Below are 106,116 nucleotides of genomic sequence, written 5' to 3'. Positions count from 1 at the left end.
CTGCAGTATTGCAGCTTTACCACTCTGTGCCACAGGGCTCGAGTCTTATTATAGGCAAAAGGTTCCTTTTTAAAAGTGAAAGACTTCCTCTAAGGAGATGACCAAAAATAACAGGTTCCAGTTAATCCTGTTACTATTAGATGGATCTGTAACTGGTTGACAGATCACACCCATAGAGGGCTTGTGAATGGTTTCTCATACTCTTGGAGAGTGACAAGTGGAGTCACAAATACAGTAGAAGACAGAGTCAGGTTACAGGATGATCTTGATAGGCTGGAAAACTGGGCTAAAACAGATACAATGAATTTTAATGGATATTAATGTAAACTTCTGCATTTAGGTAGGGAAAATTCAATGAATAATTATAGGATGGGGGAGACTTGTCTTGGCAGTAGGATGCACGAGAAGGATCTAGTAGTGGACCGTACACTGAACATGATTCAGCAGTGTGATGTGGTGGCTAAAAAGGCAAATTCAATTTTGGGCTATATCGACAGAAGTATAGTGTCCAGATCACGTGATGTGATTGTACTGTTTTATAATGCTTTCATTAGACCTCACGTAGAATGCAATGTTCAGTTTGGGGCACCACAATTTAAGGATATAGACAAGCTGGAACATGTCCAGAGGAGAGCAACGAAGATGGTGAGGGGTCTGGAGACCAAGCCCTATGAGGAAAGGTTGAAGGAACTGTTTAGCCTGGAGAGGAGGCGACTGAGAGGTGATATGATCACCATCTTCAAGTACTTGAAGGACTGTTATATAGATGATGGTGTGGAATTGTTTTCTGCTGCCCAGAAGGTCATGGCAGAACCAACAGACTGAAATTAAATCAAAAGTGCTTCTGGCTAAACATTAGGAAGAACTTCCTGACAAAGCAGTTCCTCAGTAGAACAGGCTTCCTTGGGAAGTGGTGGGCTCTCTTTCTTCAGAGGTTTGTAAGCAGAGGCTAGATGGCCATCTGACCGCAATGCTGATTCTGTGAATTAGCAAAATAACAGAGTGGCCGCACAGTGATAGACCAAAACAAAAACAACTGTGCCCAACAATTACAAACAGTCTCTATTTAATTAGAAAAATATATATGCACAGATACCCTATGAACAAAGGGTAGGTTCTATGACAATAAAGTCAATAAAAGGCATGTGCCTTTTGTAAGTCGTGTAAAGACATAGCTTGCCATCAGTGGAGAAATATTTCTGTAAAAAATTTCATTCAGAACAGGACTGGTTCTACGAGAAAGCATCTTGATGTGAAATGTGTACCAAGAAGTCGACAGGCACGTTAAGGATATATCAACCTTTGGAGCCTTCTTTTGAGAGGATCTGGTTCCTCAACTACTCAGGAGCAATTTTGTTGCCACATGAATTTATGGACTTTACAGTCATAGAACCTACCCCTTGTTGAATATATTGTTCATAGGGCATCTGTGTATATATATTTTTCTAATGAAATAGAGACTGTTTGTAATTGTTTGGGCACAGTTTTGATTCTCTGAAATAGGCAGATTTTGAGGAGGGCAGGAAGAGTTGCATCTGTGCTTTGTTTTTGTGGCCCTTACTTATCATGCCCAGGGAAATACTGATTGCCACTTTGGGGTCAGTGAACAATTGTTCTCCAGGCCAGTTTGGCAAGGGATCCTGAAGGTTTTTGTCATCTTCTGGGCATGGAGCAGGGCTCTCTGGGAATGTGGAGCAGGGGGAGGTATTTGTGAATTCCCTGCATTTTTCAGGGGGTTGGACTAGAGGTCCCCTCCATGATTCTATGATTCTAATCAATCAGTGTTTATTGTGATCCAAGATCAGAAGCCAGAATCATCAATAGGTATATACATTGAATAGATGTCATAAATATAAAGGTATACTAAACATAAAATGCAATTCTTAATTCAAATTTGTTGAAACAGAGCTGTGTTCTTCTGCCTAATTAAACATGCCAGGGCACAGAATCTAGCTACTCTAAAAGTGTTTCATTATAACTATTGCCAAGAAGGAGTGAAAGCTAAAAATAATTAGATCTGCCAGGATAATTGTTCATTAGTGGAGTGATGTATATGTTCTGAATGTTCTGTTAAAACTGACATGCTCAATTGTTTCTATCATGCCAGAATGACGTGGACGTGTTTCTCATATAGGATACCAGTATATCTCCCGTCAAGAAGCGCAGATGGAAAGACATTAAATTGGACAAGGGTAAAAACTCTGCAATGTTTGGGGAATACCAATATAAGAAGGTTTGAAGATGGAACAAATTTTTGGTTGTAATTCTCCACTGCCAGAATGAGATGGGACTGGTTCCAGCAAAAACACATATAAGTTGGCAATAAAGCAAGCAGAAAGAGCACACTGCTAAGAACATTTAAGAAAAACAAAAAGCTGTTTTAAATAGAAACAGGAAGTTGGCCAAGAAGGCTGTCAACCGTTGCATAGAAACTGCTTAAGGAAGAAGGGGTGATGGCAGACAAAATTATTTACGCCTGTTCACACCTTGGAAAATGAAGGCATGCCATGTACCAATGCAACAGTGTCAGATGAACTGAGTCAAATATAACTGATAAGAGATGAAGTTCTAGGATTAATGGACAAATTAAAATTATTAAGTCAGGCATGTGTAGAATGGTATAGTATAGCGCAATCTCATCAGATCTCAGCAGGGTTAGTACTTGAATGGGAGAGCATCAAGAAAGACTTTGCAGAGTAAGGCAATGGCAAACTACCTCTGCTTAACCACTTGCCTTGAAAATCTTGTGGGGTCACCACTTGGCTATGGTCACACTACAGGCTTGATGCGATCTGGCCATGCCTCTAATGACACCATTTTATTTTGTAATGAGAAATGTTGATCAGACATCCCACTGTGAACTGGCTTTACGGTGCACTTGCCCCATGATGCTACTCCCAAGTGCCCTGCAAATATTGTTAAGAACTAATGGAAAGTATTCACTTCAGTTCCAGACTGCTGGCCACTTCACAGGTGGCAGGGGGAGAGGGCAAGTAAGCATGAAGCAAAAAACACAGAAAGGGTGCCAGCTTGAGATGGAAACCATCACTCTCCTCAGTCGAAAGCCTGACAGAAGATCTCTGCTGCCTTGCAGGCCCTGCAGAATTGCATAAGGTCCTGCATGGGCAGGGCCCTGATGGAATTTGGGAGTTTCACCAGGTTGTGGCCAAGACCAAGAAGGCCCTGGCCTTCGTTGAGAACAGCTGGGCCTCATTAGGGCTGGAGACCCCTAACGAGTGGTTATTCTGAGAGCACAACAGCCTTCCAGGGACATAACGGAGGAGACAATCCCGTAGAAACATTGGTCCCAGACCACTCAAGGCCTTATAGTTCAATGCCAAAACCTTGAACTTGACTCAGTGTTCCACTGGGAGCAAGTGCAGCTGGCACAGCACAGCTTGTATATGTGTCATCTGTGACATTCCCGTCAGGACATGCGCCACCTCATTCTGGATCAGCTGGAGGTTCTGGGTCAGTCTCAAGGGCAGGAGGCATATTGAACTGCTCTGGAGTAATGTATGATTCTTAGCGGCCATCCTGTTTTATTTAACTGGTTTTTAATTGTATATTAATTGTATTTTATTCATGTTGTGAGCTGCCTTGAGCCCACTGTGGAATACGGCAGGATATAAGACCAATAAATAAATAAATATAAATTATTCAGGACAGGTATTCATTGCTTAATGTATAAACTGAGAGCAGCCAGGATCTATCTAACAGATAAACATTTTTTACAAAATGCATTCATGGAAGATAGTTCCATCAGTTGCTGTTAGCAGTAATGGCTGAATGGATTTCTATGTTCAGAGGCAGAGTACAATGGAATTCCATTTGCTGAGGGCAGCGCCAGGAGGAGGCTTTGGCTTCTGAGCCCTGGCTGTTGATCTTGCAGGGATACCTGATTGGCTACTGTGGCAAACTGGCTTCTAGACCAAGCAGACTATTGGTCAGTTCCAGCAGGGCTCTGCTGACATTCTTAGCTTGCTCTATACTGCTAGACATGTGTTGGGTTACAGGTAGCAGCTGGAGATCTCTAGACTACATGAATTGCTTATTTCTTTACTTACTAATTGATTCCATTTCCTTTACTAGATTCTATGACCAAAGGTCTTAAGCTTAACAAGAATGTATCAGTTATCAAACATACATAGATATACAACATTACTCACAAAATTCCTAGAATTCAAAGGTCCAAATCTAAAAAGTAAATAAAATATTAAAATAGCAATCTCTAATAAAACCTACCATTCAGGTAAGTAAATCTAAAATCATCATGTTAGCTGAATACATACCAGATTCTGTTACAATCAGATCAATCCATTTTTTTTGTCATTTTACAGATAAAATTATCATTAAAATTTTGTAACAAAATAGGTGGTTTCAGGATTAATATCTGCCAACAAATAAGGGACCACCCAAAGTTCAGTTGATAATTGGTGTTTGGCAAGAACAGGAGTTAACCAAATTAATCTAGGAATTGACCACTGATGACAAAATAATAGAAGATGGCCCAGTGTTTCTACAGCTCCAGACTCACAATAGCATAAGTGATCCGAGTACGGGACTTTAGAAAAATGACCTGTCAGCTCAGCAGTGGGGGGAAAAATTAAGCCTAGCAAAAGTGAAAGCACATCTATGACTAGGTATCTTTAGTGATCTAGTAATGAAGGAGGAGTACATAGGGCAAGGGTGGAACATACACATCTAGCTCAAGCTAAAGTACTAGCCCGGTCAAGATTGATCACCTTCGGTCTAGTCTGCTTCAGAACTTCCTGGTAAGTTAAATTATTCCAGCCTGTTGGAGGAAAGCCCAATAACTCAAATCTAGCATCTAGATATCTTTCCCAACTACTTTTGTAGTTGTCCCCCTTTAGGAGACGTAAGAGGCTACCTTGGGCACTTGGTGCTAAATAAAGGACTTTCAGTCTCAGTTTAAAAGCTGCTATCCAGGCTCTAGACTCCAGAGAGTGTTAGGCAAATTCTACTCTAAGCGCAGTTCCAGCCACACATCCTGCCAGAAAATGAAGAAGTATATAATCAGATTCAGAAACTGCATAAATCCAAATGGCCGCACCAAATGCAATCTGATAATTTATTTTAGCATTAAAAGCTGCAATGGCCATTGGTACATACTGACCCTCCCCCCCAAGAGAAAAAATATCTTAAGATAGCATTTGAGTTTGTTCCCGCAATCTCTGATTGACTGAATGTCACTCCCAGATATTTAAATTGGGTCACCTGTTCTGTTTTCTCACCCATGACAAACCAGGGTTTCCATCTACAGGAGGAATGGTTTGAGAAGACCATTATTTTTTATTTATTATCGTTTACTGAGAGTCCCTCTTCAGTGCAATACCATATAAATGATTTTAGAATTTTCCGAAGTTCTACTTCTGATCTCAACAAAAGGACTGTATTGTCTGCATAAAGCAAAATGGGAATTTCCAGTACTGGAGCATGATGTGCTTTTACTTAATATATGGGATCATACTATTTATATAAAGGTTAAAAAGGGTGGGTGCTAACAGACAGCCTTGTTTAACACCCTTTAACAGCGTTCCCAGACTGATGAAGGAATGCACAAGGGAGTATTTAATGTCCTCTGGATACCTCTATTAAACATACTACAGAAAAGCTGTGACTCCGATCTTCCACTCTTCAATAAGGGCAAGCCACTTTTTATATTTTACCAGAGCCTTAAACCTTTTTTTCAGGTCTATAAACTCTGTCAGATGGCTTAGCAAGTTGATACGCTTAAATAGTTGAAGTTTAGATCTTATTCTTATGATGTATCTTCTGCACTCCCCATCAAACCAAATATTTTTCTGTTCAGTTCTACAAGGTCTTGAAGGCTTTAAGCAAATTGGTTTGAAAAGATTTAAAAAGTAAACAAATGTTCTAACATATTTTGGGCATCCATCTGGTTCATGAATTCATTAAGGATTAGATTACAGGTATGAAGACATGATGTTCCATACAGTGGGAATTAGTTCTGGTGACCATCTAATTGGACTCCATCTATTTCCCCACTGAAGTAATTCAGATGGAGGGCCAGATGATGAAAAACTATCCTGAGGGAGAGCCATGGTAAATTGCAATGGGAGATGGTCACCTCCATAGTAGTCCCCAACCTTAACCTCGCAGGTCCAGGGGAGCAAATCTGGTGTCACTACCATGTCTAGCACCCCTGTGCGTTAGACATGAGTAATCACCTACCGTATCCACTCTGTTGTACCCGTTTAGGATCACTAGTCCATGATTCAGTACACATTTAATTGTTTCCCAGAAAAATTGATGCTATGGTCCCTAGATGTTTGTTCAAATAAGTATGGATACGAAAGCTCTTCAAGGGGCCTGATGTCCGACAAAGAGAAGACATCATCATTTTGACCAATGTGGGCATTAAAGTCACCAGATAATATTAATGAGGCTCTGTGAAATTGATCAGTAATCATATCCAAAAAGGTTCCCAGATCATTCCAAAGTGTTATAATATCCCTTGGTAATGTCAATGGGGGTAAGTAGGATGAAACAATTAAGATTGGGAGTGTTGGTAAATGTAAAAACAGTGTTAACGCATACTGGCAAGACATAATAAGAGAAACCTTAACAGAGTTTAGTGCTGAGGAGACTAAGCAAGCTAAACCAGATTTTGGCCAACCTTAGCAGAACTGGTATGAGCCTTTACCTCATATACATCAAAACCAGATAGATTAATAGCTCCTGTGACCCAGGTTTCCTGGATCAAAATGATATGGAAATTTGACAAAAAGGATCTGGTCAAGGGATCCTTTAACCTACGACCCCATCTTGTAATATTCCAAGATAAAATTTTAATGTGTGGGTTCAAGACCTCAGGGGGGCTGTAGGTCCTGTGAACTAAAGACCCATCTAGACATGAGATAGGAGATATGACATCTAAGGCACCCTCTGGGTCCAAACAAACACACCCATTCATCTTCCTTGCAGGAAATTCCCTAGCTTGTGCATTATCAGAATGTCTCATTTTCTGTTTCCTAAGACAGTGCTCTTGGGTAGTTCTTGGTACAGAGGAGTTCACAGTTGTTGTTGTTGTAGAAGCAGGAAAGGAAGTTCCTGAGTCATGTGACCTCTGGTTAGATGATTTAAGTAGGCTGTTTTTAACCCTTTCCAATCTATCAATTATCTTCTGCTGAGTTGTCTCTGCAAGATTATCAAAAGATCTTAGCAGGGCATCCTCTGCTGAGTTGTCCAGGTAAGCAGAATCATTGGCCATGGATTGGCTAGTCGATATCACATCCCAAGTTATAAATTCTGAGGCATCAGTCAGTGGAAGTTGAAACTCCTTGCAAGGCAACTTCACCCCACAGCCTGAAGCCTGCTTTGCCAATAATATCTGAGGCGACTTGGGAAGAAGGGGAGTGACTTCAGCATCAATAAAAAATTCTTGGGGGTACAATCCCTTTTAGATACAATTCAGATTTCCGAGCAAGGAGGGTAAAGTTGGACTGCCAAAAGAAAGCAGAACTCTTGCAGAGTGTTTAGATGAATTTAACACTTGTACTTTAACAAGATCCACAGGATGTACTGTAGTTTTAATTATAGATCTGACTTGACTAGCAGCTAGTTGTTTTGTATTCCAAAATGGCAATATTTCTTTGTAGGGATAAATTGTGAGGCACACCTTCCAAGACTGCAGAGATAGGCAAGACAAATTTCCAAATATCCTCACATGTTTAGCAGGTTGCAGCTGTGTTGATTGTGCATGAGCAGGAAGCAAGAAAGAGGAAGCCATTTTCCCAGCACTGTTGCAGGAGGAGCACTAGATTTAAGGCTATTCGACTTCATCAAATTTTGCAGCATCTGTGTCAGCTTAGCAAGTGAGTTTTTCACCTGTTCTAATGAATCAAATATCTTGTTTACTGTTAAAGCAGTCAGCTCAGGGTAATTATGTAATGAAAGTTCTGACGACTCTCTGAGTAAACAAAAGAGGAGAGGGTGACATGTTCAGTGGGGCTGTAGTATTAGCTCCTTCATTTCCTTCATCAATCTCAATCTCAAGCAATGGAGAAAAACAGTTAATGGGAATGTTGTAGGAAACAATTTTATCTGATGAAAATAACTTCTCTATCTTTAAATTAGCATCCTGCAGTTCACACAAATGTTTACAGGCTCCCATAATTGGTGTTGTAAATCACCTTGCGGATAACTCTTGACTCCAACAGTCAGTAAACAGTCGTTACCAATTAAAGACAGCAAAGAAAGTTAATAAGAGTTAGGAACTAAAATAGGCCACAACTCAAAACTTTCAGAGTCCACAGCTATTTCCTCAAACACCACTGCTTGCTGACGCCATCTTCTAGTGGTCGATATGATCATCCTACTAATTTATTATAAACATTTATTTTGCTTCTCCTGAATAAAATGGTTGCTTTGGAAGGTGGACTGCATGACACTATACCCTACCAAAGTCCCTCCTCTCTCTAAATCCCACTTTCTTAGGAAAGGAAAGGTCCCCTGTGCAAGCACCAGTCGTTTCCGACTCTGGGGTGATGTTGCTTCCACAATGTTTTCATGGCAGACTTTTTATGGGGTGGTTTGCCAGTGCCTTCCCCAGTCTTTTACACTTCCCCCCCAGCAAGCTGGGTACTCATTTTACCGACCTTGGAAGGATGGAAGGCTGAGTCAACCTTGGGCCGGCTACCTGAATCCAGCTTTTGCCGGAATCGAACTCAGGTCGTGAGCAGAGAGTTCAGACCGCAGTACTGCAGTACTGCTGCTTTACCACTCTGCACCACGGGGCCACCCTCAAATCCCAGATACTTCCAAACCAGTAACACAACTGCTAAATGTACATGTGGTGGTTTGGAACCCACTGAAGATATTCCTGAAATTCATGGAAAGGTTTGATGTATGTGTGGATGCGCTGTGTGTGGCTTCACTAGTTGTTGTTGTTTCTTTAGTTCATTTATACCTGCCTCAGGAGGGGTGGGTGGGAATAATGCTGGCCTTCCTTACAGGGATTTTGCAACAATTACAAAAAGATAATATCTATGAAGGAATCTATAATGCTGAAAGTCCTATGCTACTGATATTTTTATACCACTGTGTACCCCTAACCCCTATACCAGGAGTGTCAAACTCATTTGTTATGAGGGCCAGATCTGACATAAATGAGACCTTGAGGGGCGGGGCCATGTTGGGTTGAGCCGAGCCACGTTGGGTCGGGCCATGTGTGCATCTATTTAAGATTAGGTAGCAGAGATATAAATTTTATAAAGAACACAGTTTTTTTTTAAAAAAAAAACTTAAAACAGGCTTAAAATGTTAGAACTAATTTGTCTTAAGGATGCTTTCTCTGTATTTCTCCCATGGGATCCAGAGAACTGGGCAAAGGAAGCTCTGGCTCTTTCCTTCCTTCCCCAGGAGACTGGGGAGAGGAGCCTCAGCAAATGGAGAAAAGAGAGGTTTTGCTCTGTAGCTCCTGAACAATTGAACAAGCCTTGCAAAGCAAGCTGTTATGCAATGCAGTAGGAAGCAGATGACAGCCAGTTTCTCGAGGGCCAGATAGGAGCCCTCCGGGGGCCTGATTCAGCCCCCAAACTGCATGTTTGACACCCCTGCTCTACACAGTTAGTAAAAACAAGACCAGGAGCTGACTGCAGCTCAGATCACGAGCTATTCATTGCTAAATTCAGGCTTAAACTAAAGAAAGTTGATAAAACCACAGGTCATTCAGGTTTGACCTAGATAATATCCCTTATGAATATATAGTGGAGGTGAAGAACAGGTTTAAGGAATTAGATTTGATAAACAGAGTGCCTGAAAAACTATGGACAGAGGTTCATGACATTGTACAGGAGGCAGCAATCAATGCCATCCCAAAGAAAAAGAAGTGTAAGAAAGCAAAGCGGTTGTCTGAGGAGGCTTTACAAATAGCTGAGGAAACATAGAAAGTGAAAAACAAAGGTGAAAAGGAAAGATTTACCCAACTGAATGAAGATTTCCAGAGAACAGCAAGGAGAGATAGAGGCCTTCCTAAATAAGCAATGCAAAGAGATAGAGGAAAACAATAGAATGGGAAGGACTAGAGATCTATTCAAGAAAATTGGAGAAATCAAGGGAACATTTCATGCAAAGTTGGCCATGATAAAGGACAAAAATGGTAGGGACCTAACAGAAGCAGAAGAGATTAGGAAGAGGTGGCAAGAATGCACAGAAGAACTATACAAGAAGGATCTCAATGTCCTTGACAATCTTGATGGTGTGATTGCTGAAACTGGGCCAGACATCCTGGAGTGCAAAGTCAAATGGGCCTTAGAAAGCATTACTAACAACAAAGCTAGTGGAGATGACAGTATCCCAGCTGATCTATTCAAAGTCCTAAAAGATTATGCTGTTAAAGTGCTGCACTCATTATGTCAGCAAATTTGGAAAACGCAACAGGGGCCACAGGATTGGAAAAGGTCAGTTTATATTCCAATCCCAAAGAAGGCCAATGCAAAAGAATGTTCAAACTACCTCACAATTGCACTCATTTCACATGCTAGCAAGGTCATGCTCAAGATCCTACAAGCTAGGCTTCAACAGTATGTAGACTGAGAACTACCAGAAGTAAAAGCTGGGTATCAAAGAGGTAAAGGAACTAGAGATCAAATTATCAATATTCACTGGATTATGGAGAAAGCAAGGGAGTACCAGAAAAACATCTACTTTTGCTTCATTGACTACACTAACGCCTTTGATTGTGTGGATCACAACAAACTGTGGCAAGTCCTTAAAGAGATGGGAATACCAGACCACCTCACATGTCTCCTGAGAAACTTGTATAAGGGTCAAGAAGCGATGGTTGGAACTAACAACTGATTGGTTTAGAATAGGAAAAGGAGTACGACAATGATGCATATGGTCACCCTGCTTATTTAATTTATATGCAGAGTACATCATGTGAAAAGCTGGCCTGGATGAAGCACAAACTGGAATTAAGATTGCCAGAAAAAAAGTCAGCAACCTCAGATATGCAGACAATAGATGCTTTTGAACTGTGGTACTAGAGAAGAATCTTGAGAGTCCCTTGGACAGCAAGGAGATCAAATCAGTCAATCTTAAAGGAAATCAATCCTCGCTGTCCCTTGGAAGGTGAGATACTGAAATTGAAGCTCAAATACTTTGGCCACCAAATGAGAAGGGAACACTCACTAGGGATGTGCAAAAAAAAAAAAATTTCGGTATTACACGGATTCGGAAGTATATGGGGGGGGGCGGGAATTCAGAATCCCCGTATACTACCAAATACCGCATTCGGAATAGCCGCATATACGGTAGATGTGCGGCTATTTCCGTATATATGGCCCTATTATACCCTATGGGCCACTGAAATCAATGGCAAATAGGGTATATTTGAAGCCGCCTGGAGGGGAGGGGGTTTGAGGGAGAGCCCCCAAATTTGCAGGGGACTCTCCCCTCCAACCCCCCCCCCAAGTCGCAAAAAGATTGGGCCAGGGGATCCCATTCCAGGAGCACCCAAAGAGGGTGCCCCTGTTCTATCATTATACCCTATGGGCCATTGAAATCAATGGCAACATAGGGCATAATTAGAGGCTACTGGGGGGCAGGGGGGTTGAGGGAGAGCCCCAAAAACTGCAGGGAACTCGCAGGGGACTCTCCCCTAAAAAACTCCCAAGTCCCAAAAAGATTGGGCCAGGGGGTCCCTGTCTTTGGGCTCCCCAAAAGGCCCATTGCCAACAATGATGGGGAAAGCCCAATTAGCCACTTCCTCCACTATAATTGCTGTTGGAAAGTGGCTCTGGCCAGAGGGGGGTTTGAGGGAGAGGCCCCAAAACTACAGGGCAGCTTCAGGGGACTCCCCAGCATGCAACCCCCCTGGCCCAAAAAGACGGCACCCATCTGTGGGCACCCCAAAAGGAACACTGCTCCCAATGGTGAGAAAAAACCAATCAGAGCCACTTCCTCACTGTAATTGTTGTGGGAAAAGTGGCTCTGGGGAGCAGGAGGTTTTGAGGAGAGCCCCCCAAACTGCTGTGCAGCTTCAAGGCACTGTCCCACACAAAACCCACAAGGCCAAAAAAAAAATTGGACCAGGGGGTCCAATTCCTGGGGCACCCAAAGCCAAACCTAACTTCACACCAGAGAATCTCTATAGGACCCAAAAGCACTACATCCCTCTATCTACTTTATGAACCCTGCAGGCCTGGAACCAATGTAAACCCAGTTGCCAACATCACTGCCACACAAAACACAATCTGCTCAAGGTCTGCTCTGCAGACCTGGCTGCAGCAAACCCAGATACCAGCTCTCCAGCCCTGCCCCAAACAACACGGGGAGAGCTGGCCAACCACAACAAGCCTGCTGGTTCTGGGTTCTCACCCAGGTGCCAGTTTCCCTGCCACAGAACACACAATCTACAGATGCCAGCTCTCCAGCCCTGCCCCAAACAACACGGGGAGAGCTGGCCAACCACAACAAGCCTGCTGGCTCTGGGTCTCTCACCCAGGTGCCAGGTGCCAGTTTCCCTGCCACAGAACGCACAATCTACAGATGCCAATCTCCAGCCCTGCCCCCAAACAACACGGGAAGAGCTGGCCAACCACAACAAGCCTGCTGGCTCTGGGTCTCTCACCCAGGTGCCAGCTTCCCTGCCACAGAACACACAATCTACAGATGCCAGCTCTCCAGCCCTGCCCCCAAACAACACGGGGAGAGCTGGCCAACCACAACAAGCCTGCTGGCTCTGGGTCTCTCACCCAGGTGCCAGCTTCCCTGCCACAGAACACACAATCTACAGATGCCAGCTCTCCAGCCCTGCCCCAAACAACACAACTCTCAAACAAGAGAAGTGGTGGACCACCACACCTAGCTCCACATCATTCTGTATCTGACACAAAGCAAGAAGCATTTTGACTTACCTTGAGTGATGGATGGTTGGCTGGTCCAGGCTCTTTTGCGTTACCCAGGGTGCACCACGAGGAGGCGAGCCAGAATTGCACCCCAAATGAGGAAGATCACTGGGAGGGCCTCAGATTGTGTGAGAGGAAGGCAACCATTCCTTCTCTCTCAGCTCAGCAGTAACACACCAGCATCACTGTCCCTTTAGAGGGACCTCAGCATTGGTATGGCTGCTGGCTGCCTGTCATCATCACTGGCACCTCCCTCTTTCTTCCTCCTGCCCCTGAAAAAAAACTGGGTTATCCTGGCTGGGCCTGTGGGTGTTGTCGGTTACAGTTGGGGGCTGCAATGGCCCTTTCAGTATTATTAGGCATGTGTGGATGGAGGACTGGAGAAATTTTGATCGCTTTGCAGTTTTTAAACCAGCATTCACTTTTGGTTTGGGGAGGGATGAGGGGGGGAGGTGCACTGCCAATCAATTTGTGAGTGAGTTTTTGGGCTGTCTTTGGACTCTAGTCAATTTTTAGTGGAGGAGCGTTTTACAACCACCTTCCAAGCGCGGGCCAAGAGAGGATGCAGGCACAAGTAGGTGCTCACTTCATTCACTCTCAAAGTCTAAGTTCGGGGAGCCGAACATTGGCAAGTTGACCTTCAGGAAGACCAACTGCTCAACTTTCCAGGGTTGCAGGGTCACATGTGGGCAGACAATGTCACCCATATGTGAAAAGACGCGCTCGCTCTGCACGCTTGTCGGTGGGCAGGAGAGGAACGCCTTGGCCACGGAGGAGAGGGCCGGCCAGACCCCCTCCTTCGTGACCCAGTAGTCCAAAGGAGATGCTTCCTGCAGCTCGAGGGGCTCAAAAAGATAGTCCCTCACCATCGCAGCACCCGTCTTCGCTCTCGGTGCCCTACCGCTCCTAGAGGGGCCAACGACCCGCCCGATGAATGTCACCTCAGCACTCTTTGTGGCGTGAGTCTGGTGGGAAACACTGCCTAGCTGGGGAGGCTGGGGATGAACAACAGCAGTGGAAGTCGCAGATGAGCTGCTTCTACCCCCCTCCTCCTCAACTACCGGCACTGGGCCCCCCTGACTCTGGAACGCTCGACCTTCTGGGAGAGCTCGTCTCGCCAGCGATCGAGCTCGTTGGCCCGCTCGGCAACTGTGCCCTTAAGGCGTGGGTCTAACATGGCGCGGGTCTAACATCATGTAGACCTTATCCTGGGTGAAAGTCTGAAAGTGGGCCTCAAGCCCTTCCTGCAGCCTAGCAACCAGGGCGCGCACCACTGGACGAACGTCTGCACGGCCTTGAGCTGGCACTAGAAACGAGGCCAGGTCCTCACGGGCCATCTGGACCATGGGGACGACCAGTGCGATGCTCGCCGTGTCAGACGAGAGCATTTCTGTGTAGGTCTTGAAGGGCCCAAGAACCTCCACAGTCTGAGAAATGACCACCCAATCCTCTTGGGTGAGATGGTTCTCATCCCGAAAGACCCTCGTCTCAGAGACAAAGGCATCCAGGGCTGCTCTCTGCTCCACCATGCGCTCCAGCATGGCGCAGGTGGAGTTCCAGCGTGTGCTGACGTCACTGATCAGGCGGTGCCCTGGCACGCCTGTCAGTGTCTGTTTCTCACGCAGCCGATACGAGTCCGTATTGCTGCGTGAGAAGTGACCCGTGATGTGCCGACATTTCTGGAGCAGAAGTCGTAACTCATGGGTTGCGGCTAGATACAGACGATCCTGGGTTTTCGTCTGTCCCAATGCGTCCTTAACCACAAGGTGGAGAAGGTGGGCCATGCAAAGAAGGCGTTTTAGGCCCTGACGCTGGACAGCCGCCTTGATGTTGGAGCCACCATCAGTCACCACGAAGCCTGTGGCGACGTCCCCGCTGCCTACCCAGCCCTCTAACTGCCGTGAGAGGATGGCTCTGAGAGTGTCCGCCGTGTGCGGCGCGTCGACTGCTTTGACGTGCAGCAAGGCCCAGCGATAGCCGGCCCGGCGGCCCTGACCCTGCCTGTCGCTACTGCCATCCCCACCCTGCAGCTCTCTGGGTTGCCACCAATGTGCAGTCAGGGAGAGATACCCCTCGAACGCATGTTGGGAGGTCCAGATATCTGAGGTGAAATGAACAGTGCCCCCGGCAGCACGGGACAAATGCTCCTTCACCACAGATCTGGTCGCCCTGAAAACAGCTGGCACAATGGTCCTGCTAAGGGTGGTTCTAGTAGGAACTTTGTACCAGGGCACCAGGTACTCGAGCAACCCCCACACCCCAGGATTCTCGACCACTGAAAATGGAAGCCCATGGGCGACCAACCTGGCAAGGTTCCAGGCGATCACCCTCCTGCCGTGCCTGATTCCCCCTCTTGGCACAGAGGTGCCAACCCTACCAAACATTTCAGGCAGAGATGCCTGGCGTCCCTGTTCTCCCACAGAACGCTCCTGGAGAGCGGAGGTAGTTGCAATGGGACGGACCTCCTGGCTGGGTGGTGTTGTTGGCCACTTGGACAACACAGCACCAGCCTGCTTCTCCCCCTTAAGAAGCACCCCCGGGGGGTGCTTCCGCAGGTGATTCCGCATCCCCCCCGGAGTCAGGTGGGCAGGGTCCCGCCCATGACTGATCCGGGCTCTGCACAGCTGGCAGAGGTGAACAGATGCCCAAACTGACTGGCAGGTTGGGTGTCCGGAGCCACCTCCTTTGAGGTGCTCGGGGCAGACACATCGTGTCTCAGGGTGGCAGGAGGGGCTGGCCACCGGGGGGAAGTGGGCGGAGATGGAGGCACCTCGTGTGTCTCCATCTCTTCCCCCTCCACCCCATGCGGCCTCCCCTCCTGGCCATCCCCTGAAGGACTGCTGGTGCCCGAAGGAACCGAAGAAGGGGGGTGGTCCTCCTCAACCAGCTTCTCCTCCAGCTCCTGCATGACACTCTGCACCCTCCTTGGGGTGATCGTTTTGGACAGAAAACTGTCCCCAAAGCTCATCTCCAAGGAGGGCTACTCTTGCTGCCCCTCCTCCGACTGCTGAGGCCGAGCGACATCAGCTGGCGAAGAGACTGCCCGAGCAGCAGACCCCTGCGCAGTGCCAGCACCTAATGGCAGCTCTGCTGGGGGCGCCCCAGCAGCAGCCTCGATGAAGGGCCCAAGGCGGGCCTTCTTCTTCATCACACTCTTGCCAGAGGTTGAAGCGCTGGTAGGCAGCTGTGGAGTGGCCCTACGCACAGGTGGGGGGGAGACCTGGGTCCTCCCCCTCCCCTCCACCCCTCTAGTCTTCTCCTTGGCCTTGCCCCCAGGCCATCAGCTACACAACAGCCCTGCAAAGCATGCATTTGCAATGCATTTTGCAAAGCATGCTTTGGATTGGCTGCTGGGGATCCTCTTCCCCCTCCCCCCCTCCCTGATCCCAGGGAGGCTATGGGAGAGGTGGGAAAAAGCTACTAAAGGCAGGAAAGTAGGCAAGCAGCTCCCCTGAGGCTGCAGAAGCCACTTTCCCACCTTTTGCATTGACAGCCGTATACTTCCAAATATCTGCCGTATAATGGGCTTCAATGGGAATCGGCTACAGCCGATTCCATATACAGCCGAATCAGTAGTGATTCGGCTGAAGATATAGTTCGGCCGAACCGAATGCACAATATACCAAATATATATACCAAATCAATATATGCCTCCCCTACATCATCACTTATTCTTGTCTCTGCTGGAAAACCTACCCCAGTGACTGTTATATTCTCTTTTTATGTCTCCAGTCTCCATGAGAACGGCTTCATGGAAGAGCTTGACAAGACTTGGGTGAGGTATCAGGAGTGTGATTCCTGAAGTAATGCTCCAGCAACTCTCACCTTTGAGAACATGGCAGGTTTGTTCCCTTGTCACTCATCTTCTGATCCCCTCATCTCCGTCTGGCCTTCCCTAAACTTTCATAGAGAGTGTTTCCATGGGGCACCGGAAAGTTAAGGGATTTTTCACTCCCTCCACACGTCCCACACAGTTAACTTTATGGGAACCTGTCTAAATACATCTTGTGAGCAGACAGACAGGCACTCCCAATTCATGCCCTCTCCATCTCTGCAGTAATATGTAGTTGGAAAAAAACCCATATATATCCCCATCTCCTATCCCATTTCTTTGGCTGTTGCTAGGGGTGTGGGAAATATTATCACAATGCACACCCCTAGCACTCACTGGAGAAGACCCTGATGCTGGGAAAGATTGAAGGTAAAAGAAGAAGGGGAGAGCAAAGGATGAGATGGTTAGCGTTACCAATGCAACAAACATGAATTTAAGTGAACTTAGGAGGGCGGTGGAAGATAGAAGGGCCTGGCGTGATGTTGTCCATGGGGTCACAAAGAGTTGGACTTGATTGTGCAATTGGACAACAAATCCCCCTAACCATTCAGTAAGTCAACCATCAAAAGATTCGAGTGTCACCATTCACTGATCTTCTGGGTTATACTGTAGAATCAGGGGGCATGTGCCATCAGCCTAGTGATTACAGTAAAAAGAGAGGTGCTGGGGCTCTGGTGTGAACTCCACACACAGAGACAGGCACACACAATCCACTGTGATGTATGTTGGCTGTGGTTACTCAGTACTAGGACAGGAATTCTGCAGATGATTAGAAGCACTCTTTATTGTAGTTTCCCAAGATCTAAAGAAGAGCCATGGCATTCCAAAAGGTTCTGGAGCTGAATCCCATAGAATCTCTGGCTCCAGTCAACCTTGAGACATCTATTAAAGGTGCCTGTGGGAGAAACACTGCTTGTGGATCTGTGTTGTAATTCAAACAAACTTCACACTGGGAGGGCTTCTCACGGTATGCTCTTATGATCAAACAGTGCCAGGCACACAGTAGGCCAGGCGTGGTGCTGGGAAGGCTTGCTTCATTTCTTGTTACTCCTTGCTCTGGGTGTTTGTTCTCTTGCCTCTCTCTGATGCTTGAGAAGCTTGACTCAGCTGGAGGCAAGCTTTGGTGGAAGAAGGGATTGAAGAATGAGGCTTCCAAGTTTGGGCCACTTCTTTAGGCTAATATCTCTTGGGACTCAGCTAGCCAAATACAGCCCAACAGCCAAATTACTTCTTGAGACTGTTGGGCAGATTGGATGTGCAGGAGCAAAGTGAGATGGGCCCCAGTGGTGGTGGCTTCCTTGCAGGGCTGCTCATTTTGAACCCAGGCAGCAGCAGCTACCACCAGCATATGTTTGCTCATTGCCTCCTCCCCATAAGAGCCCCGGAGAGCTTTATGCTCTGGCCAACCAGCACCTCCTGGTGGTCCCCAGCCTGCGGGACATGGGACATCTGCTTAGCCTCAACTAGGGCAAGAGCTTTTTCGGCCCATGTCCCATCCTGGTGGAACATGCTTCCACTCAAGATCAGGGCCCTGCAGGACTTATTACAGTTTTGCAAGGTGTGTAAACTGGAGCCGTTCAGCCAGGCTTTTAGTTGAGGTGGCAGACATTCAGTTTTTCTAGCCTCCCCTGTTCAAGGCCCCTTCCCCAAGGCTGGATATGAATTGGACACTGGAGCTTTGTGGGGTACCTATCTTTGCCTGACATGAGGCATGGGTTTTTGTTACTGTTTAATTGTGTCATTCATTGTTTTACTGTTTTTATTGTTTTGATGGGTCTTTGTTGTAAGTTGCCCTGAGCCCCGTTGTGGGATAGGGTGGGGTATAAATTAAATAAATCAAATCAAATCACTGCAGCTGGCTGAATACAAGCTGAGAGCACTCTGGAAGGCTGTCAGCGCTGCTGAGGCTTGACTTGTTCCTGGCTGCCCATATCCACGTAACTTACAAGGGCAGTGCACATAGGGTTACCAATCTCCAGGTGTGGCCTGGAGAGCTCCTGGAATTTCAAGTGCCCTCCAGATGATAGAAATCTGTTCCATTGGAGAACATGGTAGCTTTGGAAGGTGGACTCTATGGCACTGTATCCTACAGAGGTCCCTCCCCTCCCCAAATCTTGCCCTCCCCAGGCTCTGCCCCCAAATCTCCAGGAATTTCCCAACCAAGAGCTGGCAACCCTATGAATGCTGTTTACTGCGTAGGACTGCACAAATTGAGATGTAAGGAGGAGAGAATTTATTTCATTTTTTAAAAAGTATTTGGTAATGAGGACATAAACGCTCATACATGGAAGTCCCATTTGGCTATCATTGATAGCTTTTCACCATCCTGTGTTCCATATGAAGAAAGAATCAGATCAGTGGTCCATTACAATTAGGGATGTACATTTTCAGGAAATTTTGAAGCCAGGGGAGGCAGGTCTGCGTTTTTCCATAAGTTTTTGTTTGCAGCACTTTCACTGTGGTGGCAGGAGATCGTGCAAATTAAAGGAAGCCATCTGCCACCAGTGTGGGAAGACGGGCCACTTGGCATGGGTCTGCCAATCCAAGTTGTCCCACTCCACAGCCCAATGCCAAAATGACTGACGCTATGAGGCCACCATCACAGAGGAGCTGCACTCCCTCACCACGTCCACCAGGCAGGTATGCCAGTTATCAATGCCCTCACCAGACAAGCTAAAAATGACCGTGATCATAGAGGGCGCTCCATGTAGGATGGAGATAGACTCGAGGGCTACATTTATGATAATCTCAGCCAAGACTCTTAAACAACTATGCCCCTGCAGGGACCCTGTTTGCACCCCTCACCGATAGTTGTCTGGAACTTCCAGAAACAGGAGGTTGCCACGCATGGCGTCAGATTTGTCAGGGTCAAATATGAGCTGTACGAAGGAACCCTGCCACTGCTAGTCATTGCCAGAAACCTCATGAGCTTACTGGGCTGGTTGTGGTTCAGTCCGCTGGGGATCTGTGTGATGGGGGGAGGGATGTTGTGTATGTGGACTAAGATTGTGTACAATTAATGGTGTTCCTGCCTGGTTCATTGGAGCCTTTAGGACTGAGTTTGGGGACTCAGGAACATTGGGCAGTAGGATCCAAATCCCTGCTGCCCTGCTCCAATCACAGTCCCCTGCTGGTTTGAATGATTCAATGGCATTCTAGCAGGGGAACCTTGAAATGTATATAGTTGGCCCCATTGGCCCAGTTCTGCAGTCATAGAGTTCAGCCGTTACCAATGCTGTACTTAATAAAAGAGCTATGATCACTACAACCGCATATCTTCCTTGCATTGAACCCACTATATTATAGTGGGGTTCTTTGCGCATGTAACGTACTCAATCAGGAGACGCGAGTCGGGCAACATTCTTTATTAGGAGCACGTTGCAAGAGAGGGAACACGCGGGCCGGGTCCCGCTTATGTACAACCCCCGGTACAGCCTACTGGGCTGGTCAGGCCAATCCTGACCTGTTAAACTTCCCGCCACAGCTGGTGATTGGCGGGGGACTACGCGCTCCACGCTGGAGGCGCCTGGGACAGCCCAGTCGCCTCTGCACATGGCGCGTGTTGCTGGCGATATCCTACACCCCTCCCCCCCTGGTTAATGAACATAGTCCTTGAGATATGCAGGAGGTTGGCGCACCCTGGGGAGGTCCAGTGGGGGCGGCGCGGCTTCCGCTGATGGTGCGTCGGTGGGCCGTGGCGCTGCCGGCGGCTGCGGGTCTGGTTCCGCGGGTCTCTCAGGCTCTGTTGGTCCCGGCGCTTCCTGCGTCGGTGTAACCGGTGTTGGGGCCACGTCCTCTGGTTGGCCCCTCGTGGGCTCCTCCCCGGAACTTGCTTCTTCTGTGTCCGCAGGCTCCTCCGGTAGCGTGCGGCAGCGTAACTGGTCTATGTGCTGCCGTAATACTTGGCCCCCCTCGGTTGAGATATCGTAGTGGTGGGACCCCGTTACTCGTAACACTCGGCCCGGCACCCACTCGGGCCCCCTCGCGTAGTTCCGGGCGTATACGGGGTCTCCCGCAAAGAAATCCCTGGCCGCGTCTCGGACCTCTGGGTTCTCGCGGATGTCTGACGCCCGGTCGGGGTGTAGTCTGTCCACTCGGGTTATGAGCTTGCGCCCCATGAGGAGCTCTGCCGGACTAACCCCTGTGGCCGGGTTGGGGGTGACCCGGTTATCGAAAAGGAACGCTGCTAACCGGTGGTCCCAGTCGCCTTGCACGATTCGGCTTAATGCCTCTTTGGTTGTGCGGACCATCCGCTCCGCCTGCCCGTTTGTGGCCGGGTGTAAGGGGGCAGACCTTATGTGCCTAATCAGATATCGGCGGAGGAACACCTGGAAGTCCGCTGAGGTGAATGCGGTCCCGTTATCTGAGACTATAGTGTCCGGGATACCATGTGTGCATAAGACCCTGCGCAGCGCACGGATCGCGGCGGCGGACGAGGTGGACCCTACGGGGATGACCTCTAGCCATTTGGTGTAGGCGTCCAAATGGCTCGGCAAGCCCGTGCGATGTGGCCGGTCCTCCCGCAGCTCCGGCAGTCCCAGGTCCGGTACTGGCAGTCTCTCCTGTCGTGGGGGTCGCCGCAGCTGGCGCACTTGGTGGCGGGGGCTCTCTCCGTCGCTGGAGGGCGTTCGGCCGCTCGGGGCCGTTGGGCTGCTCTGCTGGGTGGCCCGGCCGGGCGACGCAGCTGGTAGGCTTCTCCTTCCTCCGGGCGGTTCTGGTACGGCTCTTCGTGGTGGACGGCGTCTGTCCGGGCCTTGGGAAAGGTCCTGAATGTCCTCTCGAACGCCACAGCCTCGTTGAAGGCATTCTGGAGGGTGAGCTCTTCCTTGGCAAAGAGCTTCTGCTGGAGCCTCTCGTCTCGGAGGCCCCAAGTGAAGCGATCGGCCAGGGTTTCTTCCAGCTGGGGGAAGTTGCAGTTCCCGGCGATTCTGCGGAGGGCCGCCAAGTAGTCGGCGGCCGACTCTCCCGCAGCCTGGTCCCTCTTGTGGAACAGGAACCGACGGGCCACGTGGGATGGCTGAGGCAAGAAATGGCCGGTGAGGAGTCTGGTGACCTCCGCGAAGGACTTCTCCGTGAGGCGGGCGGGGCCCGAGAGACCCTTGGCGATCTTGAATGTGGCCGCCCCGCAGACGCTCAGGAGAACGTCCCTCTTCATGCTGTCCTCTTTGACTTTGTTGGCCCTCAGGTAGCATTCGACCCGTTCCAGGTAGGACTCCCAGGTTCCGCCCTGGGTGGCCATGGTGGCTGCGGCGGCGGTCGTGGCCTGGTGGTGCCCTTGGTCTCCTACGTAGCCGATGAGGCTAGAATCCCATCCTCGTCGCCAGTGTAACGTACTCAGTCAAGAGACGCGAGTCGGGCAACATTCTTTATTAGGAGCACGTTGCAAGAGAGGGAACACGTGGGCCGGGTCCCGCTTATGTACAACCCCCGGTACAGCCTACTGGGCTGGTCAGGCCAATCCTGACCTGTTAAACTTCCTGCCACAGCTGGTGATTGGCGGGGGACTACGCGCTCCGCGCTGGAGGCGCCTGGGACAGCCCAGTCGCCTCTGCGCATGGCGTGTGTTGCTGGCGATACACTACAGCGCATATTTATTTCCACTAGCAATTCAAGAGAAGGGCTACGTCCCAAACATGAATGCAGTGGACTTTGATTTTTTTTAAGATGTTTTTCCCTCGCTTTTAGTGGGACTTTGGCAAGTCATGTATTGAAACTAATTTTAATTGACTAATTTTTTGTGTGCACCACACTTTGTGAATATATATTTTTGTACACTCTTTGTCAGGCCTTGCACAAGCATATGTGATTTATCTATTTATTATAATTTAACTTTTTCAGTAATTATAGTGAGTTTTGTTCTTTGTCCGTTACAGTACCCTTATGCTGGCATTACTCTGATGGAGGGGTCAGTCAGGTGCCTATTCACCCCCACCCATTAGGATTGCTCTGTTTGGGTATCATGTTAAACTTTATAACTTGAAAAGACAAAAGTCTTTAATAACAGATTCTTATCAAAAACTTAACAAATTGCTACCTAATTATTCACTTTTAAGCAAAAAATATATCCTTGAAAATACATAACACATGTCTATAATATACAAAGGTTATCATTATCAAATACTGTAGACTGTCTTAATTATATGTTTATGCTACACATTTTGAGTCAGTAAAACCTTGTCTTTAAAAGCATTTATCTCATACCGACATAGGATTTTTTTTCCAGTGCTCTCCCAAATTTTCTATTGGGAACACTGAAGAAGTCCTTAGGAAATTCAGCCCCAATTTCTCTAGTGTTTTCTCCCAGGCCTTCATATCTCTAAGCAACAACGCTCCAGGACTTCAAGTACAGATCTCTCTCAGTTAACTGGATATGTCACAGATATTACTGGCAAATCAGAGCTTCCATCAAAGATATTTTGTTCAAGACTGCATTCATTTGCCCAGGAATCTGTACAACATTCCAGAAAAGTAAAGGTAGTGCTATTATCTTCACATTGCAGATGGGTGAAAAGACTGCTTAATAGGTTCATGACTTAATGACTTAATCTGTAAGGCCTTCAAGGCCTTTTCTTGCTTATCATATTTTGTAGAGCACCAGAAACCATATATCAAATTTGTGGAAAATTTGAATCAAGAGCTTCCCAATTATTCTTACACAACTCCAGTGTCATGACTTAGACTTTTGATTTATGGTCACAGACCAAATAAAATATAGGAATATAAAAGATTCAAAACAGGGATAGAGCCTGTGCTATAATAAGGATGAAGCTAGACAAATTGTCTTAATATATTAAATTTATAAAAAATATATAGGAATCAAGGCACAATTTAAAACAACACATCTTAAAACTAAGAAGCAATTAGACGAGTCTTTTGGATACTATAGCAGGCAGCGCGTAACTTGGCAATGGCTTCAGAAATAAGCTGGTTTTCATCCAATAACATGAAATTAATACATTCTGATTCCATCAACCCAGAATTAGCCTTTAATATAGGCTCAATATATTTCACAAGCCTCTTTATACCAAGAACACCTAAGAATTATGTGCATAGTGGATTCAACTTCCCCTGAGCCACAATGGCAAAGCCTTTGTGCAAAAGGGATTCCCTTGTACCTGCCCTCAAGAACCGCTGAGGGAAGCGCTGAGCATCTGGCCAAAGTAAAAGCTTTTCTAACTTTATGAACATCTAAGTGATGGAGATAGTTTAAATATACAACCCAATATTTAAACTGCTCTGATGATCTAAAGGCTGGATATTTGGCAAGATCAGACTGTCCCTCAATGTCCTTAATTCTGTCTTTCACACTTTCCTTAGCCTGGTTCCAGTTCAGAGCCATAATGGTTTTGGGGGGGGGGGGACGGGACCAAGATGTAATTTACTAAGAACAGCTTTCAGCCAATTAGACTGAAAATTGTCTGCAAGTACCATACACACAAGACCATGTGGATGAAAATTGACCCTAAACCAGTAGCTGAGCGAATCCAGAATGATACTGGCAGCCATCGTCAGCATGCCGGTTTCCAGGCGAATAAAGGAATTAGGCACACCTTAGGGACCTGCAACACAGGTCTTAAAAATTTGGACTGAACCCTCTCAAGCAGGATCGGATCTACATGTTTTTTGAGGGGGGCAAAATTAAAAAATGATGCCCCCTTATGGGCCCATTCTATCTTATGGACCTATAAAAAAGTATGAACTCCATACCCAATTTGGCGCTGCCCCTCCAGTGGTGCCCGAGGCAAGTGCCCCCTCTGCTCCCCCCTAGACCCGGCCCTGCTCTCAAGTGGAGCAAAAATGGCTAAGGAAGGACCAAGAAAAGAGCCATAAATAATTTGAGGCAACACTTTTGCCTGATACAATTTTAGGGTTGCTGGGACAAATTTTGCTCCCTTTGTGTACAAAAACTTGAGTATGGCATTTGCAGTTCTTTCCCCTTGAGCAGCTATAGACTTTATGTGGGTACTGGTGGACCCTGTGGCCTGAAGAACCATACCTAAATATTTAAATATTTAAAACTGGCAACTTGCTCAAGTTGCTGCCCATTAATGAACCACAATCTCTTTTTTTGTCTGTTTCCAAAGGCCATAATCTTTGGGTTTTTTGGTAATTTATCTCCAGTTGATTTTCATTACAAAATATTGCAAATCTGGAGAGTGCTCTCCTCAGACGTATCAGGGTTCTAGATATAAGCCTACAGGGTTACACTTCCTTCATGGTGAAAGCAGTTAATGGAAAGGACCCGGGAAGAATGAAAGAAGGTTTAGTAATTTTTGTTTCAGATGCTCGGAACATCCTCTGTTTAGAAAAACCTTCCCTTGATAAAATAGCAATGTCTGTGATGTTATCAAGTAAAGCAAATTGCTTAATCTTAATTGCTTAACCCTGTTTTCAAAAAAAGATCAAATTATGAATACCTGGAACTCCTTAGAGAACTACATAGCTAATCCGGCCTCTATACCGCCGCGCCGTGTTAGCGGCTATAGGCGGGGAGGCCGCAGTTGCACCCTGGGAGGAGGAGGAGACGGCTTTGCCTTCCCGGGCATACGGGGAGTTGAGGGGGTGGAGCGCCAGAGCTGTTAATCTGGGCTCCGCCCCTGAGCACGCACTTGTTTCGCGGCTCTCGGGCGAGCAGGACGTGGTGGGCGTTGTGTGACGCCGGGAGGCCTTGTTGCGGTCCTTTGGAGTCGCGGCGGTTCCGGGGGGCTGGATTGACGGGCCAGTTCGGGCGTGTTGGGGAGAGGTCCGGAGGTCCGGTCGGCTGTCTGGCTGCGTCGCGGCGGATCGGGAGGCCTGGCTGGCGGGCCCGCGGCTTGCGGAGCGTGTCGGAGGCGTCGGGTGGCCTTGGTGGCGATTCGGAGGAGTCGGGACTGTCGGGAGGTCTGATCGTCGGGCCGGAGGACTGAAGGAGCGTTGAGGAGGCGTCGGGCCATGCACCGGCTGCTCGGTCGGGAGGATCAGGCTTGTACTGGGGTTGAGAGGGCGCGAAGCACCTGTTGCTGGGCAGAGTGAAGCGCCTGTTGCTGGGCAGATTTGGCTGGCTGCGGCCATTTTGCCGCTGTTGCTAGGCTAGTTGGGGGAGGAGTTTGTGGCTTGCCCCCCTCCCTTTTCTCTACGTCAAGGGGTTTAGGGTTTGGAGGAAGGGCGAGGCTTTGTTTTGGTGGGTAACCTTGCCCCCCCTCCTCCTCACGCATCTTTCTTTAGCTGCTTTATTACTGCTGCCATTTGCCACGTTAGGATGGGATCCAAAAAAGGGCAGGGTAAATCAAAAGGGAAGCAGCCGGCTAAGGGGCATGGGAAGAAGAGACAGGCAACCCCCTCTGAGGCTGCAGCGGAGGAAGCCAAGCGCCTTAGGTTAGCCATCATTGCTAAGCTGGGGGCCTTAGAGCAGCAGAAGGTTGCTGGTGGGGAGTCTGCTGGAGGGAGCGGGAGGCCTGTGGTCCCCAGTGGGGCGGACTCTACCACGTTTGAGCGTGAAGTACTTGCACGGCTGTCTGCCTTGCAGGACTGCGGTGGCGGCGGTGACCAGGCAGGGGCGCACCCCTCCGAGCCGGAACCAGACAGTGACGAGGGAGTGGATGGTGGAGCGGATGTGCCGGAGCCCGTGGGGGATCAGGATTTGCTGGGCCAGTCGCCGCCAATAGCTGTGGTCGTAGCACCATCTGGTGCAGGAGGTAAGTACTGGCAACCACAACAGGGGCAAATGTGGCCATGGGGCCCCCTGCCAACATCTTCTGGTGTTGGTTCGGGGAGTGGGGTTCCCCCCCCAACAGGGTTAGATGTACACTGGCCTCCGCCTGCACAACCTGGACCTTCTTGGGCTGTTCCAGCTACGCCCCATCAGAACATAGGTCAAGGCAGTTTATCAGGCAGTGCGGTGCCCTCGGGGGGGATCATGGCGCCTGCGGGTATGCAAGGTGCTATGGGGCAGACAGTGACCGGGGTCCTTCCATGGGGAGGGCAGATGATGTCACCTCAGGCCGGTGGCTGGCCCGGGGGTCAATGGAGTACTTGGGGTTACTTGCCCAACCCTTATGGGTCCGTCCCCTTTCACGCCATCCCCTTTGGGGATACGGCGATGCCGTTGGGGGACCATTTGACCCCCGCTACCAGAGAAAAAATTTTACGTGGCGAATACGTGGACGTATTCAGTTTGCTATTTCGGGAGTTGGAAAAGAAAGAAAAAGAAGAGCTTGATGACAGAGAGAAAGAAAAAATGAAGCGCAGGAAGGTGGATCGGACCTGGGCCAATTGGCTACCTGGGTTCTTAATTTATGCAGGGGTGATAGCGAGGGCCCAGCCATTTAGGGCCGCCCCCCTCCTACAGTACTGTGACATAATTTATCGGGCGTACACTGATTTTGTTGGCGCCGCGTGGTTGCAATATGATGAAGCCTTCAGGATGAGGGCTGCCATCAATCCCACGATGCCATGGAACCAGATAAATCAACAGCTCTGGCTTCAGTTAATGTCCCCTGCTAAACCCAATTCGGGTGATCGGGCTGACAGTGGGCATATTGTACATAAGTCCTTCAGTGCTCCCGCTACCCGCCCAACAGCGGGCCAGTCGGTTCAACCCCGACTGTTGTGTTGGGAGTATTCCTCCCAGGGGGTGTGTTCTAGGAAAGCGTGCAAATTTAAGCACGAATGCCCGTTATGCGGGGGATCGCATGCCTTTTCTGCATGCACAAAGGCCAAAACCAGAAGCGGGGCCAAGCGGGCAGGGGCTGGGGGCACCAACCCTCAACCTGGAAAAGGGCCCCAGCCCCATTCGGGTGAAAGTGCTTAAGGATTTGCTGCAGGGATACCCTCCAAAGGCGGATGGTGCCTATTTGTTGGAGGGTTTCATTCATGGGTTTCGAATTCCTTTTCAAGGCGACAGAGGGCCTTGTAGGGCTTCTAATTTAAGTTCAGTGAGAGGGATGGAAAAGGTTGTACGGGAAAAAATTGCTAAGGAGTGCAGGGAGGGGAGGGTTCTTGGACCCTTTGATGCACCTCCGGTCCCTAATTTGAAAGTTTCTCCCCTTGGGGTGGTGCCAAAAAAGGCACCTGGGGAGTTTCGCCTCATTCACCACCTGTCATACCCAAGAGGGGGGTCAGTGAATGACGCTATCCCCGAACAGCTATGTTCTGTGCGGTACACCTCATTTGACCAAGCGGTCAAAGTGGTGCGGGGGTGTGGTTCTGGCGCTGAAATGGCGAAATGCGACATTAAGTCTGCATTTCGTCTGCTGCCCGTACACCCCAGCGATTTTGAGTTATTAGGGTTTATGTTTGAAGGGAAATATTTCATGGATCGTGCCCTACCGATGGGCTGTTCCATTTCGTGTGCTGCCTTCGAGCGCTTCAGTTCCTTTTTGGAATGGGCGCTGCGGGTCAGATCAGGGTTAACGGCCACGGTGCACTATCTTGATGACTTTCTTTTCGTGGGTCCAGCGGGATCGGGTCAATGTGTAAGGCTCATGAAGACCTTTATGCAATTGGCCGAGGAATTGGGTGTCCCGTTGGCGCATGAAAAGACTGAAGGTCCGTCTTCGGTGCTAACGTTCCTAGGCATTGAGTTAGACACCCGCCATCAAACATCACGGCTTCCGGAGGATAAGGTCCTCGGCTTGAAGTCGCTAATTGTGGCCGTTAAGGGTCAAAAGAGAGTTTCTTTGCTTGAGCTGCAGAAGCTTGTAGGGCATTTGAACTTTGCATGTAGGGTGGTGGCCCCAGGGAGGGCATTCCTTCGGCGATTGTGCGACGCAATGGGCCACCTCCGCCTCCCCCATCACAGAATGAGGTTAAGTCGGGGGATGGTTAGGGACCTCGAAGTTTGGGAACGATTTCTGGAATCGTTCAACGGGGTCTCCTTTTGGAGGGATGACATGCGCATCGAAGCTGACCTCCAGATAAACTCTGATGCAGCCGGTTCCATTGGATTCGGCGTATTTTTTAGAGGGCACTGGTGTGCAGAAAGGTGGCCCAGGGAATGGTTGGCCGGTCGTCTCAGCAGAGACTTGACCTTCCTGGAGTTTTTTCCCATTGTGGTGGCGTTGTGGCTCTGGGGGGATGATCTGGCCAACCATGTAGTGCATTTCTGGTGCGACAATTTAGCTGTTGTTCAGGTGATCAACTCATTGTCATCCAGATCTGCTCCGGTGATGAATTTAGTTAGGGCCTTCACGCTGCGCTGCCTTAAGTTGAATTTGTTGTTCATGGCCAGGCATGTTCCGGGCATTAATAATGGGCTGGCGGACGCTCTGTCTCGCCAACAGATGGAGCGATTTCGCCAGCTGGCACCGGACGCCGACCCTTTCCCGGTCAAGATGCCCCAGGAACTTTGGCAGCTTGGAGGGTCGAAGCGGGTAGGGCCATTACTTTAGCCCTGGCGCCGAGTACGCTGAGGGCATACGAGCGTGCTGTGCGGCAATTTCGGGAGTTCAGAATGGACGCCGGGTTGCATGACGATTGGCCAGTGCCGGTCCCCCAGCTCATGCAGTTTTTGGTTTTTCAGAAGGAGCGGGGCTTGGCAGTCAAGTCAATTAGGGGGCAGCTGGCGGCAATTGCTTTCCTGAGCAAAGCCCAGGGCATTGCCGAAAACACCGGAGACTTTAGGGTTAGAAAAATGTTGGAGGGGTGGTCTAGGGAAAGAGGTACCCAGGCTGACCCACGCCAACCCATTTCTCCAGCGGTGTTGCGAGGCTTGGGCCAGGTTTGGCCTAAGGTATGTATAGCAGCGCCCACCTCACGGCCTCACTGGATCTCTATATTTTCGTCTCTTCGGGGTATTTTTACTTGTTCTGTTGATGGGACCCCAGCAGCTTTGTTTATTCTTCCCACAAAATATATAGGCTCACGAGAACTTTAACTTAAACCACAGATTTATTGTAACAAAAAGTCTTAACTGGGGATATGGGAGATATTTACACAGGCTTATTCTTTGTTCAGTTGTTTCAGGCTTACAGTCACTTTTACTTTCTTGGATCTTTCACAGTTACACAGTTCACCGTTCCCTTTAACTCACTCTCCACCTCTAGCCAAGGTCTGGCCTCTTGGGATTGATGTGTCTAGTCTCACCCCTCGACTGGAGTCTCTCCTCTCAGCCCTTCTTGGTGTCTCAGACCCACATCCACTCCCTCAGCCTCCTCACTAGATCTTTAGAGTAGTTTCCTGGTGTCTGTGACCATTCCGGTCTTAACTGACTCACACACACACAGCCCTCTTGGCTGGTTTTGTCCAGCTGGCAGTCTCTGGAAGACTTCCCCGTCTCCGTCTCCAGCTTCTTCACAGGATCAGCTGCCTTCTTAGCCCTTCTGGCCGGCACTAACTGACCCTCTCAGTCTCTGTCAGGTCCCCACTGACAGACTTCTCTGACAGGCCTCCACTCTGTCAGACTCCAACTGACTGAACTCCTGCCTCAGCAGTTTCTCTCCCTCAACTAACTTTTCCCTCCCTGAGAGCTCAGAGCACTATGCCCCCACCCTCAGGTCACCTGACGCAGCCCTGTGCGTCTTCAGCTTATGCTTAACCCATTGCTTTCCGTCACATGTCCCTCCCCCTTTTGAGACATTGCGCAAGGCGAAAGGTCTCAGCCTTTTGCTGAGCAATGGGACATGGGCACACTTGCTTGGGTTACACTATATTATAAAACCACACTTTTGTTATAACCCCAACTTCAACATTATATGCATTCTTCATCAGTTATACAGTCTAATACTCTTTAACATTACTATACAAACAGACTTTTAAATTTTTACATTCTTCTTGATAGTGCATCTGCTATCACATTTTGCTTCCCAGGGATATGCTTTATGTCAAAGTTGTAATCTTGGAGCTGTAAACTCCATCTTATCAGTTTGCTGTTCGTATCTTTAACTTGGTTCAACCATTTCAGGGGAGAATGATCTGTACACAGTGTAAACTTCCTTCCCCATAGGTATGGTTTCAATTTACCTATTGCCCACACAATCGCTAAACACTCTTTTTCAATTACTGAGAGGTGTTGCTCTCGGTCCAATAACTTTCTGCTCAAATACAGAACTGGATGATACAGTCCTTCCTCTCCTTGCTGACTTAAAGTTGCACCAACCCCAACATTAGATGCATCAGTAAAGAGGGTAAACTCCTTTGAAAACTCTGGAGTTTTCAACACCGGTTCCGTGGTCAGAACCACTTTCAGATGTTCATACGCTTGTTCACACTCTGAATTCCAGATTACTGGATCAGGGTTCTTCTTCTTGGTGCACTCACATAGCGGTGCTGCTATCGTGCTAAACTCAGGTATAAACCTTCTGTAGTATCCTACTACGCCCAAAAATGCTCGAATTTGTTTCTTGGTTTGGGGTCTAGGCCACTCATGTATGGCTTGCACCTTTCCCCAATCTGCTTTGATCTTACCTCCTCCTAGCACATGCCCTAAATACTTAACCTCGGCCATGGCTAGTTGACACTTAGATGCTTTGATGGTGAGACCCGCATCTTTCACTCGTTGTAACACAATGGCCACATGCTGCAAATGTTCCTTCCATGTAGCACTGTAAATAGCAATATCGTCAATATATGCAAGAGCAAATTCTTTCAGTCCCACTAACATCTTATCAATTACTCTTTGGAACGTGGAGGGAGCGTTCCTTAACCCAAATGGTAATACAGTAAACTCAAAGAGTCCCTCTTTGGTTACAAAGGCTGTTTTCTGCTGATCTTTAGGATCCATAGCTACCTGCCAATAACCTTTCGTCAAATCTAAGGTGGTAATAAAATTGGCAGCTCCAATTGTCTCGACCAACTCATCTATGCGAGGCATTGGATACACATCCGGTACTGTGATCTTATTCAGTCTTCTGTAGTCCACACAAAACCTCATGGTTTTGTCCGGTTTGGGTACTAGGACTACAGGTGAGGCCCACGGACTTTCTGATGGTACAATCAAACCCAATTTCAACATTTCTTCTACCTCCTGCTGTACATACTTGGCATTCGGGCCGGTCACTCTATATGGTTGGAGTGCTACAGGCCTCGAATCCCCTGTGTCAATCTTGTGACACGCTAGGTTTGTCTTACCTGGTACATCTGAAAAAATTGTTTTGTACCCTCCCAATATTGTTTGTAACTGGCCTCTTTGTTCTCCATTAAGAGAAGGGGCGAACTGAACCTCCTTAAGGGTCTCTTCCTGGGATATTTTCCCCCAACCCGACAATTCAGTTCCCTCACACTCTCCCTTCTTTGCAATTAAAACCAAATTACCCCTGTCAAAATAAGGTTTTAACATATTTACATGGAACACTTTACATTGTTCACCATCTTCACTTAAATTCACTACATAGTTCACGTTGGAGACCTTATGGGCGATGGTATAAGGTCCCTCCCAGGCCACATCTAACTTGTTCTTCTTCCTGGGCTTCAACACCAGTACTCTGTCTCCTGACTTGAACTCTCTGTCTCTGGACTTGGAGTCGTACCACTGCTTCTGCCGTCGTTGCGATCTTCTCATGTTGTCTGCAGTCTCCGTCATCTGCTTGGCAATTCTTCCGGCGGTGCATTGTTCTTGCTTCTGCTGAATGAGCCGCTGCAATTCTGTTTCATCAGTTGTGATGCATAGCTGGTCTGTGGATGGGGAAGCCATACTGCTCAAAACTTGTACAGTTGGTTTCCTAGCTTGGACAACAGTTCCATTAGTTGTCTTGGGAGAGGATGACAAAGGAGCACACCTGCCAACTGACGACTCTGATCGAAAAGGCTCGCTGGTCTGGACGGTTTCTTGCTCTGTTGCTTGGCTGTGTCCTCTGCTCACTGGTTGGGCCACCTCAAAGGGTTCCAAAGAGCCAAACATGCTCTCCCCTTCTTTTCCTGTCATCTCCCCAGTTCTCTGCCATAGTTCCTTCAGGCTGTCATCTTGTTGCTGCTCTCTGAGGAATTCTGCAGCAGGGATGGTCTGCAACATTGTTTCCTCTTCTTCTGCTGGTTGCTGTACACACACCTCAGGAGCTGCTTCTGGCCTGCTTCTGGTAACAATGTTTACAGGATTAGCTTGCTGTCTCTTTACCTCAGCAGCTAAATCATTGCCCAATAAAAGCGATGTTCCTATGTCACTCAGGACTCCCACAATCCAATCACCTTGGAACTCTCTATACTTGATAGGAACTTCTGCCAGGGCCACTTCAAATGTAGGTCCTTTAATGCCTTTTATGGTGTAAGTTTTCCCAGGCAAATACTGATGACTTTTTACTAATTCTGGCTGTATTAGGGTAACACGCGCCCCTGTGTCCCTATAAGCCTTGACTTCCTTGTCATTTACTGTCACAGTCTCAGTATATTCCTCATCCAAGCTTTCCTGTACCTTCCACACTTTCAGAACACTAGCGGGTCTTTCTGGTGGTGTGTTCTCTGGAAGTGAGGGGTTTGTTTCTGCTTCTTTCTGTTGACTCTGTACCATTTTAACTGTCTTAGCTGGTGGGGTCTTTTTTCCTTTTTCTGGGCAAAACCTGGCATAGTGCCCTATTGCCCCACATTGGAAACAAGCAGCCTGAGTCTTCCTGTATGGAGGTGGACTGTACCGCTTTGCAGGGTTGTTGTTACCCGCCCCAGACTTCTCTGGAGAGTTCCAGACTCGGGGGTTTTTAGTTGGAGCAGTCCACATTGATCTCCCTAGATCTGATTCAATCTCATCTAGAATCACAGCTGCTTCTTCTACTGTCTTCAATTTCTTGTCTCTCAGAACCCACCTATACTGAGAGGGGACTTGGTTATAAAACTGTTCCAAGCCCACTAAGTTTTTCAGGTCCTCTAAAGTGGAAACTTTACTCCCTTCTACCCATCTGTTCAGGGCTCTGTCTAACCGACAACCTAGTTGAGAGTATGTTTCTCCAGGCTTTCTTCTGATTTCTCTAAATTTTTTCCTGCTTTGCTCTGCTGTTAAGCCAAAGCGGACTCTGACCCTTTCCTTGTACAATTGATAATCAGAAGTTTCCTCATCCCTCAGTTCAGAGTAGATTTCACTCAACTCTCCACAGATCTGAGGTCTCAAATAAATCATTCTGTCCTCATCAGCAACTCTTAAATCTTTACAGGTTCTTTCAAAATTAAACAAAAAAGCTTCCACATCATCCCCTTTTTGGTACTTAGGGAATTTCTTTTGTTCTACTGTGAGGTGCCTCTCATTTCTAGTATCACGTTGAAACTCTGGCCTTCCCTGAATCTCCTGAAGTTTCAAACTGTACATTTCTTTCTCATGTTCTCTCTCTCTTTCCGCTTCCCTCTCTCTGCGTTCTCTGTCCTCTCTTTCTGATTCCAGCCTAGCCATCTGTATTTCTCTCTCTCTTTGTTCTCTCTCTGATTGAATTTTGGCCATCTGAATTTCTTTTTCTGCTTCTATTCTGGCCAATTCCAACTGTATTTTCATAGCCTCCAAGCTCTGACTAGGATTCTCCTCAGGAATCTCTTCTTGTGTCTGCCCATCCCCCGTGGCTGTGGTAGTTCTCTTAGGAGGAGCCATTTCTGACAGGAATTTTTCACAAATCTGTCTTAATTCCTTTACTGCAGTGTCCCTCTACTTTCTGTGTGTCTTAGTGACACTTATTTTGGAGTATTCCTTCGAAATCCCACCGCTGCCACCAATTATAGCAGCGCCCACCTCACGGCCTCACTGGATCTCTATATTTTCGTCTCTTCGGGGTATTTTTACTTGTTCTGTTGATGGGACCCCAGCAGCTTTGTTTATTCTTCCCACAAAATATATAGGCTCACGAGAACTTTAACTTAAACCACAGATTTATTGTAACAAAAAGTCTTAACTGGGGATATGGGAGATATTTACACAGGCTTATTCTTTGTTCAGTTGTTTCAGGCTTACAGTCACTTTTACTTTCTTGGATCTTTCACAGTTACACAGTTCACCGTTCCCTTTAACTCACTCTCCACCTCTAGCCAAGGTCTGGCCTCTTGGGATTGATGTGTCTAGTCTCACCCCTCGACTGGAGTCTCTCCTCTCAGCCCTTCTTGGTGTCTCAGACCCACATCCACTCCCTCAGCCTCCTCACTAGATCTTTAGAGTAGTTTCCTGGTGTCTGTGACCATTCCGGTCTTAACTGACTCACACACACACAGCCCTCTTGGCTGGTTTTGTCCAGCTGGCAGTCTCTGGAAGACTTCCCCGTCTCCGTCTCCAGCTTCTTCACAGGATCAGCTGCCTTCTTAGCCCTTCTGGCCGGCACTAACTGACCCTCTCAGTCTCTGTCAGGTCCCCACTGACAGACTTCTCTGACAGGCCTCCACTCTGTCAGACTCCAACTGACTGAACTCCTGCCTCAGCAGTTTCTCTCCCTCAACTAACTTTTCCCTCCCTGAGAGCTCAGAGCACTATGCCCCCACCCTCAGGTCACCTGACGCAGCCCTGCGCGTCTTCAGCTTATGCTTAACCCATTGCTTTCCGTCACAGTATGTTCATCCTCCTTTGAGGTTTCTTTGTTCAATGCGGCAGCGCTAACTGCCTTTTTTGGGGCCTTGAGGGTTAGCGAGTTGGTGGCCCGATCCCGCAGTGATCGGGCTTATCGCGCTCTTAGGAACGATGATATTTCGTTTCAAGATGAGAAAGTGGTGATAAGGGTTCGACGGTCCAAAACGGACCAGTCGGGAAAGGGGGCCAATGTGATCCTCGGCCCTTGTAGTGAAGCCGAGTTATGCCCTGTTAGGGCACTTCGGCAATATGTCGCATTAAGGGGTGAAGCGGTGGGGGCATTATTTAGTCATTTGGACGGGTCACCGCTTACCAAATTTCAGTTCTGGGCAGTAACAGCGCGAGCCTTGCATTTGCTCGGGCTTAAAGGGGTGAAATTTGGCACCCATTCTTTTAGAATTGGGGCAGCTTCCACTGCAGCAATGTTGGGGTATCCGGGCCCAGAGATTCAGAGGGTAGGTAGATGGCGTTCTGCTGCCTACCGCTCGTATGTTCGGCCGTTACTTTCGGCAGTGTAGGCCGGTTTAGCAATTTTCCTGCTTAATCTAGTTGTCCGGATAAACCGGTGTGTTCTTGGTTGACTGTTTTTTCCTTCCAGGTTCGGTGGCTCGTCAGGAGAGGCTGCACATCCTCGTCTGCGGGCACAGTTTTGTGTTCTGGGCGGCCCACTTTGCCCGGAGGTCTTCCATGGGTTCACAGTTGGGCCTCAGTGAGTGGGCCACAGTTGAGTGGCAGGGGCGCCGTGGGCTACGTTGGCCCGGCCTGTTGCCACTGTTGTTTTATGAGCGGAAGGGAGTGCAGCCCGACATTCTGGTCATTCACCTGGGAGGGAATGACCTGGGATGGATGAAGGGTAAGGCCCTTTCCTTACCGGCCGTTGCGGACCTGCAGGTCATCCTGAGGAGGTGGCCTGGGGTTCGCATAGTTTGGTCTGCCATCCTGCCGCGGCAGGTTTGGCGAGGGGCTTGGTGCCCAGGGGGTATTGAAAGGGCCAGGAAAAAGGCCAATCGAGCCCTTCAGTTAGCTTTGGAGAGTGGTTTAGGGAGTTTTTTACCTCACCCAGCAATTCAGGTGGGTTGTAGTGAGTTATACAGATCTGACGGGGTGCATCTGTCTGATGCAGGTAATAGGGCCTTTTTAGGCGAGCTTAAGGTGGGCCTTCGGGCAGCTCTGGGCTGCCCGGTGGGGCGCTAATGCCTAAGCGGAGGCTTGGCATTGGCGTTGGCAGTAGGAGCAAGGGGTTACGGAAACACAGGGGAGCACCCAGGGCACTGCACCTGTGGGTGCAAGCGATCGGCAGGAGCGGCAGATGGGCTCTACGGCTCAGTGTTGCAGAATGCCGATTGTGGGATCCCTTCCCACAAGACCGGCTCTTCCTGGGTGATTATGCCGGTGTGGGGTAGGAGGATCTGGCCTGGCTGGCCTGACATGAGCCAAAACCGTGGCTAATGTCAGGGGCAGGGTGGCTCGCTCAGACATGGGCAAGGTGGGGTCATGGGATGACCCCGGGGCTTGTCCGTTTCTGGTAACCCTTGCCATGCTTGCTATAGTTGTTTATTTCAATAAAGGGCCCATTTTACCAAACTCATGTTGTCAGTCTCTTCATTCCGACCTTTGGGGGCAATCCGGCCTCTATACCGCCGCGCCGTGTTAGCGGCTATAGGCGGGGAGGCCGCAGTTGCACCCTGGGAGGAGGAGGAGACGGCTTTGCCTTCCCGGGCATACGGGGAGTTGAGGGGGTGGAGCGCCAGAGCTGTTAATCTGGGCTCCGCCCCTGAGCACGCACTTGTTTCGCGGCTCTCGGCCCGCCCACCCGCCCTTCAGCAGTACAGGTTTAACCGGTCGCCTGTTTTGGGGCCAGGTAGGAATTTTTTCACACTCACCTGATTGGCTGTTGGTGAGGTGTTTTTCGCCTACCTTGTACTGCTTGTTAGTGGAGGGTAGATTGGTAGGAGTAGGCAGTAGGAGCAAGGGGTTACGGAAACACAGGGGAGCACCCAGGGCACTGCACCTGTGGGTGCAAGCGATCGGCAGGAGCGGCAGATGGGCTCTACGGCTCAGTGTTGCAGAATGCCGATTGTGGGATCCCTTCCCACAAGACCTGCTCTTCCTGGGTGATTATGCCGGTGTGGGGTAGGAGGATCTGGCCTGGCTGGCCTGGCATGAGCCAAAACCGTGGCTAATGTCAGGGGCAGGGTGGCTCGCTCAGACATGGGCAAGGTGGGGTCATGGGATGACCCCGGGGCTTGTCCGTTTCTGGTAACCCTTGCCATGCTTGCTATAGTTGTTTATTTCAATAAAGGGCCCATTTTACCAAACTCATGTTGTCAGTCTCTTCATTCCGACCTTTGGGGGCAATCTTGTTTTGGATCATCTGGAGGCTAAGGTCCTCCTTCTTGGTGATTTTAATGCTTAGCTTGGCCCTGATATAGCGAGTCTTGAATTTAAATATTGAGAAAATCTCAATGATCCTGCAGATCCTTTTAATAATTTTCCCCTGCCTAGGATTCTTAAAGACAACTGCTCAAATCTGTCTGGGTTTTGCCTAGCTAAATTGTCCTTTAAGTTGGGTCTTTATGTTTTAAATTATACTTTTCCTGATGACCATCTGGGAGAGTTCACTTATGTGTCAGGGCAGAAAGCCAGCACTATTGACTATATGCTGACATGTGCTTTACTGTTACCTCAGACAAAAATTTTTTAACTTGCTACCTTTCCTTGAGAGTGACCACTTTCCCTTATTTCTGCAGGTTCAGCCATCTGTTTTCTCTCAATCACAGGATTTAACTCTGGCTTGTGATAATTCAGTTTCCCAGGTGCTTGGAAGGAGAAAATGGTCAATGCAGTCACAGGTTAAATTCTTAGAAGTGATTGCTGCACAGAACTCTCAAGATTTTATTGTCAAAATCCTAACTCAACAATGGATCCACTTGTATTTTACAATAATTTTGTTCAAGAGCTGAGTAATATTCTATTTTAAGTTAAGAGTCAAAATCCACCTTGCAAAAAATGTAAACCATGGTCTGACAGTGAAAGTCAGGGGGCAAAAATAATCCCTCTTAAACTTATATTATTCCCTTTAAAAAGTTCCCAATCAACAACAACAAAAAAGAAACTCAACAAAAATTATTTTTCAGAAAAAAGGTATATAAACAATTGTTATGAAAAAGAAGCTACTTTGGTTAGGCAGCCAAACAGAACAACTCAGATAGATTTTGGAAGTTGATAACTCCAAACATGCAAACAGCTCCACAGCGTCTTGATCCTCCAATTTTGCCTGATAAGTGGATCTCCTTTTTTCATTCTCTATACAATGATACCCCCTCCTCTCTGGTTTTGTCTACTGATTTTGAGGGCCTGGCAGAGTGACCTCCTGTTACCCCTAATGAAATCAAATCTCAAATTGTTCAGTTCAAAAAAGGTAAGGTTCTTGGCTCTGATGGCATTCCTCCAGAATGTTTTAAAGAAAACATGGATTGGTGGGCACCCTTCCTTGTCTCCTTGTTTACTTTCATCAACTCTATGGGGTGTATTCCAACTGCTTGGAGGACAGCTGTTGTGGTGCCTCTCTTTAAGAAGGGCAGAAGACACCAACCTTCCAACTACCATCCTATTAGCCTACTAAACATCTGTAGTGAACTCTATGCCAGTGTCATAGAGCTGTGGCCCTTTCAGCTGTGGCCCTTCCAAGCAGCATGCTACTTTCCTGCATAAATGACTTCATAGTGTAAGATAAAGGGGCTTCATTTTCAGAACACAAACAGAAATCTACTTTCTGTGGTGCCACACATCCCCCAGTTTCTTCCCCCCATCACATTTCCCAGTATTTCATAGCCATATCACTTCAGCTTTTGGCTCTGTTTAGCAGATTTCTAACTCAAGCCAAAATATCAAAGGAATCTGTGGCATGGAATTCCCACAGACAATGTGTGCAGATGTTGCTGCAGCCCAGTTTCACTTACTTTTTTGAGTAATCATTAATGCAGTCTAAGCTCTAACCATGCAAATTAGTTGCCCAGCATGCCCAGGCAATAACTTTTGAGCAAGAGGCTTCTGAAACCCACCCACCCACAACCCATGCCTATCTCCAGAGGCCAAGAAGCAGAGATGCAGAAGAACAACTGCTTTAAAACTCTGCAATGTAGCCCCAGACTTCAAATAGCCTCCTCACTTCCCAGTGTTTCAGTTTTCAATGAATACAGTGTCAACAAAATTGTTTTTTACTTCTTTGTTCTGAAGCAAACATGGGCAGTAATATCACCTTAGCAATACAACATGACTTAAATAAATATTTATTAACCTTCTCCTTCTTTGCTAACAAACTTCTGTTGCACGGCAACATAAACAATAGAATGGTGAACATAACCAATGCAACCATCTTAAGTTGTTTGCTTTCTTTCCTTCCTTCCTTCTTTCTTTCCCTTTTCCTTTCTTCCTTCCCTTTCTTGTGTGTTACTCAAAAATCTTCCAGCATTGCAAAAGTGAGTTAATCCTCCTTATAAAGGCATTATGTCTTGGTCACACTATATTATTTTCTGGATCAGTTTAAAGCCACAGCACAGTTAAACAGGCAGGAGGGCCAGGTTCCAGAATTCAGTACCTTTAGGTACGACACAGCACCAAGGCAGCCAGATCAATAGGTAATGAATGGGAAAGACCAGTGTCTTCCCATCTTCCCATGATCTAAAGTCAGGCAAGAGCTCCTCCTCAAGATCTCCAGAGAGGGCACCGCCCACCTCTTCAGAGACCCCATTCTACAGAGCCACAATGGAAAAGGCTTGGCTTCTGGTTGATGCCAGACAGGCCACCCTAAATGGTGGGCTAGCCATCAGATGGCTGACTGGTGACCAAAGTGGGTGCATAGGGACATATGGAAGAAGTGCCAGCTAGTCACCAGAAGCAGAAGGCTTGTAATGAATATATGTAGGGCCAGATTGGCAATCTAGGTTTAGTATGTAAATAATAAATGAGCTTCAGATTAAGACAGGCTTGAGAAAATTCACAATGAAGACTAGTTAATATTCTTTGCAAGGAACAGCAGTTTGGTGCCAGGGAGGAGAGGAGATGAAACATAATACGAGCGGTAGGAGGTTTCTGGTGCATTGCTTTGTTCTAAACATACCCTGCAAATGTGGCCACTGGGGTTTATTCACATTTGTGCAGTGAAGCCACTCTCTGGTTGTATGGAGCCAGTTTGATTTCATAACTAGCAAATGTCATCATAGTCACAGAGAGGGAACGAGGGACAGCTGCCTTCTTTCTCTCCCCCCCACTTCAATTTTAAGACATTTCAGTAGCCTTAAGAATTCTGGCTTGTTACTGAGCATGTAACACCCCCTCCCCTATTCTGCCGCAGAATCCCCTCTTTTTTTTTAATTCTTGCAGCACATTTGGAGAATGTGGGACAGGAACTGTTGCCATAGCAACATGCACTATTTAAAGACGTCAGTAGAACACATTTGCATTGATGGAAGGGGGAAGAAATAATCTCTTTCAGCTCTTTTATATTGAACATGGGGAAGGTGTGATCTGTGTCAACATTTGGGAACAGCAAGGAGAAAAGATATATATAGAAGTACACCCACCAGACACTTAGTGGCGTTTGTCATGCCAGATTAGAAAACCTTTGTTTCTGCACTTCATCTACAAAACCTTTTAATTTACTCTTGGTGATGAAAGCTGCCAAGAGGAATGCTCTGGAATGCGCAGCTTGAATTATTGCTTACATGCACATGCTGGGCAGAAAAACAAACTCCTCTGAAAAGGAAAGCAGGCAGTAGAACAGAATTTCATGTGTTCCCCCAGATTTCCATCTGTGAATCTGAATACTGAATTATTTTCAGATGGTCTACAAAAAAAACTATTGTTACCTATATATAATGTCAAATATTAAATGAAGATCTTTATGATATCAGATATCCTGCCCAGTGCCCTCAGATATTAAGTACCATCATTTGCCTGGAGTTATCAAATGCAGTCAAATACCAAATATCTACATCAAATATCAATGTCACATATCGATTTAACTTAATAAAACACCAAAGTAAAATATCAAGCATCTGTAGAAAATTATAGTCAATGATTGAAGGACCATATCAACTGATTGAAATGCAATGTAAAAGTCAACTATCAAATACTGAAATCAGATATTAGATGTTAAAGGCATTCACCAAGTAATCAGAAAATATTAGGAACTATTCAAGCATTCAAAGAACATGCAGTCAAATTTAGTATCAAAATTCATGGTGGAAAATTTTTGAAAGCAATGCAACTTTGTTTCACCTCTGTTTGGGTTAACCAATCCTTCTACCTTTGGATGAAACAGTCTGGATTATATCCAGCCTGCCAACAGTACAGATGCATCTGGAAAACCCACCAGAGACTGAGACCTGGTAACATTGTGCCCTAATCCCAGACACATGTTTCTCAGTAGCGAGAGAAAGGTATTTTGCACATTGTCAGATTTACTTATTTATCTTTATTGCTACTTCATATTCCATGGGTGAGCACTGAAAATGCATTCTGGAGCTCAGTCTTATGAACCTCTTCTTGCTTTTGATTGAGCTTCCCTTAAGGCACTAATATAGTATAGCCATTGCCAAAACCTCAGTTGATCATTCTTCATAGGAAAGTACCACAGATCAATATGAAATTAAATGGGCTTCAGCAAGATTACATCACAGTGATCTCAGACTGCCTTCTTTGTCAGTTGTTAACCTCTACCCTGTCAAAGGAGTCTGTGTTCTTTCTTCAACTTTGTTCCCATGGGATGGGGGAATTGTAGTTTAGCAGGAGAGAACCAGCTTTGCATTCAGAAGGTTCCAAGTTCAGTCCATGGCATCTTCAACTACATCATGCCCATTTAAAAGTGCTGGAAATTTTTTTATTAACTCATTTATACCCTGCCGTTCTCCCCTGTGGGAACCCAAAACAACTTACATCATTCTCCTCTCCTCCATTTTATCCTCACAACAACCCTGTGATGTAAATTAGGTTGAGAGACTGTGATTGTCCAAAGGTCACCCAGTGAGCTTCCACAACATGAGAGGGGATTCAGACCTGGGTCTTCCGGATACTGGTATGACACTCCTAACCAATACACCACAACCTCTCTCTTCCTCTGCACAAAATCTTGCTTCAGAATAAGGCAATCTTGTCTCTTCATATCTTTGAATCAAACTGCAACCACATTATTTGCATTGCCAGTTCAAAGTATGTGAACCAATGGCTAAGAGTAAACTCAACTCACTCACAGAGGCAAGTCAAGACTGGCTGTGAGCAGTCATACCAGATCTGCAGTGTGTTATTTCCATTTCAGGGTTTCTTTGGTCAAGAACAGATGCTGGGTGCTTCAGCTTAAGCCAGGACTAGTAATACAATTGGCACAATGCCCTGCTCTGTTCACCATGTAAAGACTAAAATGAAGCCGCCCCCCCCCCCATAACCTCTAGTTGAATATGGTTTTGCAGGGGGTTTGGGGGGGGGGTATTTGTTTTATTTATTTATTTTTATTATGTTATTTCTAGTCCACCTTTCTCACTTGTACTCAGGATGCATTACGCAAAGTAAGTCAATACACTCAATAGTATGGAACATTCAAGGAAGGAAACAATAGGGTTGTATCATCAACCAGAAATAAAAAAACAATTGAAGCAAAGCATAAGAATTAATATAACACATGGGATGATGCAAAAATTACACAGTAGTATAAAAATCTGCCAGTCCTATTGACTAGAGGCAAAAATGGAATGAACATAAAACACTATGAGCAGTGATTCCTCTTTCAAACTTCCTTGAACTGGCAAGAAAACTATTGTTTGTCTGCAGCTTCAGTTACTGCTAAATGAAAAATATAAATAATTGCCACATCAGAAATATTCCTACACACAAGTGAGCAAGTGTTTTCCTGCTTTGTAAACGGATTCCTTTAAAGAATGTGGAAATTTCTCTGATTTGTGTGTGTGTGTATGCGTGTAAATGAATGAATAAATATAAAAACAATACATATCAAAGCATGAGACATTCTCATACCTAAAAGAAAACAGACACTTAATTCAGGATGTTGAAAAAAATAGATGTGTATATAATTTTGCTACTCGTATCCTCATTATTATTATATGTCTGCATAATCTTGGTGGTGCTTCTGTGGGTATAATCTTCCTTTAGGTTAATTATTATTATTTTTTTGTTGGTATCTTGATAAAGAGATAACACATTCATATTTATTAATATATAATAATATCCCAGAGTAATTATGGTGTTAGTTTGTTACAATAGAAGAGCCTTGTGGCACCTAAAAGGCTAACCTATTTATTATGGTAAACCTATAACAAATCTTTAAGGTGCCACATACAATCAATCAACAAATGATCAACAAAATGCTGAATAGTTAAACTATCCATGCAGTATGATCCAAAGCATGTTAAAAATTAGTACCACTGATTTTAATGGGTCTCCATGATACGTGTGCTTAGGAACACAGCCTTAACAGTGGACATTCCAACTGATGATGCTGAAGGAAGCTTGATGCCCACTTATGCCTTTATAGATTTACTAACTAAAAAATATCCAGAAGGCATGAAATCTGGATCCAGCCATCCAAGTCCACCCCCATCTTTTCCTCTCCTCCCTCCTTAAAAGGTTCCCTTCTGCTGACCAGTGTACTACAGGGACATCATTAAAATTCTTCACCCACTCTTCTTGCTTTTTGGTCATCTCTTCTTCAGCCTCATCTTGTACCTTCTCCTGTGTCTTCTTCATCCTAGCTTGCGATCATCTTTTTCCTGCCTGGTCTACTCTCTCCATCCATCTCCCCACCATCCTGCATTATTTCCTCATCCCTTTCCATCTGTCCCTTCGGCTGGGTCTCCAAGATAGCTGCTGCATCTCTCTCAAAATCACCTGCCAATACTGCTGCTGGGTGAGCTGGTGAAGGTGAACCGGAGATACATCCCTTCCGTGGAGAATCCAGGGAGAAGGGTGTAAAGAAAGGAGCAAGCCTCTTTAATCCAGTCTGGGGGACTGGCAGGTTTTCCTCTTTGGAGAGGGCGAAGGATTACATGGGGGGGGGGGGGGGGGAATGGTTTTCTCCAGATTTCAAAAGGGTTGCTTGGAGACTAGCTTTTCCTCTCCGGTCCTCATCTCCCTACTCTCCTTCCCTGGATTCTAGTTAGGAAAAGACATTCCAGAAGCTGGGGGGGGGGGGGGGCTCACTTGATCTGGAAGGTTTAGACAGGGCTGGCTTTCACCTGCCCCTCCCTTGCCCACCCCCTACTCCAGGGTCCCTATCCTCATCCCCTCTCCTCCTCCCTCACCCCAAGCTCAGCTGCCGCCCCCGCCACAAGACGAAGCACTGCCGCATTGGCAGGCTGGGCTGGTTGGCGGTGCGCACGCTGCTCGTCTCTCTGTCTTGCAGGGGTCTGCTAGGGGGTCTCAGCCGAGGAAGTCGCAGCAGGGGCAGGAGCTGGCGGCGGTTGGGTTCAGCACCACGGACAGCGCAGACAGATTTCAGTACCACGGACAGCACCACAGTATCTCGGCGCGGGCGATGGGCGGCTGAGCGAGCCGGTGGTCCATGAGCGCGATGCGCCTCTTGCTTCTAGCTGTGCTCGTCTCGTTCTCGTTCGCCCGCGCCGGCTGCGAGCCTAAGATCGTCAATATCGGCGCGGTTCTGAGCACCAAGAAACATGAGCAGGTCTTCCGCGAGGCCATCAATCAGGCCAACAAGCGCCATGGCACCTGGAAGATCCAACTCAACGCCACATCCGTCACGCACAAGCCCAATGCCATCCAGATGGCCCTGTCCGTCTGCGAGGATCTTATCTCCAGCCAGGTACCAGTCCCAGCTCATACTCCCGCCCAGCTTCCCCCCCTCCATCCCTTTGCGCCCGTTCATACATTTGTGCTTGGCCAGGCTGACTTGACCATGCGAGGCGAGTCCCTACATCCATGCACATGGAGCCATCCCTCCATTGAGCAGTCTTGCCACCCATTCATTATCCTTCCTCTTTCTACTGTTTGTTCATCCACTATCAACCATCCCGATATCCATCGCTCTAGCCTTCCATCCCTTGCTTCTTTGACAGAGCTCCTTTCTGCCCACCCCGCTGGTGCCTCCATCTGCTCAGGCACTGCTCACTTCATCGTTCCAAATTTGCCCAGCATCCCTGACTTCTTCAACCATCATTAATAAAAAATCATCTTTCTGGATCAAAATCCAATGGTTCACCCAATCTAGTTCTCAGGACTGCCATCCATATACCCTTGGGAAGTTGCCAAGCACAGCATGATGGAGACTGCACGCATTAGCCACTTGTCTTTTTCCCATACCAATACCCCTGCTCTCCTCATTGCTAATATCTTGATCTGGTCAAGCCAGGCAAAGGCCAAGGAAACACAAGGTGGGGTTTTTGGAGGGGTGACATTGGATCTCCAGGATACCACCAAGCAGTTCTTCCCTTCCCTCATTGTGATGTGTGCATCTGTTGGACATTAATGGGGGGGGGGGGGGTTGGGAGGTGCTGCATTAATGTACAGACATTTTCTATGCAGTTCTGTGTCACCTGTAAATAACTTGTAGGAGCATACTGAATAAGGAGGTTGCAGTCTTATGTGTATTTGCACAGAATGAGTTTTTAGGATTTCTTAACCCGCTTTCTGTTGAAGATGAAGATGATGTTGTAGGATCTCTCTGTCAAGACTGGGTTTCTCAGCCTCCCCCTTCAATGCCTTGGTGGTTATGAAGGCCATTCAAAACAGTAATAGTGGCTGGGGTGGTGAGCACAGAAACCAGGGTGTGGTAGTTAATCCGGATTAATTTATACACCATGGTGCATGCTGGTATTCATTTGTGTGAATAGCTGTCTTAAATGAGCACTGCAGGTAGCTTTGTGCTGGAAAAGAACAGAAAAGTCTGCTTTATGCCTAGTGTCTTCTTTGCAAGCACAATTTGGCTGCAATCTGGATATGGGGTGAGTGTGTGTGTGTTTCACTCCCTTTGTCACCTCTTCAAATCCTGTTGGGGGAAGCAAGACTGGGGATGCAAGTGGCCATACCCAAAACAATACCATTGGCTCATTCTGATTTCTATCTAGCTATGTTTCATAGGTAAACCCCAGCAATATCACCTGTGCACATCCCGCAGTCCCAAGCAAACATGCACACCTCCTTCTAAACTCATACATGAAGGAGCCAGCAGAGAAACAAGCACAGGCACCAGCAGTGCTTTCACATCCACACGTTGCAAAGTCAAGTGGTCTAATGGGGGAAGGGGGTCAGCCAACCTGCAATATTTCATTTTGAGTATTTGATTGGGAGGAAAAGTGCAACTGAATAAGGGGCTACAAAGCCACATCTGTATCTGCATCTGTTCAACTCCCCTCATTTTAAGAATATAACATTTTTGTTTCTGTAGTGGATAGAAACATAATTCAGGTTTAAAAATTCAGTAGCACAATGTGCCATCAATAATCTGGAGAATTTACAGTCCTAGGTGTGTCCACAAGACTAGTAGAACTCAATACATTTTTTGCAGTGCAGAGAAAATCCTCTTTTCCTGCCTCTGCAAGGCATAGCAGATGCCACCAAAAATGTAGTCATTTCTGTTAGTGGTTCAACACTGGGAGATGTCCATGAGGGCATTGCCTAGAATGTTTTGTTGATGAGAAGTTGGGGTCAAAGGGGGTTATCCTCAGTGGCAGAGACCATGGACAATTAGTGTCAGCATGTGTCAATTCTGAGCATGTGAAGAAGAAGAAGAAGAAGATATTGGATTTATATCCCGCCCTCCACTCCGAAGAGTCTCAGAGCGGCTCACAATCTCCTTTACCTTCCTCCCCCACAACAGACACCCTGTGAGGTGGGTGGGGCTGGAGAGGGCTCTCACAGCAGCTGCCCTTTCAAGGACAACCTCTGCCAGAGCTATGGCTGACCCAAGGCCATTCTAGCAGGTGCAAGTGGAGGAGTGGGGAATCAAACCCAGTTCTCCCAGATAAGAGTCCGCACACTTAACCACTACACCAAGCTGGCTCCAAAATGTGCAGAGTTCTGTTCACACGAAGAGCCCACACATTTAGAATTAAGAAGGGGCAAGACCTGAACGAAGTGGGTGTAGATTCCAGGTGATCTTAAACACCAGCACCTTTCTCTTGTTCCACATTGTCTCTCCTCCTGACCCCTCCCCAAGTCTTCACACTTCCCTCCTTTTCCTTCTCACCCCTCCCCGCCATTTTCTTCCAGCCGCATTGCAGGGTTTTTACATAACAAAATACAGCTTGCCTGTAAAAAATGTGCAAAGGGAAAGAGAAATATAAAACAGTAATAAAAATAATCCACTTCAGACCCTCACACCTGGAAGGCAGGCAAACAATAAGGAAAGTCAATATTAAATAATTGAAATGAATAGGAGAAGGTTCTTCTCCTGAGCCTTCGTGATGCTGATGCTGAAGGTGACAGAGCTCCAGCAACTTTACAAACCAAACTCTGGATCCCTTTTCTAATTCTTCAGCCTTCACATTTCCTTTTTTAAAAAAAATATGCACAGTCCAAGCTGAAGGGTTGTCACCTTTCTTGTCTAACAAGACTCCTATAACAGTTCCTTGACAGGCAGAAATTCAACAAGTACTAACAAAGATTCCAGGCAGCCAGGACAGAAAAGGCAGCTGGACTTGGCAGATTAATTGATCCAACTGAGGAACAGATAGCTCTTTACTAAAGGGGGTGGGGGGCCCTTCTTCCATAAGTTTTGATGTCTAATATTCTCCATCTGTTCCCTAAATATCTACGTATTTGCTGTATTATTTGCTTTATTACTGAATCATGGTTACAACATGATTCATAATTTTTACCAGTATTTTATACCTGCTTTTTGATATCTGATAATATCTGATAGCTAACATGCAATGATACAGCATATTAGAATACAGTCAATACTAGGCAGCTTATGGGTGCCCAAGAGAGATGTTTCAGAGATGCTCCCAGGTATAATGTGAAGGTAATGGTCATTCCTTCTTGCTTTCTCCCCAGTATTTGATATGCAGAAATATACCAGGCGTGTGCATTATAATTCTATTTAGCTGTTATTACTAAAGGTCAAGAAAGAGAAGCATACAGCATATGAAACAAGGAGGAAATCTTGAGGGATAGGTAGATAGAGAAGATGATGTTCTATGTTATTACAGTGTGCCAAAGGAAGGTCACATGCAGTGCAATCCTAAAAAGAGTTACTCCAGTCTAAGCCCATTGAAATGAATGGGCTTAGACTGGAGAAATTCTGTTTAGGATTGTACTGATGGTGACTGAACCAGAAATTGATTTTTTTTTTGCCAATTATGACTGCAACAACAGTTCCTCATAAGTTTCTTTAGGCAACTAATTCATACATGCATGTTCATGATGATGATGATGATGGATACAGTAGAAAAAATGATGGTGGGGAAAGAAAAAACTGGTTTCAGGGAAGAAAGTTTCAAGTCTGTGTTTGTAGACTTGTTAAAATAGAATATAGAAGGAGATTAGATGGAGAACATGAGGACATTTGAAGGTTCTAAGGTGCAAACAGGTCGTGCATCAGGATGAATGTTCAGTACAAAAAGTAAAACCTATAATAAGGCTCTGCTTTCAGACTTCTCTGAACTGAAGACCTGAGATTTTCCTGTCAGGCCTTAAAACATACTCCCCCATGTTTACCAACTGACTGTTCAGTCTTATTTATTTATTTAAATTAAATTACATTTATGGACTGCTCAATCCCTGCTACTGCAGGGTTCTGGGTGATGTACATCATTTCATAAAAACCACAAAATAAATGCAAAACAGCACAACCCCCCCCCCCCCCACACACACACACACACTCATGGCCACTTTCCCAGTTCCCCACTGTTCTGGATATTAATTGGGCATGGGAGTCTTCTGGGGCACTTATTTTTTGCCTGACATGAGGCATGCATTCTTGTTACTATCTGTTGGGCCATCTATGATCTATTGCTCTTATTGTTTATGGGTTTTTATATCGTAAGCCACCCTGGGATAGGGCAGAGTATAAAACAAACAAACAAAACCGTCAATCTAAAAAAGTCAGATGGCTAAATTTCTTTCAGTTTTCTATTCCAGACTGCGGCCACCTCATAGGTTGGGGTGGAAAAAGAATAGAGCAACCCGGAGAGAAAGGGAGGGTGTCAGCCAGAATGGAAACCATTGCTGTCCTCAACCAAAAACCTGGCAGAACATCTCTGCCTTACAGGCCCTGTGGAATTGCATAAGATCCCACAGGGCCCTGATGGAATTCAGCAAAGAGTTCCACAAGATTGGGGCCAGGACCAAAAAGGCCCTGGCCAAGGAAAGCAAGATGTCTTGGGGGCCCAGGATCACCAGCAAATTGCTATCTAGAGAGCATAACACTCTTCTGGGGACATACCAGAGGAGATGGTCCCATAGATACATTGATCCCTGACTGCTTATGAAGCTTCCTGGGGAATTCAAAAATTTCCTCATTATTTTGAAGCATGTAGTTGGATCCAGCCAACTTTTTATACAACCTCACCCAATTTTCCTCCTAGCTACAGCCCTTGTCCTAAATGGATTTTGTTCGTTCAGGCCTATGATCCCTAGCACAACATTCTTGGGTGGTCAAAGATTACCTTCTTCTTTCTTTTTCACTAGCAAAAAACATGGTTGGATACAACCAAAAGGACAAGCCCTAATACAAAACATATTACACTGCTGCTGGTTTAAGATCCCGCCCCTCCTCACAGATGAACAAAGATTCCTATAACATCAGAGCCAGCATTGTAGACTGGTTTGGCCAAAGATGACAAAATAAATGGGCATGCCCACCATACTCACCTCACTATTCCATTTTTGGTTTTCTTAAGAAACTATTGTTTGTCTCTACACTCTGCTTATCCTAAAAGAGGTATTTGTCTGTCCACCTCTCAAATAGTCGCTGAAGTACTAGAATATATCAGTGAGTAATAGTATCTAATTCAGCAGTCAGGCAATTATGTTTTAAAATTAGAATCCAGAATTTAGTGCAAGAGCATGTTCCTTGCATGTAGATGGTCAGTCTATGGCATCACCATTTAAAAGGATCTCTTTGGCATCACCATTTTAAAGTAGCAGGTGAGAGGAAAGGTGGCATGATATAGCCTGCTCTCATATCTCATAAGCTAAGCAGGGCCAGTACTTGGGAGGAATATCACCAAAGAAGACTCTGCAGAGGAAGGCAATGGCTGACCACCTCTGCTTCTCATTTTCCTTGCTGGGGTTGCCATAAGTTGACTGTGACTTGATGTCACATTACACACACACACACACACACACACACACAAGCAGGCATTAGGAATGACCATTCGGGGGTGTAGTTATTGCAGAGCTAGAGGCCAATGAGGCATCTTGATATTGGGGAGGGGGGTTGACTCAGAGGTAGAGGACTTGGCTTTGTATGCAGAAGGTCCCAGATTTGACCTGTAGTTAAAGCACCTGCAGGAACAAGTGTTGGGAAAGATCTTTCTCCACCCAAGGCCTTGGAGAGTAGCTGCCAGAGAGTATGGATGGACCAAGGGTCTGACTCAGTTGCGGGCAGCTGCATAGGCTAATGGGTAGTTCCAAATCTTATTTATGAATCATGTTAAAATACATATTCTCTGCGAAGAAAGTGACTAGAGCTCAGTGACTTGCATAAATCATGTAAATCAGGATATGTATATATTTGCCAGTTCTGCAAATTATGGCCCGCATGCTTCAATGCTGTTGACATGTTAGCCATGACCCACTTAAGCTCCATTGATTTCAGCCAGGGATGCCATTGAATTTTACTAGCTTGCCGGTTCAATTCAAATATTGCCACATTGATTTTGTTTCTCCCTTGTGCAAATCAAATCTGTGAGACTTTATTTTGGGGGTCATTTCTTGTTTCCCCCCTGGAAAATATATACATTTCCCAATGTTCAATAAATCAGCATTATATATTACTAGGAATAAGGCCCGTTGAGGATAAAAATACAAAGGCCTCCAGAAAGAGGCTCTGGGTCAGTGCCCCCCCTCTCCTTGCTGTCTTCCCACCCAAGTGAAGGCATTCACTCCCCCCATGCCTCAAGGAGAGCTGATCTCTGCCATCTGGAGAGCAGTTGTAATTCTGAGTGATCTCCAGCCCCCACCCAGAGATTGGCAACAGTGGTTCCCCAGGAGGAAATGGCATTATACTTATCTGAGGTCCCACCCCTCCTCAAACCGCACCCTCTCAAGGCCCCACCCCTTAAATCTCCTGTAATTTCCTAACCTGGAGTTGGCAACCCTATCTCCATCCCTTTATCTGTCCCTCTGACTTCAGCTTTCCATAGCCTTCCCCTCCCTGCAGCCTCTACCTAGGAAAAGGACGGTCTTTCTCCACAGTGGGAAGGGGACCAAAACAGCTTACATCATTTTCCTCTCCCCACTTTGATCTGAACAACAACCCTGTGAGGTAGGTTAGGCTGGAAGTCTGTGACTGGTCTGAAATCACCCAGTCAGCTTCCTCAGCTAAGAACATGGGTCTGGTAGACCCCATTCTGAAGCCCTATGCCCCCCTCAAGCTTCACCACAGAATCTCCACAAATTTCCCACCAACCTGGAACTGGCAGCTGTAGTCAGTACTGACCCCAGTGAATTCTGCCTCAGAGGTCTTTAGTGATACCTTTCAGACCAACAATCTGTCTCTGAGAATGTTGTTGATCTTAATCACAAGACTTCAGTCTCTCTCTATGTCTTGCTTTCCCTCCGTATATATCTCTCTGTATCTGGTCTGTTGCCCAGGACATCATTTTTCCTCTTTTCCAGAGGAGGATAGGGAGGAGTCCTCAGCTAATCAAGGGAAGCCTTTCTCTGGCTGTTTCCCTCCTCCTCCCTCCCTCAGCCAATCAAGGTTTCTTCCTCTCCTCTGTGAATCAGTGTGACAGGCAGCTTAGCCAATAGGAGAGTAGGGAGAGCCAGTAATTACCAGAACTAAGATTGGTTGCCTTTTACTGACAGAATCAGCTTTGCTGGCTAGCAACAGTTGTTTGGGTGGGAGAGAGGACCAGACTCAACCAATGGCAAGTACTTTTAATTGATATATATTTATTTATTTATTTATTTATATTTACATTTATATCCCGCCCTCCCCGCCTAGGCGGCTCAGGGCGGCTAACAACATTTCACATATTTAACAAAGGATAAAACTTTAAAATTTAACAATTAAAAAAATTAAACATAAAAACCAGTTAATTAAGTTAAAATATTTAAAATACATGATTCATTACATAGAATAAATCTGGCAGCAGTAAACTTGTTTGGCGCTGGTTCTGCCAGTTTAGATGGTTCCATAGTCGTATAGTAGATGGCGGCTCCTTATTCTTAGCAACTCAGCAGATATCAGCATAGGCTTGCCTAAAAAGAGCGGTCTTGCAGGCCCCGCGGAACTGGTCAAGGTTCCGCAGGGCCCGCACTTCCTCCGGGAGCTGATTCCACAGTACAGGAGCCGCGGCTGAGAAGGCCCGAGTTCTGATGTTTTGAAGTTTGACCTCTCTCGGCCCAGGGATAGTCAATTTATTTTTGCCCATCGACCTCAGTGCCCTCTGGGGTTCATATGGGGAGAGACGGTCCCTTAGGTAGGCTGGTCCTCGGCCATATAGGGCTTTAAAGGTAATAACCAACACTTTGTACTGGACTCGGTAGGTAATTGGCAGCCAGTGCAGTTCGCGCAGTCCCGGCCGTATGTGCTCCCATTTTGAGAGCCCCAATAATAGCCTGGCCGACGCGTTCTGCACCAGCTGCAGCTTCCGAGTCCGGCACAGAGGTAGCCCCAAGTAGAGGGCATTACAGTAGTCCAGTCTTGAGGTGACCGTTGCATGGATCACTGTTGCGAGGTCGCGACGCTCCAGGAAGGGGGCCAACTGCCTTGCCCGCTTCAGATGGAAGAATGCTGACTTGGCAGTGGCTGCTATCTGGGCCTCCATTGACAATGAAGGCTCCAGTAAAATGCCCAAACTCTTTACCTGGCGCGCGGGTTTCAATAGCGCGCCGTCGAAGGTTGGGAGAGCTATTTCCCCTCCTAGAGCGCCGCGATCCACGCAAAGGACCTCTGTCTTCGCTGGATTCAATTTCAGCCCACTCAACCTGAGCCACGTCGCTACAGCCTGTAAAGCCCGATCCAGATTCCCCGGGGCGGAGTCGGGCCGGCCGTCCATTAGCAGATAGAGCTGGGTGTCATCAGCATATTGATGGCAACCCAGCCCAAACCTCTGGACAATCTGGGCAAGGGGGCGCATATAAATGTTAAATAACATTGGGGAGAGAACTGCCCCCTGAGGCACCCCACAATCAAGTGTGCGCCTCTGGGATCGCTCCCCCCCAATAGCCACCCTTTGTCCCCGACCGGAGAGGAAGGAGGAAAGCCATTGCAAGGCCAACCCCCCAACCCCTATATCGGCGAGGCGGCACTTTAGTAACTGATGGTCGACTGTATCAAATGCCGCCGACAGGCCTAGTAACATCAGTACCGCAGTGCCGCCCCGATCCAGATGTCGCTGGAGGTCATCTACCAAGGCGACCAGCACCGTCTCCGTCCCATGGCCCGGTCGGAACCCAGACTGGCACGGGTCAAGGACGGAAGCGTCATCTAGGAACCATATATATGTATGAATGATATATTTTGTCCATATAAATGCCATATATGTTGCATAAAATAAATAAACAAATAATTAATGCTCTGAAAATAAACTGGGACCATTCACAATGACAACATACAGAAGAAGAAGAAAGCATATTCATCCATCCTTACCAGAGTGTAACTGACGTTCACTGGCTGGACCATTCTTTTCATGGGATTGTTGCCTTGGGGAAAGCAAAGCATTCTCCATGCACACTGGCATTTATTCCCATACAGGAAAGAGCACTTATGTATACTTGGACATTTTAAAAATTCCCCCTACTCTTCCCTTGCCCAGAATCTCAGTCAGCCATTTAGTTTGAAATAGTCCTCTGAGGAAAATTACACTTGCGTATTAAATGTGTGGTTAAATAAATCACATTATCTAGCCTGTCTGTTCAGTGGAGGTTTCTGCTTGCCCTGAAAATGCATTCAAGAAATGTACTTGGCTAAGCTAAGGACAACAGAAATCCACAGCAGTCCAGTTCTCTTCTTATGGGCTCTGCAGAGTCTACACTGACTGGTCTAGTTTTAATTACCCATGCCCCAGTAACATCCAGATAAGATTATTGTAATGCACTCTACATGGGGCTTCTTTTGAAGACCATTTGGAGACAGCAATTGGTTCAAAATACAACACTGTGATAATAACTGGAGCCTGCAGGATGGAGCATATTTTTACTATATTACTAAGTCATCACTGGCTGCCTATTAATTTCCAAACCAAAATCAAAGTGTCAGTGTTGACTCTGAAAGCCCATCTCCTGAATGGCCTAGAGACAGATTACTTCAATGGTTGTTGTGAGGGAGCCGGTCAGAAACTTTACTTGGGAGGGTGACCACTTTAAATTTCTCACTGGTCACCTTCCCTCAGTCCCTCAGTACACACTCAGAAATCCTGTCAGAACTCTTAATAATTGGCACCAGACGGTTTTAAAGTAAAAAACTTCAACATATTTATTAGGTAACAAAAGGCAAGAAAGAGGGATGAAATAATATTGATTATAACTGTTCAATATTCAAAAAGTAAATCAGTTGGCAGCTGGTTGGCAGAATAATTCAATTACAGAGAGTAGAGATTTTTCAGGCTGAGGTAAAAATATAAAAAAACTTTGGCAGAATATCTTTAAAATAAACAATAAACCAGGAAGGTTTCAGAGACTCACTAGACTCTACTTCACACAGGCTGTCTGTGCCTTCTGGGCACTCAGAATTCTGTTTCTTCAGATGTTTTACCCTAACTTTGGCAGTGCCAAGTCATAAACATAATAAACTTAAATCACTCTTCCACGCACACATGGAGAACTCCTGACTGGTGTCAGTATTCTCCCTCTCAGACCCTTTCACACTAGCTATCTTTCAGGGCTTGCACCCCTCTATACCGATGCATCTCAGTCCTACAGCTAGTTCTCTGGTCTGAGTCTTGGGCAACCCTGCTGACCACCAGACTCCAGTTCTCCCCTCAGTGTGCATTTGTGTGATCTTGTTTGTACTTAGAGATTGCCTGATGCTCTGGCAAAATCTCCTATGGAGAGTTTCAACCTGCTTGAAAACTCCCTCTTTCAGAGAGAGTCCACTTAGCTCTGTCTCCCACAAGGAGCCCAGCCACTCTGGCTGCTCTCAGTTGATTTTACAACTGCCCGGCCTAAGCCCACTGTCTTCACTTCAGACTGGTATACTGAAGACTTCTCTTGAAGACTCCCTGATTAAGACTAAAATCCTGAGGTGATTTTCTGCTGAGCAAACCTCAAAAGAATACTTTTCCGTTGCTTGGGCAACATTCCAGCCAATTGCTGCAAGCCTGTTTCTCAGCTACTCAGGTGCCTGAGTCCATCACAGTTGTCTCTTGCCATATATGCATGCCCAACTTTTAGACTGACATCTGAATCCCTGCTGTGCATTTCTTTGCCATCTGAGATGCCATGAGCAGTGACGTGCAATAGATGCCATGTGGACAGCATGCCTACCCTGGGGAAATCTGGTCACCACTATCACTACTCTCATTTTTAGAAGAGAAGACTTGATCAGGAACATTTGGAATCTTCTTTAAAGCCTTTCCGAGCCAAGTAATCTGGTTTCATGCTTTTTTCCCTTGTGAAATTTACATCATCATTTGATTGCTATGGCTTATAACAAGGTTTTAGTAGTTTTTTTGCTATGTAATTGGTTTATGTAATTGTTTTACTCATATATTGTTAATTATGTTTGGTGGGTTTTTAAAAAAAAATTCAAAAGTAAAATAAAATATCTAAATATTTTAACTATTTAAAACTCTGTGCCCAAACTCTGCCTAAGAACTGCTCTGCCAAATTCTGCCTAAGAACTGCTGGATTCTGCAGCCTATATAATTTATAGAAATTGAGCAAGCTTGCCACTTGACTCTTACCTTACATACTCTATTCTGAAGTGATATAGGGCACTGAGGAGGTCCTAATGCATTGCTATCTTGTTCAGCTCAATACCAGTGCAGGTGTTACCTACATACTTGCAAGTATATATTTACTTCTGCAAGACCTAGAAATTTGCTTTAAAAACAAAAACAAATGAAAGCTAATAGTGTTGGGATTCTGTTCCATATCCAGTATTTCTTTCTGGTGGTTTCTGCATTTTATGCTGTGTTATGGAATACACAGTCATGCCCATGAGTAAAGGTATATTAATGGTCTTTTAAAGAATGAACAAAGCAGTTAATGTCTATGCTGTATGGGCATGGGGAGAAAAATGCAGCTCTGGAAAATGGACATAAAGACAGAAAGAGAGAGTTAGAGAAATAGAGTTAGATGACCAAGGAATTTACATCTCAGTAAGGTTTTCAAGAATGTAAGAAGAGAAGAATCAGAGTAAGCTCAAAATTGTAAAACAAGATGTAGAATGTTTAAACACTGTAATCCAGAGAGTGAATAAACTAAAGTGGACTGGATTAGGACATTTCAGTGAGAAAATTACAAACTGTTTTAGTCTGGAAATGACAAACACAGAAGAAACTGAGTTGGTCTAATAGTGAGGTGAGATGTAACACAAGCAGTCAGGGGTCGCAATCCAAAGTCTGACCAAATAATATCAATCAGACTTAATGGAAAGCCTATCAACATAACCACCATTCAATTTTATGTACCAACTACAAATGCAAGCATTTAAGAAGAAATTGATCACACACCTAAACCAGATGTGCTGATAATCATAGGCGACTGGAATGCAAAACAAAGCAGAATCAATATTATTGGAATATTTGGGCTAGGAGCACAAAATAAAGCAGGAGAGTGACTCATAGAATTCTGTGAAGACGACAATTTCTTCATTGCAAACACATGTTTCAGGCAACCAACCAAACAATTGTTTATGTGAACATCATCAATGGCCAATGTAGAAGTCATATAAATTGCATAATCAGAAGCTGAAGCTCTGTTCTCTCTGATAAAAATCAAGACCAGGAGCTGATTGTGGCACAGAACATGAATTGTTAATATCAAAAATTAAAATAAAGCTGAAGAAAAAGAACATAAAATATTCACAGTGCCAATATACAATTTAAACAACATTCCTGAAGAGTTTGAAGGCCATATAAAGAACAGATTTGCATTATTAAGTTTAAGCAGGGCTCTCTTTTTTGTAGCAGGAACTCCTTTGCATATTAGGCCACACACCCCTGATGTAACCAATCCTCCAAGAGCTTATAGGGTTCTTAGTACGGGCTTATTGTAAGCTCCAGGAGGACTGGCTAAGTCAGGGCTGTGTGCCTTAATATGTGAATGAGTTCCTGCTACAAAAGAAAGCCCTGAGCTCAAGTGAACATGAAGCAGAAGAACTATGGAGTGAAACCAATATATTGTCAAGGAAGAATGCACAAAGACTATTCCTGTAGCCAAAATAAATGAAAAGCCTCAATGGAGGGCTGATGAAACTCTTTAAATTGCTAAAAATAGACAAGAGAAGGAAAAGAGAAAGGTGAAAGGAAGAATAAAAAAGGAAGAACAAGAGATCTGTTCCACAAGATCCAAGAAATCAAAGGGATATTTAAAGCACATGCATGCTGCAAGATCAACATTCAAATATATTAACTAAACAGGACAAAATAAAGAAAAGATGGGAACAACAAACTGAAGAACTATACAGAAGAGATGAAAGGATGACAGATTCCATCATGTTAATTTCTCACATGAATAAAGTGATGCTCAAAATTTTACATCAAAGACTGTTTCTATATATGGAATGAAAAATGCCAGATGTTCAAGCTGGATTCAGAGAAGGAAGAGCCAATAGCAATTATATTGTAAATTTACATTGGTTACTGGAGCCTGCAAGAGAATTTCAAAAGATAATCAGCTTGTGTTTCATAGACTGCAACAAAGCTCTTGACTATGTAGATCATGAAAGTCTAGGATTGGTTTTAATTGAATTGGGTTTGCCACAACATCTGGTTGTTTTGATGCAAAACCTTTACTTTGGACAAGAGGCTATTATTAAGACAAGATATGCAGAAACAGAATGATTTCCAGTTGGCAACATTGGCAGACAAGGATACATTTTATCTCCCTATCTCGTCAATCTGTAGGTAGAACATCTCATAAAGAAAACTGGATCAGACTTAGATGAAGGTGGAGTGAAAGCTGGTGAAGGAAACATTAAAAATATGAGATATGCAGATGATATCATATTACTGGCAGAAAATACTGAAGACCTGAAACAACTCCTGATAAAGATTAAAACAGAAAGTTCCACAGCAGGATAACACCTAAACATCAAGTAGACATAAGTAATGGGGAATTACACAGCTTTAAGGCTGACAATGAAGAAATCGAAATTGCTCAAAATTTTCTGTTGCTTGGATACAACCAAAAGGGAGTCCGCATCCAGAGAAGATAGTCCGGCAAGAGCAGTCATTAAAAAGCTAGAAAAGATTCTTAATGTTAAGGATGAGTTGCTGGTGAAGAAAACTCTTACCGAACCCTAAACCAAACCCTAAATTTAATCCGAACCTAACTGTGACTCGAACCGTAACACTAACCTTAACCCTATGGGACCACCCACTGTGATGATTCTCATGAGCAACAATGGGTTTCCTGTGAGCAGAGAGAAAAAAGCATTTGAAAGGTCGCCAAAATGAGGTGAGAGCCAGTTTGGTGTAGTGAATAAGTGCACAGACTCTTATCTGGGAGAACCAGGTTTGATTCCCCACTCCTCTACTTGCACCTGCTGAGATGGCCTTGGGTCAGCCATAGCTTTCATAGAAGCTGTCCTTGAAAGGGCAGCTGCTGTAAAAGCACTCTCAGCCCCACCTACCTCACAGGGTGTTTGTTGTGTGTGGGGGGGAAGGTAGAGGACATTGTGACTGCTCTGAGACTCTGAGATTCAGAGTATAGGACGGGATATAAATCCAAATCTTCTTCTTCAAAATAATCCATCAGAGTTATAAACCCTTCAAACAGTATATTTTTGCAGATTGCTGGATTGCTTCAGTTCCTCAGCGCACAGGTCAGCCCGCAGGAGTGCCTCCACCCCCGCTGAGGTGGGCTGCCTTTCACTGTGAATTGCCATTCACTGTCAGGATTTCCATAGGGTATAATGGAAGATAGAAAAACATCCAAAATTTCTCCCCATCAAGAGAATACCTCTCAGTATGATATGAAAGACACTTCTTACCCAACCCTAAAACTAACTCTAACTTTAACCGAAACCTAACTGTGACTCGAACCATAACCCTAACCTTTTGGGTCCATTCACCGTAATGATTCCCATGAGCAACAATAGGATTCCTGTGAGCGGAGCTACCAACACAATCAAACGGTCTCCAAAATCACCCTTCAGGGTTACTTAACCCTTCAAACAACAGATTTTTTTGCCTACAATTGTTATGAAAAGAAAAATATTCAGTCCAGTGAGCATAAAAGCCCAATGCTGGCAAGGGCTGGCAAGGGCCTGCATGCAGGCAACTGCTTGGCTTGCAATGGGCAACATGTCAAAAAGACACAGAGAAAAGAGATGAGGTGGGATAGAAAAAGTATATAAAATGTGGTGGGATAAAAAAAAGAGGTGAAACTGGAAAGGGAAGAACAGATAAGGCAAATAGAGCAAGGTAGAGAAGGGAGGGAAAAGGTGAACCATTGAGGGGGCAAAGGGCAGAGACCTTGGGGGGAAGCAATGGGACAGGGGGAGCAAAATAATGGAAAAGAGGGAAAGCTAAGGCTGCAAAGACTACTGGAGGAATATGCAGGGTGGGAACAAAGGAGGAGAAGAAGCAATAGTGTCTTCTCACAAAGTCCTCATAGGCACCCTAAAGGACAGCACCCAACTATCAACAATTCAAGGGCACAGATCAGGACAAATCTGAAAGCAATGGTACAGAATTTAAAACCATCCCGCATTTGGGAAGGATTGCAAGAAAAATAAGACTTTGGTTGTGACATTATTACAGACTCTAGCTAACGCTATCTCCTGATTGCTGAAGTTGATACGCTCCACCTCCTCATGCTGTAGTGTTAATGCTGCCTGGTCTCATGGAAAGAATAAAATCTTGTGTTAAGAATCTTGTCTTATCTTGTCTCCTTGCCTGCAACCAACTACACATCTCCCATCTCTGAAAGAGCATTAATAAACGCAGCCAGCAAATGGTACTGCCTCCCCTGGCTTTCATCATCCAGGGTGAATACAAGCCTAGCTTGCGAGTGTGTGGCCTTCATATAGGGTTGCCAATCCCCAGGTGGGTCAGGAAATTAAGGAAATAAACCTCCGCAGAGGTTTGTTGCGCAGAGGTTGCGGACATTTATTACCTTAATTTCCTGCTCTATTATCCCCGTTGCTCTTTGTGGGTTGCTCAATCCCCAGGTGGGGGCAGGGGATCTTCTGGTTTGGAGGCCCTCCCCCCACTTCAGGGTCATCGGAAAACGGGGGGAAGGGAGGGAAATGTCTGCCGGGAACTCTATTATTCCCTATGGAGACTTATTCTCATAGGAAATAATAGAGAATTATTTCTGGAGCTCTGGGGGGGCTGTTTTTTGAGGTAGAGGCACCAAATCTACAGCATAGCATCTGACACCTCTCTACAAAACACCCTCCAAGTATCAAAAAGATTGGACCAAAGAAGGTGCCCCTATCTTTCATTATTTCCTATGAAAGGAAGGCATTTAAAAAGGTGCGCGGTCGCTTTCAATGTGATAGCCAGAACTCCCTTTGGAGTTCAATGATGCTTGTCACACCCTTGCTCCTGGCTCCACCCCAATGTCTCCTGGCTCCACCCCAAAAGTCTCCTGGCTTCGCTCCCAAAGTCCCCAGCTATTTCTTGAATTGGACTTGGCAACCCTCCCTTCATACCTTCAGATATGATATCTGTATAAATGAGCAGGGTGGAAGCAAATGAATGATCTGAATATACAGACAAATGAGAACAAGCATCATTTCAACTCTACTTCTCTGAGTGTACCCAACATACCAGCTTGAGACTGGTGGAGACAGTTTTACAACTTAGCATACCCACATACTGGCTCTAATGTAGATTTATTTAAAATATAGCTCTGTGGGCTTGAGTTTGGAAGATTTGCTTATTGAAGGCTTGGAGAAGGAGGAAATTGGATTTATACCCCGCCCTTCATTTGGAGTCTCAGGCCGATTTTGCACTCACCTTACTCCGCCCTCATATCCTTCTCTGCGGGGCGTTCTCCCGATTTCCCACTATTTGCGTCGGGGCAGCAGCAAACATCGCGGGTTTTGCACAGCGGTTTCCGTTTCCGTTTGCTGTGCGAAAACCGCGATGTTTGCTGCAGCCCCGACGCAAATAGTGGGAAATTGGGAGGATACTGCGCGGAAAAGATGGATGTGAGAGCAGCGTAAGGGTGAGTGCGAAATCAGTCTCAGAGTGACTTACAATCTCCTTTCCTTCCTCTTCCAACAATAGACACCTTGTGAGGTAGGTGGGGCTGAGAGAGCTCTGAGAGAACAGCTCTTGAGAAAACAGTGAAAGAATTGTGACTGCCTCAAGGCCACCCAGCAGCTGCATGTGGAGGAGTGGAGAATCAAACCCGGTTCTCCAGATTAGTCTGCTACTCCACTACACCAAACTTAGCTGGTGTCTATAATATCTTAAACCTGTCTTCCTCCCTCCCTCCTTCCCTGCTTCTGGAGAAGTTTTGTAACTCTTTATAATTATTTTTAACATGATGATGAATGAAAGAATAATCTTACATTGGGGAGGGGCAAGACTGACAACCAAACTGGCATTCAGTTTCCTAATAAGTATGTGAATAATGTGGCTTCGAGAGCCACTCAATATGTGTGAAAGAGCCACGCGTGGCTCCTGAGCTGCAGTTTGGCCATCCCTGGTTTAAACAATCCACCCATCTTCAAGCACAGTCTGCTCCAGAACATCTCTCAAGTCATTATCCATTTCAACTGTCATACAGCAGCCAGTGACTTCTATGTGTAAATCAATATTTTATTTCCTACAGGTCTATGCCATCTTAGTGAGCCACCCACCAGCTCCTAATGACCACCTAACACCAACGCCTGTGTCATACACAGCTGGCTTCTATAGGATCCCTGTCATTGGTCTGACAACACGCATGTCTATATATTCAGATAAGGTAAACTGATTCATTATTATTCTGATAATGGTTATTTGGATATAAATGTATATGGAACTTTCTAGTATATCCCTCCCCCCTAAAAAAGGTCAGGTTTCTGCTTTGAAGCGGCTACAGTAGGGGTCCCAAACTTTTTAAGCCTTCAGGCATATTTGGAATTCTGAAAGAACATGGTGGACACAGCAAAAAAATGGCTGCCACAAAATGGCTGCCACAGGATATAGAACCAGCAAAAAATTATTGCACAGCTTAATTTCAGTAACAAGGTGTAGAACCTCGTGTTGTGGTGGCAGTTGCTGCCAAAGCAACATTTAAAAACAAATTTGCACAGCTAATCAGATCTCCAATAATCAGTCAGAAGCCTTGCTGGTCACTATCTGGCAGCACGTACTTCCTAAAAACATGTGATAGGTTCCAGAAAAGGTGTCAGCAGGTACCATGGTGCCCATGGACACCATGTTGGGGACTCCTGGTATGCAGTTATACTGAGCTAACAAGTAGGTCCAGAGAGTTAGATGGAGGGAAGACATGGCTGACAAACCATGGATAGAGGGGGAGAGTTGGGAGAAGGCAAAATAATCAGAACTCAAAGAAATGTTGATGCTAAGGAGAGCTTCAGAGCAGAGGCCCTTAAAACAGAGAGAGGCAAATGCAGCCCTGCATTTCAAGCATTCTGGGAGGGAGGGCAAGGTTTACAGGGCAGCAAGGGAGAATGTATGGAGGCATTCAGATACCCAGGGTGGTAGTCTAATTGGCACAGAAACACATAATTAGAAGAAAAATAAGAGATTGAATTTATACCCTGCCCTTCACTCAGAGTCTCAGAGCAGCTTACAATCTCCTTTTCCTTCCTCTCTCCACAACAAATAGATACTCTGTTAGTAGGGTTGCCAGGTCCTACCTGGCTCTGAGCAGGGGATTCCTCTTGCATGTATTTTGCGCATGCTGCACAATGACATTACTCAAAAGTGATACTATCATGCCAGGCTTGTCAGCGGCAGGATGCTCTGTCAGTTAGGGGAAAACTCTAGGATTATCATAAAGTTTTTTCCTACGTGATAGAGCATTCCCTCCAGCAATGTGCCCAGTGCAATACTTCTGGATGATGTCATCGCACCAGGCACCGTACACTAGTGCTCTTTGGGGGCAGGGCTACCCCAGCAGCCAGCTCCATGGTATTGGGTTGGGCCCCCAGAAATTGGGGGAAAACTCACCATGGCGGGAGGCTGGGAAGCCTACCTGTGAGGTAGGTGGGGTTGAGAGAGCTCTTTTGAGAACTGCTTTTAAGAGAACTCTGAGAGAGCTGTGACTGCCAAGGTCAGCCAGCAGCTGCAAGTGGATAATTATGGATGCCTGCAATGAAAACTACAGCAGGCCACTCATTTTAAACTGATCTGGGTTCTAGGAAGGAAGTGTATAAAGAAACCTTAAACTGGCCTCTGTAGCTTGTATCTTCGTCCCAGTGGGGAAATAGCAGCTCCATGGGTAATTTACCTTCACAAGCACCATAGTCCTGATCAGAACCAAGTCCTAATTATAATAATAGGGATCTTCAGACATGGAACTCCCAGTGTCTCATCTAGTTTGACCCTGTGGCTGGACTCATTACAAGTGAATGTTTATTTTTAAAAAAACACATTGTAACAGCCTGCTGGATCAGACCAAGGGTTCATCTAGCATCTTAACTCCAAAACAAGTCAGTCATATTGACTTTTAGGAAGCTAAGAAACACAATATGGTGGATTCTCTTTTACCAGATAGATTTCTCCTCTTCCATGAATTTTTATAATATTTTCCCATCCAAGCAGAAGTATTCCATATATTCATTCTGCACTTTGTGTGATCAAGTAATTTATTTTGTTTGTCCTATCCTATGCGTAATCTGTTTTCACTGCGTAGTGACCCCCTCCCCAGGCCTGAGTTTTGAGACAGGGAGGAGTAATTTTTCTCTCTCCCCAACATGCATAAGTATATAAAGTTGTATCATGTTCTACTCCCCTCTTATTATTATTTTTTTGCTAAACTGAAAAGCTCCAAGCACATTAATGATAGTGTCCCCTTGCACTGTTTCTGTGCTTATGTAGAACATACAAAGCCCTGATGATTAGCTGCCACAGAAATCCATCCTGAGCTATAAGGAAAGGCAGAGTGTATATACATATATTAATTAATTGATCAATTAATTAACTAGCATTGTTAAGATTGTGTTCGTTCTTCTTTCCAGAGTATCCATTTATCTTTCCTGCGTACTGTCCCCCCCTATTCCCACCAGTCCAATGTCTGGTTTGAAATGATGCGCTATTATAAGTGGAACCACATCATTCTCATTGTCAGCGATGATCATGAGGGGCGGGCTGCGCAAAAGAAGCTGGAGACCCTCTTGGAAGAAAAAGAATCCAAGGTCAGTATCCAGTACATCATGCCATGTAAAATGTTGCCATTACGGCAAACCCTTTTAAAGTCTCAAGCTTGTTGTATGTATGTAGATTTCTGTATGTAAAACACCTTTTTTCTTCCCATTGTTAACATGACTAACATTATGCTTTAAGCATCAACAGTGTCTTGAGTAGTACCTGACAAAAGTTTGTACTCTTATTCATTTCACTTGCTTTGCCATGGTCGAAAATCTCCTACATTTTAAAACAAAACAAAACAAAACCAGCAACAACAACTGTGAAATGCGGGGAAGCATAACCTGGAGCTCGTCAAATTCCCACCCCTCAGCGACAAAGAAAGAAGCCCAACAGTTTAGGAAAAGAGCTCCTCTTGGCAACAACCAGGATTCAAACTGGGGGCCTCCTGACAAGTGATAGGCTGCTCAGGGCTGCAGAGAGATGGTGGAAACAGTTTACCAAACCTCCCAGATTTCAGTATAGTGCCATCCATCCAGGAAGCCCATTAGTTTGCTCTGGCTTAGCCTGGCTACTACAAACACATCCAGTTCAGGCCATAGTCTTTATCTGGCCCTTTTCACATAGCTGCAGTTTCCAGCTTCCCCTACCTATTTCTCAGTCTCTCTGCCTGCTTCTTAGTCCTGGGTAGGCCGCTACTCCCATTCTGATGGAACTTGCACGTCCAACATACCTGAGCTCCGGGTTGTCCTTGCCCTAGCAGTGAAATCCTTCTCTCATATTCACTCAATAAAAATCCAATTAAGCCAACATCTAGAAAGAGAACATTCCTTCCCCATTGTAATATGTAGAAGGGCCCTGAGCCTGCTTGTGGGAAGGGTGGGATACAAATCCAATAAAATAAAAAAGATTGTTATATTAGTACAATCAGTGCCTTTGGGTCACTCATGGCAATTGTTTCTTTATTTAAAAGATCTAATGCTTTACAACAAAATCTCAAGATGGTTTCTAACCAGAATAAAACACCTTAAAAACATAAAATGATTAAAAGCAAGTACCAAACAACAATGTAAAAATGAAAGTAAAGTCAGCAGTTAAATTAAACCAGCAATATATGACTGACCACCACCAGTAGGAATCATGGGAAGGCAAAAAGGGTCTTGTGCTATACTGTGCATACAGTTAATTACTGTATGGGTAAGTGATATCTTTTTTTGTAGAAAACCCACAGCAGAAACTCATTTGCATATTAGGCCACACCCCTGTTGCCAAGCCAGCTGGAACTGAGTTCCTGCTAAAAAAAGAGCCCCATATATCCCGTATCTACAAAGTTCTCTCAGTTTATAATAACATGCCCACTTCCTCAACTTCATTTATTCAACACATTTTCCCAAATATATTGTGTTGGGGTGGGGGGGAAGCTGATATACATAGGCAAAAGCATCATATAATATCTGTTGCCAGATGTTACAATTCAGACAGCAGATAGAACACCCTATTCATTCTCCTCCACAAAAAAGATTAGTTTAATGCCTTTCTCCCTGAAACACTAATTTTCTGCATGTAAATTTATTTTTAATGATTTTTCAAATATGAAATTACATACACCACACAAGCATTCCTGAGAATATAAGGTCTCCTGTAAGTGTTTATTTGTAGGTTAGACCAGGAAGGGAGCAATTAAGAGCCAGACTGGCCTCTCTTTAAGAGCTCCTAGTTTATAAGTACAGAATGGGCCAAATCCTATTTGACATGCAGCAGCCACTCTGAGAACATTGAGATGGGTGGTGTAGGCTCCACTGGAAGAGTTGGCTCAAGCAAGATACTGTAATAAAGAACACCAGCAACTAAAGAATTGGCTAGTTATTTAAAAATCAGTGCAGCCAAATATCCCCAAACAATTTACCCTTCCATCTGAAATAAAACTATGATTAGTTGATTAATACTTGTCTTTTAACAGATTTTGTTGTTGTTGTTCAGTTGCACAGTTGAGTCCGACTCTTTGCGACCTCATGGACAAAGTCATGCCAGGCCCTCCTGTCTTCCACATTACATGAATAACAGATTACATGAATTAATTAATTGCCCTGACCTGGATAGCCCAGGCAAGCTTGATCTCTTATCTTGGAAGCTAAGCAAGGTCTATTCTGGCAAGTCCTTGGATGGGAGACTTCCTTGAAGACAGAGGCAGGGCTTATTCAGCCCCCTTTCTGAATATCCTCCCGGTCTCCATTAGGGATCAGTCACCAGAAGTCACCATGACTTCCAGGTGCAGACACACACACATTACAAACACATTAAAATACTTTAAAAATTAATAACTTAATCATTTATATCTAAATATATTGTCAAAGTTGCAATTGGTGAAAGATATAAAAAACCTACCATCCATTGTTAGACAAAAAGTCATTTTAATTGTTTATTTTTCATTCCTGATTACAGTGTGTCTGTGTATATAATATTAAGAATATTTCAGTCTCGTCTTTCTGTGCTCTGAACATTTTACAATGATATAAATCAATACCATCAGTTTAAACCATGAAATATACTGCACATTTATAAGGACTAGAAATATACTGCAAACACAGCCATCACAAAAGTAGTTAAAAATAATGTGAAAGCAGCAAAACAATTAAAAACAGATAGGAAACAGCAGCAAATTATTCATAGCACATTAAAGGCTTCAATGCCAGGAATACAGTCAACTTCCAAACTGAATAAGCATTTTTAATGTCCAACAGAAGGCAAGAAGAGATGAGGCTGTTCATACATCCAGGGTCAGAGAATTCCACAACGTGGGGGCAACAGCTGAAAAGATCATACCATGGGCGCTGCCCACCAACCTTATGCCTGTTAATGCTGGCTCTCCCAACAAGGCACCACCAACAGATCTCAAGTCTCCATTTCACCGTTTAAAATTAGTCCCCAACCAATTAATCAACTAAAGCTTTAGTAGAATTAGATCAACTTGCCCTCCAGAATAGGAGGCTTAGAGAATGGCTCACAAATGCCACTCAGTGTCCTGAGGCATGAGCAGCAGAGATCTGAACCAGGAACTTCCTGCCAAGCTAACTTAATCATGCTGCTACATCAGCTCTGAAACATAGATCCTCGTGGTTCATTCCCACTAGTGCAAACGTGACTGCACAACAGGCAGACTGTAATGTTTCAAGGCAGGATCAAGTTCCAGGGTCTATCTTTTTAAACAGATCAAACACTGTGTGGGGCAGCCTATACATAAATACAGAGTGGCTAGGTCTATAGAGGAAGCCCATGAATAATTTTGAAGCAGAATCCTACCTTCTGATGATAGGTAGGGACACCTAGACCTCCTCTTTAATTATTTTTGAGAATATATTTTGAAGAAACCAGCTCACACATTTATAAGGACTAGAAACTTGCTTGTGTTTTAATTAAAAGAAGGTATTCTCAAGTTCTGCATCAGCTACAATAATTTGCTTTACAATCCTACACTGAGCATGTTTATCCAGAAATAAGCCCCAACAAGATATGTAAGACATTGTCTGAAAAAGTTTCCCCCAAAACTTCTAATAGTTGATATGCCTTTCTCCCCTTAAAATAAGAGGCATAGTTCATATGTTATTAATGAAAAGCTTTATTTATAGAGCATAATAATTATCCACCCTCTGAGGAGTCCTTACCCTGTATTTCTGCATGACTAAAAGGAGGTAAGCTCAGAGCACAGACTCATGCAGAGGCACAAAAGAAGGCTCCTCAGATGGCAAGCAATTCTGCTGCATCAGGATTGGTTGAATGATCTACATGTACCTGAAGCAAAGAGAGCAGAATTATTCATACTATCGCCCTGAGGAAAGGCTGATTGGAAGGTCACAGCAGGGCAACAAATCATGCAGAGATGCAGCAGGCAGCCACTTCTGTGGATGAGTGCTTTGTACTCATTGGGGAATTTAATTATGAATTAGTCAATTTCTCCTGGCCCTCTAGCAGTTCCGTTGACATCATATTAGAATACCCTGTTTGGGAATGGTCCATTAGTCATGCTAATTAAATGGAACCTCCATGTTCAGAGCTGTGAAGACAAGATACTAGAAACCAACAACAGAGGAGTGCTATTGTTTTCGAGCCTTGCTTGTGAGCTTTTCGCAGGGATTTAGCTGGCTATTGTCAGAAACACGATGCTGGACTACATGAACCTTTGGCCCGACCCAGTGGGGCACTCCCGTCTTTACGTTCACCATGAGGAGACTAGGGAAGAAAGGAGAAGGAGAAGGACTGCCCCATCCTCTCTCTGGAACATTCCTTTATCCTGTTCTCCGTCCAAGACAGAACACAGAAAGTTCTTTTCCAAGTGGTAACATATCACCACTTTAGTGAGCAAGCTGCAACCTGCCAGATGGAGAAGAGCATTTCACATTGCTTCCATAGATTTTGATCAGAGATAGGGCAGGAATCAAATTTTTCTCAGCACTTAGCTGATCATTTCAGGAAACTGACTTACCAAGTGGTTACAGTTGGTGAACAGTTGCTTATCACTTTTAGGTGAACAGGGCAATAACAAATGAATCAGCAAATAGGAGATAGATTAGGTGGCTCCTTTGGATTCAACCCCAGGGGCCTAGTTGCTGATCATTACCAAAACGGCTCCATCCTAGCACAGCGGCATCATGGAAAGCTCTCCCTCACCGCCAGTCATGGGCTTTGCGTGCTCCAGTGTTATTGAGTCCCCCTTTCCGCAAGCAGTGGAGGAGGAGTTGGATTTTGGATTGCTTTACTACACGTCATTTTTTTCAACTGTTTATAATATTCTTCTGTGTCTACATATTTTTTCTGTGCACATTGTTCATCAGAGTAAAAAAAGGAACTATGAAAACCTCGAACAACTATCCTATGACAACAAGCGAGGACCCAAGGTATATTTGCATGGACAATGCACGCCGCCCACCAACCTAACTAGCAAAATGACAAAATAGCCACAGGCACCAAAAAAAAAGTTTAAAAAAAGAAAATCAAAAAAATATATATGTCAAGCAAGCAAGCAAGCTCCATGTTTTTGGTAGCACGCTCTTTTATGTTGGGATATAAGTTTGGTTTGATCTTGAGAATGGAAATGTAGCAAGCCGACCCTGGAAATATTTCTTTTGGAGACATGCATGTGAAGCAATAATTAACTTGCAAGTTTTTTTTCTTTCTTGGACAATTGAACCAACCCCTACCTGCTTTCCCTGCCCTTCCTTCTCCCCTCCCACCCTGAAAGGAAACAGTTCCTTGGTGTGAGATGCTCACGTTGATATCCCCCCCCATCCCAGAGGCAAACCTTGTGACCTTTATTTTGATTTTGATTTTTCAGTTCCCGTGGTTTTTTTGTTTTTTGAAAAACAACAATGGTTTGAGTTTTCAATTGCATTGCAAAATAAATAAGTATATATCTCTATATATGCCTTTTTCTCTTTCCTATACAAATGCACGCCTATCTTTTGGGTCTTGAGTGACTTCAGTTTGCATGCACAGTGCAAAAAAACCCATTAAAAAAGATCTAGAGAAAAAAATTAAAGGGGGAAAAAGAACCCTAAAAGAAAAATAATGAAAGAAAGAAAAAAAAGAGAAAAGAACTGAAAATGACTTAGCTACCCTTCCTTTCCATACCTAGCAGTGCTTTGAAAGAGCTTGATTGATTCTCTTTCCTAGAAAGCATGGCTCTCACTCAAAGGTGTGTGGCTATCAAACTAACCTTCTTTGCTCACACCATTTACAGGCTGAAAAAGTGCTTCAGTTTGAACCTGGAACAAAAAATTTGACTTCACTGCTTCTGGAAGCTAAAGAACTGGAGGCCCGGGTTATTATCCTCTCTGCAAGGTAAGCTGTCAGATGCTGTGGTCTGAGTCAACCAAGTGTTCGCCTTTTTCAATTTTTGGCCTAGAAACAGTTGTTGGGGGGGGGGGAGATAATCAATCAAACAAACAAACAAACCTTTAATGGTATACGGGGCGGGGGGGGGTCTCTTCCAGCCTCCAACTCAAGTATACAAATGTCTTTCCTTCCTTCCTTCCTTCCTTCCTTCCTTCCTTCCTTCCTTCCTTCCTTCCTTCCTTCCTTCCTTTTCATCTTCTGTTGGGGTTAACATATGTACAATCTCTGTCCAAGGTGGGATCTCATAACAAGTGTGATGGCATCTTAACTCTTTCTTTCTTCCTTCCTTCCTTCCTTCCTTCCTTCCTTCCTTCCTTCCTTCCTTCCTTCCTTCCTTCCTTCCTTCCTTCCTTCCTTCCTCTTCTGTTGGGGTTAACATATGTACAATCTCTATCCAAGGTGGGATCTCATAACAAGTGCGATGGCATCTTATCACTACATAGCCAATCAGATTTCACCATATAATCATGTTATGGACAGCAAACAAGACTATGCTTCCTGGATTAGTGCAACCCTTTTACCTGTGTAGAAAAGCCCTCTTCAATGATTCAGTTTTGCTTAGTTTGTGGAAAGCCAAGGGAACCTTACTGACCTTTTCAGGCAAGTAATTCCGTAAGATGAGAGCCACAACAGAGAAAATATGTGTATGGGCAGTTGTTGATTTTGCCCATTTGCATCATAATCTTACTGGAGGCAGGGACTTGCTTTTTTACTTGCGAAAATCTGTACCTGTACCTGCACAAGGATTGCTGGAGGTGGGTGTCTCCCACACGAAATGTCTGCCTTGTGAACTGAACCAGATCCAGACAACCAGACAAAGGAAATGTTGTGGATTTCAAAAAAGCCTGCCGTCTGACCCTTGCAAAAATCAGTCATAACCTATACTAGCATTGTTGATTTGCATGAGCTTTGAAGCCCTGCCTCTTGAGTTCCAAGAGCAGACTTTTACCATATCCACCTTTTCCTGATCTCAAATTCTGGAGTCTCCCTTGGTCTAAGAAACTGATCCATCTACCACTCAGAAATTGCATTTCCTGGTCTAATGATCTACATCTTCCTCGAGGTGGCAGGGCCTCTGGCAGAGTTCCTCAGAGGTGAATATCAAGGGGTGAGGGGACAAGAATCATCCTTCAAGTGTATTCCTCTGATCTTTTTCAGTGAGGATGATGCTACAACTGTATACACATCAGCAGCCAAAGAAAACATGACTGGTCCAGGCTATGTATGGCTGGTAGGGGAAAGGGAGATTTCAGGCAATGCCCTGCGTCACGCACCAGAAGGTATGTCACCCCTTGTGTTTATCGATGTTTTGGGGCCCTCATCCTCAAGTGACATCATCTCTGGCTTGTTGCTTTTTCAACATGTGGTACTTCCGTTTTCCACCTGCCCCCATCCTCCTCTCTTTCCTAGGTCTCCAGAAAATGCTGATGGAGGACTTGCATGCATATAGGGATTTGTGGTAGTACAGACAAATCTGAGCTGTGCTGTGCTCAATATGGAGGGAATGGTAACAGAAGGAGATTTTTCTCCCTATAGTACATGAAATCCAGAAGCTTACCCTGTTGGAAGTACTTTTTTCACAACCTGCCTAATTTCACTTATATGATTCAGTGCCACCAAGATATAGTGGAGACTCAGTAGATTTCATAAAAATAGAAAAATTAACAGAGAAGACATCTATCCATGACCATTAACCACGACAGAACCTCCATATCCAAGGGCAGTGTATCTCTGGAATACAACAGAGAATGGCTAATACCTTCATACTTTGCTTCTGAGCTTCCATAAGAACATAAGAGGCATCTGACTGAATCATAGTTGGAAGCAACATACTGGACCATGTCTGATCTAGCCAGATAAAGCTTACTGTGTGTGTCCTCTTTGTTCTAGGACTCATTGGTTTGCAGCTCATGAATGGGAAGAACGAGTCTGCTCACATCAGGGATGCGGTGGCTGTGGTGGCCCAGGCTGTCCATGAGTTGTTCGAGAAAGAGAACATTACAGACCCACCAAGGGGCTGTGTGGGAAACACCAACATCTGGAAGACAGGGCCTCTGTTCAAGAGGTAGCTGCTTTACTGGTTCCACTTTCCTCAAGCCTGGTAGGGACTCTATTATCACAAGAAAAGGTGCATTCTATAGAGGTTAATTAGGAGGAGGACCTAGCTGCTACCAGCTGAGCTGCTCTGATGCTTGAGAGGGAAAGGGCAAGCAGAAGGGCTTACAGAAGGATGTGGTAGACAATGGAAAGGCCTAACAAAGGAGCAGGCAGCTGTCCAAGGAAAGCAGAAGCATATAGGATAGTTGAAAGAGGGAGTTGACAAGAGAGAAGGTCAGAATCTTTGTGAGAGAGAAGGGCAAAGTGGGAAAGATAACAGTAGGTAGGAGAAATGTCCCCCTAATTTCTCCAGGTGCCATTCATATACTCTGAAGCTTAGATCAGGAAGAGTAACCTGTTGAAGGGCCTTGAATCAGGGCTCAGTGAGCCATTGAATGTGATCAGACAGGCAGCTTAGCCTACCACAGCCATCCCTGCCCTCCGGTTTAAATGAGCTCAACCACACATGCACATCTGGCCCCTGTGCCCCATTTGTCCTTACCTCATGCTAAAATGACTCCCATGAGGATTAAATAGCCACTGGCAAATTCAAGTGGCTTCACCAGCGAAGCGCTTCCATGGCAGGTTTCTAGTCATCGGATTGCTCCACCACGCCATGGAACTGCATGAGCGGTGTGATTACTCTACTCCATTTCCAGTGCATCCTTCCCCCCCACAGCCCCACTCTGACATGTGCTTCAGTGCCCCCACAGAACCAGCCAGGAACTCTTGTGTACTTGTCTGCTTCTGTGCATGCACAGTCAGAATTTGAAGGGAAAGCATCCAACCCAACCCAGCCACAGGTCAATTGTTGTGGTGCATTACCGATGTGGACCGGCATCAGGGTTTTTGGCATCCTAACACCCCCCCACCCGTGTCTGCAGGGAGGAGGCATCTGTTGCCCTCCCCTGTGGCCTGGTGGTACCCTAGGTGGCTGCCTACCTGGCCTACTGGGACATGCCAGCCCTGGATGCCAGGTTAGTGGCCTCCATCTGATTGACACAAATTGGGGCAAAATCAAGTGGCTTTTAAAAAGTCAAGATCCTGCTGCAGCAATCTTCCCATCTGATCACACACAATGCAGAAGATTGCAAGCAGAGCATTGCATGACAGAGTTCAGCAGCACTGCAACAGTGCCATCATTACAGCTGGTCAGGAGTGGCACTTCATCCCAGCAGGGATCCCATGACACAAACAGCCAATAAAATCTTAATGTCTGATTCTGGCCTAGCACCAAAGTCAGAGCAAATGGTCACTCAGCCACAAACCAAACTATACATCTGCTTACTTGACAGCCTGCATAATCTGCCTGCCTGACAATCTGCTTGTTTCTTAATTACCTGTGGTACTAATCACCTGCCTCCAGGCCACCAATACTGACAACCTGCTGTTTTTAAAAAATGAACATTGAACTTTGCAGACTTCAGAACAGCATGTACACGTGCACATACACCGCCTTTTATTTAAGGGCTTAATACGATCTGTTCTGAAACCTAAGCAATGATCTTTTCTCTAGAGTGCTGATGCAGACAAAGTATGCAGAAGGTATTACTGGCCGTGTGGAGTTCAATGAAGATGGAGACCGGAAATACGCCAATTACAGTGTCATGAATCTACAGAACAATAAACTGGTGCAAGTTGGAGTCTACAATGGTAGCCACGTACGTATGTCCCCAGAGGAAATGAAGATAGTGAAATGTTCTTTCACTATTCGACCTCTTAAGTATTATTATCACCAGTGGGAATGTTACTGGTCCTACAGCTCCTATTGAGAAGGCATCTGCAGCTCTGTGCTTTGCAGATGGGGCCATAGGTCAAGGAAGGGAAGGGGTTGTAGGCATTCTTTGCCTGATTTCAGATTGGAAGGTAAATGTGCAGCATTTTTGAAGATGGGGGTATTTAGCTTTGAGGCTTTATGAAAGAGTAAAAAATTGTTTACACAAATTCAAAGAAACTCAGCAGATTTTTGTATAAAATCTGCAAAACATAGACCAGTTTTCAGTGCTGGATTAAACCCTGTGGTGGCCCCTAGGCAGTTGAAATCTTGGGGGGGGGGCCCTCACAAATTGTTTTAGAATCAGAGCGACCGCCCTGCCACCCATGGCCCCCACTGCAGCCTGCAGGTACCTTCTTAAAAGCCCCTTTTACTAAGCTGTGAGAGAGAGGCAGAGAGAGGCAAACTTGCCGACAATGCCAGCAGCAGCCGCACCAGGCAAACTGGGAAAAGTGTGTGTGGGGGGGGGAAGCCCGCCAGGGGCCCTTAAAGGTGTAGGGACCCATAGGCCAGTGCCTACTTGGCCTAATTGTTAATCCACCTCTGCCAGTTTTTCATAATCTATTCTGCTTCTGCTAGCCAGGGGGAGAAGAAAAGCATTTAAATCCTGATGGCAGAAAACCTGTTCGACGTTGCTCTTGGCTTTTTTTTTTTTTTTTAAGATTACATCACATGCTTTCACCAAGCCTTTCTTGCCTTAATGGCTAAGAACTTGCTAGGTAAAAAATATTTAAGCCCTCCAGATACAGGATCTGTCTGCAGTGCTCTGTTGCATTCTGTGCCCTCCCCTCACCTGGGTCAACCAAGAGGGACATTATAATTTCCAACTACTGTGCTTCCACAGTTCCTGCCCAATGACCGGAAGATCATCTGGCCTGGAGGAGAAACGGAGACACCGCAGGGCTATGAAATGTCTACAAAATTGAAGGTAAAGTTCACAGTAAGGAGATGCTTTCAGTCAGAAGTATGCTCAGAAAGAAAACACCTAATATTGTCCTACAAAAGGTTTGTTCCCATTATAGCAAATATGGTTTGCTGTAAATTGTGTAAATTGTACCAAAGACTGCAATTTCTGCAACTCTCACAAACAATATTTTAAACAAGATATCCCTGAAATCTTCTGCAAAAACAAAATGTGTCCACCAGGGACAAGCAGGCACTAATAAATAGGAATAAATTCATTTGTAGCATATGTTTTCCTTTCCCATTAAATAGGAATGCCAGCCTCCAGGTGGGATCTGGGAATTCCCCAGAATTACAGCTCATTTCTAGACTACAGAGATGAGTTTCCCTGGAGAAAATGGATGCTTTGGAGGGTGGACTCTGCAGCATTGTACCCCACTGAGGTCCCTGTGCTCCCCATGCTCCATCCTCAAACCTTCAAGAGTTTTCCAAACCAGATCTAGCAACCCTACCCCAGCCCTGCTGGTGGCCAGGAAGAACCATACAGCCCTACTCCAATCTGAGATTAGTAACAGGGCTTTGGGGGCAGAATATGCAATTCCCATGTAGATGGATTAAATGCAAAGGTTAAAACCATAGGAGGATCCCTGTTGGATCAATCTAGTCCAATGATCAATCTCATGCAGCATCCTGTTTGTCACCATAGCCAATTAGACACCTTAGGAAGGCCCTCAAACACAGAATGAAGAAAACAGCCCTCCCTCCCCCCAGCAATTTATATCTCATAGACTGCTTATGTACATGAAGTTTTTGTTTAGGCATCATCGAAAATAGTTATTGATCTCCCCATCCTCCATGGATTTGTCTAGTCCCTTTTGATGTCATTTGCTCTAGTGACCATTATTTTATCTAATGGCAGTGAGTTCCACAAGTTGATTACATACTGTGCAAAGAAACTGGAACTTTTAAAAATGTTATTTGACATATGTTTTCTGAAAGGAAAAACTTAAACAAACAAGCTGTCTGATTCTTCTTTTTGCAGATTGTCACAATCCACCAAGAGCCCTTTGTCTATGTGAAACCAACCATGTTAGATGGAAAGTGCAAGCCACTGCTCAACAGTACTGGGGGGCTGGTGCAGCAGGTCCTTTGTACTGGGCCTAATGAGACTATGCCAGGTAACTCTTTGCAGTGACAGCAAAATAGATGAGAATTAAAAAAATATACTCTTTTTATTTAATCACACTTATATCCTGCCCTCCCCTGAACACTGGCCAACAATAAGTAATGCCCAAAGCAATTGAAATGAATTTTCTCAGTTTTGCCAGTCAAAATTAGATCTATATGCTGACTGTGATAAGATCTTATCTCAGCATTGGAGGAACTGTGGCTTAGTGGCACATAATTTGCAAGCAGAACATCTCAAGTTTAACCTCTGTCATCTCCAAACTTTTATATCAGTGACTCAGTACATGTAAATTTTGCTACCTAGCAGGCATATAACTTGTCCTTGGGGCCCTTTCAGGTCAGGAAAACAGTGCAAGAGAGAATGCTTAAACCCTTTTTCCTCATACACTTCAGCCCCACCCCAAATCAGACCCATGCCTGGGAACTAAGTTGCCAGCAGAGAATTCCAAGAATACAGCTGTCAGAAGTCCACATGGGGATGCCATGGACTTTGAAACATAAGAATTGGCCCTAAACTAATGGACCAACAATCTTATGTAAAGTAGATTCTATGGAGAGGAGCCATTGCTGGCAAAGCTTGTGCTTTGATTTATGATTTCAGTCTTTAAAAGAGGTATCAGTCTCAGCAGAAAGCAGATGGTGGGAAAAGACCCTTCTCTGCTTGACGTTCTGGAAACCTGCTGCCAGTCATAGTAGAGAATACTAAGCCAGAGGGACCAATAGTCTGACTTGTTAAAGCAGCTTCATATGTTCTCATATAAAACTGAAACAAAAATATCTCTTTATCAAATACAGAAATAAAATATCTCCTAAATTTTGCACTGGGTAATTTTGAAAGAGACTCAGGGAGCAAAGTGAACTAGGCTGTAACAGAAGATGTGGCAAATAAATAAAGATATCAAAATAATCATCCATTGAAGCATAGGTTGAGGTGCTCACCTTTTTGGACACAGTAACGATACAAGTTCACCCGGTGAGCTTTTGTCTCCAAGCACTGACGCTGGTAGTTAAAGCCTGAGCCCCTCCATTTGTGCAGGAGGGATGTTATTTAAACTTCAAAACAAAAGTTACCCAGGAAGTTGCCTTATCAATGTAATTGGTCATATAAAATCACCCAACCATAGCTGACCTGAGGAACAAGAATTATTAATGGCTGCACTGCATTCAGAGTCCCAGCATGCTCTGAAGAAACATATGTATGTATTTGTAGACCTGTAACACATTCAAAGAACCACAGGTGCAATATGTTCTCAAAAAAGGAACCCTTTCAAGGTAACTTGAACTGTGCCAAGAAAAAGCAAGTGCTGTAATCCTGCATCTTCTTGCTGAAGTAATTGGAAAACAGTCATGGTAGGGATCATGACAGTAAGAAATATAATTTTAGTCACAGTATTGTTCACTCGCATGAAGCAGAACTGTTCTTTTGCTGGAAGCAATGTGAAGGAAGGAAGAAACATCTGGATAACTATCAACATGGTGCTGTGTAGTTTCCAGTAATGCAAATGTATGCTCATTTTGGGGGGGGGGGAATGGGCTGCAAATTCCATGGTTCATTGCTTACCTGATCAAAAGTGCAGGCACAACTTTTGAATGAAACTCAACAAAGACTGCAGATGCCATGATCCAGTGCCCAAATGAAGATGTAGTCATAACATCTAAAGAGCCCTATGGCACAGAGTGTTAAAGCTGCAATACTGCAGTCCTCAGCTCTGCTCACAACCTGAGTTCAATCCCGGTGGGAGCTGGGTTTTCAGATAGCCGGCTCGAGGTTGACTCAGCCTTCCATCCTTCTGAGGTTGGTAAAATGAGTACCCAGCTTTGCTGGGGGGAAAGTGTAGATGACTGGGAAAGGCAATGGCAAACCACCCTGTAAATAGTCTGCCGTGAAACAACTGGTGCTTGTACAGGGGACCTTTCCTTTCCTTTTCCATAACATCTAAACAGCTCACATGTTCCCTTTGGCTCAGATCTAGGAAAAAACAGATGTGATAATGGATTTGTGTGGATTTTATTGCAAATTAATTAGCTGCCTTTGCACTAGATTCCTCATTTGAGACACAGTGGGGGAGAATGCTTGTGCCATCTGAATGGCTGCCATTGAGGAATTCTTCTGTGAATCTGTTTGGTTGTTCTTCCATAGGACGTCCCAGTGTGATGCTGTGCTGCTATGGCTTCTGTATCGACTTACTGATCAAGCTTGCTAAGACAATGAATTTTACCTATGAGGTTCACCTTGTAGCTGATGGTAAATTTGGAACACAAGAACGGGTACGTGTGAACATGTGGACTATCATCTTCCCCTCCATTTGTTAAATGCAAGCTCAACCAAAACATGCAGGCTGAGTCAAAGAACAGTTTCTTATGTCTCTTCCAGTAAGTGTGAAGAGGTTTCAGGGCTATGGGGAAGTCTACACAAAGAAGGTGCTCTCCAACTCAGGGGATCAGTAATTGGAGCAGAAACAGCTGGGATCCTGAAGCACAGAAAGCAAAAGATGCCACTCTTTTGACCAAGCAAAAGCAGAAGTTCAGGTTCCTAGCATTTGTTTCAGGGCTTGTCCATCTAGACTTCATTGTGGCTGAAGAAGGCTCTGGGGGTCTGAACACAGACAGCTGCAAATAATTAATTCAACCAGGTTTCACTTTCAGCACCCAATGATCCTGAGAGAATAGAAAATGAAAGGGAGCAGGTTAAATTGTAGGTAGAAGATTTTTGCAAATTTCAGAGTGGATTTGCTTGCAGATCAGATATTTAAAATAACACTTGGTATGTCCCTGCAGGTGAACAACAGCAACAAGAAAGAGTGGAATGGCATGATGGGGGAGCTGCTGAGTGGCCAAGCTGACATGATTGTGGCCCCATTGACTATCAACAACGAGCGAGCGCAATACATTGAATTCTCCAAGCCTTTCAAATACCAGGGACTCACCATCTTGGTCAAAAAGGTAACATGCTTATACACCTAGTGGGAAACTGTCAGCACTGGACTTTAAGCAGCTAAGACACAAAAAGCAGGTGCAAGTTCTAGAATGGAGCACTGCACAGAAGGGCCCAAGCCAAGGGTTAGGAACCTGTTGCCCTCAGGCAAAATCTGACTCCTCTGAAAGTGCTGCATGCTTCCCTGTAGCCCAACTGCCAACCTAAAGGTACTAAATGAAAGAGAGTTCCAGCAATGAGCCAAGTCCCCAGTCTATTTTGGTGAAAGGAATGCAAAGAGGCTCCTGGATCAAGTCTCAGATTGGGCTGACATACACCAAGGAGGACAGACTGGCTCTTTGTAACCAGAAAAGCTCCCAGTAGGCTGCTGCTCAGGAGGACCACTGGCAGCCCAGAACAAGCTAAGCAGTGGCAACTACTGTCATAGGCTCCCTTATCATTGCCACTGGCTGGGGCAGAGCCGAGCAGGCCCTGAAACACTGCCAGCAGCACTCTAGTAGCCACTTGACTTGTTCCATTTCAGTTTCCCAAGTCTGTTCCAGATGGATACATACCAATCTTGGTGTGAACTTTGTTCTTGGTGGTCTTTTAGCACCAAATCTTTTGGCTGGTATCAGAACTAAACTTAGAATGATGTTTTGCATATAGCCAGGTAAATGTGCTTCATATCTCCTTCATATCAATCCTCCATATCTTACAAAGCTGTGCCATATAGGTCACTCCAGATGTGTTTGAACCCAGACTTCCCTCACCCTGTGACTGTTATTTCTTTCTCTGCCACTGTGTTTCAGGAAATTCCCCGCAGCACACTGGACTCATTCATGCAACCATTCCAGAGTACTTTGTGGCTTTTGGTGGGGCTCTCGGTTCATGTGGTAGCTGTGATGTTGTATCTCCTCGACCGGTTCAGGTAACCACCCCTTATAGTGTATGAATGGGATATGGATGGCAGCCATTGATAGTTGCCATAGCTGGAGACACTGGGTAGTTTCATGAATGTCTGGAGGAAGCATCCATTTTATACATGCACACAAACTCCAACATTATTTGATCTGGGCTATATATAGTCTGAGTGGTTCCCCTGCATATGCCTTAATAAAATGAATGCAATTTGAGTAAAGGAAAACTTTGCATTGTTCCAAGGTGTGCACGAGGCAAGATGTACACAAGCGAACTCGTATATCAGAATATCTGGGTGAGGGGGCAGGGAAATATATAGGTACTGGATTGGGAAGGAGGTAGGAAGAAGAGTTTCAAAAAAAAGCCAGTGTTGGGTTTTGATCCAGGAAATCGAAGCTTTGTGCATCCTTTGCCAGATTTTATGCTGGCATGGAGTTGTAGGACACATGCAGAGTCCTTTTAACTGTTCCTCCAGAGAGGAGCTAAAAGCAAGAACTGGGCAACTAGTCTAGTCTCTCTCTTGCAGTCCGTTTGGCCGGTTTAAAGTGAATAGTGAGGAAGAAGAAGAAGATGCTTTGACACTCTCTTCTGCTATGTGGTTCTCCTGGGGAGTCCTCCTGAACTCTGGCATTGGAGAAGGTAAGTTTAAAGTAGGTGAGAATGAGGACTGTGAGGAGAGCTGACTGATATTTATAAGAACATAAGAGAAGCCATGTCAGATCAGGCCAATGGCCCATCCAGTCCGACACTCTGTGTCACACAGTGGCCAAAAAAGAAAGGAGGTTCACAATTGGAGCTAGAAGCCCTTCCACTTTACCCCCCCTCCAAGCATCAAGAATACAGAGCATCACTACCCCAGACAGTTCCAATAATATGCTGTGGCTAATAGCCACTTATGGACCTCTGCTCCATATTTTTATCCAAACCCCTCTTGAAGCAGGCTATGCTTTTAGCCGCCACCATGTCCTGTGGCAGTGAATTCCACATGTTAATCACCCTTTGGGTGAAGAAGTACTTCCTTTTATCCGTTCTAACCTTACTGCTCAGCAATTTCATTGAATGCCCACAAGTTCTTGTATTGTAAGAAAGGGAGAAAAGTACTTCTTTCTCTACTTTCTCCATCCCATGCATTATCTTGTAAACCTCTATCATGTCACCCCACAGTCGACGTTTCTCCAAGCTAAAGAGCCCCAAGTGGTTTAACCTTTCTTCATAGTTGCCCTTTTCTGGACTTTTTCCAGAACAATATCCTTTTTGAGGTGCAGGGACCAGAATTGTACACAGTATTCCAGATATTTGTAGCCTGCTTTGCAGAGTCCCATGGTGCAGAATGTTAAAGCTGCAGTGTTAAAGCTCTGCTCATGACCTGAGTTCGATCCCTGGTGGAAGCTGGGTTTTTAGGTAGCCGGCTTGAGGTTGACTCAGCCTTCCATCCTTCCAAGGTTGGTAAAATGAATACCCAGCTTGCTGGGGGGAAAGTGTAGATTGCTGGGGAAGGCAATGGCAAACCACCCCGTAAAAAGTCTGACATGAAAACGTTGTGAAAGCGACATCACCCCAGAGTCGGAAACGACTGGTGCTTGCATAGGGGACCTTTCCTTTCCTTTGCAGTCAATGGCCTTACTTAAGAAGCTCAGGACCCAATGTTAGGCTTACAAAGTAAAAAGCCAAAATATACAGTGGAAGGGGAATGGAAGGAGACCAGTCCACTAGTGTCAACACATATCCAGGCTGAGCATAACTGATCTTCCTTTCCTGGTGTTCATCTTGGAAGGGAAGGGATAGAACCTCTCAGTGGTCCTTGATCCTCTGGCCAGTGGCAGATGTCAGAGTGTCCCTCCTCTCACTTCTGCAGTCTCATGGCCAACTGGTAATTAAAACAATGCTTTTTTCCTGTCACGATGTGGAAGGCAAGTTCACTATAGCTGTTCCCTTCAGCAAGCTCCCTGCATGCTCTTTCTGATGAGTGTGGCTAGACAGGTCTTAACTCTTCAGATGACAGAGTTGAGTGGGTAATAATTGCAATGCCTCTTGCATTCAAGGGTAATTATCTGATAAGAACTACTGAGGGTAGCAGGCATTTTGAACAATTAAGTGGTGAAAGTATTGGGCAAGAATATGAAGTTCTCCCTATCTGAATTTTCCTCAAGATTTTGGGATACTAAATTATCCTGTTTGTTTATAGACTATTAAATTCATCCATTTAAATTTAATTTGAATATATTAAACTATTTGTATTCAGGTTGTTTTGCCTAGTATTTTCAGCAATGATCTTGCTGTATCAGCTCTCAGCAGCTCTCTGTGGATGTACAAGGGTTGGATCTAACCAATTTTTCCACCAGTGAAAAAGGAAGAAGGAATCCCCTTTGACCACCCAAAGCCTATTTTTGGAATTATGTAGGGTTGCCAGCATCCAGGTGGAGCTCTGGAAATCCCCTGGAATTACAACTGCTCCATACTATGGGTATCAGTTCCCCTGGAGAAAATGGCTGCATTCCTGGGTGCACTGTATGGCATCATGCCCTGTTGAGGTCCCTTCCCTCTCCAAACTGTGCCCTCTTCAGGCTTCACCCCAAATTTCCTGGAATTTCTCAGTCTAGAGTTTGCAGGCCTATGGGACCTGCAGGCAAAAGCCACTTGGAATGGGGATTTGTGATAAGATGAGGAACTGACTGGCATTGAATGAAAAAGTTTGCTGGATCCAATCCTAAAATTAATTATTGAATGAAAATTAATTATTGAATGAAAAAGTTTGCTGGATCCAATCCTAAAATTAATTATTATTTCCTTTCAGAACGTGTTGTGGTATGACATAAAAACAAATGTACATAAAGTTCTTGTCATTACTTGTTTATATGTTAACTGAGTTTTACACCATTCAGTGGCAGTGGATGAATTTATTTCTTAACCAGTAGCTTTCTAATCTGATTTCAGCATTCAATTAGATGATGGAATTAAGAAATTAGATTAGAGATTAGCTTTTTGTTGTGGTGATTTACTCCAGTATTTATGTATATACTGAAATACTTTTTCTCATAGATTTAATAACATTACAAAAATGTGAAAAGATTAGGTTTTGTGGCAACAATAATTATAAAACTGAGTCATTAAAATACAAAACTCCAACAACTGAAAAATGAGTCTGGCTCCTAAATGTTTAATGTGTCAAGGCCTGTCCTAGTTATCCTCCTGCAATAGATATGGACCTGGTCAGAAGTTTTAAGGAAGCCCAATGTAGGCTGTTTATGGATCTCCTCTGCTTCATGACTCTCCCTTATCCTTTTCCTATCAGGTGCTCCCCGGAGTTTCTCTGCTCGAATTCTTGGCATGGTGTGGGCTGGATTTGCTATGATTATTGTGGCCTCATATACTGCCAACCTGGCTGCCTTCCTGGTGTTGGACAGACCTGAGGAACGAATCACAGGCATTAATGATCCCAGGGTAATAGCAATGCTGCTTAGGATTTTAGTAGGCATGGGAGTTCTTTTGTGTAGGAAGCAACATGCTGTATATTACAGGAGTGACAAGAGGAAAGTGTGGAGCAATCCTGTTCCTCTTGTGTTTGTGGTGCATGGCAGGCAAGGACACTTACCTTCAAGTTCCAGTTGGAACTTAGCCTTAGAACCTGTCAGTGTCAGGGCTTTGCCATGGAACATATCAATCAATTTAACCCGAAACACATTTCTAGAGTGGACTCTTCTGTTATATAAAAGTTGCAGCTGATGAGTGTGTGAAAAGCATTAGACAAGAAAAGATCCCACACTGCATAAATTCAGGCTGATTTCCCACTCACCCTACGCTGCTCTGATGTTCCTCTTTTCAGTGGAATGTCTTTCCAATTTCCCAATATGTGCCCCGGGGCTTCATCTTGCATTGCTGGTAAACAGAAACCTTTAGCGGTAAACAGAGACTGCTAAAAACAAGTTTCTTGTTGCTGTGCAAAAATGCCAAGGAAGCTCCGGGGCAGATAGTGGGAAATCAGAAGGATGCCGTGCTGAAAAGAGGAACTTCAGAGTGGCATAGGGTGAATGGGAAATCGGTCTCAATTTAACTTTGTTTAAGAGTTATATAGTAAATGCAAGGAATCAACATTTAGACCTCTTTAGCTAAAGCCAAATGTTCATTATACAGAGCTATTTCAAAGTTGTACAGTTCATCAAAAACACAACGTGGTAAAACAAAATAGAGCCACTCACTCGGAATCTTTTTTTAAAAAATCCTTGTAAATTGAAACCAAGCTTCCAGGGGTTTTGAACATTGATTTTAGACTTTGAATGGAGGGGCATTTTTAAAAAAATCCTAAATCTTGAGTGTGTAGCTACTGTACAGTTCCTATTCAGTTGTCATTCCTTCATCCCAACTATTACTCTGTGTGACTTGCCTAAGAATCTCAAACTCAGTATCCTCTCCAAACTATAATTGCCAATATTTGAGGTGGGGGGTGGAAACCATGATGGTTAAATTGCTTTACAGTATATATGTTCGTAGAGCAGACAAGTTCTGAGTCTTGTTAAAGCATTTTAAGAGTAATGGCACAAAATATGAATTCATGAAGCCGTTTATACTGTCTTCTGATAACAATTTAAATGCAACATAATTGGTAAAAAAAAAAGACAAACAATTCAAAAATAATATCAATTTCAAGAGAAACTTACGTTTTTGCTTCTTTTCTTACTGTAGTTCTCAAAATTTGTAAATCCCATTTAATTCTTTTCCAGTTGCGAAACCCTTCAGATAAGTTCATATATGCTACGGTGAAGCAAAGTTCAGTGGACATTTACTTCCGCCGTCAGGTGGAGTTGAGCACCATGTACCGCCACATGGAGAAACACAATTATGAGAGTGCTGCAGAAGCCATCCAGGCTGTCAGGGATAAGTAAGTAATGGGGCTAGAGATTTGGGGAACAAATTGAGTCAAATAAATTGTCATTTACTAATAAACCTATGAAGCTGCTTTATACCACTGATCCAGCTAGCTCAGTATTCTCTCTACTTCACCGGCAGTGGCTCCCTGAGGCCCCAGCAAGCAGAGAAAGATCTTTCCTTAACACTTGCTGCCTCTTTTAACAGAAGAACCTGAGGTCTTCTGCACATAATGCATGTGCACTATAATATATGTATCTGTGTATGAACCTGCTATAATACCATTAGTTCTTCCAACTCAGTGTTGTCTGATTTGACTTTCGGTACCTCAAGAACATTACCCAACACATGCTACTGAGATATTTTAATTAAGATACCAGAGAGCTGCAGCCAAAACACATGCTCTATCAAAACCCTCCTCCTTCATGAATTTGTCTAATTTCCTTTTAAAGGCATCAAATTATGTTGTTAGCCGCCCTGAGCCTGCTCCGGCGGGGAGGGTGGGATACAAATAAAATTTTGTTGTTGTTTTGTTGTTGTTGTTGTTATCAAAGCTAGTAGTCCATCCAATGACTATAGGTTTGGCAAAATAATTATGCCTAAAGTCCTTTCTTTTGTTTGTACTGAACTTACTTTATTTTTTAATCTCCATGCTGTGTCTAACTGCATTTGAAGTAGCTTCCAGTGATCACTTAAGTACCACAATAAAACAATATCACACTAAAACACATGTCAGATACACAGATTTATTTGCCTGAAAGTAACACAAAAATAATAATCAAAATTTATTCAAATAAGTGACTTTATACATCTGCTCTGGTAAGCCATCCTTTATGGAAGAACAAACTTCCTGAAAGAGGGGATCCCTAGAAACAACTATTGGGCTGAGTAAAGTAGCTGAGCAGGGAGAGTAAAAGAGAGACAGACTGACTTCCTTCAAGTATGAAAGTTCCAAGCAAGCTTGTCTTTAAAGGTTAAAACCAGCACCTTGAATTCAGTCCCAAAACAAATTAGCACCCTTTGCAGCTGTTGTAAAAATCACATATTGTGTGCAAGATGTCATCTAAAACAAAGCTACTGTATTCTGCACAAGATGACATTTTCAATACACTTTCAAAGGCAGCCCCATGCAGAGCACATTACAGTAGTCCAGCTGTAAGGCACAGTACTGTTTTTCCATCAATTTCACTGGGTTTCTGGGGCGAAGTGTTTACTGATATATGTAGAGATTTTTTAAAAAAATCAAATACATAAAAATAATGACAAAAGATTTTGCTGTGCTCCACTAAGCTCATATCTTGCATAGTTTAACCTAATAATTACCCCTCTCCCACAGCAAGCTCCATGCATTCATCTGGGATTCAGCTGTGCTAGAATTTGAAGCATCACAGAAGTGTGACCTGGTGACAACAGGGGAGTTATTCTTCCGCTCTGGCTTTGGCATCGGGATGCGCAAGGACAGCCCTTGGAAGCAGAACGTCTCCCTGGCCATCCTCAAGTCTGTACCATTTCCAAGTGGGAATGCTGAATCCTACATAGCTTGCATGGGGTGGTCAGTATGTTCTGACAGGGGAGGCAGAGGGATTCCTGATACATTTCTAGCTTTAGGAAGTCCAAGAGCCAAGAGAGGTATAGAGCCAAGAGACGCAGCAGAATTACTTACTTCAAGAGGAGACAGCCTGTTTCATCTCTGCACAAGTCATTGCTTTAGTCTCACCCCCTTTCATTGGTGAGGTACACCCAGATCAGTGACTTATGCAGGAAATTATGGGATAGTTCTTCTCTCAGAGCTGGTAATTCTTCTGTTACACTCTAAATGGTTAAACTTTTTCAATGAAAAACTAAAAGAATAATTGTGCCTTGTCTTGCTTGGCCACGACAAGTTTGGGAAACCTGGATTAGGCAATACAATATACCAAATATATATACCAAATCAATATATGCCTCCCCTACATCATCACTTATTCGTGTCTCTGCTGGAAAACCTACCCCAGTGACTGTTCTATTCTCTTTTTATGTCTCCAGTCTCCATGAGAACGGCTTCATGGAAGAGCTTGACAAGACTTGGGTGAGGTATCAGGAGTGTGATTCCCGAAGTAATGCTCCAGCAACTCTCACCTTTGAGAACATGGCAGGTTTGTTCCCTTGTCACTCATCTTCTGATCCCCTCATCTCCATCTGGCCTTCCCTAAACTTTCATAGAGAGTGTTTCCATGGGGCACCGGAAAGTTAAGGGATTTTTCACTCCCTCCACACGTCCCACACAGTTAACTTTACGGGAACCTGTCTAAATACATCTTGTGAGCAGACAGACAGGCACTCCCAATTCATGCCCTCTCCATCTCTGCAGTAATATGTAGTTGGAAAAAAACCCATATATATCCCCATCTCCTATCCCATTTCTTTGGCTGTTGCTAGGGGTGTGGAAAATATTATCACAATGCCACATCACACTATTTTGTAAGCTACATATTACTGGGAAGATGTGCAAGGCACATGTGTCTAAAATGTGTCTAAAATAGTCTAAAAACAGTTATTGTTTTAAAACAATTTCTGGAGCATTTACTTCAGGTTGTGGAGGAAGACTCCCATATGAAAAAATTCTCAAATGAAAAAAATTACCTGGAGACAGGAAATGAGCAAGTCACTGAGAAGCCTATCCCTAATGTACTAATTTTCTGTAAAGTTTTAAAAAGTGTTTTAAAGTTTAAAAAAATGATTGGCTCCATCATATACTGCGCCATAACAATAACACTGCTGCATGTTGAAATATGGGAAGCAATTCATTCCAGACCAGCATAAAGTGTGAACTGGTCCAATGGAAGCCTTGCTGTTATTAAAACATGTTCCAGGAATTTGGAAGGTGGGGATGTCTTGGTGAGGTTATTGTTATTTGTCAATAGGCATCATCCACAGCCAGTTTTGCCCCAGTTCATAACTAAACTGTACCAAAACCAATTTTTCTGACCTTCAACCAGGACAGAAAAAGGTAGACTGCGATGACAGTGCTTTCAGAACTGCCCCCACTTGTAATTAAACCACAATTTCTATCTCCTCTCTTGCTGGGCCAAGGGGAAGATGGGGAAAAGAGGGAGGGTATTGCAGTGTTGTTGCTGCATCTTCCTCTCTCCTGGGGGTTAACTTTCCTGCTTCTTTCAGGTGTATTCATGCTGGTGGCTGGAGGTATTGTGGCCGGGATATTTTTAATATTCATAGAAATAGCTTACAAAAGGCATAAAGACGCCCGGAGGAAGCAGATGCAACTGGCGTTTGCAGCCGTTAATGTGTGGCGGAAAAACCTGCAGGTAGGACAGACCGTTTTTAGAGCAAACCTCCAAAACAGGTGCGGTTTTTTGTGTTTCCCATCACTTCACCCAACCAGTGACTACAGTGCTATATGGGAATAGCACAGGGACAGACTCCCCGCAGCCCCTTGCCCAGCCCAGCCCAGCCCAGCCCCAGCTCCTTCTTGCAGGTGACCAGGAGCCTGATGCTCCACTAAGCGTTAGCATGCAACCCCATGCAGTGCTTGGAAGGTGAGTTGTGCATCCTTGAATCCACTGTACTTTGACGATAGTCCCCACTTAGCCAGACTCCCCCTTCTCTCCACCATCTCTACCCAGCACACTTGGCCAACTACTGCTCTTCCAGAGGTGGCTCCTTTTTTTGGCCAGTTCAAGTTTCTGGTCCTTTGGAAAGCCATTGCATTGTAAATCTGCTATTTGGCTACACTTGGCAGAAGGAACCCCTTTGGTTATCCTGCCTTGCTCCAGCTCCCCTTCTGATAATCTGGCAAAATAAAATATTCCAGTGACCTTTAGCATAGCAATTGCCATCCCAATATGCACCCAGCTGAAGCCATCCTAAGAGGTTCCCAGATTAGAAGAAAATGGAGTGCACTGAGCCCAGGGCAGCTGCTCCTTTAAGTGCTAGATGTTTAGCACTGCCTGCTGCTGGAAGAAAGGATTGCAAGCAGAATCATTTCAAAAAATCATTTTGAGTGAAAGACTGACTGCTTTTACATGCCAGCTGCTGTTTAGTCTGGGCATGTTCAGTTGCAGAATTGAGACCACAGAAGGGGCATTAGCTGCATATCATTATTCCCATGCCTACTCCTTGGGATCTTGAGGGACCATAGCTGGTCAGCAGATCTAAAGCTTCATATTGCCTCTTTCTGTGGCCTGCACGCAACTTAATTTTTAATCAGAGGTTAGCTCCAGCCCTGGTTTCACTGCCAAGTCTCAGCCAGAAATTCTTACATTCTAATAGTATAGATTTTGGGGTACCCCCTGAGTACATATAAAGGGCCTTTCTCACTCTGCTGAGAAAATACAGTCCTAACTGGCCCACCCCATCCAGGATTATACCACAGAGATTCTGGCCAATGATTGAGAGGTTCCTGGTTCATTTTCTTCAAAAAAGAAAATGAAATAAACAAGAATTTAATCACCAGGGCCTGTCAGATAGATTCCCTGACAGTTTTGCAGAAACCAAGCAGTCAAGAGCAATTACCTTTATTATATAGCATGTCAAAGCTCATTATACAGTGGATACAAAAGTGATAGGGCCGGATACTTTCCCAAGGGAGTTTTTTAAATTGCAAAACCCATGGGCCATGGAAGTAGAATCAAGCCATTGAAGCACAGAGTAAGGAAGAAAGATGAGCTGATATATAGGCTCTCTGTAAGGAAAACCACAAGCTATATACACTATTAAAGTGTTCAACAAGCCATTTCCTATTCTCCCTCCCCTTCTTTCTCTTATCCTGCCCCCTCCCCCTTTCTGGCCAAGTCAGCAGCACTGAAGGGGTTAAGTCCACAGGGAATCAGAGCACATTAGTCACTGCCATTTTTCACTTGCCAACTTTCTAGAAAAAATCCTGCCCTGGGTCATTGGGGGAAAAGAATCTTTGGGGCTGTCAGCCAAGCATGCCACCCCGTGGGTTATATAAACAGAAATACGCTAAAGAGATCCGTTTGACAATGTAAGACTTTTTCACAGGAGGATCCCTCAGACCACTAGTATCTGGTACATTGCTAGAAGGTAGGCAAGTGGAAAGATTTCTTTGTTCAAGAAAAAAAAACAAAAAACAAATATATCTATATATCTATATATATATCTATAACGGGGTTTTTTGTTTCCTGGGGGAATCACAGTTTTGCCGTGGCTATTTTCAGCGATGCCATGGAAAGGCACCCAAAAAAAAATCATTCCATCCCATTCTCTTGCTATCTTTTTTTTTTTTTCTATGCATGTGCGCAAAAAAAATTTGAGAAAATTGAAAAGGAGGAGGAAATGTATCCCCCGCGCATGCTTCGTGCACCAGTGGGATACATTTTTGGTCACCCCCACCATGTGCTGGTGCAGCCAGACCTAGTTACACTCTCTCCACTCACAAAGAGGTTAAAGAAACAGAATATGTCCCAAGAAGGGTTGTCTTGCTATGATTGGCTGGGTTCCCCTCCCCAACATGAAAACTAGAAGGTCCCACGTGTTGACCAGGTCTGACAGTTTACCACCGATGGCTATTTTTTTTTTAGTTCCGTTTCTTTGAGTTCCTGCCATCCCTAACATCATCCAAAGCCTTAACGCTTTGCTTTTCCCCCCTTTATTTTCCTTGTTTAAGAGATTTTAATTTCAAATTTTGTTTTGTTTTTTGTTTTTACTTTGGAAAAACCAGTTCAGCTTTGCGCCAAGCGTCATTGAAATTTTTGGAATACCTTTTTTTTAACATACAATGACCTTCTCTTTCAATGCAGTCCTCTCTCTCTCTTGTGGCCGTAGGATTCACCTTCAGAAAAGGCCCCGAGCATTTTTATTTAGTGGTAGGTGAAAAGTGTCTCACCTCTCTCTCTAGTCAGATCAGCTTTGGCAGGAAGGGGTTAATCCTCTGAGGGACCAAAGAGGCCATTGGTTGGAGCCATGGAATCTTGCACGGTTCTCATGGGGAAGCCAAGCTAGCTAGCTCCCAAGGCCTCTGAACTTTAAACACAGCAGAAACGCAGCTGCTTGTCCCCTCCCAGCCCTCAAGGGGTTTGTTTCCTTGAAATCTCAAAGCCATTCTAATTTAGACCATAGAGAACATGACAACCCTTGTGTAAGACCAGAGCTAAGTTTTAGAGCCCTGTATGTATGGGACTGATAGCTATAAAACATCTCAGTTGTTGGCTTGACCACAATTTAAGAAAAGAAAAAAGCAGAGAAAAACCAAGGATCGTGACGTGGGGCAGTGTTCATCTAGGTGTAGAGGTCCCAACCACCCACTGGAGATCTAATCGCTTATATACATATTCATTTTAGGATAGAAAAAGTGGTAGAGCAGAACCAGACCCTAAAAAGAAAGCCACTTTTAGGTCCTTCACCTCTACCCTGGCCTCCAGCTTCAAGAGACGTAGGTCCTCCAAAGACACGGTAAGAGGAAGAAGACCAATTATGCCCTCTCTCTTTCTCTCTCTCTTTTTCTCTCTCTTGCTCTCTCTCTGTCATCCCATCAACAACCACACACCCATCCCGAAGCTGCCAGTGTAACCTACCATAGCCTCATGTCCGTCAAGAGTCGGTCAGTCAGTCAGTCGGTCAGTCAGTCAGTCATTCCCGTGTCCCTCGAAAGATTCCAAAGTCCTGGAGGGCAAGGAAGGTCTTGATTGCTTTGTAGTGTCCTGTGAAGAGTTTGGAGATTACTGCAGTGAGTTTCTTGTTCTCAATTCTTTTTTGTTTTTGTTTTGTTTTTTGGACTGGATGACTTCATTTTATTTGGAAATATGCTTTACATTTTCCTCACCTTACTGGTGTTGACCTATTTTTTTAAAAGAAAAAGAAAAACAGAGATGTATTTTTTCCTGTTTTTTTAGTGTTCTTGTACCTGTTTGTCATTGTATGACTAAAGTAGTCACTGACCCCTTTCCCCCCACTTCTTCCCACCCCCACCTCCCAATTCTGCCCCAGTTTAATTTGGGCACTGTCTCACCTCACTCTGGGTCATATGTTTATTACATTCTCTACCTGTGATTTTTGTTTGTGATTGAAAAAGTTTAAGTGACAGGACAGAACCTTCAGAATTCCATCTCTATGCTCAACTGACATCTGTCTCTGCTTACGACATTTATAGTCAGAGCAGTGCAGGGTGAGACAATGATGATTCCGAGAGGAGGAGTTTTGAAAAGCAAAAATGTTTTTTTAAAAGAAAAACAAAATGAAGCCAAGCCAAAAAGAAAAAAAAGAAAGCCAACATGATTGGAAACTAAAGCACTATTCCGTTTTGGCACAAAATATCTCCCGCGAGGCGAGAGGTGGTGTCGAAACTCCTGCTTGCTACAAGCTTCTTGCTTTCAAACGTCCCCTCAGATGGAGGGGAGGGGGGGTTGCACGCACAACTCGATCAAGGTTGGGGCACCTCCCTGTTTGCATGAATTCTGATGGATGCCCCTTTGCACGTTAAAACGTTTGGAAAGCAGGAAACATAATTTATGTTTTGCGCTATGCAGCACAAGAAGTTGGCTCACAAAACTGCTTCCTGCTGCGAGCTTTAAATTTTTTTATTTTTACACTTCTTCCATTGTCGTTAGGGGGAGGGGTCTTTTTATTGTTTGGCCCTGGATTAGGGTTGATCAGGATGGTATTAGAAACACAAGTGCATGGGTGGCAAGAGAACACCATTCCCCTGCCCAGGGGTATAGTAGGGAGTGCCAAACTGTGTGCCCCACTTCCTGTATATGTAGTTTAGGTGTTGTGGTGGGGATTTCTGAGAAGAGGCAGAGATCAATTCTCTCGTCAAGTAATCACAATCAGCCACCACAGATCTGGGATTACGGAAAGGGCTTTTCTGGTCAGAAGGCAAGATTTCCACAAAATTCTTCTTTCTTTTGGAACCTCCAGTAATCAGAGGGACTAGACAGTCACATCTGAAGACGTGCCCCAAACCCTGTGCATTCTCTGGTTTGTGGCTTTGCTAGTAAGAGAAAAGTGAACCCAATTTAACACCGGGAGGTGTTCCAATATGAAAAAAGACAGCCCTTTTTAGAGCCAGGGGATTGCTCCTTTGTCTAGCCTGTGGCTTTGGGTGGGGAGAATGGTCAGAAAAATTCTCTGGCACAGCCATGAGGGTTTGGGGAAACTTGCTAGGAAAACTAAAATGTTTCATGCAGATTATGAGATAGATTCCCTACTGGTACTCTGTCTACTTCATGGTCAAGAAGATGCTCCTTTTCTTGAAGCTGGGTACACAGCTGGTCCAGATTGGCCTGCAACCCTGGAGGGCCACTTCGAGAAGGTTAGTGAGTCAGTGCCTCAGCCTTCTCCCTCTTAACTAGCCTGCCTACCAGGTACCATTTCTTTATGCCTCTTTTATCCCTAAACTGGCAACTGAAGCACCAATCAGCATCTTTTAGGAAGCTGGATTTGGCCCACAAGCTTGCACTTGATTGATCACTATTCTGACTTTTATGTTTGACTTTTATCATACTATGGCTAATAAGGGGGGGGGGGGAGGAGGGAGTTTCCTAACAGGGGTTAAACCCATCCCCAGCTTCACAGTCTCATTCTAAATCCTCAAAACAGCTATATTTCAATACTCTTAAAGACATCTGGAGATCTGATCACAGATCACTTGATTCTCTTCAATTAATGTTGTATATGTTTTTCATTCACTGAACTAGCTCTTGGTGAAAGCTAAGAGACTGCCACTATTTAGCAGTGAGTTCCCCAAAGTGCATTGCTGTCAGATCAAGATGGTAGTCAACTGGGCTTTTTTTGTAGAAAAAAGTTCAGCAGGAACTCATTTGCATATTAGGCCATGCCTCTTGACATCACCATTGTTTCACACAGAACTTTTTTGTAGAAAAAGTCCAACAGGAGCTCATTTGCATACCCCCTGGAAACCACACCCCCTGATGCCAAGCCAGCCAGAACTGCGTTCCTGCTAAACAAAAAAGCCCTGGTAGTCAAGAAGATTGGTGTCCACATCTCAGATTCTGCAGTTGTGTCTGTTCTTTTTCAATGAACCACTCATCAGATAATAATTCTTTTACTACAGGTCAAATTGACTAATGAAACTTGGTCTTGTTATACTTTCGCTGCCTCACATGGTTTGGCTGACTCACCTATACAAGCTACCAAAGAAAAATGCATTACAGACAGAACTCAGCAGAGGACTCACTTTCTGCCAATAGCATTAACTGTGGTCTGGGTTGCAGAAGCCTTCTGGGTTGCTAGAAGGCTGGCTCTGCTTTTGAGCAGGTGATAGAGCCAGATGACCAATGGTCATTTCTAAGGTCATATCTACACTACAGATTTATATGACTGCTTTACTCTAATGACTGCTTCCAAACAATCCTGGGAAACATTGTTTGGTGCGTGCTGTAAAATTCAGTAGTAGAGATTCCTAGCCTCTCCCAAAATAGTATTATAGTTTCCCAGAGACAATATGACTATTTAAATCACAATGGTTGTTTCCAGTCTCATTGGTCTAAAAGCAAAATACCAAAACACAAAACATAATCTGTGTAATCCCTTTCATTAAAAGGTAGGTAGTCCCCTGTGCAAGCACCAGTCGTTTCCGTCTCTGGGGTGACATCGCATTACGATGTTTTCACGGCAGACTTTTTACGGGGTGGTTTGCCATTGCCTTCCCCAGTAGGCTTCCCAATCCCCAGGTCCCAGAGAGGGATACCCCGGTTTTACAGGCTTCCCCCCTCTCCCAGCCAGCTGGCCGGCGAGGGAAGCCCCACCCCCAGAGCCATCATGCACCTCCAAGAACGATTCCCATAGGGAATAATGTGGATTGATCCGTGGGTATCAGGGGCTCGGGGGGGGACTGTTTTTTTGAGATAGAGGCACCAAATTTTCAGTATAGCATCTAGTGCCTCTCCCCAAAATACCTCCCAAGTTTCAAAAAGATTGGACCAGGGGGTCCAACTCTATGAGCCCCAAAAGAAGGTGCCCCTATCCTTCATTATTTCCTATGGAAGGAAGGCATTTAAAAATTTATGCAGTCCCTTTAAATGTGATGGCCAGAACTCCCTTGAAGTTCAATTATGCTTGTCACACCCTTGCTCTTGGCTCCGCCCCCAGTGTCTTCTGGCTCCACCCCCAAAGTCTTCTGGCTCCACCCCCAAAGTCCCCAGATATTTCTTAAATTGGACTTGGCAACCCTATTCCCCAGTCATCTATACTTTCCCCCCAGCAAGCTGGGTACTCATTTTACCGACCTCGAAAGGATGGAAGGTTGAATCAACCTTGAGCCGGCTATCTAAACCCAGTATCCGCCGGGATTGAACTCAAGTCATGAGCTGAGATCTTGGACTGCAGTACTGCAGCTTTAGCACTCTGTGCCACAGGGCTGCTAGTCCCTTTTATTAGGACTAACCAAAATCACACACACACACACACCCAAATTAAATTTCAAAAGAAGAGGCCTCATCTCATTAGCACCTCTTTTTATTATTATTTTATCTATTTTAGCATAATGAAGAGTTCTAATGAACTCAAAAGCTTACACACTTTTGCATCAAATGGCTGATCTTAATTAAAGGGAATCTCAGTAAACCTGTATTGTACTGTGGGGCTAGGATTGACTAGGGTCCTCCATCAGTTTCTAACTTTCAACACCTATGGGCAACAGCCATCCATCTGGTATTCTTTTAGTTCATATGACAATAAACTCTTCACATCAAATGATTCATTCACACTATACTAAATAATGTGTTTTACATCAGGATTTTTACTATGTACAAATAGCAAAAATCTGGATATAAAACACATTATTTAGTGTAGCGTGAATGCACCAAAGGAGAGAAAGGAGTGCCTCAAAAATTTGGTTATATACACTCTTTGTTAAAAGAGGTTATCATTCTGCCCCAAGAAAACTTGTATTTGGTGGTTTTATAGCAATAACTGTACCTCTGCTTCACTTACTGAAAAATTAGGTTTTGCAAACAATAACATAAGCTTTTGCATTTATTTCTCCTTAATTTAGTAACAACCTCATAATATTCTAGCCAGCTATTAAAATTTAAAAAAAAATGTTTCCATAAGGGTTAATGGTAGCATGTCACTGTCAAGGTGGGTTTTTTTAATTATAACTTTTTAAAAAAAAAATCAACAAAAACACACACACCCCACATACAAACATTTTTCATGTTTGAAAATGTGCATGTTTTTCCTGCCAAGGAATATGGGGCACCCCAAATAACATCATTTCAGAATTTTGAACTAAGCATATGCTAGCAATATAACTGTACAAAGGGCTGATAGATAAACAGTGAATGTTTAACTAGAATATCTAATCTAATCTCATTCCCAGTTTGGTTATAATCCAGTCAACATTTTAAAAGATTAAGTTCTAAATTAGGGTTGCCAGCCTCCAGGTGGGGCCTGGAGTCCCCCCCCCCCCCTTTACAACTGATCTCCAGCTTGCAAAGCCTCTGGAGAAAATGGCTGCTTTGAAGGGTGGACTCTATGGCAGTGTGCCATGCTGAGGCCCCTCCCCTCCTCAAACTCTGCCCTCTCTCGGCTCCACCTTCAAAGTCTCCAGGTATTTTCCAACTCAGACTGGGCAGCCCCTGCTATTACAGTTGATCACCAGAAGACTAAGATCAGTTCCCCTGGAGAAAATGGCTGCTAAGGAGCAGGTGTGGGCACAGTGAACAGGATTTCTAATGCTGACCTCAGTTAGGGTTGCCAGCCTGCAGGTGGAGTAGTAAACCGACACAAAACTGTGGAAAATAACGAAAAGATGTTAATGATACTGAAAAACTCAGAGACAACTTTAAACTGAAACAGCAGACTTCAAGAAGAGCTCTTGAAAAATTCTAAATGTTATTATTATTGCTAAGTGCAAAAACAAACTTCACAATATAACAGAGGAAATCCAAACCATAAATCTCTAAACTTCACAGTTCCTGCAGCAATAATAGTCCATATCTGTGTGCATGTCAGTTTCCAGCTTCTGAAGCTTCAAAGACGATTCAGCCACTGTGATGCGGTGAATTAAAGTGCTAGTGCTCACAATGATTCTGCATCCATTCCAACTCAAGGCACTTTTGAAAAGTTCTTTTTCATTCTTCCAATAAGTCAAAATAAAGGCTTCTCATATCAGATGAAATTTCAAAATGCAGATGGGTGCAGAAAAAAGCCTCTGACGGGAACACGCATGTGTTACCATTTCTGACAAGCCCTTTATCAGAGGCATCTCCCACTTATCAGCTTACCCACGAATCACTAACACAGCACTAGGCACGGAGAAAAGTTCTCAGCTGCAGGTAGGGCCTGGAGATCGCTTGTTTTTACAACTGATCTCCTGCTGGCAGAAATCAGCACCCCTGAAAAAAATGGCTGCTTTGAAGGGCGGACTTTATGGCATTGTACCATGCTGAGGCCCCTCCCCTCCCCAAACCCTGCCCTTTCCTGGATCTACCTCCAAAGTCTCCAGGTATTTCCCAACTGTAGGAGAACTATAACCAAGTACTTCCAAGAAAAAACAATGGGAGCTATAAGTACACAACTTTGGCTGGAAAGCCAAGATTGTAAGTTGTGGAAAATCTCTTACAAGTACTAGTTTCACTGCTCCTCTTTAGCTACATCCTAGTTTCATGCCTTCCCTTCCTGTGTATGGCCATGCCTCTTTTAAAGGAACTAATATTACATAATATGTAAGAAGACTTCGTTTGAACATATACAGAGAGATTCCCCCTCACCTCTGGGTAATGGCAGCTGATCCCCACAATTAAAATTCCACAAGAAGGCTTCTTTACAGGCCTTAGCTCAGACACCTCTTGTTTTAGGATTTAAACAGTTCTCTAATTTTCCGTAACAATATTTTGAATATGTGGTCCAAAATATTCATGAAATGTTTTACAGTGATAACTTCTAACATCACTATAGTACTACCATTAAACCTTATACTGATACTTTGTACCTGACCATTTCACCACTGTAGGGAATCCAATGTGTGAGTCCTCAGAGTCAAATTGCATATTGCACTGAACAGCTGCAATCAAAATTTCCCACTGTATTTTGACGCTAAAATGCAGCCACAAGGAGTCCTGATTTAAATTGGTGTGTGATGTGGCAGGGTCTCACCATTTTCCTGATCATCTTCCGCACCCCCCCCCCCTCAGGTTGCAATTTACTCCAACAGAGAAAAGATCTATTCTAATTGCAGATCAACAGGTTTTGGTAAGAAAAACAGACATGAGAGAAAGCCATTCTCTCCTGTCTAGCCATTGCGGCCCCAATTCAAGTCGAGTCCATCGCTGTCCTCAGCTTCTAAATGTCCACTATCGCATGTAAGCTTGGTTCGCGGTCATGCTGCATATGCCTTCATGGAGGCCACTGTTTAGGAGTGGAACGGTGAAGTGCTACTTAGCGTTTTTATTGCCCCCCACCCTTATTACTTTTTTGTCATATATCAAATCAGCACTTGAGAGCTTCTACTCACCTCTACTTTTTGACTAAATTCCCATATGGAGCAGCCATTTAAAAATTTTCTCCAAAAAAGAAATTATAGCCCTATAACACATAACAGAAGTTCATGTCTGAAGCCAGTGATGCAAATCTATCCTTTTTTTTTGACAATTTAATCAGTCAATCCCACATGTCAATCTGTATAACTAGAGGTTCATGGCAGAATTTCAAGAGGAAATAAAGAAATGGTTATGAACAATTTTCAGGCCAGTCTTACAGGCACTATAGTGACTAAATGAGAGCCAGAAATTCATAGCTCAAATTTTACTCTGGAAAGCTACAATTAAAAGTTTTCTTCAGTCATTAATTGTTTGGACTACAACCCTAAGCATACTTACTAGGGAATCAGCCCCATTAGGATTGTTCGATACATGTCCATGGAAACTTATTTTCTCACAGCCTCAATCTTCGTCTGCAACGTGGGGATAAGGTTGCCGGCCTACCTCATAGTGTACTGTGAGCAATTACCAAGTTAAATATGTGAACTTCTTTGATCATTAAGGAAAAGTGATACATAAACACTCAGCATATCAGAAACTAGTACTGAAACAGTCCTCAGAGAAAGTATAACCTCAAACACTTGCCTCTTACCCACCTGATAAATATGCCTTAAGATGGCTGCTGCATTCAATTAATACCCCCACAGAAGCTTACAAACATCAACACCTGTGCTCTAAGGCAAGAAAGAGAAATACAGTGGAGACTAAATGCAGACAAGAGCAATCTGCTATCTTGACTGACAGCACCTTCTCACCGCAGACTGAACCGTAAAAGATGATGTTGATTTTAACAGCCATTATTACTGCAGGCATTTTTCATTTGTCATTAAATATCATTTTCTGCTCTCTATAACTAAGTTCCTCTGTCAAAAACAGAAATTGTCATCTTTCTGATCAGGGGGGGAGGGAGGGGGGGAAATGTCCCCTTAGAATTGTCTATTAACATTTCTGTCCCTGCTTAACATTTTCTGAGGGGATAACCAAAGCCTGCCCTTAATAAAAATAGCTATAGCCACTGGGTTTTGCATCCCGAAAGTTTAGACACATATTGCTGAAAGCAAAGAAAGGAAATATTGTGAGGGAAATAATGAAAAGGAGAACCACTTTTGCCAAGATTATAGTTATTCATTCTGACATTCTTTCCCCCACCCCCACCCCTAGGGCCTTGGCCACTGTGAGTTTCCTGCTGTGACAAAAATAGGCTCAAAAAAATCATCAGAGGAAATTTTCTCCTCAGAATCAGATCTCAAAATGGCTGACCCTATTTAACTACGCCTTACATTTAAAATAGTTGATGATGACCTAATTGACTATCATGGCTTCCCCAACAGAACTCTGGGATTTGCAGTCATGAGAGGGTGGTAGGAATTCTGTTCAAACCCCCTGCATCAAACCACAGCATACCCCACACACTCTCTGGCATTTGCCAGATTTTAAAAAAGAGAGTTATCTGACATTATGCCAAAGAGAATGTATACGAAGGCTGCAAAGTAAATGTATTTTGATAATGGAACTTTGTCCTGCTTAAACACAGCTAGGCAAAAGCTGTTTGCAGGGTAACAAGCTAGTACTATGAGGCGATGCAATAGACACAGTTCATTGGAAACTATAACTGTAAAAATGAGGCTTGCCCATTTATGACCTGCCGAACCAAACACAGCCCAGCCATTGCCAGTTTGACTATCCCTGCTGTTCGAGTCGTAGGCAACTAAATTTGGTTCACATAGGGCTGCCATTTGTGTATATTAGGCCATTTTAGCAGGCATGACCATGTTGTGCAGGCTGGTGAAGTGTCCATTTTTCTGCTGATCTTAGAACTATTCCTTTTTACTTCTACATAATGTGGCTATGAAAACTAGCTGAACTAAATACTTTCCACAGCAAATTCCTGAACAATTGTTTTAAAATGGAATAGTTGATATAACAGCCAAGCCACTAAAGCAGGTGGTATGTGCCACAATTCTGAACTGTGCCTCATTTATCAGACTAGAAGAACTAGGAGTCCAATGAAATTATTTGAGGAAAGTTTAGGGTAGATATCTTTTTAAAATGCACAATTAACTTGTAAGTTTCGGTACCTGCATAGCCACTAACTTAGGCCCAAACTTAGGTCCATCTGACATGAATTGGGCTGGGGTTTCCCTGGCTCCACTCTGATCTTTGCATAGCCAAATGTCACATCAGGCAACCAAAGTTCCCTAGTGTGCCACAATGCCAGGGCGCAATTTGGCATGGGACCACAACAAGGGATAAGGAAGAATGGCATCAGCCTATCCTAGGGTTGCCAGGTTGGTGTTGGAAAATACCTGGAGATTTGGGGGATGGATCTGGGAGAGGGTGGGGTTTGGAAAGGGGAGGGGCCTCAGCATGGGACAATGCCATAGAGTCCACCCTTCAAAGCAGCCATTTTCTTCAGGGAAGCTGATCAGTTGCAAAAGCAGGAGAACTCCAGGTCTCACCTGGAGGCTGGCAGATCCTAGCCTACCCTCCCACACTGTTTTCCTGAGCCTAAATAGTGTGAGAGGTGTCTTATTTGTTCTACTGTGGACTGCATATAGACCCTCACAAGGCAGTTTCGCCTCAGGGTAATGAAAGCTGAATCCCCTTTTCTCCTGTGCTGTGATCCCAAGTCAGATCAAGCCCTTACATGTCTGGGAACTTTAATTCACCAATATCACTTTTGGCTGTGCAAAGATCAGAGTCAGCTTTGGGCTTTAATTGGCTTAAAAAAAAAAAAAGCCCTATATGAGCATTCGGAAGGTAGGCCTATCAATGACTATTAGCCAAGAGAGCTAAATGAAATTTTCATGCTGACACACAGATTTCCTGTGAATACTAGAAGTGGGTGATAAGTAGCAAGGAATGCCCCTCATCTTCACAGCCTGCATTTGAGCTTCCAGTAGCACATGGCTGGCCTGTCTGTCTTGGAAACATAGGTCTGATCTAGCAAGGCACATCTTTTTATTATTTGGTAAAGTTCAGCATAGACCTTTAACCAAATCAGCTGGCAAGAAAGCCATATCTATGAAATAAGTCCCATTGTAGGGTATGGTACAGCCATCTCAGGACCCAGAAAGGTTAGACAGGCTAATCTCCTGATTGAGTTAAATGTTCATGTGTGGGGAAAATAACATGTTAAAGGGTTGCTTAGTCTTCTCCAGGGCAAATTCCACAGGTTTGTTGGGCGGGCAGGATGGCGTTCTTTTGGGCACAGTGACAAGGGTAGATTCCTGCTTTCTTTGCAAAACACGATTTTGCCTTTAACTCTGGAACTGCAGCCGATGCCTCTGTAATAGACAATCCCTTTGATGCGCCTGCTCCCTACAGACAGCCCCGCGATGTCACCACGCCCAGAATCCGTGAGCTGCAGATAAGCCCTGTAGAGAATCCCCGGCTTCAGGAGCTGCTCAGCACAGGGTGGGCTCTTGTCCTGAATGTTCATTCGCTTTTGTCCTGTATCCAAAGTCCTGTATTATGGGGGGTTTGCAATGTGCAGAGAGTTAAAGGGCTGAGGCAGGGACAGCAAAAAAAGAAGGGAAGGGGAGAATGGCAGGCCCTACAGACCATGGGGAGGAGACCTGGAGGTCTGTGGGTGGGGATGAGTTTGATTTGAACTTTTTTTTTGAATATCTAAATATATTTATAGAAATAAAAAGCCCAAGTTTGGAAGTACCTCCAGGGCTGCCACTGGTCACTGGTTTTGATGGCCACTGGAGCATCATATGAGGGGGTTGGCTCTCCACTGCAATGTGGAAAAGGGCCACCAGTGTTATCATATAACCCTCCCTGTCCTCCGGGGAATCCCTGAGAGATGATGCATATCTCTGCTGTCATGGCAGGAAGCTTGGGAAGGTGCAAGCCAAGGGCAAACAGATCCAAACTCCTGGCAGTGCACTTAAAGGCACCAGAACAACCTTAAACTCTGCCACATAGCAAGAAATCATAAGGAGGACAGAAAAAACCAAATTGAATTAGAGTCCAGGAAGATATTTGCTTCCCGCAGAATATTCTTCTTCAGCTTGTGATCTCTCACATGCTGGTCCTTGATAGTCATACAGATTGGTGAATGCCAACAAGGGCTGAAGAATACTGTCCACTTGTCTGCCCTGTGGAGACCAAAAATGCTGCAACAATCCTCTTTAGTCTACAAATTTGAACACACCCTTAAGTTAACCTTAACTGCCTTTAACCACAGAGCACCAAAAGGTATAATCAACAATCTTATTTGCAAAATCACTATGGGGCAGAGTCAAAGTTGTTCCAACATTGTTCAACTTGAATAGATCGGAATATTTTTGAAAAAAATATTGACACACCAATTATCTTGGGTTTCAAACATTTAGGGAAATGAGTGGGCTTAGGAAGGAGTATCACTCCATCAAGGCGTTTCCCAGCAGAGAAAAGGATGACAAAATATGCTGGTTTTGTTTCCAGTTGGAGCAAACCAATTGGTCTTTCCCAAGAGGCTAGCACCAACCCCTCCAGCAGGGACAGCAGAGATTTAGTCACAGGCCTTGTCTCTAACACATGACATATGTCAGCATTTTCACCTTAACAACTGTCTTTTCAGTTTATCACAAACCAAACAAACTGAGTTGTGCATTTCTTTATTCATCTGCCACTAAATCCAAATTCCAGGTCTCTGGAACTAGAAGCGGGGGAAAATGTGCTGCAAAAGGGAAGGAAGTTATGGGGTGGTATGTGTGGGGACCTCCCTCGTTTAGCCCCCGCTAGGCCTCTTAAAAATAAGCATCCCCATGAGCTGGCTTGCACACTTTGTATAGCCAGTTTCTTTTGAGGCTCCACCCTGGGATAGAGACAAATGCAACCAGGTGATGCAGAAAGTGCTCTCACCAGAGGTGAGCTGCAGAGATTCCTGGCTAGCAGCGGAAGCTTTGATTGTCTCTGCAGCCATTGCATCATCCCTGAGCGATCTCCCATAGGGGCATGCATCTCAACTGAGCTGGGTGACCCAGCCCAGCCCTGCCTAACCACTCGCCCTCTTTGTCTGTCTGTTTGTCTCTTGCAGCAGTATCATCCCACTGACATCACTGGGCAGCTCAATCTTTCCGACCCCTCGGTCAGCACCGTGGTGTGACATCTGGGCGCTGTCACCACCAGTTGTGGCCAGGCAGACACGTGAGGGACAGACCAATGGAGACTCTGACGGGTCCTTCTGGATACACCGAAGGAAAGCCTTTGCCATCCAGCCACAGTGTCTGCATTGCTTTCTTCCCTCCATGGTAGATCCCCTTCTCTTCCTTGGCCAGCTGATTTCCCAACTTTGGGATGAACTACAGAACATGAGGCCTTGGAGTGGCCAAACCCCACTTTGCGTAGCTGCTGGCCTCTATTTATTTCTCTTTTTGACACCAAACTGAGACAGAGAAGGTGGCTCCACGTAGCACAGCAAGCATGCCAAGGATGTTAGCTCTCATTGAAGCAGACTTGATTCCTTTGCAGTGAGGAGAGAGTCTCTTTGTCAAACATGCATGTATGGAATGTCATACACCTGCCTTATCCCATTTTCACACCACGTAAGAGGACTATGGAGGGGAATCCGTGTCCCCCAGAGCTCACGGGTCATTGTACATAGCACACCATGCAAAGAACATGCCCATCTATATCTCAATGTCCATCGCCTCAGAGAGGGAGTCCTCTCTGATTGGGATTGAGATGATCCTGCCCCCTGTATACATACAGTGCCACATTTGTCATTTGCCTATGGGTATCTGATCCCTTCCCTGTTTTTCAGTTTCTGGCTCATTGCTGAAAAAGGAACTTCTGATACCTCCCTCTCCACTCCCCCAGAGTGGTAAAGAAATATACAAAGGGGATGTTACAAAAGAGGGGGAGCGGGCAACAGGGATGTTCTCTGCTTCCATTTGTTGAACTTATGGCCTGAAAATTCTTCCAGGAATAGCCTGAATTTCTTCTGAGTCACAGTTCTGCAAAACAGCAGCCTACCTTGTACGTACCGTAGAGGTGGGAAACCACATCTCCCACTACCTCTGGAAAGTTGTGTTTGTCGTCGTATGTGGCTACAAGGAGACAAGAGTGCTTATTTACAAGCCTGATTTCCTTCCTGTCTTCCCCAAGAGCTGGGCTCAAGCTGGGCTGCAGGATCTCCCCGTTTTAATTTAGCTTCAGGACAGCCCTGTGTGACCAGTTATTTATGAATTTTATATAAATAAGCTGCTGGTCCAAAAGAATGAATGAAAGAAAGAAAATTGCACAAGGCAGCTTGGGAAAGAGTCGTGAGGTTAGTGACTTTGCACTCAAACCTTCCTTGTGAGCTTTTGTAGCTAATTTGGGTTTTGAATTGGAGCATCCCACATCCAAACTAAACCCTCTTTGTAGCACTTCATGAACTTCCACTTTTCTCTGGTTCAGGGTTCTGTCACTGTTGGTGAAAAATTAAGAGGACAAAAAGTTCTCTCTACCCTAAATCTGCTGTAGCTGTGGAGTGATTTCACATTGCTCCAACCCAGTAATGCATTGTTATCACAGCTGCACCTCCTTCTGGCTGTCCTTGGAAGTGCAAAGGCCAACAACATTGATTTTTCTAGTTTGCTAGTCTGGACATAACTGATGCCTAAGCTTAAGCACTTGATCGTATTTCACACTATACATATTATCAGAAAGTAGTATTTGATGCGAAGGTGGTGAATTGGGACAAACAAGTTGTTCCTTCTTATGCAGTGCCTATGCTATCCCTGGCCTTGCCTCCCCCTCAACCTTCTGAACATGTAAGCAATATGGAGTGGCCTTATATCAAGTCAGACCTAGCTCAGAATTGTCGCCTGTGACTAGCAGAGGCTCTCCAAGGTCTCAGGCAGATCCTAGCCTTGCTATCCAAGAGTCATGTAAATGGGACATTCTATGTGCAAACCATATTGGCACAGTGGCTACTTTTAGGTTTACTATTGTAAATTCTTGAGGGAAGAAACTTGGAAGTTACATCATTGAACTTAGAGCCAGTTTGGTGTAGTGGTTAAGTGTGCAGACTCTAATCTGGGAGAACCAGATTTGATTCCCTACTCCTCCACATGCAGCTGCGGGGTTGACCTTGGGTCAGTCACAAGTTCTCTTCGAGCTGTTCTCTCAAGAGCTCTCTCAGCCCCACCTACCTCACAGGGTGTCTGTTGTGGGGAGGGAAAGGAGAGTGTAAGAAGTTCTGAGACTCCAAGTGAAGGGCAGGGTATAAATCCAATCTCTTTTTCTTCTTTTGAAGGCCCAACATGTGGGAATAAATGTCCAGAAACTAGTTTGTCAGTGAATAGAGCCTTGCCAGAATAATTATGCCACATAAAGGTACATTTTGTAAACAGAACACAGTTAGAATTAACTCCTACCTT

At 44.9% G+C, this 106,116-nt stretch overlaps 1 protein-coding gene across 21 annotated transcripts; it reads left to right on the top strand.

Annotated features, from left to right (window-relative positions):
* Positions 1-44,305: 44,305 nt before the first annotated feature.
* GRIN1 (glutamate ionotropic receptor NMDA type subunit 1) lies at positions 44,306-105,723 on the top strand. Of its 21 annotated transcripts, none has more exons than XR_009556061.1 (23): positions 44,306-44,996; positions 62,264-62,398; positions 64,623-64,799; positions 69,579-69,641; positions 70,484-70,584; positions 71,797-71,918; positions 72,529-72,703; positions 74,252-74,396; positions 75,354-75,437; positions 76,455-76,590; positions 78,741-78,868; positions 79,379-79,543; positions 80,327-80,445; positions 80,962-81,074; positions 83,728-83,876; positions 85,154-85,311; positions 86,635-86,796; positions 87,324-87,433; positions 88,458-88,603; positions 91,058-91,123; positions 91,599-91,709; positions 102,086-102,175; positions 103,791-105,723. XR_009556061.1 is itself a non-coding variant. In XM_060251524.1 (22 exons), exons 1-22 carry the CDS (start codon positions 44,739-44,741, stop codon positions 103,854-103,856), a joined length of 2,892 nt encoding a protein of 963 aa, XP_060107507.1. In that variant the 5' UTR covers positions 44,306-44,738; the 3' UTR covers positions 103,857-105,723. The 21 variants fall into 21 exon arrangements, 13 of the variants coding, with proteins under 13 accessions (XP_060107507.1, XP_060107508.1, XP_060107509.1 ...); XR_009556060.1 differs by having other exon boundaries at positions 103,788-105,723; XM_060251524.1 differs by lacking the exon at positions 102,086-102,175 and having other exon boundaries at positions 103,788-105,723.
* Positions 105,724-106,116: the final 393 nt, after the last annotated feature.

The sequence above is a fragment of the Heteronotia binoei genome, chromosome 12, assembly GCF_032191835.1.
Source record: "Heteronotia binoei isolate CCM8104 ecotype False Entrance Well chromosome 12, APGP_CSIRO_Hbin_v1, whole genome shotgun sequence".
NCBI classification, from domain to species: Eukaryota; Metazoa; Chordata; class Lepidosauria; order Squamata; family Gekkonidae; genus Heteronotia; species Heteronotia binoei.
This window is presented reverse-complemented; position numbering and strand designations above follow the sequence as displayed.

Coding starts and splice junctions, on each gene's coding strand:
- GRIN1 (XM_060251524.1), top strand. CDS start 44,739: ATGAGCGCGATGCGCCTCTTGCTTCTAGCTGTGCTCGTCTCGTTCTCG. Junction 64,800..69,578: donor TGGAAGAAAAAGAATCCAAG/GTCAGTATCCAG, acceptor ATTGTTCATCAG/AGTAAAAAAAGGAACTATGA. Junction 87,434..88,457: donor CACCTTTGAGAACATGGCAG/GTTTGTTCCCTT, acceptor TGCTTCTTTCAG/GTGTATTCATGCTGGTGGCT.